We start from the raw sequence: 121,896 nt of genomic DNA, 5'->3' as shown, positions 1-121,896 counted from the left end.
TCCCCTCATTTCACTGAACGGCTGGCCAGATGATATGGGCTGAATGGCCCACTTCCGGTCCGTCTCCAGTCCGGTCTGGAGCGGGGGGGGCGGGGCACGCGCGGGGCTTCCCTCAACGTCGCGACATCACAAGGGTTGCCATGGAGGCGGCTGTGGCTGACGCTATACGTGGGCACGCCCTCGCGCGCGTGTGTCCCGTGCTTTTGAAGAGGGGGGAAAAAAAATCTTCCAACCGCCACCCGCCCTCTTCCCCTCCCCCAACGATCCTTTACCTCAGAGAGGCGGCGGTGTTAGCGGCCAGGGCATGGCTGGTGCGGTATGAGGCGGACTCTGAGTATACAGCACAGGCCAAACAGCGAAGTCTGGGCTTAAAATGCGTCTCCTGCTCGGCAGCTGTCCGCTGCGATGTATCTGAAGAAAACTCGAAGCAACTCGATAAACGGGATCGGGAAACAAGGTAAATTCAATCAAAATCGAAGGGCCTTCTTATTAAAAAGGAGGTTTGTGTATGGGGGAGGGGGGGAATAGAATGTACAACGTTCCGAATGAGGATGAATCCGTATCTTCGAATTTCTGGCAGCAAATGTCGGTGCGTCGCTCCAGACGGCTTGTTTTGTTTCCACTCTGTATTTTTATTATTGGCCATGGGGGTTGGTGAAGGAGGAGGTGGAAGCCGCCTGAGACCGCCCTGGTTTCTCTGTCAACCAAGCTTAATACTGGTTGTTTGATTGATGGCGATGTCCTCCAATCGGGGGAGGTCATTCGGGGAAGGGACGGTCTCGGTAGCGAATGGCGTGGCGACGTTTTTTTGGGGGGTGTGACGGGAGCTGGGAACTGGGAACAATCAGGCTAGGTTGCGTCTAGTTTATTGACATCCGGGCGAAAGGGATATCAGCTGATGGTTACTTTTCATTTTGATGCGTTATTTATCTTAAAAGTTTTAAAAGGGTTTTTTCAGGGGGTTGTGTCGTGCTGATCGATACGTGCAGGATAATTGCAGCTGGCTGTTCACTACAAGTTTTCCAATAGAGGTCTAAAGTGCACAAAAAGACCATTCGGTCCACCGTGTCTGTGCTGGTCAAAGATAAGTACCTAACTGTTGGGATTGCAACTGCACACCTAAATACTTCTGAAATATTGGGGAATGGCTCGCTGAGATTTCAGTCGGGCTCGCAGGGGCTGACCGCACCTCCTAGTCTTGGCCGATGTCTTGACCATCCTTGGCCATCTCTATTGCCAGAATGAACCAAACTACAAATTGGAGGAACAATACCTCGGATGGCATGGTGGCCCAGTGGTTAGCTCTGCTGACTCACAGCACCAAGGCCCCAGGTTCAATTCAAGCCTTGGGTGACTGTCTGTGTGAAGTTTGCAAATTCTCCCCGTGTCTGCGTGGGTTTCCTCCGGGTTCTCTGTTTACCTCCAATAGTCCAAAGATGTGCAGGTCAGGTAAATTGCCCATAGCGTTAGGGCATTAGTCAGAGGGAAATGGGTCTGGGTGGGTTACTCTTCGGAGGGTTGATGTGGACTTGTTGGGCCAAAGGGCCTGTTTCCACTCTGTAGGGAATTGAATCTTTCGCCTGGGCAGCCTACCTGGAGGATTCAACATTGAGTTCTCCAACTTCAAATAATCTCCCTCCCCATCCCTGAATCCTTTACCAGCCCCTCTCTCTCCCTTCTACTCCTCCCTGCCACCACTGGATTCATTCCTCCCATTGACCAACCAAGTCGTATCCTCTACCTGTCTTCACCTATCCCCCATGTCATCATCCTGCCCCACCCCTGCCTTATTTGCACCCCCCCCACACCCACCCCAGTTCTGAAGAAAGGTTACACCCAAAATGTCGATTTTTCCACCTCCTGATGCTGCCTGGCTTGTTGTGTTCTTCCAGCCTTCTGCCTGTCTACCACTCTTACAGACAGTGAGTTCCAGATTCTCAACACCCTCAGGTGAATTAGCTTTTCCTCACATCTGCTCCTTCCCTTCAATCTATGGTTCCCTGGTCATTGTTCCCTCCACCAAGGAGAAGGTTGCTTCCTGTCTTCCCTATCTGTGCCCCTCAAACTTTTATACATTTCAATTATGTCCCTTCTCAGTCTTCTCTAAAGAAAACAATCTGTTTGTCTAATCTCTCTCCATTGCTGAAGCTCTGCAATTCAGGTGACATCCTGGTAAATCTTCTCTGCGTGCTCTGACCTGATCAGGTGTACCTCAGAACTTTGTGGGAAGTTTGGGATGTGATTGATGGGACCCTTCCTGAGATATTTGTGTCATCAATAGCCACAGGTGAGTTGCTGGAGAACTGTAGGTTGGCTAACGTGGTGCCACACTTTAAGAAAGGTGGTAAGGAAAATCCAGAGAACTATAGACTGATGAGGTGGGCAAGTTGTTGAAGGGGATTCTGAGGGTCAGGATTTCATGTATTTGGAAAGGCAAGGACTAATTAGGGATACTCAACATGCTGTTGTGGTGGGGAGTTGCTTTTCAGACTGTTCAGTAAAGGCAAGCATGCTAAACGCTGCCTTCATCATCCTGTTTACCTGCGACTCTACTTTCAAGGAATTACAAACCTGCACCCTAAGGTCTCTCTTGTTCAGCAATGCTCCCCATGACTTTATCATTAAGTATATAAAGTCTGCTCTGATTTACCTACCAAAATGCCACACTTCACATTTGAAAATTAAACTTCATTTCCCACTCCTCAGCACAGAGTTGTAACCAGTGGTGTGCCAATAGGAGTTGAGTCCACTGCTTTTTGTCATTTTATATAAATGATTTGGATGTGAACGTAGGAGGTATGGTTAGTAAGTTTGCAGATAGCATCAAAATTGGTAGTGTAGAGGACAGACAAGAAGGTTACCTCAAAGTGCAATGGGACTTTGATTAGATTGGCCAGTGCACTCAGGTGTGGCAGATGGAGTTTAATTTACGTAAATATGAGGGCAGATCTTACACATTTAATGGTAAGGTCCTAGGCAGTGTTGCTGAACAGAGACCTTGGAGTGCAGGTGTATAGTTCCTTGAAAATGGAGTCGCAGGTAGACAGAATAGTGAAGAAAACATTTGGTATGCTTGCCTTTATTGGTCAGTACATTGAGAATAGGAGTAGCGAGGTCATGTTGCAGCTGTACAGGACGTTGGTTAGGCCACTTTTGGAATATTGCATGCAATTCTGGTCTCTTTCCTATGGATGAAGGATGTTGTGAAACTTGAAAGGGTCAGAAAAGACTTACAAGGATGTTGCCAGGGTTGGAGGGTTTGAGTTATAGGGAAATGCTGAGTACACTGGGGCTATTTTCCATGGAGCGTCGAAGGGTGAGGGGTGACCTTTATAGAAGTCTATAAATTTGTGAGGGGCACGGATGGGGTGAATAAGTAAGGCCTTTTCCCCGGGATAGGGAAGTCCAAAATTAAGGTACCTAAGGGGGCAACCTTTTCACACAGGGTGGTGCATATATGGAATGGGCTGCCAGAGGAAGTGGTGGAGGCTGTTATAATGGCACCATTTAAAAGGCATCTGGATGGGTATACGGATAGGAAGGTTTTAAAGGGATGTGGGCCAATTGTTGGCAAATAAGACTAGATTAATTTAGGATATCTGATTGGCATGGATGAGTTGGGAGGACAGGTCTGTGTCTGTTTCTGTGCTGTACATCTCTGACTCTCATACATCAGTCTTGCTACCCCTAGAATCAATCTGGTAAATCTTTGCTGTAGCAAGAACATTCTGCTTAAGACAAGGAGACCAAAACTGCACTGGTGTGATTTTTTTTTGCCAAGGTGTTGTGTAATTGCGTACAAATTGGCTGTACTTGAATCCTCTCACTATGGCGGCCAACATTCCATTTGCTGCCTTTCCTGCCTGCTGTACATCTATGCTTACCTATAACAACTGTTGTATGAGGACACCCAGGCCTCGTACAATCCCCTATCTCAATTTTATGGCTATTGAGATAATTATCTGCCTTCATGGTTTTGCTTTCTGCTGGTGCTTGAACTGCTGCAATCCTTGTGTTGTATGTACACCCACAGTGCAACTATGAAGGTGTTTCCAGAGTTTTGACACTGCAGCAAGGAATGGCTGTATAGTCCCACTTCAGGGTGATGCTTGCGGCTTGGAGGGGAATTTGCAGGTGGATGTGCCTCTGTGTGTCTCATACCCTTTCAGGTGGTAGAGCTTGCAGGTTTGGGGTGCTATCAAAGGAGCCTTGGTAAGTTGCAATGTTTTCTGCACATGAGGCACACAGCTGGCAAAAATGATTTGGTGGAGGGTTGAGTGAATATTGAAGTTGGTGAATGTTGTTGAGCTGCTTGATTATTACTGGGTCTGCACAATCCAATCAAATGGCAGCATTGCATCATAGTCTTGACTTGTGCCTTGAAGATGGTGGACAAGCATTTGGGAGTCACAAAGTAAGTTACTCACTGCAGAATTTCCTGTTCCTGACCTGCCCTTGAAAACTGTATTTATATGGATGGTCCAGCACAGTTGCTGGTCAGTGGTTACTCCAAATGTTGATTGTGGGACAATTCAGCAATGGTATTATCATCAAATATCAAGAGGGAATCCAACCATTTGATGGTAATAGTCATTGCCTGGCATTTGTTTGACTGAATGTTACTTGCCACTTATCAACTGAACTCTGAATGCTGGCCAGGTCTCACTGCTTTTGGACATGGATTGCTTCAGTCTCTGAGGAGTCTCGAGTGGTGCATTGTGCATTGAAAAAAGTCAGTTGCTGCAATACTCAGAAGGTTCGACTGTGCCTCGACTGTGGAGAAATATTCCAGATCAATTATTTTTGCATACTAACCTATTATAGAGAAGGTTATCTGCCTAGCTGAAAATGTGTTGCTGGAAAAGCGCAGCAGGTCAGGCAGCATCCAAGGAACAGGAGAATCGACGTTTCGGGCATAAGCCCTTCTTCAGGAATGAGGAAAGTGTGTCCAGCAGGCTAAGATAAAAGGTAGGGAGGAGGGACTTGGGGGAGGGGCATTGGAAATGCGATAGGTGGAGGGACGACAAGGTGAGGGTGATAGGCCGGAGTGGGGTGGGGGCGGAGAGGTCAGGAAGATGATTGCAGGTTAGGAAGACGGTGCTGAATTCGAGGGATTTGACTGAGACAAGGTGGGGGGAGGGGAAATGAAGAAACTGGAGAAATCCGAGTTCATGCCTTGTGGTTGGAGGGTTCCCAGGCAGAAGATGAGGCGCTCTTCTTCCAACTGTCGTGTTGCCATGGTCTGGCCATGGAGGAGTCCAAGGACCTGCATGTCCTTGGTGGAGTGGGAGGGGGAGTTAAAGTGTTGTGCTACGGGGTGTTTGGGTTGGTTGGTCCGGGTGTCCCAGAGGTGTTCTCTGAAACGTTCTGCAAGTAGGCAGCCTGTCTCCCCAGTATAGAGGAGGTCACATCGGGTGCAGCGGATGCAATAGATGATGTGTGTGGAGGTGCAGGTGAATTTGTGGCAGATATGGAAGTGTCCCTTGGGGCCTTGGAGGGAAGTAAGGGGGGAGGTGTGGGCGCAAGTTTTGCATTTCTTGCAGTTGCAGGGGAAGGTGCCGGGAGTGGAGGTTGGGTTGGTGGGGGGTGTGGACCTGACGAGGGAGTCACGGAGGGAGTGGTCTTTTCGGAATGCTGATAGGGGAGGGGAGGGAAATATATCACTGGTTGTGGGGTCCGTTTGGAGGTGGTGGAAATGACGGCGGATGATACGTTGTACATGGAGGTTGGTGAGGACCAGTGGGGTTCTGTCCTGGTGGCAGTTGGAGGGGCGGGGCTAAAGGGCGGAGGAGCGGACTGAGACAAGGTGGGGGGAGGGGAAATGAGGAAACTGGAGAAGTCTGAGTTCATCCCTACACTGCCTACACTGTTAACTGCTGCTGCTCTTCTCAAATACTGTCTAACATGCTTAGTATTTCCAACATTCACAGGATTTTGCTTTCATGTGGTGGTTGAAACTCTATCAGAGGAATCGGTCAGTAGAAGACAATGTGGAGAGTACACAATGATCCACTGTTGCAAGTTGTATGTTAGCACATTAGCTTTTAACATCCAAGCTCTCAGTTACTACTCACTGAACAACAGTATGATCATTGTTCAAATTTATGCTGTTCCATTCTAAATTACAAATTACTTCTACGTTTCTTTGGCAAATTCCATTTGAATTTGTTAGATGTCATGCAGAACAGTGCCTAGCAGGCCATTGTAGAAAATTCATAATCTCTTGAGTGTATTGTTTTAAATTTTCTTATTGTTGGAGGTATATATTGGGAACTTGAAATTAAAAATGGAGGAAGACCAAATTCTAGTTTTCAATTATGTGAAGGTGAGTTTTTTTTAAAACAAAGGTCAAAGTCATTTTGAGCAGTGAACGTGACAGCTATTGCAAGAAAACATGTCACTTAGGCAAGGACTGTTTAGGAATAGTCAGCATGGCTTTGTGCGTGGGAAATAGTGTCTCACTAATTTGATTTAAATTTTTAAGGACGTGATCAAGAAGCTTTGAGGTCGGAGCAGTAGATATTGTCTACATGAACTTTATTAAGGCTGATTAGTAAAGTTAGATCACGTGAGATTCAGGGACCTTGCCAGTTAGATACAAAATCGGCTTGACGGTAGGAGATAGCGATTAGTGTTGGAGTGTTTTCTTTAGACTAGAGGCCTGTAATCAGCAGTGTTTCTGTGGGGATCGATGCTGGGTTCACTATTGTTTGTCATCTATACAAACAATTTGGATGGGAACATTAGAAGCAAGGTTAGTAAGTTTGATGGCACCAAAACTGGTGGTATATTAGACCGTGAAGAAGCATATCTTAGATTACAAAAGAATCTTGATCAATTAGGCCAAGGAGTGGCAGATGGAGTTTAATTTAGATAAATGCAAGGTGTTGCATTTTGGTAAGATGAACAAGTGCAGAACTACACAGTTAATGGTAGGCCCTGGGGAGTCTTTTCGAACAGAGAGACCTAGGGGTTTAAGTACATAGTTCATTTGAAAGTTGTCACAAGTAGATATATAAAACATTTGGTATATAAAACATTTGGCACACTTGCTTTCACTGCTCAGATCGTCGAGTATAGGAGTTGGGACACCATGTTGGAGGACCAAGGAAGAAAATTTGATTAATTACCTCTATAACACTTACCTGGATTTAAATTTAAATTAAGTGAAAATTAATATTTTTGCTAAAACCTAAAGCTCAACTCAGTTAATGACATGTACAAATCTATTTGAGAACTGATTTGATGGCATTAAATAATATCATTGTGCTGAGAAGGTCACATGGAGGTTCTGCTGGGCCAAAAATCTTTGAATACAATGCAATAAATCTTGTGTGTGAAAATGGGAGTGTCAAAACAGGTTGTTCTTAATTTGGGAATTAGGGCACATTATAGATGTAGCTTTGTCCTAAATTTTGTGTGATTCTATCTTACCAGTCAGTAACCTAACATTGATTTGTTTCATGGCAAATTTTTCTAGCTAGCTCTGCTGATTGTTTTCCGATCCTGAAATAGCTAATAGCTGGGCATAAGATGGGATAATCTATTGAATAGATTTCTTTTCACCCCCTCGGGAATAAGGAAAGTCTTGAGTGCTACTTTTTATTCTCAAAAGAAATGTAGATTACAGTTTACAGATATGTAATACTAATGTGATCTCAATGAAAATACCTTTTTGGTATATTTTCCTGTACTATTTCAGCAATGTTAATTATGGGGAATGGTCCTTTACATCTATAACTATGTCCTTGATCTCTTTTATTTAATTGAGGCTGGCATTTTTTGGACAAGTATCAACTAATGACTGTGGTGTAGGTACGTACAAATAAAATTTTTGAACAATGTTATAGGTGGTCAGAATTCATTGCTAAACTTCTGCATGGTAGAACATGGCGAAATTATGATCTCTCAAATCTTGGGCGCTTATTTCTCTACAGGATGTTAAAAAGGAAATCAGAATCAGAAAAGCTGCTCAGAATGGAGAAGAGAAATATTCAAATTAATGCTGTAATTTTGTCATTTGTATTTTCTGTCAGACAATGAATCAAAAAGAAAGCGAAAGGTAGCAGAAATCTTCCAGGCCTTAAACTGCTCTCCTGTGGATGTAGCTGCATTGAGGAGAATGGCAATCAGTGAAGGTGGTCTTCTGACAGATGAAATTCGTTGCAAAGTATGGCCAAAGCTGCTTAATATAAACACACAGGAACTGCCTTTCAAACCAGGTACTACTTGCATTCAATGTATTTGATTAGAATTCAGTACTGTTGCCTTAGGCTGTTGCAACATTAAAGATCTCTAAAGTTTAGAACTGACATGAACTTGATATTAAGGCTGTAGGCCAAATAGATGCCATGGGCTCAGGCTTGGTGTAGAAATTTTATTGTGAATTGACTTCAAATGAAATGTGTATCTTTTTATGAAACCTTTTATGGAGGAAGGTTAATTCTACAAATCATTGCACTTTCTTTCCACCTTTAATTTCTACTGCACAGTTCTTAATGTGTTGCTGTGTCCCATACCAATTCCTGCATTTCCTACTACTCCAAACTTGCTGCAGCAGAGAAGCACAAACGGTGTCCTTTGTGACATTGAAACTATCTGGTATTTCCCTTCACCTTTTCTGGAGTCTATTATCTACTTGACAACACCAACTTGGCATAATGTGCTGCTCAATAACTTTTTCTTGCGAAGTTGAGAGAGCTTATCCTGTTCTCAGCCAAAATTCACACTTTCTAGTGTGACTTAAGGTTGAATTTACTTGTTTTGCTACATGGTGCCTTTTTTGTCTTTAGGTGGGATGACCTAAATGCTTTGCATCCAATGAATTACGTTCAAAGTGCCAGCATTGCTTTGTGTGGTAATGTAATGTGGTAAATTTAATATAATTTTCACAAAATAATTTTCCCTCAACAAGCATGAGTCAAATTTAATTAACTGGCCTGATTTTAATAGTAGTGACTGAAAGATAGCTCACTGAATCCATGGAATCTTTTCCGTCCATCTGCAGTAGCACTAGAAGTTTCAATTTCACATCTTGCCCACAAAGCAGTACTTTCAACAATAAACCAATCTCAGTAGCACACTGATGTCAGCTTAGGCTGTGTACTTGAATTCATGACTTTTTGAGATGAGAGCACTTAACGCTGAGCCTGGCATGGAATTAAAGAGTGATCAGTGGAGATTCCCTGGTTAGTTTTAACAGATAACCTGAAATGATAGACACTCATTTTTAATGTACCAATCTATACTGGGAATTTTAATTATAATCTGATGTAATGGGTATTGCCTTATGGATCTTAATTTTAAAAACCAGCAATTATTAACTTAAGTACAATGCCTTGGTGATGAACTTGACCAATATTAATGACTTTAACTTGGGTTGTTGAAAAGCTATTGTCATTGAAATTATCTTGCAATGTGATTTAATTACATATGTGTATCCCAGAGCTGTTGGCTGGCTGCTTTTTTAATGTTTAACTTATACTTTGTGCAATTAACGTTTGGAACAGGACCAGAACTCCGAGAGAACAATAAAGACTATCAGCAGGTGTTACTGGATGTCCAGCGATCGTTGCGACGCTTTCCACCTGGTAAGTCAGCCTAGCTTGTCAAAAACATGTTCATTAGGAACAGTTTAATGCTTCCATTAATACAATAGCAGTTAGTATATTTTAATAATATCCTAGTTGATTCCCTATAGTCTTCATTATACTTAATTTAACACTCCCTCTGAAGAAGGGAATTCCAAAGATTCACAGTCTGCGATGCTGTCTCCAGTTTTAGGAGTGTCTCGTGAGGAATATGGCCTCTTAGCATCTACTCAATCAGTCACACTTTATGAATAACCGATACCAGGCACCAATCCATAATGCTTCAAAGAGGTCAACTCTCATTCCTCTGAACTTCAAAATTGGTCTTCATATCCTACTGATCTCCCATGGCAAGAAACTTCCATCATGTTGGGAGTCAGTTTGATGAGTCTTCATTGGATGCCACCATTCCCATATAAATGGGCTTCCTTTGGATATTTTCTTTGGGTAAAGAGATGAGCACTCTGCACTTTATCCAATTACTGGGGACACCAATTAGAAAATATAATGTAAGTGAATTTAAAAGTTGGTCCAGTACTCCAGCCATTTGCTCATACGTCCATTGATGAGCAGGGACCGTATGGATAAGTTGCCTGCTTATAAAACTTACTTGGAAGGAAAAATACCTTTTGAATGTTCATGAGTTTTGAAGTTATTTTATCCTGTTATGTAACTGGTTTTCATGTTAGTAGCTAATGTTTCTTGTTAAGCTGACCTACATATCTCTGTGTGCAAAAGGTGAATTATTAGACGCATATTAAATTTATATGCTGTTTGACCAATTTTTATGTTTGCCATAAATTCATGACATCTACAGGGATGCCAGATGCAAAGCGAAAAGAACTTCAAGAAGAGTTGATCGATAGCATTCTGGAGGTACTGAAGAAAAATCCCCAGCTTCACTATTACCAAGGTTACCATGACATAGTGGTCACCTTCCTTCTGGTTGTAGGTGAGAGAATGGCAACAGCTCTAGTGGAAAAGCTCTCCACACATCATCTCAGGTATTTGGTACATAAATGCTTTAAGTTGTAATGAGTTAACCATGTTTCCATATTACCAACTTCAACTGAGAAGGCAATGTTTAATTTAGCAAGATGTGTCATGTCCTTCCACCTTCCCAGCCTTCACTTTCATACATTTCCTTTCCTTTCCTTGCTCTCTGAATTTTCTCTGCACCTAATCACTTATGAAGTGGTAGAATTCTGTGATGCTAATAGCCGCTTCAGAAGTAAGTGCATTAAGATTAAGTGCAGAGAAAATTCAGAGAGCAAGAAAAGGAAATGTATAAAAGTCATTTGGTACTTTATTAATGTAGCAAGTGTTCATGGTTACTATGTGCTCCATCTCAGTCTCCATGCTGTAAATTCTTTAATCTTGTGTTTATTTTGAAAGGGCAAGAAAAGCCTTCTTTGTCTTTATGTACATCTAATTTAATAATATCATTTGCCTTTTGAGAAGCTGTGGAAATTGAGCATTTTATGTTGTTCTGTTCTTTAACAATTCACTGCTTTGAATGTTTCATATATAGTTGTGATCATTTCTTTCTCTTTCCATCTGAATTTGAATCTCAAACTATTTGCAAATTTTATTCTCTCCTCGTTACTTAATATGGATTTAAACTTGACACTCTGATTTTCAACAGTCTACCTATTATAGGAACTATGTTCCTGAATACAAATAGAATGTAATATGAAGACATTGAAGAACCACTTCCTTCAAATTCTATTGACTTTGCATAACAATTCAAAATATAGTAGAAATTCTTTGGTAGTTTGTCAGCCCTACATTTTGGTCTGCATGTATTGACAGTTGTTAATCTTCATGAATGCAACATTTCTCGCACAGAAGGAGGCAATTGAGCCCATTGTATTTGCACTGGCTGTTCAAATGAGCATAATTTCCTAGTACCGGTCTCCTTTTCCCTATATTCTTGCATATTATTTTTACTCAAGTAATTATTCAATGCCCCCTTGAATGTCTTCACCTCTGCAGTACTTTGAGGCAGTGCATTCCATACCTTAACTACTCACTGACAAAAAGATTTTATTGCAAATCATTTTAAATCTATACCCTCTTACTCTTGTTCCTTTAATGAAGAACCTTCTCCCTCTTCACTTTAACAAGTATCTTCATGATCTGATACAGGCTTTCAAAATCACCTCTTACTTGCCTTCCCTCCAAAGAGAACTGTCCCAGCTTCTTAAATCTTGTCATCTTTGCTGAAGTTCCTCATTCCTTGGACCATTCTTGTACACCACTTCTCCCCTCTCTGCAATGCATTCAAAATCTTTTCTATAGTATGGTTCCCAGAACTGTTCACAGTAGCTACCAAAGAGAGCCTTCTGAAACCCAAATGAGCTAGAAAATTTGACATGGGTATATCACAAAGCATGGGCAGCAAATTCATGCAGTCTGAGCTGAAACTCCGGATATACTTCACTGTATAATGTACTTTGCAAGCTTTTTATGTAGAATGTACTGGAATTATGATCACAACTACCTTATCTGTCTGTTATGCCTGAAATGTGCATTTGTATTTAAATGTGTTGAGTATGAATTAACATTATTTCCTTTATTCCCTTATTAAGATGTGCCAGGTTTGCAGGACCAGAATATAGGAGCTCCAAATTACTAGCTAAAGGTGTACTATATTTCAAGTTGTTATGCACAGTCAATAGAATGTACTCTAAGAATTCACATTACACTGCTTTAAAATATGTTTATAACATTTATTTGTATCCTGAAATTGGATATGGGCTTTATACTTAATGAATAAATTGTAGGTAGGTGTGTATTTCAAGAATGTTGCCTGTGTGTTTAAGATGGGTTAGAGGGTATTCAGGTGAGTTTTTGTTATATCATCACTCGTGTAATTAATTCATAACTCTCCAGTTTGAGCTACCATATGTATTGATAACCTCAATCTATTGATTTTAAATTGCACAGCCATTTATACCGTCCAAAAATGCATTATTATTGCATATTTTCTTCAGTCTTCATTGAAATCTAGTATAGTAATGTTATATTCAAGCAAACATTTTTACCATCTTTTTACTTTAACTTTTTTTTTACTACTTGTAGGGATTTTATGGACCCAACTATGGACAACACGAAACACATTTTAAATTACCTTATGCCAATAATAGAGAAAGTTAATCCAGAAGTACATGACTTCATGCAAAGGTGAGAATGAAAGTATTGGTTAATTTCTTTTTTTATAGTTTGAAATATTTTTCTATCGAGGAAATCCTGGACTTTATTTCCTAGTAAATCAATAATTTTCAGAAAACTCAAATCTATTGTTTCTGCTAGGGTTTGGCAATTTCAGTTTGTAACCCCTTTGCCTTTGGCCCAGTTTCTGTTTCTAAACCAGGAATTTACTATCGAGACCATTCAACTGAATAAACCTCCCTAATGGTCCAAGTACCCATCCAGCTCATGTGTAAAGAACCTGTTCAAGAAATTTAAAGGCTTTAAGTTGAAAGGATTTAACTGGGATTGCAATGGTTGGGAAGCACCCTACTGATAGACCCAATATTCAACAACTGCTTCCTAAACTACTCAACTGATGAACAATTACTAAAAGAAAACAAAAAGCAGAAAGTGTTTCTTGAACCAGAGGCTTTGAAATGATGTAATGTGTTTGCTTATCACTTTTGTACCTTAGCAAGTTGTATCTTCTCTTTTCGGTAAAAAATAACCTACTAGCAATCCCCCATAACGGGCGGCACGGTGGCACAGTGGTTAGCACTGCTGCCTCGCAGCGCCAGAGACCCGGGTTCAATTCCCGACTCAGGCGACTGACTGTGTGGAGTTTGCACGTTCTCCCCGTGTCTGCGTGGGTTTCCTCCGGGTGCTCCGGTTTCCTCCCACAGTCCAAAGATGTGCAGGTTAGGTGAATTGGCCATACTAAATTGCCCGTAGTGTTAGGTAAGGGGTAAATGTAGGGGTATGGGTGGGTTTCGCTTCGGCGGGTCGGTGTGGACTTGTTGGGCCGAAGGGCCTGTTTCCACACTGTAATCTAATCTAATCTATTCTAATCTAATAACAAAAGTCTACATGTGTGGAGATTTTAATTGAGGCTTCCCTAAGGATGAAGGCTTATTAATGTTTTTTGGCAACTTTCAAATGTAATGTTTTTATTGTGCAGTATAGAAACTGATTAAAGAAATCATAAATTGGCGATGAGCATTTCTAAATATGGTGTACTTGTATTGACTTTTTTTTTCTCCTGCTGCTTTGCATTTGTAGAGCGGACGTTGGTACTATCTTCGCTTTGAGTTGGCTCATAACTTGGTTTGGTCACGTGCTTTCAGATTTCCGGCATGTGGTTCGGTTATATGATTTCTTCCTGGCATGTCATCCACTAATGCCCATCTATTTTGCTGCAGTGGTAGGTGAACTGTCTATTTTCTGTGTGCTTTTAAAGCGTCTGTGCTAGACTCCATTTCTGCCTACCATTCCATTTACCCAGTGAAAAAAAGCATTGTAGTTTTCACCATTAATTTTCTCTGTCGAGTGAGCTGCACCTGTGATTCTCGCACCCTCATTCAGATTTATTTCCTCATGTTTATAGATTGTGCTGTACCGGGGAAATGAGGTCCTGGAGAGTGAATGTGACATGGCTGCTGTTCACCATCTGCTTTCCCAGATCCCACAGGACCTGCCATATGAGACCCTAATAAGCCGTGCTGGAGACCTGTTTGTCCAGTTTCCTCCATCTGAGCTTTCCAGGGAGGTTGCCCAAAAAGAGAGGTAATTGACAGCTAAACTTGAAACTCAGTCTAACTGGTTCCAAAGGGTTGCAAAACTCTACGGCAGTTATTCTTTTAATTTACCATTTTCCTTCCTGTACCTTACTCTGGTTTCATGTATGTCTCATTTTAGAATGTATTTTTAATGAATTGCAGACATACTAGTGAATTAATTTGTATGAAGTTTTACTGTTCTACCAAAAACATGGGTTTGACTTTGTACACCTCATGATTAGAATAGCACTGTTTCCAATAGTATCAAAAGATTTTGTTCTGTCTTAATTCTAACAAAAGTTAGAGTTCATGTGAAGTTGTAATGGAACTGGATAGTTAAGATGAATTATGTAATTGAGGACTTTTGGTGACAAGGTGCCTTTATCTGAGCTGCTGTGTAGCTGTCAAACTCATTTTCAAGAGAATTGTTGAAATTATATGCTGTTCTTGGGATGGACTAAAAAAACTGGGGAGGGCATTTTGGATTGGGTAATTAATGGATCCTTAAACTGGTAAAAATAAACATTGTCTGTCTGAAAGGAGGTAAGAAGTTGAAGGTTTTCATTGTGAACTTGTCAGAACTAGGCCTCAAAAAACTTTTGAAAAAAGATACCATTTTATATGAAGTGAGAAGAGCGTAATGATTGTTGAACCAATTATTTGCAAGGAAAATGCTGCAACAACAGTTACCTGTCAATCTTAATTTTCAGACAAGGCAGGTGTATACTAATTGATCAAAATGTTGCCCTGGGGATGAGGCAGTGCCTTTCTCTTACACTCACACTCCACATTGCAAGTTCAACCAATGATATCCAGTGTAACTGTTAGCGTGGTCAGATTATTTAATGAATGACTGACTTCCAGTAGCAAATAACTTTCAAAAGTGGCCTTGCTGTGTGATAAATTTGTGCATGCTAGAAGCTGAACGTATAAAGACACAAGACCTGGTTTAGAGTCATAGAGATGTACAGCACGGAAACTAACCTTTCGGTCCAACTCATCCATGCTGACCAGATATCCTAACCTAATATAGTCCCATTTGCCAGCACTTGGCCCATAGCCCTCTTAAACCCTTCCTATTCATTTAACCGCCCAGATGCCTTTTAAATGCTGTAATTGTACCAGCCTCTGGCAGCTCATTCCATACATGCACCACTCGTTGCGTGGAAACGTTGCCCCTTAAGGTCCCTCTTATATCTTGCCCCTTTCACCCTAAACCTATGCCTTCTATTTCTGGACTCCCCCACTCAGGGAAAAGACTTTTTCTATTTATCCTATCCATGTCTTCATGATTTTATAAATCTCTACAAAGGTCACCCCTGAGCCTCCAGGGAAAACAGTCTCAGCCTCTCCCTATACCTCAAATCCTCTAACCTTGGGAATATCCTTGCAAATCTTTTCTGAACCCTTCCATGTTTCACAACATCCTTCCAGAGACCAGAATTGAATGCAGTATTCCAAAAGTGGCTAAACCAACTGTTACGACACAGGATAAACCCTCCTGCTTAATTTAAATCCAGCAACACAGAAAAGATTTATCCCGTGCAGTAATCTGTAAAAAAACAAAAAAGTGGCCAAGAACTAAACATAAAAATTTAACAACTTTATTTCTTAAAGTATAACAGAATAATTAACTAGCCACTATTTACAGTTTATTTCTCTAACCTATCTTTTAGCTTCCCTTTTCTAATACTAGTCTGATAAAATTCCAATTTAAAATTTACAAAACAACACTTATCTCAAGACCAAGCAGCTGTAGGTTCTTGTCTTCGGATCTTCCTGTCATCTTTTCTCCTTGTTAGGAATTTGTGCATTACAGATTACTGATCGAAAAGGGACTTAAAGAAAAGAGATGTTTTTCAAGTAGTCTCTCACATTCTAAGACGTGGCAGATCTCCTTTCTACTGTTCAATTTTCTCCCTGTCTTATACCCCAGAGCATTGGATTGTCTTATTGGCTTTTAAGATTGTCAATATACTGAATTCAAACTTGATTGGAAGCTGGTATTTATATTGGGATATAATTTAAACGGATTAGCCAGATTCAAATTTGTTTTCGTCTCTAGGCAACAAATTAGATTAGATTACTTAGTGTGGAAACAGGCCCTTTGGCCCAACAAGTCCACACCGACCCATCGAAGCGCAACCCACCCAGACCCATTCCCCTACATTTACCCCTCCACCTAACACTACGGGCAATTTAGCATGGTCAGTTCACCGAACTGCACATTTTTGGACTGTGGGAGGAAACCGGAGCACCCGGAGGAAACCCACGCAGACACAGGGAGAATGTGCAAACTCCACAGTCAGTCACCTGAGGCGGGAATTGAACCCGGGTCTCTGGATTGAACAACTACTCGAGTTGTTCGACCCCAGTGTTACATCCATTGTTGCCTACTGAGAACACTTAGTGCTGTCCAGTAGTTCTGTTGCTTTTAATTCTCTTAATGGTACACCCACATCTTCATAACACTGTCCTGTACAGCTGCAACATGACCTCCCAATTCCTAATACTCAATACTCTGACCAATAAAGGGGAGCATATCAAATGTTGTCTTCACTATCCTATCTACCTGTGACTGTACTTTCAAGGAACTGTGAACCTGCACTCCAAGGTCTCTCTGTTCAGCAACATTCGCTAGGAGCTTACCATTAAGTGTATAAGTCCTGCTCTGATTTGCTTTTCCAAAATGGGGCACCTATCATTTATCTAAATATTTTTAAAAAAGGAATTGATACATAGATTCCACTGTTATAAAAACAAAGGGGTCATGGAGACAGACCATCTCTGCTCCATCTCCAGGACAATACCCTGACCATTTACTGTGTATATACCTGCCTGGACTGAGAATTAAGATTGACGGGTATCTGTTCTTGCAGTGGCACATGCCAATGATGGTGTGACCAATCAGCACCTTTTTCACATTCTGTATATAAAGCTATTCCTTGTTCAAATATATTACTTGAATCCTAGTTTTGATGAATGCAAGATCAGAAGCTTCAATTCCTTGCCATCTTTTTAGCCAAGTTTTAAGTTCCATATTAGCAGCCATTTACCTTTTGTAGATCCGTGTTCCTGCCTCGATTTTATTTTTGAAAGCAAAAAATGAAGTCTAAATCTCAAAAGTCGTGAGTAGGCTAATTTAAGGAAATATTTCAGCAGAAGTGCAGATTCATAGCACCTTGAAAGTGGAGTTGCAGGTAGATAGGATAGTGAAGAAGGTGTTTGGTATGCTTTCTTTTATTGGTCAGAGTATTGAGTACAGGAGTTGGGAGGTCATGTTGCGACTGTACAGGACATTGGTTAGGCCACTGTTGGAATATTGCGTGCAATTCTGGTCTCCTTCCTATCAGAAGGATGTTGAGAAACTTGAAAGGGTTCAGAAAAGATTTACAAGGATGTTGCCAGGGTTGGAGGATTTGAGCTACCGGGAGAGGCTGAACAGGCTGGGGCTGTTTTCCCTGGGGCATCAGAGGCTGAGGGGTGACCTTATAGAGGTTTACAAAATTGAGGGGCATGGATAGGATAAACAGACAAATTACTTTCCCTGGGATTGGGGAGTTCAGAACTAGAAGGCACAGGTTTAGGGTGAGAGGGGAAAGATATGAGAGAGACCTGAGGGGCAACATTTTCAGAGGTTGGTACGTGTATGGAATGAGCTGCCAGAGGATGTGGTGGAGGCTGGTACAATTGCAACATTTTTTAAGAGGCATTTGGATGGGTATATGAATAGGAAGGGTTTGGAGGGATATGGGCCGGGTACTGGCAGGTGGCACTAGATTGGGTTGGGATATCTGGTTGGAATGGACTGGTTGGCCTGAAGGGTCTGTTTCCATACTGTACATCTCTATGAATAAGTCATGTTTCAGCCACAAGTTCTGGTTGGTTACATTTGGAGTTCTGAGACTAGTTCTGGGTAGCACACCTTAGGAAAGATATATATTGTCCTTTGAGACTGGGGAGCTTACGCTTACCAGAAGGATTCTTTGATCCCAAGGGTTAAGCTATGAGGAAATACAGTTGTAGAGTCCTGCAGCATGGAAACAGACCCTTCGGTCAAAGTCTTCCATGCCAACCAAGTTTGTCAAACCAAACTAGTCCTGATTGTTTGCATTTGGCCTGTACCCTCTAAATCTTTTCTGTCAAAATGTCTTATGGAGTCATAGAGTAATACAACACAGAAACAGACTTTCTGATCCAATTTGTCCAAAGTATTGAAGCAGTTAGGATTTTTTTACCATGGAATGTAGAAAACAATGATTAAAGCATTTGAAATTAGTCAAGGAAATGGATTTGGCAGGCTGGGTGAAACTGTTCCCAGTAGCAAGTTGGGTCTGCAGGCTAAAAACTGCAGTCATACACTTCAGAAGCGAAATTAAGAAATGTTTCCACAGTTGATAATGAATTAGTTGTTTGATATTGCTGGAAAAGACATTCTGTCAAAGCTTTTCACCTTGTACTGTATCAGGCTAATTCACAAGAATGCAAATTCAAGGGGAAAACTAGCATTTGTAGTGAGAGGGGAGTGCTGATTGGTTGGCAAATGACTTATTGGTAGAGGTATTGCCAATGGAGAATTCACCTATTAATGCTGATTACCCATTAATGGCCAGGCTTTGTTTAAATTTTAAAGCAGGCAGTTTGGCCTGAGAAATGCACTAGCAAATGGCTGTCACTTATATTGTTGAATTGAAATGGGCCAGTGCATGTACATCATCTTTCTGTTTGCAAGGAATAGAGACCTGTGTGTTAATTTATGTAGCCTCCAGTATACACGTGTGCCACTCGATGAACTCAACTGACAATCCCAAATTGGTATATTAATACATAGGTCCCTGCTCTTTGAAAATGCCATTTGGCAAATTAAAACCTGTTTAAGGTAGTGGTCTAGGAACTATAAAAGAATTAAACATTACTATGTAGCAGTATCTTCTGTTCACCTGTTGATTCCTAGTAGCTTTTATAAAGATTGGTGTGCTTTCTATGCTACTAGTGCAATCATGTGTCCTCTGCATTAACTGTGGCTCTGGTAAAATTTGATATGTTTTGACCTCTAAATCTATTCAGCTTACAATGTTTGTAAATCAGTCACTCGGTTTCAAAATTTGTTATGAGACGTGTATGAAGTGAATTAGATTATAGTTAACCTATTTACTCTCCAGTAAGATAAGCTTCTAGTGTCATGAATGAGTATTGTATCAAGAGTTCCTTCTGTTCTGACTGTCCCTTATTGATACATGATATGAGTATCACAAGATGTAGAGACAATCAATGCAGCTGTTCCTCTTCCTCTGGTTACAGATTCAAATAATTTCTTAAACACATCTCCTGATGTAAAATTACAGTACACAGAATATTAAGACACTCATGACTCATTTTGAATAAAATTGTGGCACTGATCTGAAAGCTAAACATAACATATTAAGCATTGGTCAGATGATGCTATAGTGTAGATTGAAAAGGATTAGATGTACTTTCTCAAACTCAAAATAGCAATCATCAGAACAGACCAGAATGCTACAGTTATCTTCCATTAGTATATTTGGTGCATCCTCTACCCCACGTTTTCTGTATTTTCACATTTATCTTGTGCAGAATGCAAATTCATTAGTGTAAGCTCAGTAAAATGCAATATTTTAAATTATTCCAGCAGATGATTATTCACCCTTAGTATTTTCAGATCAAGGAGAAAAGGATTCTTGATTCAGGATTCTGCAGTATTTACAGATGTCAAATCACTAGGTTAGGTTCTCTTCTTTTAATTTTGTATCATGTATGAACCAGAAGTTTTGAGCAACTCCTGCAGTCGAGCAAGGTTGCAATCTTCATTTAATGTGTGCTTCAGAGGTAGAAACTAAATACCATAGCACCACTATGTACCATAGTACCACTAAGCTAACAATTAAGCTCAGTCTCATCTGGCAGTATGAGACTTCCAGAGACTTCTCTCCCACTTCCTCCCATTATTAAAAGTAATCTTGTACCACATGCAACACTGCTTTATAAAGGGACTTTTGCGTGGTCTACAGACTCTCCTTGTGTTACTGTTAGGATATTAGTTTCATTAATCATTTTCAATTCAAGTGATGAATGCATACCCTTCTACAGCAGCTTTAGAATTAAAGCAGGTGTGGACCATATGGCCCATTGTGAGCCGACTCTGCCGTTTGTTCCTTCCATTTTTTCACATCTGACAAAGACCATAAATTCAACCATTTTGGGGGATTGTGTCAATTGTTAATTGTACATCAGTGGAAAGGCCACCCTTTTTATAGTCTCTATATTGTAATAGTAGTGTTTTAATACCTTCTGATGCTGTTCTGGCAGCATTTTTGTTTAGTTTTGTTCTCCTCATCCAAAATGTATTATGTTCGTTAGCGTCTATATTAATCCAAGAAGCTAGCTGTAACTGTTCTTCATTCCTAATTTTAGGAACATAAATGCATAAGATGCCACTGACTTAATTTAGTCTAATAAACTCCAATTACTCAAGGCGTATAATTTGTTTTGGAGGCAAATTAAACAGTATAATTGATTAAATTACACTGACTGAAATAGTTTGAAATTGTGCAATGGGATCTACAACTTTTGTAAGCATTTTGGTGCCAATTTGTATTTTAATATAGAGGAATGGCACTATGACTAAACTCTACAAGAGCTTTTATTGATATCTTCTTTTCCTTGCAGGTTATGTTCACAAGTAGAAAGCACTCCAGTGTAGCATGGTCCGAAATTCCTTGATAAATAATATTGCGCACATCAGATAAGCTAGCAGAGATAGATTTTCCTTTCGGATAAAGATATATCTGGTGGAAAGGCTGCATCTATCTGTGGTGTAATAGGGCTGCTAGCAGACTGGATACAACAGTAGGACAATTGGACTCCTTAACTCTCTGCATCCACCATTCAGGTGGCATAATTTAGATCACAACCCTAGCTTTGCTGTCCAGATTCAATCTCCAGCAAAGCGAGAGTGAGGAACCGTGGGCTATATTCTGAACAGGAAGTGCTTTTCCATTTACCTGGTGCTTTGTGACCGAATTAAGTGGCAGGCAGAAAAAAGCAACTGTGTTTACATTGTAACAGCAAACTGAGAAGGGAAAGCTTAAGGTAAGCTTTATTTTCAATTAGTGAACCATTTTTCGGGTCAGATACTCTTTTTGATGTATCACAAAACAGTGGAAAGGAGGCCAAAACAAATTAAATCCCAACCTTTTTATAAAGTATTCTTAACTGTTTTTTGTCTGGTAGAACCCCGCCTCTGTATTTTTCTGCAACTTTAGTTAGTTTTGGGGGAAAGATACAGGTCTTATCTATGCCTTCTGATAATTAAGTTTAGCAAATCTCCTATGCAGATCCTACTGAAATTGTACCAGATATGAGGGATCCCTGGAGAGATCAGAGCAGATAATTTCTTGGAAAATTATTTTACAATAAAAAATTGAATTTGTGGTGGTAGACAAAGTTGGGCTGATGGACAATCTTAAATTGATGGGATGTGATTTGGAATGTTTTGCAAAGATCTGTTTGAAGTCTCAGCTGTTCACCAGAATTATCAACAATTTAACTGATATTGCAATTTGATTGATATCGAAAATTTGCCAATGACACACAGATGAGTAATGTTGTAAACAATGCAGGTGGAAGCATAAAATTACAGGGGGGGGGGGGAGAGAGGTATTAGTAGATTAAGTGAATGGGCAAAGCAATTGGAATTCTGGAACCTAAAAAAAGACAGAACAGTGTAATTTTTAAATGGTGAAACACAGTCCAAAAGGACTATGGGACCCCAGATGCATGAGTCATTATTTCTGTACTCATTCAGTAGCATTTTAATCAAATCATGTAATGGGAGGCTAGTCTTTAAATTTCAAGATGGGAATGCAAGGTTAAGCAGAAATTATTCTTTAGTTGTGCAGTAGGCAGTTTTATGGCTGAGTAAGTAATATCTCTCCCTCTGAGCCAAAAGTTCTAGGATATAGTCCCTTTCCAGGACTTAGCCTTGGAAGGAGGGATCTTGATGCAGTTCAACTGGTTGGTTCTCAGCCTGCTAATCCTTCCAGCATTTCCCACTATATTGCAGAGGAATAACTGTGTGCACAATGGTACAAAATAAAAAATAGCTATTCAGGGTCTTTGGATGATAAAGCAACTTAAATGCCGAGAGAAGTTACACAAATTGTTGTAGTCTCTGAAATTTGGAAGTTTGAGATGATTTATTCAAGACTGTCGCGGGAAGAGGAGAGATTGGGTTGATTGAGTGAAACTTCTACTCCTGGTAGGACATCGTCTAGCTCCAAATTTGTAGACATTTCAAGACTGAAATGAGGAAACATGCAGGGTATCAAATTTGAGATTTTATTGTCATATGTACTCGAGTACAGAAACGTTTGCACTGGGGCTAGATCATTGATAATTCTGTACCTGAGATTGGGCAACAAAAATCCATCAATCTTGTTGAGGGATGTAGGATAAAGGCTGATATATTTATACTTGAGTCACAAATCAACCATGATCTCAAAAGTTAGCAATCGAACTCCAAACTAATTGGCCTATTGTGGTTCCTGTTGTGTTTTTTTAGCACAGGACAGGTTAGAACATAGTTCTTATGTTCTTAACAGGTTAAACAAAATTTAATATTCAATATTTTGTTGTGATTTGGTAAAAGTGCATGGGAGAAACTAATTTTGCTAGCAGAGGGATCAGTACTCAAAATGGATTAAAGTGGCAAAGAAGTTAGAGGGGAGATACAAATTTATTTTACTCCATTAGCTTTTATCTGAAAAGATGCTACAGAACATTCGTTAGTAACTTTGAAATAAGAATTGGTTGCATACTTGAAAAGGAAAACGGTTGCAGAACAATGGATAAAGAGATTGGCAGCAAACTAACCAGGTAGCTGTTTTAAAGTACTGGCACAAACAACACGGGTCACCTTCTGTATTGTGACTTTATGAACCTCCCTCTCCATGTGCTTGAAAATAAATAATTTATATTTCAGTAAATTTGATGAGAGACGTGCGGCTTGGCTCAGAAGAAGCAGTCTGTTATTGGAAGAGTAACTCCTTTCAGAGTTCAGCGCTGCATAGGGAATGCCTTTTCTGATTGATCATCCCATCTTAAGTGCTTCCTAGTGATTTGGGGCCTTCCAAGTTTGAATTTGCACTATGCTGCACAATTTTTTGAGTATTGAATCCAATAGTTTAAGCTTTTTCATAGTATCATGTAGACTGAATCAAATTGGTTGAAGGTTGGTTTTGTATCTGATGCTGGAGGCATCAGGAACATGTTGAGATGGATCATCAACTTCTGGCTGCAGTTGTTTGCAAATGTTTCATCCTTGTCTTTTGCACTGATGTGCTGGGCTCCCTCATCATTGTAGTTTACGATATTTGGTCATGGAATTTCTTGGCTCTGTGTGTTGCATGCTGTTTCCACTGTTTGGCACAAAACCAGTCTGTATTGTAGGTTCATCAAGTTGTGTATAAGACAAAAGTTTCAGCAAAATGTGTTTTTCAGCAATATTCCAGTTCAGCACTACAAAACAACTAATTATAGAATGTTTGCAGCATAGAATGGATCATTTGGCTTGGCATTCCATGCCAGTTCTCTACAAGAGCAACTAGGAGAAAGTGAGGACTGCAGATGCTGGAGAGTCAGGGTCAAAAAGTGTGGTGCTGAAAGAGTACAGTAGGTCAGGCAGCATCTGAAGAGCAAGGGAGTCGATGTTTCAGGCATAAGCCCTTCATCAGGATAATGCTGACTCCCCCACTCTTCAGATGTTGCCTGACCTTCTGTGCTTTTCCAGCGCCACACTTTTCGACTCTAGAAGTGTAACTGATCCAATCCCACACTCTTGCACTTTCCTCGTAGTCTCCAGTTTTTTTTTTACTTCATAATTGTCCAAATATTTTTGAATACCATGTTTGAGACTGCCATCTCCACACTCGGAACATTCAGGTCCTAATCACGTGTTGAGGAGAAAAAGTTTTCATCCGTGTCACCGTTGCTCCTTTTTGTCTCTCGCTTTAAATTGGCGCCTCTGGTTCATTAATAGATCTAGTGGTCTCTTTAAATGTCACAGCTTGATTGTGAGTTACCTATAGTGTGTAAGTCATTTTAACACTGACGTGTCAAATGCACATAAATCCAAAGGTTATTCTTCAGAATGATACAGACTTTAAGCTGAATAAAATCCATGAGATGAATTCTCAACAAGTTTTATAAATTCTGCAAAATAATGGGTCTCCACTTAAAAATGTACACTCTTCAAACACTTAACATTTTAAGCTTCATTATTTTCAAGCTATTGCTGTAATTTATTTTTTTGAATAGAACTCCATTGAAGTCACTTTGAATTATGGCCTGGCTGTAATAATGCTCAGCAAGTGGCATTATCTAGCCTTGGCTGATGTGTGCATAATTATTTTGCAGAAATGTGTAGGTTGAGTATTTTCTTTCCTTGTTAATTTTATCCTCTTCCCTGAAAGTATTTTCTTGCTAAGACATAGTTCCACAAATGTTGTTTATCCTTCAGAGCCTCATTGTTTTCATTTAATAAACATTTTGTCTGTGACTTATGGCGAACTATTCACTTGGCTCTATGCATTTCCAGCATAGTCTACTGGAATAACACCCGGGTCAGGAAATTTGGCTATTTTCCTTTCTCCACCACCTAACTGGGTCCACTTGTAACCCACTATTGCAGCACAAACCAAGATTCAAACCTCTGACCTGTTTTGTAGCTCTGTGTTGCGGATAAGTCCACTAAGTCAATGGGTAGATCGATCATTAACACTTGGTTAATGAGCAGAAAATTCTAAATCACAATTTTATAAAATGGATTGATATGTTGTTGCCTTGTTTGTGTTGGTTTGAGAATTTGTTTACTACACATGAATTATCTAATTGTGAACCATTTTGCCTTTCTGTACCCACAGCACCGCTGTCTCAACTTTCAAGGATTTTGAACTGGTGTCAGCCCAGCAGCGTCCTGATGCAGTGCTCCGGAGGAGGTTCAGAGAACGGTTTCAACAAGAACCAAGAACAAGAACAATTGTGGCAATAACTGGGACCAGGAGGTTGATAAAACTGGCAGTAATGGGGCTGACTGTGGCATTGGGGGCAGCAGCCTATGCAGTGGTCAATACTGCACTGGAGTGGGCACCAAAATTTGAACTGCAACTGTTTCCTTGAAGGAAGAACTTTTTTAGACACTTTACAAATCTCCAACTACATAATGGGGCTGGGGCACAGTACTTTTCTTTGTCGTTGCCTTTTATTTTTAATTTAAAATGTGTCATTAAAGACTGCAAGTTGGAAAGTGCATATACTCGGTTAAAGGTAAGATTGGGTTGAACACTAGTTTTATGACTGCCATTTTGTGAATTATTAGCACCAAACAAAGCTGCAGTATATTGCAGAATGTCCATTTTATCAGTTCTCAAAATAAAACCTAGGGAAATGACCAATTTAAAAATCTGTTGAGCTCCCATCTGATCAGTTGCCAACCTCAACCATATTACCTCGACAAGGAGTGAATGTGTGTTGATCTTAAAAAAAAAAGGTTAACTGGGCAAGATCAGTTTATTTCCTAGAAAGGGCATCAGAGCTATTTTGGCTTGGCAGGGTTAACTTGTCTGCTCTCAAATGGCTGAAGTAGAAAATACAGGCTGAACCAATTCAGCAATCTATTTCATTTGTGATAGTTGGCAATATTGTCCTATTTGTCTTTTAACCTAATTTTGGGACAGTTGTGTTATACAGCTTGCTGAACCCTCTGTTCCAGAAGATCAGGCCCTGATCCCAACTAAATGACAGCAGACCAATTTCCAGCTCAGGATTGATGAAACCCTTCAGGTCATACATTCTCCCTGCATAATTGACAAAGCATCATGTAGCTGGGTTATGTAGTGGTAAATATGGCTGATTTCATACCTCATTTCCATGGAATTAGCTGATAATTGACAGCAGTGGAGTGGTACTCTGAGCTGCTTGAGAATCGGGACTGCAGTTCCTGCCACACAATAGTGTGCAATGATCTCTGCTGGAAAATGTGTTCAAGTCAAAAAGAATAGAGTTTAGCTGAGCTACCTTCTCTTGAATAGAATGCCAACATTCACCAATTAATAAAGAAAGATCACTGGTTATTGCCAATGTGTTACTGCAGCAAGAAACATCATCTTGGCAAAAATAGTTTATTATTGTTTCAGTCGCTCATCCATTTTGTAGAATTAAATTGCAGAGCGAAAGCTTCAATCTGAAACTTAGCTCCAACATTTTGGTGCGTAGATAATAAAAGTATTTTGATCCAGTGAGGGAACAGTACAAGGTTTTGGATTTCAGCTACGGACAAGACCTCATCAACAGAAGTGGCACATGTACAGGCTTATAGGCCAAGCGTTTTATTAATGCACCTTAGCTACAAGCAGCGTATCAGAAACTTTTAAAGTTGCTATATATTGCATCCTTATTATTGGTGTGTTAATCACACTAACCTCAGTACAAGGCTTCTTAATTTGTATAGCTAACCCTTGTCAGGCTATATTGCTTGAGACTCTGGTATGAAGAAATAATGTCTTGATGTACTGTTAGCCTTGATATGCAATACACAATCTTTAATCTTGATGCCTGTTTTTCTTAGTTACAAGATTTATTTATAGTCACGTAAAGCACCCAATAATTAACTAACTTGTAGAACTGATGTCTGTACTTTGTTACTGGTTTTAATTCTTTTTCACATTTTCTTTACACTCTTGTTGCTCCACATCTTGCACTTTTTGATGGGAGCCTCAGAGATATGACAATTGACATTCTCATTAGAAGCAAGTGATTGTGTTATGAGTTGCTTTTTCTCTCAGATGCTGGACATTCCAGAGTTCATTAACCGAGAAGAGGAATTCTGGGTTGCTGGAGCCTATTTCCCATAATTATTTTGTGAAAACTTCCTGTCACCTTCTAAATCTCCAGTTATCTCTTAAATTTTGACGTCGTTTATCCTAGGTCAGATGCCAGTATTAAACTGCTTCCACTCATGGCTATTTACATTGAAATCAGGCAATTTCGGCTCCAGCAAATGTTGAACAGATCCCTGCCAGTCCAATCGAAACCACTCTCTTCCTTGCCATCTGATAACCTTTGGTGGAATATATATGGCAGCACTTGAAGATTTTGTGCACTTTGATTGTGATGCTCCTACACCTAAATGCTTTGTAAATATTTATTGTCAAAAGATTGTACATAGATACCAGTCAAATGACAGGCACGACTTTAAGAAGGTGCTGGGGTAATTGTGTCCCAGCGAGGAAACTACCTCTCTGAGGGCAGAGAAGCAAGTCTATTCAGAAAAAAGGAATTGTCATCCATCAAGTTTTTAATTTTGTCTTCCTAAAACGCTGAAAATATTATGAAACAAATTAATCCTGCATATGTTCACATTCTTAACTATAAGGTAATGCTCAAAAGAATTAACTGAATTCATAACTGCACACTTCTAAAATGTGCGTTTGGTCGTAAGAATAGTCCACTTGTCATGAAATTGTTTATATTATCACTTATCAAATCAAAATATCATTTTGCACTTTACTTTTGAAGTCTAGTACTTTCTTGGGCCTTGGAACGGACATTCTGCACCAGTGACATTCTCTATGGGATAATTTTTGTGGCTATTGTAAGCAGCAGTGACAAAAGAACAGCAGTCGGGGGAATCAATATTTGTATGATTTCAATGGAATAGTCCAACAGATTTCATGGTTCATTATCTCATTGTCAACAATGCAGTACTCACTCTAGTATTAATCCTAATTGTTAGTTAAAATCTTGCTGTGGCACTCAATCCAGAATCTCTCATTTTCTAATTAAACTTCAGAAATATTAGGACATGCCTCTGGACCAGGTGGGCCTTGAACCCAGTTCACTTGGCCCAGAGGTGTGGACACTGCCACTGTACAACAGGAACCTCTCCCAGATTCTCTTGAGTCAGAATTTAAGTGCTATAGTAACATTCTCTGAAGTAAGCCAGAAAGGACAGTATTTAGGAGAGGATTTGGTGGCAACTTGAGGGTGCTTTATAGAGCCATTGAGTTGTGCAGATAATTGCAAGATATTTTTACTCCTGGCGTTTTTTTTAATTGTGGTAATGTATGTTTATTTTTAATAAATATTTTTATTTAACATTGTGTAGTACAATGCTCTTTAGAATGCACTGCTTCAAGTTTGGCATCTGGTTAATTGCTTGCTGTTGCATGTTTGAATTTTTAACCATTTCAGAAAAAGGGATTTGGATTTGAGTTATGTTGAAAAATTGTGTTTATGCTACAAGTTCACAAATGTTTTGAATTCACACTAAGGTACATGATGGAGTGACTCAAAGGGGATTAGAATGCTAGTGAGCTCACCTGAGTGGTAGCAGAGCCATCATTTTTAACCAATGTGTTCAGATATGATAACACTGGAGCAGGTTGGATTTTAACGTAGGCCTTCTGGCCAAGGAGCAGGGACACTACCACTGCGTTACAGGAGCCTCTATAGCTGCAGTTCAAAAGGTTGATATGCACCTATTGTTTAAGCGCTTGTTAAAGATCTTGAGCCAAATAAGAGGTGGTCATAGACCCCACGGATGCATCCTTCTGTGTTGACGTGTGTTATTAAGCTTCCGTTAATTCCTCGATCAGTGTCACTGATGAATTGTTATTTGAATATCAAATCCCTTGTCTAGTTCCATCTCCAGTGAAATTAAGAGAACCTGGGAACCTTTTGATTTGATCCCAGACTTTACTGAGAAATATATAGTTGCAATTTTTGAGAATACATTGTTGCTTTTGAGCTGGATCATTTGCTGCTAGGTCATTTAGTTATTAGGATGAATTTCCAAATGGAAGGAGAACATGATTCACCCAGTTTGTATGAAATCTCAGGCGCTAACAACTGGGAGTGATGCTGTGCTCAGCGTAGCTGCTCAGACCATCTTTTCTCTTTTATATAATTTCAGACAAATCTTTGATGTTTTAACAGCGTTTTTTCAGGCTACTTGAAGGAGATTGTTTTTTTGCTTTGTCGTGAGAACCAGGGTAGCATCCTATCAAGACCTTTTTAACAGTTTCACCATATTTTAATGAAATTGTCTTCATTCTTCTAAATTCTAGGATTTACTTGATTCATTCATCTCCAGGCAACCCCTCATCCTGATAATCTGGTGAACCTTCTTGTGGGCTTCTTAGAGAGATCCTTCCTTGGGCAAAGCTCCACACAATTCTGAGCTACCTCTCATTAAACAGAACATTTGATGGTTTTATAGCCAAGTGTAGGATGGTGAAATAAAATAAAAGTCCTGGAAAAACTCAGCAAGTCAGGCTGCATCTGTGGAAAGAGATGAAGAGTTAATATTTAAGTTCTAATATTACTTTTTTTGGAATTTAAGTTCTGAAGTCCAATTTGATTCAACATTTGAGCACTAGCTCCCTACAGCCCTTTTATTCGAGTGCAGGTTAAGGGGTTGGAGCATTGTGAAAGGTCAATTGTGATAATATGTTTTGCTTTCTTTTTAAAAGAAAAAGGACTTTTCATTTGGGCGAGCCAGGGGAAAAAATAGTTGTGCGGAGGGTTTTTTTAAATAATACTGCATGGAAACAGACACTTTGGTCTAACTTGTCCACGCTGACCAAGTATCCCAAACTAAGCTAGTGCCATTTGCCTGTTTGGCCCATAGCTGTTTAAATCTTTCCTATTTATGTACCTGTGCAATTTTTTTAAAAATCTAACTACACATTCATCTACCATGTCCTCTGGCAGTTCATTCCACATATGAACTGCCCATGTGAAAAGGTGCTCCTCCGGTCCCTTTTTATATGCTTGTCCTCTCACCTTAAAAATATGCTCTCTAATTTTGAACTCCCCTACCCGAGGGGGATAAAAAAAAACACCTTTACCATTTACCTTATCTATGCCCCTCACAATTTATAAAACCTCCTAAGGATGCTCCAATGAAAAAAGGATCTCAGCCCCTCTTTATAACTCAAACTATCCTGGACCAGATGGGCCAATGAGCTGAGAAGTGGCAGATGGAGTTTAATTCATATAAATGTGAGGTGCTGCATTTTGGGAAAGCAAATCTTAGCAGGACTTATGCACTTAATGGTAAGGTCCTAGGGAGTGTTGCTGAACAGAGACCTTGGAGTGCAGGTTCATAGCTCCTTTGAAAGTGGAGTCGCAGGTTGATAGGGTGAAGGTGTTTGGTATGCTTTCCTTTATTGGTCAGAGTATTGAGTACAGGAATTGGAAGGTCATGTTGTGGCTGTACAGGACATTGGTTAGGCTACTGTTGGAATATTGCGTGCAATTCTGGTCTTCCTATCGGAAAGATGTTGTGAAACTTGAAAGCGTTCAGAAAAGACTTACAAGGATGTTGCCAGGGTTGGAGGATCTGAGCTACATGTAGGGAGAGGCTGAACAGGCTGGGGCTGTTTGCCCTGGAGTGTCAGAGGCTGAGGGGTGACCTTATAGAGCTTTACAAAATCATGAGGGGCATGGATAGGATAAGTAGACAAAGTCTTTTCCCTGCGGTCAGGGAGTCCAGAACCAGAGGGCGTAGGTTTAGGGTGAGAGGGGAAAGATATGAGAGACCTAAGGGGCAACTTTTTCCACACAGAGGGTTGTACGTGTATGGAATGAGCTACCAGAGGATGTGGTGGAGGCTGGTAAAATTGCAACATTTTAAGAGGCATTTGGATGGGTATATGAATAGGAAGGGTTTGGAGGGATATGGGCTGGGTGCTGGAAGGTGGGACTAGATTGGGTTGGGATATCTGGTTGGCGTGGATGGGTTGGACCGAAGGGTCTATTTCCGTGTTGGTACATCTCTATGACTCTAATAGCCTGGCAAATCTTTTCTGCAGCCTTTCCAATTCATCGATATTATTCCTACAGCAGGGCAACCAGAAATGTATGCTTTTAGCTTGCTCATCCTGCTTTTGAACTTTTGCTGTCTTCTGCAGTCTTGGGACAATGTTGACAATATCTGACAATGCTGAACAATCCATTGGAACAGCTGCAAAGAAGATTCTTTGTTCAGTACTGCTTTAAAGCAATGCATTTACTAGTAATCCTACAAATAAACCACCCATCTACACTGTTTCTATCTTATGCCCGTGGCAAATTGAAGGTACAATAGCAGGTTTAACTCATTTCAAGAAAATTTTAGTATTTTATTTCAAATCTATATATATATGTAATGTGTCCATTTGTTTAAATCTCTGTAGTATTTGATCACAAGTCTTCATTGATGTCACTATTCTGTATAGTATAGGATCTTTGCACATAGGTCACTGCCAGGAGCTCATTCATTACATTACAAGTAATGTGTTCTAGCTGTCTTGTACCTATCTTACGAATATGTTGTGCTGTGAGATGGAGACTCTCCAAGACTCAACCATTTGCCTATTTTAATTCCACCAGCACCACCTCAAAGTCAACAGAAACGCCACCTGTACAATGTTTCAGAGGGTTCCCTGGCTCTTCAGTCAGATGTGCAGTGGAATGGGAGGGCAATCAGTGCTTTTGTCCACAGTAAAGGTGGATGTGTTTTTTTTTCAATGCAAATATCATGCTCAGCTGTTGTCTAAATATCAGCATCCAACTCTCCCTTTTGAGATTCATCACTGGATCCCTACAATATGGAAGCAGGTCATTTGGCCCATCGAGTCCACACCAACCCTTTGAAGGGTATCCCTCCCACCCTGCATCTCTCATGCCTCATCTACCTACCCTGAACATTCTTGGATACTGGTTAATTTAGCATAGCCAAGCCACCTAACCTGCACAGCTTTGGACTGTGGGAGAATGCGCAAACTCCACACAGTTAGTCACCTGAGGCTGGAATCAAACACAGGTTCCTGGTGCTGAGGCAGCAGTGCTAACCACTGAGCCACCACACTATCCTATGTTGCATAGCTTAGTGGAGAGAAAGCTGGGTGCACTTGTATATTTCCATGAGGTATTTAATAAAATGCTACATAACAAACTTATTAAAGTTGAATAAAATAAGTGGATTCTTGGGTTGGTATTAGGGCCACTGTTTTTTTTGATTCATTAATAATCTAGATGTTCTTGTGCAAGTGAAAAGCCTCAATTTTTATTTGACACAAAACTGTGGACTATGTGGAGTATGGCAATAGACCTCAAGAGAAAAGCTGAGCAGGTCTAGCAGCAAATGTGAAGAGAAATCAAAGTTAATATTTTGGGGGTCTGGTAAGCCTTCCTTAGAACATAAAATGTTACAGTGCAGTACATGACCTTTGGCCCTTGATGTTACACTGCCCTGTGAAACCAATCTGAAGGCTATGTAACCAACACTATTCCATTCTCGTCATATGCCTATCCCAGTGACAAGTTAAATTCCCATAAAGTTGGCGAGTGTACAACTGTTGCAGGCAGTGCGTTCCACACCCCTCCTACTGAGTAAAGAAACTACCTCTGACATCTGTCCTATATCTATCACTGCTCATTTGAAACTATGCCCCCTCGTGCAAGCCATCACCATCCTTGGAGAAAGGCTCTCACTGTCCACCCAATCTGATTATCTTAAAAGAGTCACCTCTCAACCTCCTAATGAAGACAACTTCCAGTCCCTCAACCTTTCCTTGTAAGATCTTCCCTCCATATCAGGCAACATCCTAGTAAATCTCTTGTAGACCCTTTCCTAAGCTTGCACATCCTTCTGATAACGCGGTGACCGAACTGCAATCAATACTGCAAGTGTGGCTGCACCAGAGTTTTGTACAGCTGCAGCCTGACCTCGTGGCTCCGAAACTTGATCCCTCTACTAATAAAAGCTAACACACCATATACCTTCTTAACAATCCTATTCAACCTGCGTGGCAACTTTGAGAGATCTATGTACATGGACGACGCGATCACTCTGCTTATCTACACCACCAAGAATCTTACCATTTGCATTCCTGTTACTCCTTCCAAAGTGAATCACCTCACACTTTTCTACATTAAACTCCATTTGCCGCACCTCAGCCCAACGTACTTTGGGACTATCTATAACTGTACTGACTTTACTATTATCCACAAATCTACTAACCTATCCTTATATGCCCTCATCCAGGTCATTTATAAAAATGACAAACAGCAGTGGACCCAAAACAGATCCTTGTGGTACACCACTCGTAACTGAACTCAAGGATGAATATTTCCCATCAACCACCACCTTCTTCTTTCAGCTAGCCAATTCCTGATCCAAACCATTAAATTGCCCTCAATCCCATGCCTCCGTATTTTGTGCAGCACAGAAGGTTCCCATGGGGAACCTTATCAAACGCCTTACTGAAATCCATATACACCACACCAACAGTTTTACCCTCATCCACCTGTTTAGTAACCTTCTCAAAGAACTCAACAAGGTTTGTGAGGCACAACCTATCCTTCACAAAACCATGTTGACTATCCCTAATCAACTTATTCCTATCAAGATGATTATAAATCCTATCTTTTTTCTAATATTTCACCCACAACTGAACTGGTCTATAATTACTAGGGTTGTCTCTGCTTTCCTTCTTGAACAAGGGAACAACATTTGCTATTCTCCAGTCTTCTGGTACTATTCCTGTAGACAATGACAACATAAAGATCAAAGCCAAAGGCTCGGTAATCTCCTCCCTGGCTTCCCAGAAAATCCTCGGATAAATCCTATCAGGCATTGGAGATTTATCTATTTTCACTTTCCAGAATTTCTAAGACCCCCTTCTTGTGAACCTTTATCCCATCTAGTTTAATAGTCTGTTTCTCAGTATTCTTTCCAATGTGAATACTGACAAATGATATTCATTTAGCACTTCTATCTCCTCTTACTCCACACACAACTTCCTACTACTGTCGTTGATTGGTCCTAATCTTACTCTAGTCATTTTTTTTTTATCCCTTATATACCTGTAGAAAGTCTTGGGGTTTTCCCATTCTTTCAATTTATTAAAAGTGGAGAGACAGGCTGGTAGACTGATTTAATGCAAACAAGTGAGATATACATTTTGGTTGGAAGAGTGAGAAAAGGAAATTAAAGGATATATTTCTAAAGGTAGTGTAGAAACAAGGAGACCAGCAGTGGGAAGGATGTGAAGTCATTGGAAAGCATGGGAACAAAGTTGAAAGAAGGACTGTTTTCCTTGAGAAGGGGAGATTTGAGAAGATAGCACTGTTCAAAATCTGGATGGATCACTGGAGAGAAACTTCCCATTGCCAGAGGGTCATGAGCCCAAGAACACTGCTTCAAGGTGACCTGCAGAAATCTTGTTTTCACAGTGAGTGGTGAGGGTGTGGAATATATGACCTGACAGTATGGTGACGGAACATTGAAGTGTAGTTTGCAGGGAACTGCATAATTAAATGAATCAAAAACAGTTGCAGAGGAAAAAGCAAAAGAGATGCTATTACTGGGCTCTTGTAAGGAGATGGTACAGACACAATGGCTGAATGGTTTCTGTCTACAGTGTAACTATGTACGTAAGCATGACTGAAGCACCTTCCAGAGAGGGGTGCCATTAACAGTGCCAGGAATTCCCTCTGAATTTCACCAGACGTGTGGCAGAAACCCGCTTACATACAAGAATGCTCACATATACGCTCCACCACCACGATTTCGGGGCAACATGCGTCTGTAAGCAACAAAATGACTTTACCCGAAGTATTGGAATTCAGCACTTTTTTGAAGCAGAAATATATTTGAATTCCAGCTTCTTAAGAGGATGTCACTATTGGTTTATCTTCCCCAGACAACAGTAATGTGCACATCAGAAGGAAATGTCAAACTTTCACTGCCATGGGCTTCACTGTGCCCAATATTAACTAGATGCACATCTGTTCAGTGGCAATTCTGGCAGTTGGGATGGCATGGTTTACCATTAACACGGCAACGGCATCCTCCAGTGATGTCACCTGTGCCCTGAAAAGTAAACCAGAAAGTCAGTAAAATGTGTACATCAACAAAACAAATAATCATCCTCTTCAGGGAAGACAGTGCGTGGTGGCAATGTCACTGGACTAATGATTCATCAACCCCAGAGTAATGCTGAGGGAACATAATTTCAAATTCCACTGCAGATTTGATTGATAAAGTTGGACTATAAAGCAAATAATGGTAATAGTCACCATGAATTCAAATCTGTGGTCAGAAAAACTCATCTGATTCACTAATACCCTTTAGGGAAGGAAATCTACCATCCTTACCTGGTTCAGCCTATGGCTGACTCCAGACTCTCAGCAATACAGCTGACTCTTTACTGTCCTTTGAAATGGCCCAGCAAACCACTCAGTTGAAGGTCAGTGAGGAAGAGCTACAAATGGTTACCTTGCCAACAACACCCACGTGTGTGTGTACTTCTGTAATTGGTTCCTTTACTTTTCCTTTGGTATTCACTTCAACTGAAGTAGGTTGGAAAGAGTTTTTTTTAGAATGAGGTTTCTCAAGCTTTTTGCTTCCAAGTCCATATTCACCACATCCCATTTGAGTAACAAACCCCAGTAAAAGAGTTTTTTTTTCTGTGTAAAATTTTGCTAAATATTTAAACATTTATTATCTGTACAAAAGCAAAGCAATGTGGATGCTGGAAATACTGGTGTCTGGTGGTATCTGAGAAGAGAGAAACAGAGGGCTGAATCTTCAGAAATCAGAAATGGGAGGGTCATGGTGTGCCAGAATCCCACTCATTCCCAACTCGGGCAGAATTAAATTAAATTCTGGGTGGCAATGCTGAACGTACTTCATTGACACTTAACATTGACTCTTAACAACCTCAATTGGCAATGAAAGGGCCTCAGCCTGTCTGGGATATGATTGTTTCAGCTCGAGATGAGTGAGAAACAGTGTACTCAGCCACTGAACCAGCATGGGTGGCACCCTACACTTGCCCCTGCTTGGTCACTTACCCATCCTCAGTGCCAGTGTTTGTTGTACCTCTCTGCCAAGTGCTAAAGATGGCAACTTCTGTTTGGCCAGTTGCTTTTGGCAGGTCATCCTTGCACAGGCGAGGGGAATCCTAATTCTAGAAGAAAGCCACTTACCACCAATTACCAGGAGATCTGGCAAGCTTTCAGATCCGAAGAGGACCTGGCTTTCTCTCCATTAATCTCTTCCACTGCCAGACTTGGTGATTCCGCACAGAGTTGATGTTCAAGATCTGAGAACTTTTCACTAGGACGTGTGAGGAAAGGTAACAAACTTGAAATGCTGACAACCCCTTAAGCTAACTCTGAATGAAGACAGTCACAGGAGAGACTCACACTGGATCCTGATTAATACTGCCCTAGGGCTGACACTAGACCCTGCCATGCCTGATTCCACCCTCACAGCTCCCAGATGCCACTCTCCAATGATGCCCTTGGTAGATTTATCTTTTTGAGTGACTTTGAAACATAGAAGCATGAATGTAGAACAAAAATCTGGGAAACTCAGTAGATAAAGTAGTATTTTATGCTGTTTCTTCAGGAGTTCAGGAATGTGCCAGCACCATCAGCATAGTGATATTTTCATCACGTTTCAGGGAGGGTTTCTCTCCAAGACTTATTGTGTTTTGTCACATAATTGGTCCAAATCCATGTCAGCAACTATGTACCGCATTCCTATGTGGCCCCTTTCATCCAATGCGGCTGGAAGAATGGGTGAGGCGATATTAAACAATAATGCAGTGACTATAAACAATAATTTGTGTTAGGCCACCAGCTGCTCACAAGTGAGAATCTCATCTCAACGTCCAGAACTTGTTGGAAAATGTGACTCTTACAGTCTCAATGTGGAGAGCAGCCTTGCTTGAAATCTCACCCAATTTTCCCAAATTTCTTACCTTAGCCTCTGTGGTTCAGGGCTGGGAAGATACCACCCTCATGTCCCAGCCTGATCTTTTCTCTCCACAGATGCTGCCTGACCTGCTGAGGTCTTATTGAGGGGGTGGTGGGGTGGGAATGCTGCTGGTGGTGGTGGTTTGTTCTTATTTTTGATTTCCACCAGTTATTTGCTTTTGTCACTCGGGGAAAGTGTCTGGGTTTGATCGCTGACCGCAGTTGTTACCAGATCTGTGATCGGGTGGCAGGAACTATGCTGCGATTGGAATAGTCTTGCTGCAAGCCCAAGTGAGCCAAGTCTCATTTTCTCTGACCCCTCTCACACAACCCCCATCTTCCACAAGACCACAGTGGCACACCACATTGATGGCATTCCCCTCTTCCCATCTCAACCACCAGGTTAAATGAACAAGAAAATCTTGCTTTTCAAAGCAGGCAGTCAAAGAGTCATAGAGTCAACTTCCAAACATACAAAGAATAAGAATGGGCCACTTGGCCCTTTTGATCCTGCTATGCCTTTCAATAAGATCAGGGCTGATCTAACTATTTCTGCATAAATGCAATAGCCTTTCATTCCCTTGATAATGAAGAATCCATCTAGCTCGGTCTTAAAAATATTTAAAGGTTCTGCACCCACACACTAAGGATACAAGGTAAACCATTCAGGACTGAGATGCGGAAGAATTTCTTCATCCAGAGAGTTGTGAACCTGTGGAATTCTCTACCACAGAAAGCTGTTGGGGCCAGTTCATTAGATAGATTCAAGAGGGTGCTAGACGTGGCTAAAGGCATATAGGGTTACAGAGGGAATGTGGGAGTGGGATATCGCAATTGCAGCCATGATCATATTGAATAGGGATGCATGCTCATAGGGCCAGATGGCCTACTACTGCACTGATTTTCTATGCCTTTATGTGATTTGATGAAAAGAACTCCTAAGACACAAAACCCTCAGAGAAAAATCATTCCCCATCCACATCTTAAATGGGGACCCCCTTATTTTTAAGCTATGCCCCCCCCCCCATCAACTCACACACACACAGACACACACACACACACAGACAATTGAAGGAAGAGGAAATATCCTTTCAGGATGTTAAGACAGGGAATGGAAAAGACTTGAAAGGAGGGGGTATTACTGTGGTCCACACAAAGGGGGACTTGATTTTTCTGGCATGGTCATTCCCTCTATTTTATTAATAATTAAACACTCAATGAATGTAGAAGCACTCCATGCAAAAAGTAAGGAAATAAATCCAGAGATGCCAGTGAGACAGAGGGAAACTTCCACACTTCCACAACTGCATTGCAAAGTGGTGTCCAGCAGTGAGACTCTGCGTGGCCTTGTACCTGAGACTATTCAACCATCTCAATGCACAGGAGCGACTACTGGTGTGAGAATTTTATTTATGGGAGATAGAGAATAGGACAAAGCAGTTCACAGACACACCCTCCACACACACACGCACACACCCACCCCAAAAACTACTCACAGAACCTTAGATCCTTGACAGAATTTAGCACCCTAGTATTGATCATAAAAGTTAAAGTCACCATAGTCCACTCCGTCATTAGTCAGAGATGACTGGTGGTGGTTTAACCTGAGGGTCACCATACCTCAGGTGAGGGGTGAGGTAACTTCAGCTGGTGTGGGAATTGAACTCACACTGTTGGCTTCACCAACCAACCATACATCCGATTGGGCTAACCAACTGCTATTGACTATAGTCACTGGCATAGACAAATTGGAACAAATAGTGTGTTTTCCTCTTATAGCCTCAATGTAATTCAACGTAAAAAGAATTGGACATTGTACCGCAGGTCCCCAGCGAGGTCCCTTTGTCACCCAGCAAATTTCTGTTTTACACATGGTGCAGCGTATCCAATCACAGCCACTTTTCTTCTGTACCACAATCTTGCATTTAGGACAGTTCATGGCATCCCCTTTCTGCAGCAATGCCTGTACAGATACAAATCACATAATTAGGAGAGAACATAAGATCTCAAACACCAAGGGCAAGATTTAAAACCAGGCACCAGAGTTTGTCACGGATGCCCGTGGAAATTTTTTAGTGACCATTTTCGAAGTGAAAGGCAGAGCTGCAAACATTTGTAGGGTGCCAGAAATTGCCAACAAATAACGAGTCTGAGGGTGATGAGTCAGTTCTTGGGTAAATGAACAAACCATGCTGAGACTTCAAAAGTCACCTCTCGTTGTCTCTTGAGTAGCTGATAATTTCTCTCTTCCCCCCACACAGAGCACCCACCTCCTTCCATGAATATGAGGATTCCAACCCATCACTTTAAGACAACGCTTAATCCAAAATAAATACAAAGTTCCTCACCGTGAGCATGTCAGCAGTCTGTTTTGCAGCTTTGTTATTTTCAGCTTGAATTTTCAGGTCATCCTGGTACTGTTTGCAATTCATTCCTTCGTGTATTGCCTGTGTTAAGGAGCAGAAGGGATTATCACATCATTTTTCAGTCGGCCTGGGTCACTGGGAGGTTCTGGGTTCATATCACATGTCAGGAGTTAAGCAAATAATCCAAGTTAATTCTCCAGCACAGTACGACGGGGGGGTAGCACTGTCCGAACTGCTGTCTTTCAGGTGAGACAATAAAATAAGCCCTCGGTTGGTTGGGTGAATGTGAAATCGTCCATGGCATAGTCTTAAAGAACAGCAAGAGAGTTAACCCTAGCATTCTAATCCTCAATCAACACCAAAAAAAACTACCTTATTTCCCTGCGCTGCCACCTTCAGTGATCTGAGGACTTGCACACCCAGATCCCTCTGCCTATCAATACTCCGGTTCTGCAATTCACTATATAACCTCCATGTGTGCTGTAATAATTTTGTGATTCGATGAAAGAAAACACCTCTGAGAGTGCAGCATCTCCTCTGTACTTTGTTGACTTGCCATCTTGGCTGATGCGCTCAAGGGACTTACTCCCGAATATGTCTCTGACATTCTGACTCACCGACCATAACTCCCACCATTCTTTCTTTTCCATTCGACCTTTTCCTTTAGATTAGATTACTTACAGTGTGGAAACAGGCCCTTCGGCCCAACAAGTCCACACCGACCCGCCGAAGCGCAACCCACCCATACCCCTACATTCACCCCTTACCTAACACTATAGGCAATTTAGCATGGCCAATTCACCTGACCTGCACAGCTTTGGACTGTGGGAGGAAACCGGAGCACCCGGAGGAAACCCACGCAGACATGGGGACAACGTGCAAACTCCACACAGTTAGTTGCCTGAGGCGGGAATTGAACCCAAGTCTCTGGCACTGTGAGGCAGCAGTGCTAACCACTGCGTCACCGTGCCGCCCATATCATCCCTCTTCTCCTGAAGACTAGTTGCAGAGATATTTTTCTTCTCTTTTCACTGATTACACTCTGGCACCTCATTCAAATGGCCATTGTCTATCATTACGGAGGATTATAGTTAAGACCAGTCCTGTCCTCAGGTGATAGTGAGATAGCGAGAACCACTCTGTGGGTTCATATCCCATTCTCGTCGCTGTTGCCAGCAAATTTCCATGTTGCCATTTTTTGGGCAGCATGGTGGCACAGTGGTTAGCACTGCTGCCTCACAGCGCCAGAGACCCGGGTTCAATATCCGCCTCAGGTGAGTGACTGTGTGGAGTTTGCACATTCTCCCCGTGTCTGCGTGGGTTTCCTCCAGGTGCTCCGGTTTCCTCCCACAGTCCAAAAATGTGCAGATTAGGTGAATTGGCCATGCTAAATTGCCCGTAGTGTTAGGGGCAAGGGTATATATGTAGGGCAATGGGTCTGGGTGGGTTGCGCTTTGGGGGGTCAGTGTGGACTTGTTGGGCCGAACGGCCTGTTTCCACACTTTAAGTAATCTAATCTAATAATTGTTTCAAATGGGAACCTCGGCTATTCTCTCTCTCTAACAGTTACAGTTCACTCAGGGAGTGTGAGTTGCTGTGGAATGTACACTTGTGCACACATATTGTTGTCTGCAACTTTTGATAGTGATGCCAGAGGTTCCAACGTTCTTTTCATCACACCACTGACCAGGAATTTCATTGGCTTTTACCACGGGTACGTGATTTTCAACAGGTTGAAATGGTCAACACACTTTCCTTGACCATTAAGTTAGGGAGTGGGTCTCAAACCCAGAGCTTCATCTCAGAGATGGAGATTGTAGGAGCATAGGAACAGGAGTAGGCCATTCAGCCTCTTGTGCCTCATCCACCATTCAATAAAATCATGGCTTATCTGTGATATATACCTTTCTTTAACTATATCCTTTAATACCTTTGCTTAATAAAATTTTAAATCAGAGATAAATAAATTTAACAACTGATCCAGCATCCACTGCTGTTTGTGGAAAAAGGTTCCAAACCTCTACCATTGCTTGAGTGTAGATGGTCTGGCCCTAATTCTCAGACAATATCACTGATTCAAGAAGTCCCAACCAATGGAAATAGTTTATCTACCCTGTCTTTTTCTGTTAATATCTTGAAAACTTTGATCAGATCACCCCTTACCCTTCTAAATTCTGGAGAAAACAGGCCTAATTTGTCTAATTTCTCCTCATAACTATATTAACCCACTGCACCACTGGACCTTCCCACAATTCCAATGGATGCTACGTAGCTCTGGTCCATGGACAGGTTGAACTGAAGGGTCTGTTTTCATGCTGTACATCTCTATGACTCTAAATTAGAATCAGGGTAACACATCTTGGAATGAGGCCATCCTGCCCATTCACATTTGTGATGGCCCTTTGAAAGAAATATCCAATTGGTTTCATGCTATTGATTAGCCCCCTCCTTCTTCCCCCAGTTGCTGTGCCCATAATTCCTGTTACTAAATCGACTTCTACCACCAGTGCAAGATTGTAATTCACTGAGTAAAAATTGAATCTCATTCACCCATCATTCTGTTGCCAAATATCTGACAAATGTTCTCTTAGTTGCCTCAGATCTGCTAATCCAGGCAGATTAGGGGACTTTTCTAGTTGGTGTGGCTCACCTTTCTACTTATCAACAGCAACACAATGTCTCTTGGTTTTTCTCCGTGGTTGTGACAGACAGTTCAGTTCTTTTGTGGCTGATCTGAACCACAGCTCCCTTTACCTGCCTTCGGTTTGAAATCCTAAAGATCTAAATTTCAATAGATGTAGCTTGCATCACCTTTTGTGTAGGGAGAGTTGCAGGGGAGGCAATGGCCTAGAGGTATTATTGTTGGACTATTAATCCTGAGACCCTGGTAATGCTCTGGGGACCTGGGTTTGAATCCCACCATGGCAGATTCAATAAATTCAATAAAAATCTGGAGTTAAAAATCTAAAGATGACCATGAATCCATTGTCGATTGTCAGGAAAAAGCCATCTGATTCACTAACACCCTTTAGGGAAGGAAACTGCCATCCTTACCTGGTCTAGCTTACCTATGACTCCAGACCCACAGCAATGTGGTTCACTCTTAACTGCCCTCTGGGCAATGAGGGATGGGCAATAAATGTTGGCTTAGCCAACGACGCTCTGCATCCCATGAATGAGTCAGAAACAAGCTTTGATCCAATTAGATTAGATTAGATTACTTACAGTGTGGAAACAGGCCCTTCGGCCCAACACCGACCCATTCCCCTACATTTACCCTTTCACCTAACACTACGGGCAATTTAGACGGCCAATTCACCTAACCTGCACATTTTTGGACTGTGGGAAGAAACCCACGCAGACACGGGGAGAATGTACAAACTCCACACAGTCACCTGAGGCGGGAATTGAACCTGGGTCTCTGGCGCTGTGAGGCAGCAGTGCTAACCACTTTGCCACCGTGCTGCCCACAAATGTCCGACCTGTTCCCAACCAGCTTTCTCTCGAAGGTCCCTCCATCCCAAGTCCCACTCACCTTGCACAGCAGACAGTTCTTCTTCTTACAGAGGGGACAATTAAACTCATTGACATCATCTTCGTAAATGCACCAGCCCTTGCAGTCTGGGGTCTGACAGTGATAGCTATTCTCACTTTGATTCTCAGCAATTGCTAAGCTTCTGTCTAAGTACGTGCGATACTCGCTCTCCGTCAGGAGCTGTGAAGCAACACCAGAAAAGCTGAGTCAGAATTATACAGCCAACAATACTGAAATCAGCAGACAAGCAGTGGCAGAGTTTCAAAGTAGTTACATCAAAAGTTACAGTACGAACACCCGTGCATGTCAATATTTATTCTCTACACAAGTTTCCTTCCTCCCATCTTCATCTCATCTTATCAGCTTAAGTCTTTTTTTATTTGCTCATGGGTGTCACTGGCTGGGCCAGCATTTATTACCCTTTCCAAATTGCCCCAGAGCAGGAGGTGATGAACAATTGCAGCCCATGGGATGTGGTTCCATCCACAGTGCTATTCAGATGGCCTGTTGCATTGCTTTGATTGACAGGCCATCTGGTATAGGTTGAAAAAATATTTCCCATCTGTTGGTAATTAATTTTCAAGCCAGATGATGAAACTACCTGTGGAACTGTTTCCTAATGAGGAGGCAATTACTTCAGGAAAGAAAAGTAGACAAAGTGGGCAGTAAATAATGAAAGTTGGAAAGAATGAGGCTGAAAGCAATAAATAAATGAAATGAGTCAGATGAATAGAAAGTCTGTGTGTGTGGCTGGGTTGGGGTGGTGGAACGGGAAAGAATGTTTCCACACCCACACAAATTCCACACTGTGAGACTAGGCTATTCAACGCTGTGGGCCTCACTTACATTGTACCCAAAAGGAATCGGGTTTAGGAAATCAGAGGGGAACTGGAGTTCACCCAATGATGCACAGGGAACATTCCCAGGCAAGTGGATGGTTTCCAGGCTATTCACAGCCACAGCAAACAAAGGGAATTCCCAAACAAAAGAGGAAAACCTTTTCATGCAGAGGCTGGTACGTGTATGGAATAAGCTGCCAGAGGAATTGGTGGAGGCTGGTAGAATTACAACATTTAAAAGGCATCTGGATGGGTATATGAATAGGAAGGGTTTCGAAGGATATTGGCCAAGTGCTGGCAAATGGGACTACATGAGGTTAGGATAGCTGGTCGACATGGACGAGTTAGACCGAAACGTCTGTTACCGTGCTGTACATCTTTATGACGCTATAACCCAAAATTCCTTGTTACGCCAGAAATAGTCCTCCTATTGTCTAATAAACTTTCAAGACAATAAAATGTTCTCTTCTTGCTCCATGCCGATTGTGGTTAGTAAAGCCACACACAGGGGTCGAGCTAGCAAAAGTTGAAAAGGCGCATTTGCCCCTAGGGTGACATCGGGGTGTTCCTACACCATCCAAGTGAAACCACCTGCCTCTTGGAGGCATGCAGCTTCCCTGTAGCTCATTTCTGGTAAATGGAGATGGGGAGACCCTCCCAGTTTTCTTAATCATGCACCCACCCAACACCACCACACCCCCAACCCTTGGCACCATTTACATCCCCTGTTTTGTAAATTTGGGATGATTTTGGTTGCTCTCGACTCAGAACGAAGGTGCGAGGAATCATCGATGAAAAAGACTCACGTATTTTATCTCGCGTTCCAGGATTTTGCTTTCACATGAATATAGCTGATCCATGTACGGACACGTCACATCAGCTTCAGTGCTGCTCAGGATTGTTTGCTTCAGACAGTCTCTGTGAACATTCATGGTCATTTAAAATTCCCACACACTCCATTTCATATAGCAGTTCAATCTTTCACGTCATGAGTTCAGGTTTATTGAGTTCTACAGGCATACAGTAAAGGCCCTTCAGCCCATCGAGTCTGAGCCAGTGAAAAACAACCACCTAACTATTCTAACCCCATTTTCCAGCACTTGGCCCATAACCTGGACATCACAATTCTACATCTAAGTATTTCGTAAATGTTACAAGTGCTTCTGCCTCTATTAGCCTTAAAGGCAGTGAGATTCAGATTCCCACCACCTTCTGAGTGAAAAAACATTTTCCTCACATCTCCTCTAAACCTTCTGCCCCTTATAGAGTCATACATTTTGGGATAGCAAATCTTAGCAGGACTTATACACTTATTGGTGAGGTCCTAGGGAGTGTTGCTGAACAAAGAGACCTTGGAGTGCAGGTTCATAGCTCCTTGAAAGTGGAGTCACAGGTAGATAGGATAGTGAAGAAGGCATTTGGTATGCTTTCCTTTATTGGTCAGAGTATTGAGTACAGGTGTTGGGAGGTCATGTTGCGGCTGTACAGGATATTGGTTAGGCCACTGTTGGAATACTGCGTGCAATTCTGGTCTCCTTCCTATCGGAAAGATGTTGTGATACTTGAAAGGGTTCAGAAAAGATTTACAAGGATGTTGCCAGGATTGGAGGATCTGAGCTACAGGGAGAGGCTGAACAGGCTGGGGCTGTTTTCCCTGGAGCGTCGGAGGCTGAGGGGTGACCTTATAGAGGTTTACAAAATTATGAGGGGCCTGGATAGGATAAATAGGCAAAGTCTTTTCCCTGGGGTCGGGGAGTCCAGGACTAGAAGGCATAGGTTTAGGGTGAGAGGGGAAAGATATAAAAGAGACCTAAGGGGCAACATTTTCACACAGAGGACGGTACGTGTATGGAATGAGCTGCCAGAGGGTGTGGTGGAGGCTGGTACAATTGCAACATTTAAGAGGCATCTGGATGGGTATATGAATAGGAAGGGTTTGGAGGGATATGGGCTGGGTGCTGGCAGGTGGGACTAGATTGGGTTGGGATATCTGGTCGGTATGGATGGGTTGGACCGAAGGGTCTGTTTCCATGCTGTACATCTCTATCTTAACTATTTTGGGATAAATCTAGAGTAGAATGTCACAGCACGGTGACTCAGTGGTTAGCACTGCTGCCTCACAGCACCAGGGACCCGGGTTGGATTCCAGCCTCAGGAGGAATGTATGGAGTTTGCACATTCTCTCCCTATCTGCATGGATTTCCTCCCGTCCCAGGATGTGCAGGTTAGCCATGAGAAATGCAGGGTTACAGGGATAAGGTCAGGGTCTGGGCGGGATGCTCTTTGGAGGGCTGGTGTGAACGCAATGGGCTGAATGGCCTGCTTCCACACTGCAGAGATTCTACGTTGGACAGGAATGTCACCATCATGTGAACATACCCATCCTTAACAAGCGAAGTTAGTGTAAGAGTAGATGTGTTACTTGGGTTATAAAAAGAGAAATGGAATATAAAAGTGTAGCAGTAAAAACAGGGGACTAGTAATCCAGAGGCCCAGGCTATTGGTCTGGGGACATGAGTTCAAATCCCACTACTGCAGCTGCTGGAATTAAGAATAATATATATGGAAATAAGAGTATATCTTATTAATTCTATGATTGTAATAAGGTCAGCCAGGTAGACCTCATAAAATATGAGTTCCCTGATTGGACCAGACTAATAGCCCCAATCAGGGAGCCCTGGCTGACAGATATAAATAGGAGTGCCAGGGGTTCTGTTCACTCTGAAGGAGCCAGACCAATGTCAAGTACTATGTACATGTGAATAAAGGGTGACTTGATGTCGGGATACTGGTCTCTGGAGTTATTTCATTCACAATATATAGTAATGATCTGGAATGAGGAAACTAACTGTAATATCTCCAAATCTGCAGATGACATGAAACTGGATGGGCAGCTGAGCTGAGAGTATGATGCAGAAATGCTTCAGTGTGGTTTAGATGAGTTCAATGATTGGACAGATGCAGTATAATGTGGATAAACGCGAGGTTATCAACATTGATAGCAAAAACAAAAAGGTGGATTATTATCTGAATAATTACAAATTGAGAGAAGGGAATGAGCAATGAGACCTGGGTGTTATCATACACTGGTTGCTAAAGGTAAGTGTTCAGGTACAGCAGGAGTTCAAGAAGGCAAATGGTACGTTGGCCTTCATAGCGAGAGGATTCAAGAACAGGAGCAGGGATGTCTTGCTGCAATTGTACAGGGCCTTGGTGAGACCACACCTGGAATATTGTGTGTGGTTTTGGTCTCCTTATCTGAGGAAGGATGCTCTTGCTCTACAGGGATTGCACTGAAGGTTTATCCAATTGATTCCTGGGACGGCAGGGCTGATCAATGAGGGGAGGTTGAATCGGTGAGGATAATATTCACTGGACTTCAGAAAATTGAGGGGGTCCTCATAGAAACCTATAAAAGTTTGGACAGTGTTGATGCAGGAAAGATATTCCTGATGAAGGAAGAGTCCAGAACCTAAGGACACGGGTAAATCATGTAGGACTGAGGTGAGGAGAATTTTCATCACTGAGAGAGTGGAGAGCCTGTGGAATTCACTACCACAGAAAGCAGTGAGGCCAGAACATTGTATGATTTCAAGAAAGATTTGAATAGAGCACTTGGTGCTTCATAAATCAAAGGATAGGGAGGGAAAGCAGGACCAAGATATTGAGTTGGATGGGCAGCCATGATGATAATGAGTGGCTGCGCAGACTCAATGGGCCGAATGGCCTACACCTGCTTCTATTTACTTTGTTTCTATAAAGCTATTTGTGGTCACTGCATTGATTATTGCTTTAAAAAACATACCTGCTTCACATCTGCTGTCGTTAACTGTTAGGACTTAGATGTGACTGCGATGTAGCTGACTCTCAGCTGCCCCTGTGAAAGGTCTTATGAAGCCATTCAGTTCAAGGGCAATTAGGGATGGGCAACACATACTTACCTTGAGCAACACTCACATCCCATAAAAGATTGAAAAGAACATGCTGATTTTTATTAATGTATAGATCACTGGTTAGCTCTCAACTGGAGTATTAGGGACAATTCTGGACTCTGCACTGTGTGTCCAGAGGAGGTTCACCCAGAAGTTACCAGCAATGGGTAGCACACAAAGAAATTGCTGGAGAAACTCAGCAGGTCTGACAGCATCTGTGGAGAGAGAAACAGTTCATATTTTGAGTCGGCTATGACTCTTCACCTTCAAACCTTCTCTCTCCCCAGGTGTTGCCAGACCTGCTCCAGCACTTTCTGTTTTTATTTCAAAGCACCAGCATCTGCAAGACTTTGTTTTTATTACATAAAAAAATTCAGCAGTGAGCAGAGATTGCAAATGTTTGGGCTGTTCCTCCTTGGAACAGAGACGGTGAGAGTTAATGTCACTGAGGTTTTTGTGAAAGTTGCTGATTGGATTAAGTGAGAGAAAAACTTAATAAACAGAGGTCACAAGATCTAAACTCGGAGAGAAAGCAGATCAAGAGAAATGCTTTTTCTCTCAGATGCTCGTTACAGTGTGGAATTCTCTCTCTCAGAAGTGGAGAAAGCTGGGGCCATAAAGGTATTCAAGGTGAAGTTCAATTTTTGGCAGATAATGGATTTCAGGATTACGGGAGTTGGGGCATGCAGACAAGGAAGTGGAGCTGAGATCTGCCATGATCTTATTAAATAATGCAGCAGGCTCAAAAGGGCTGAATAGCCTAATCCTACCATTAAGTCAAAAGTTCCTATGTTTCCACTCAATGAGATGTCAGGATATAAAACGATCTGAACAAGAAGGTGATGGAGATGGAATCGTGAAACACTTTTTTAAAAAGGAGTTGTGTAAGTGTTTGATTGTGCAAGTTTATGGCCAAAGAACAGATATGTGGGACTAAGCAAGAATCAGCACAGGCACAATGAGCTGAAGGAATCCACCTCTTTAAGTTTCTCACACATGTCTAATTTCTGCTCTCGAAGAACTGAGTGAATTTGAGGGGATTTGACATCACATTACATTTAATGTCTGTCCATTACATTACAGTTACCTCCAGGAGTGCCCTATGCTAATGATATGGAATAAAAACAGTTTCTCTTACTTGCAGAAGGCGTGTAAACATTCTCGAAGAGTCACTCCTTCACCATTCTCCAAGATGTTTAAACAAATTGGACATTCAAAATCTTCCCCAGTCGATATTAGGTTTTGTTCATCTGTTTCCAACAAGAGTTTGTAATTCTTTTGTCGCTTCAGCAGCTTGGACTGCATATAAATCAAACACAGAACACACAGTACAGAAACAGGCCATTCAGTCTATACCAGTAGTTCTGATCCATTGAAGCCTCTTCCTGTCTTTCCTTCTCTAACTCTACTATCATAACCCTCTTTTCCCTTCTTCATTTTAACTTGTCTAACTTCTCCTTAAATGTATCTGTACGCTCACTTCAAACATATCCACTGGAAGCGAGTTCAACATTTTTACAGATCGTTGAGTAAAGAAGGTTCTTCTGAATTCTCAATGGATTTCGCAGTGAACATCTTATATTGTGTCCTTTGTCACAATGAAAACAAAATTCTCTTTGTATTCATTCATCATCCAGGACAAAGTTGCCTGACTAACACTGTTCACTCACCCAACTACCTTTGACATTTATTCCCTATCTCAAAGTGGCGCCAGTATGTACCATCTCTAAGATACACAGCAGAAGTCCACCAACGCTCCTTCAACAGCACCTTCCAAACCCAGGACCTCTCCCACCTAGAAGGACAAGGGCAGCAGATAAAAAGAAACCCTGCCATCTGCAATTTCCCCTCCAAGTCACACACCATCCTGACTTGGAAATATATTGTTGTCACTTCACTCTGACTGGGACAAAATCCTGGATCTCACTTCATAACATCACTGTGGGTCAACCTATGCCCAAGGATTACAGCAATTGAAGAAGGCAGCTTGCTACACTCTGCAAAAAGTATATTAAACAAGATCTTTTTATAATTTGAGAGACCTTTATTATATTGACCAGGTAACTAATTTGCTAGTTACCTAACTGACTATATAGACGCCACTAGTAGGCAGTCTGTATTATATTAGGAGGAAGTGAGGACTGTAGATGTTGGAGATTAGAGCTGAGATAGAGGGTGCTGGAAAAGCACAGCCAGTCAGGCAGCATCTCCTGCTCCTGGCCTGCTTTGCTTTTCCAGCACCACACAGTTTGAGTCTGTATTATATTGACAAACACTGTGAAAGAAATGAAAAGTTAAGATTACAGCTAGATAAATGTGAAATGCAAACTCAGACTAGATTTTAGAAAGAGAATTCCCTCCCTTAAAGTTACTAAATTCCCAGAGTTATTCTGTCTTCGGTTATTGAAAATTGCAAGTTCTAATCTCTGCTGGAATGCACGTGTGTGCAATATAAGTTTCTTGAATCCTTTCATCTTGTTACACTTGAGACACAAACCACAGCTATTGACCGTTACTAACTGGTCTGTAAAACTCTCACACTACAGGGGATACTCAGCCGTGGAAGCAGATGTTAGGGAGGGGAACAGTAATGTTGCACACCACATTCTCTGAGTGGCAGGAGGTCAGTAACTGACAGCTGTAAAAGCCTTGACCAGAATGTTTGCAACATCAGAGAGGGTTACCCGCTCAGGTCAATGGTGCTGGACCCTCAATTCCAGAACGGCTGCTTGAACTTTGCATATCCATTGCTCACAAAGGAAGCAATACATATAAAAGTAAAGATGTGTGTGAATGGGATTTCCAAAACATTACATCTGGGCTAAACACTTTTGAAGAGAAGGTCCAAGTTTATTGGATTTCTTTGAAGTGGTCAATTTTCTTTTGAAGAGGTGATATACCCAATTGGTTTGATCCAAGGACACCTTTGGGAGATCAAATGCTCTTTGGAATTGTGAAAAAAAATGGACATTAACAAGCATTGTTAACTGATTTTTTTTAAAAGGCTGGGAGTAAGTGCCAAGTTACAGAGGTGTACCTTTTAAACAGCACTCTCTCCACAGGCCCGGCTCCCGTTAACACTCCCTCCCCAGAACAAAGATCCAACTATTCAGGGCACTTTCTCCTCAGTTGGATTTGCAGAGTTGGGTGTTTTCTGAAAAGCAATGACACCTTTCATTCTCACCTTTTCATTAACATTGTTAAAGTTGAATGGGCCTTGAGATTTTCACTTGATAGCCAATGTATTAAGGCAATGGAGACAGGTTGATGGCCTTAAGTGGGCAAAATATTTAGCTACTGAAAGGACTAGCTAGACCCAAGGGTTGGCAGAGCCATGAGCACCTTACCCCATTGGCAAACCCACCCCCCTCCTTTTATCATGACAAGCGAGTCAGGGGTGAGTGGGTATATTTTACCTGTCCCTAGCTCTCACTATGATGGTGGTAAGGTGGGGAAAGGGAGGGGCCTAAAATCCAGACCAATGTTTCTGATACATTTAAGATTGGGAAGAATTTGGAAAGAATACAAAGTTACAAATTTCCAACCGGATGGACCTATCAATGACAATGTAAATATATGGGAACGGGGGACCAAGTGAATCAACTGGCTTTCCTCCCAGCCAGGAATTTTTCTGGTTGGGTTACAATCCAAACGACTATACCAGGAACCCGGATGTGGTGGGATACCTGATGTAAACTTCTCCGAGATACAAACTGTAACACTGACCAATTAGGAATGGTGCCCAGTTTCAGTGTTGGGGAGGCTCTAACATTGTGGCTCAGGGACAGGGTCACCAGACTACCTCGTGATGTGGAGACTACTGACGGACTGGTAGCAGGAGTGGCAGTGATACCATGTGGGCACCCTCAGGGAGGGACCTCAGGGAGAGGCCCTCAGGGAGGGATTTGGAGCTTCTGTTATTAAATTGCCTCCATTTCCAGATTCCCAACATTGTGGGGGGAGGGAGGGTGGGGTCTGGTGTGAGACTGGATTGGGGTGGGGTACTGATATAACTGCGATTGTGATAACCCCTACAAGACCCATGGGACATCACAAATTAATCTTCTTGTGGAGCTCACTGACTATGACTTCCCTTGGTAACAGGCAATGGCCTGCCCAACCAGAACTCAGCACCCTGAGCCCTTCATAAAACAGGCCCGGGTGATTAAAAACAAAAACAAAATCAAAAACAAAGTCAAGGTGATCTGGTGGTAGGAAAGACATTCGGTTGCGTACAATAACACGTCCTGATATAAGAAGCAAACCAGATAAAGTAGATCCAGGGATGGGTCTGCAGAACTGTCTGTTCCAGGTTGGGACTAGCCTACATACACCATAGGTTTTTTGGTGTTCAACAAAAAACAACATTCCTTTCCAGTTGGGATTCCTGAGTTATTACAGCAGCTAAACTAAATCTTCCGATGACCACTACTGACGCCATGTTGTACAAGCTAGCTGGACTCTTGGTCATCATGCCACCAACTTCCTTTTCAGATTAGGATCTACAGGGCCTGTATTGTCCAGTAAGGTAGAGGAAACCACTGGGTAGTCTAATGAAGACAGTCTTAAAAAGAGACCGTTTATTGAATGACAGCAATCAGGTATGGGTTACATTGACAGACATCATTGCGAAGACTCTGAGGAGATCTCGGTCTATCTTACACTAACTTCACAGGTTTGGTGAAGCTCCAGCATTATCATAGAAGCCCTACAATGCAGATGGAGGCCATTTGGCCCATCAGGTCAGCATTGAACTTTACAGAGCATCAACCCTATACCCAGAACCCCACATTTACCATAGTTATCCTGCCTAACCTGCACATTCCTGGATACTATGGGACAATTTAGCATGGTCGATCCACCTAACCTGCATATCTTTGGACTGTGGGAGGAAACAGGAGCACCCGGAGGAAACCAACCCAGGCACAGGGAGAATGTGCAAACTCCACACAGACAGTCAACCGAGGGTGGAATCAAACCAGGGTCCCTGGCGCTGTCAGGCAATAGTGCTAACCACTGATCCACCATGTCCTTGTATAAATGTATAGAGTTGCACTCGAGCTTATGGGCCGTCAGTATTCACCATTTGTAGTGTGGAAATTTTGAAAACATTCCACTTTAACGCAATAGGATTGAAGCACAGTGGAAGCTAGTAATGGATGATAGACAGTGAAAAGAGGAAAAGCAGAAATCAAACAGAACATTAAAAAACCAAGGGGTATTGAAAAACGGCAAAAGCATTACCTGTTCATATTGTTTAAAACTTTCTTCTTCATTCTTCATCCTCTGGAGCTCTTCTTCATCAGGTTGATATATGTCTGGGACTTGGTAGTTGTCTGGTCTGGCTGTGCTACACATTTCACAACCTGGACGGGTTGGTTTATTAATGTATGTGCAACCTGAACACACCCAACCAATCTGAGAGAGAGAGAGAGAGAGAGAAGAAAAGGAGAAACATCATTTATTTCATTCAATGGCTTTGTGTTTTACAGCTTATCGAAAGCAAAGACTTGGTGCCTTCCATTAGGTACCGAGTATTAGGACATTATCATTAGGCTCTAGAACCAGGGATGTTTAATTTTCAGCAGCAGTTGCTGTTGGGATCTTGAAGAAGTTGAAGCTATATTTCCTTCTCTCGATTACAACCAAAGGTTTGGAGCTCCCTTCCTGAGCTGCTAGATTGCATGTGAGGCAAATCTGTTTTCTGGACTTGCCTTTTGCCAAGATGTGTATATGGGATGTGACCATATTGGAACAGTTAATTAGTAATAGTTACTGTATACATTATTCTGTTAAGTTTTTCAATAGAATTAAGTTATTCCGGGTTCTTTCTTTCTTTTGTTGTAGAGTCGGTTCTGCTATAATGCATGTTTCTTCAACGCAAATTGGCTATAACACACTTGAAGAATTTAGACCATGATTTGGAGAGTGCGAACTTTCCCTAACTATATTGGCTATCATGCCATTCTGGTCCCATTGGTTTCAGTGGTGCTGCTGTTATGCAATTATCTTATAAGGCAGGATCGCACAGGAATGGAACCATCATGTTATATCAGAACTGACTATCGTTTAACTAGTGTTCGAATAAATTGTGTTCTGCTTAATGTCGAATAGCTTGACCAAGCGAATTGGGTCTGAAACACAACACCTAATATTTACCTTTAAAATAAGAAAAAGTTAGAGTCTTGGCTACTTCCTAATATATTTTGAGGGGGTCTGGTCTGGTCCATAACATTAATACAATGGAGCTGGTGATGAGAAAAATCGTTACCTTTGCTGATTCCTCTGGCAAAGTGTTTGCTTCATTTGACTGTACTTGGGCACCACGTGCTTCCAACTTAAGAAAAGCATCTTCACTGTTCAGTTTTGAATTGAACATACCTAGAAGAAAGGGATGAGTTTAATTTTCTGAAATCTTCTCTCTCATCAACAGCCAAAGCAACATCAATGCCAATCATTTCTTGAAATTTGTCGTTTTATTAACAGCCTAGAGACTCTCCTTCTGATGATCTACAAATAAAGGTGTAGAATTCAGCAGCATTATTTGCATATACTGTCTTCTTCTGCAAAAACTTGATTTCACCCAAATCATGCCAGAAAAACACTGGTGAGTTTGTGACACGTGTCATTACTGACGTATAAACGGCCCAGCAATTTTGCCAATAATGCAGCACAAGTTGTGGTTCTCCAGCACTCGTTGATCGATTCAGGCCACAAATTCTGTTCGATCTGTGGATACAGGAAAAGTGAGTGAGATGCCCCACTCTGGAAAGGCGTTACATAAACGCAAGTCTTTGTTCAGGATGGGGTGGAATTGGTAAACCGTACCCATTTACACTTGAAGCCTGGTCACATGGCAACAGCGCAAGGACGTCAGCTGATGTGCACATAAACTTGTGGAGTTAACTCCACTCAGAATGTGACACATACTTGTGGAGGTGGAATTTGAAAAGGTTCCTGGTCCAGATCAGAGAAGAACACTCCATCTGGCAGTGCCAAGCTCTGTGCCAGATCCCACCACAGGGGATTCCCATTCATTTGGAAAGAGACCAGCCTGTGGAAGGAAGTGGTCACATTGGATTTGTCTGAGAAGTGAAAGCCAAGTGTCATCAACTAAAGACATGCTATTAAAGTCTAGTTTCCATATTAATTGAGTTTTTACATTTAGTGTTTTCACTGTGTGCTGCACCTACACACACACACATAGATACACCATGGGTGCTGGGGAATATAATTTGAGAGTGTGGTGCTCGGAAAGCACAGCCGGTTAGGCAGCAGCTGAGGAGCAGGAGAACCGATGTTTCGGGCATAAGCCCTTTATCAGGAATGAGGCTTGTGGGTCGGGGCTGAGAGATAAATGGGATGGGGGGATGGGGTTGGGGGGAGGTAGCTGGGAAAGCAATAGGTGGATGAAGGTGAGGGAGAAGGTGATAAGTCAGAGGTGTTAGTGATGGAAGAGATGGGAGGGTGGTGCCGAGTTGGAGGCTTGGGACTGGGATAATGTGGGGGAGGGGAAATGATGAAACTGTTGAAATCCACATATATCCCATGTGGGTGCAGGATTCAGCTGGGGGATATAAGCACCACTACCATATGGCAGTAGTGTAGAGGGAAACAAAGAAAAAAAATGAGAAAAGAAAATATAACCAGGAGAGTTGGAATCTCCTCAGTTAAAAAAAAAGTCTGGCTTCCAATGGTGCAGTGGTAACATCCCTACCTCTGGGCCAAGAGGCCTGGGTTCAAGTCCGACCTGCTCCAAAGGTGTGTCACAACAGGAGAGAACAGGCTGATTAGATAATATCTTCCATGTCAACTGCAATTTCCTCACAGCCAATGCATGGACCCCACAGCCAAACCAACATGGGTTCAGAGTGGGATGGGGGATGGAGAGGGAGAGCAGGTGTACGATAGTTCACACAAGGGATCACACCCACTTGCAACCCAGGCCTGTTCTGTCACACTTGGGTGTGTCTGTGGCTATTGGGCAAAGACTGTGTATTTGTGAAAAAGCAAAATACAGTTGTTATCTTTCCTTGCCCCTCCCAATGCCTTGCAATGGGGCTCTCAGTCTCAGATGGCTGGAGGGCCTCCCAATGGCTCTCAAGTGTTCCAGATTTCACCCTGGCCCCAATTTAAAAATTCTGGCTCTGCTCTCTGTATGATAAATCCCATACGTGAGGAGGTGGCAGCTTAGTTACGATGACCCTGAAAGAATAGTCCAGGGGCCTAGCCTGATGCTGTAGGTGTAACTGGTAAGATCTTTGAATGCTTACCATTGTAACTGGTAAGATCTTTGAAACAAATAACAAGAATGAATAAAAATCTGGAATTGGAAAAGTTAGTTTCAGCAATGCTGATTATAAAATAATCATTGCTTGCTGTAAAAACTCATTTGGCTGACTGTTGAATTTTTTTACGAAGGAAATCTGCTGTCCTTATCCAGCCTGGCCTATATGTGACTCCAGTCCCATAGCAATATAATTGACTTTTCACCGCCCTCTGAAATGTTCAAGGGCTTGCCAGTGACACCTACATCCTACAAAACAATGAAGAAAATATAAAAATTAGCTTCAGAGAAGTAGCAAGACAAGATTTTAAAGTTTGCTGTGAGGTACGAGAGCCAAGTCTGAATGGGCTTGGACATTTCTCTAGGACAGAAACAGCTCAGGTGGGGGAGTGGAATCTAACATAAATCTTTAAGAATATGAAGAGGTTTGATAGATTAGATACAGCGAAAATTTTCAACCTGTGAGGGAGCGGAGATTTAAAAGTCATAAATGTAGAGAGTCACAAACAAATCCAGTGAGGAATTAACAAGAAATGTCTTTATGAAGGGAGTGTTAAAAAACTGGAACTTGACATATTAGTTTGGCTGTGAGGTCCATGCATTGGCTGTGAGGAAATTGCAGTTGACATGGAAGATATTATTTTGAGTCAAATAATATTAAACAAATGCCCAATAAGCGTATAATGGAAAAAAATCAAAGAAATGGTGATTGGCTGAGATAGAATAAGTAAAATTGGAAGTAGGGGGTTTATGTGGAACACTAGCATGGACCAGTTGGGCTGAATGGCCTGTTTCTGTGTAAACACTCTGTAATACCAGAGAATTGTTGGGAATTCGCACAGATTACATTGGCCTGTTGGTGATATAATTAGGAGTTTGTAACATGATTTTTTTCTCTTCTAGGTGTTAGTAATAAATGGAACATCAAACTTTGGCCAAAATCCCTCCCTAAAGGCATTTTGGATTAACTTAAGTTCAAGAAGGCAGTTCATCACCACCTTCTCAAGGGCAGCTGGGGGTCAGGCAATAAAAGTTGGTCAGCCCACTTCCCACGAATGAATAAAGAATGAATAACTCATTATGTAGATTGTCCGACCAGAGAGGAGGCCATATTGGATTTGGTACTTGGTAACGAACCGGGACAAGTGATGGGCTTGTTAGTGGATGAACATTTTGGAGATGGTGACCACAATTCTGTGACTTTCACCTTGGTTATGGAGAGAGATAGGTGCGTGCAACAGGGTAGGTTTTACAATTGGGGGAAGGGTAAATACGATGCTGTAAGACAGGATCTGAGGAGCATAAGTTGGGAGCATAGGCTGTCAGGGAAGGATGTCGTGGAAATGTGGAACTTTTTCAAAGAACAGATACGACGTGTCCTTGATATGTATGTACCTGTCAGGCAGGAAAGAGATGGTCGTGTGAGGGAATCTTGGTTGATGAGGGAGATTGAATGTTTTGTAAAGAGGAAGAAGGAGGCTTACATAAGGTTGAGGAAACAAGGTTCAGACAGAGCGTTGGAGGGATACAGGATAGCCATAAGGGAGCTGAAGAAAGGGATTAGGAGAGCTAAGAGAGGGCATGAAAATTCTTTGGCGGGTAGGATCAAGGATAACCCCAAGGCCTTTTATGTGTATGTGAGAAATGACGAGAACGAGGGTAGGTCCGATCAAGGACAGTAGTGGGAGACTGTGTATTGAGTCGGAAGAGATAGGAGAGGTCTTGAATGAGTACTTTTCTTCAGTATTTACAAATGAGAGGGACCGTATTGTTGAAGAGGAGAGTATGAAATGGACTGATAAGCTAGAAGAGATACTTGTTGGGAAGGAAGATGTGTTGGGCATTTTGAAAAACTTGAGGATAGACAAGTCCCCCGGGCCTGACGGGATATATCCTAGGATTATGTAGGAAGCAAGCGAGGAAATTGCAGAGCCGTTGGCAATGATCATTTCGTCTTCACTTTCAATGGGGGTGGTACCAAGGGACTGGAGAGTGGCGAATGTTGTGCCCCTGTTCAAAAAGGGAATAGGGATAACCCTGGGAATTACAGGCCGGTTAGTCTTACTTCGTTGGTAGGCAAAGTAATGGAAAGGGTACTGAGGGATAGGATTTTTGAGTATCTGGAAAGACACTGCTTGATTAGGGACAGCCAGCATGGGTTTGTGAGGGGTAGGTCTTGCCTTACTAGTCTTATTGAATTCTTTGAGGAGGTGACCAAGCATGTGGATGAGGGTAGTGCAGTGGATGTAGTGTACATGGATTTTAGTAAGGCATTTGATAAGGTTCCCCATGGTAGGCTTATGTGGAAAGTCAGGAGGCACGGGATAGAGGGAAATTGGGCCAGTTGGATAGAAAACTGGCTAACCGGTCGAAGTCAGAGAGTGGTGGTAGATGGTAAATATTCAACCTGGAACCCAGTTACATGTGGAGTTCCGCAGGGATCAGTTCTGGGTCCTCTGCTGTTTGTAATTTTTATTAATGACTTGGAAGAGGGAGTCGAAGGGTGGGTCAGTAAATTTGCTGATGAGACGAAGATTGGTGGAGTTGTGGATAGTGAGGAGGGCTGTTGTCGGCTGCAAAGGGACTTAGATATGATGCAGAGCTGGGCTGAGGAGTGGCAGATGGAGTTCAACCATGTCAAGTGTGAGGTTGTCCATTTTGGAAGGACAAATAAGAATGCGGAATACAGGGTTAACGGTTTGTGAAATGATTTCTTCCTCTCTTCAAACAAACAGGTTAAACATTAATAACCCCTTAGTCTTTTGCACTATGCCTCTACACAAGGCCTCTGGCTTCTCCTCACCCTCCGTTAAAAGTATTTTTTAAAAAACACTTTTTTAACACCTCACAGTTCTGAAGAAGAGTCATATTGGTCTCAAAGCTTTAACTCTGTTTTTCTCTCTCCACAGATGCTGCCAGACCTGCCAGACCATTCTGTGTGTTTGTTTCAGATTTCCAGCACCTGCAGTATTTTGCTTTTATATTAATAGGTTAAGCTTCGATTCTAACATTCCTGATGAAGGGCTTATGCCCGAAATGTCGATTCTCCTGCTCCTCGGATGCTGTCTGACCTGCTGTGCTTTTCCAGCACCATATACTCAACTCTGAGCTCCAGCATCTGCAGTCCTCACTCTCTCCCTTTGATTCTGACCGTAATGTTTGGATTTGTGCAGATAGGAACCTGTGTTGCTGCGTGGAAATTCTGGTTGGTTTGGAAAATGAGGGTTTATTGGGCTCCTTATTTAGCAATAATGAGTTTCAGCACATTGCTTCTATTGTTGAAATTAACTCAGCGACAGGATCATGACAAACAGTCGACTTGGAGACCATCAGTTTGGCAACTTGAACATCTCCCATTCAAATCTTGTCCTGTTTTAAGAATCTAGGTTGTTAGTTAGGGTGGTACAGTAGCTCAGTGGTTGGTACTGCTGCCTCACAGTGCCAGGGACCCAGATTCGATTTCATCCTCAGGCAAACTCTGTCTGTGCAGAGTTTGCATGTTCTCCCCGTGTCTGTGTGTGTATCCTCCAGTTTCCTCCCACAGTCCAAAGATGTGCAGATTAGGTGGTTTGGCCATGCTAAATTGCCCGTGATGTCCAAGGATGTGCAGGCTAAGTGGGAAATATAGGGTTATGGGTTTGGGTGGGATGTCACATGAGTGTGAACTTGATGGGACAAATGGCCTGCTTCCAGGGATTCTGTGAAGTATTACAGTTCCATTATTTGGCCTGTAACATCGTTTGACATCAGAAGAGGCAATTCAGCCCCTCATATCAGTTCCTCCATTAAATAGATTTGTTTTACTCACCTATTGGGTGAGTATTTATTGCCCACTCCGAGCTGCCCTTGAACTGTGTAGCTTGCCAATTTCAACGGCCAGTTGACAGTCGACAATTGTCACATTAGGCCAGACTGGGTCTGGATGGCAGATTTCCTTCTTTGAAAGATGTTAGTGAGCCAGATGAGGTTCTCCCAACAATGAACAATGGTTTCACAGTCATCAGTAGATTCTTAATTCCAGATTTTTTTTAGAATTGAGTTCAAATCCCAGGTACCCAGAACATCAGCTGAGGATCTGGATGAAGTATAACAATAATACCACAGGCCATCAGCTCCCCACTTTGTAGATGACTATACCTTAACAATGAATGCCCCTCACATAGCAAAAGTCTATCAATCTCAGTTGACTCCCAACCACAGCAGCTTGTTGTTTGGCAGAGGGTTCCAGGTTTCCATTAGCCTTTCTCTGAAGAGGTGTTTCCTGAAATGAATACTTACCACTGGCTGTCTCTGCTGCTTGTAGAAGTAGGATCCGATCCAGTTCACACTGCCTCTGTCTGAGGTTGGCTTGCTTGCCTGATAGGAGATACATAAATGCCGTGTCCCCATCCTTTCGAATGCCATGGAATTGCAAGGTTTCATGGTCCTTTGCCAATCGATGAGCAATGATCCACTGCTGCAGTTTCGGATGAAAACTGTAATCATTATAGACCTTTATGGGCAACAGGAGACAACAAATAACATCCATTCAATGAGACTTTCAAATTGACTCAAAAAAATAAACTGCCTTTGTCTATCGCCTTTTTAACAACCCGAGGCTATTCTGAGCTTTACAACCCAATGAGGACCTTTCAAATGCAGTGATGGTGATTGAGGGTTAAGTATTGACCAGGTCACAGCACAGAACTCACTGACTCTTCTTCAAAAAAAAGCCATGGGATCCAGTTGAGAGAGCATGATAGACATTGGTTTATTGTATCATTTGAATGGTGTCACCTTCTTTAGTGGAGCTTTTCCACAGTGCTAAACTAAACTAAAGTACATTATACAGAATTCCCCAGAGTCAGATTTGAACACACAACCTTCTGCCTCAGAGGTAAGGGTGCTGTTTTTGAGCTAAAGCCAACATTGCATTGATAAGACAAGCAGCTTAGAATTTGCACTGATGGCGGGCGGGCTAGGGGTCAAAGTGTGTCTCATGGAAAATTAGTCAGACCTCCAAAGAAGTGGTATTAACCAGTTACAAAGAGATCATCGAGAGATCTCTGACAAATTAGATTGCTCAACACCTTACTGCCCTCAGGTATGGAAAGCGTGTGGTGACTAACTCACCTCCTGACTCCCCTAAGCCTGTCCATCATCTCCAAGGCTCAAATCAGGAGTGTGAGGAAAATCTCCCCACTTTCCTGGGTGAGTGCAGCCCCAACAAAACTCAAGACGTTTCACACCATACAGGACAGAACATCCCACTTGATTGAACCTCTTTCACCATTTAAGACACCCACTCTGTCCACCAGCGATATATAACAACAGTAATGTCTACTATCTAGGTTTTTATTTGATGAGAGGAAGGGGCTGGGGGGCATTATATTTCAATTTTACCCTCATTTGGATTGGTGATGGGGGAGGTGAACAAAATTTCTGTTTCCAACAGCTCTATCAGTCTCTCATTCCCCAACTTGACTGACATTTCCCACCTTCTCAAGCAGCTGTCTTCCACAAGGCCTCCCTGTTCAACATGGTTCCAGGTCTCAGGTTGAGTTATATCATGTACAGTGTGCTGCTTGTAGCTTCTCCATATCAACATGAAGCCCCTCAAGCCTGCTTTGTCATTCAACAAGATCATGGCTGATCTGTCAGTCGCCTCAACTCCACATTCTGACTTATTTCCCATTCTCTTTGACCGTCTTGTTATTCAAGAATCCATCCACCTCTGTAATATGTTTAATGACTCACCTCCGTCAATCCCTGGGAAAAACAGAGTTCCAAAAGCACTCATCCCTCTTACAGAATAAAATTTCTCCTCATCTCAGTCTTGAATGGGTTACCCTTTTTTTAAACATTGCCCCATAATTCCAGTCCCTCCTACAAGAGGTAATGGCATTTCAATGCCAATCCTGTAAGGTTCCCTCAGGAACTTACACATAACTTTAGTCAACCATAACAGATTTGCTAAGACTTAGTTTTGGTACAGGTGAGACTTGAACCTAAGTCGCCTGGTTCATAAGTAGTGACCCTCTCACAGCACCACAGGTTTCCCTTTAGCTATATGGCTTGTTCCTTCCACAAAGAGCTTCACTAAAATAGTCAAACACGATTTCCCTTTCACAAAACTACATTGACCTGCCTGATTACCTGTACACTGAAAATTTCTAAGTGCTCTCCCACAACCTCAAAACATGATTCCAGAATATTCCCTAAGACAGACGGGAAGCTAACTGGCCTGCATATTTCTGCTTTCTGCCTCCCTTCCTTTCGCGAATAGGCAAGTCTCATTCGCTGTTTTCCAATCTGATGGGACCTTTCAGGAATCTGGGCCATTTTACAAAATGCAAACCAATACATCTCCTATTTCAGCAGCCACTCCTTTTAAGAAAATAGGGTGAATTTCATTAGGTTCTGGACACTTGTAAGGTTTTAGTTGTAATAACTTTCTCGGTACCCTCTCCCTAGTGAATGGAGTTACGTTCTTCCATCCCCTTCAGTTTTTTGACACATATGTATTTCTGGGAGGTTCTAGCTTGGTCCTTTCTCAATTGGGCTTCAAGAAGCACCTCTTCCAATCCTGAATTAAGAAGAACGATTTGAAACAAGCCATCGTCCTGGTTGAAGAGCTGGTGAAAAAGGAAGACTAACAGAGGTTTGAAATAGGAAAGGAAAGATTCACCCTGTTAGGAGCTTTCTATAGGCCTCCAAATTGATCCAGCGATGTAGAGAAAAGAATAGCAAAGATGATTCTCAATAAGAGCGAGAGTGGATGTCGTGGGGTACTTTAACTTCCCCAATATTGACTGGGAATACTATAGTTCAAGTAGTTTAGATGGGTCAGTTTTTGATCAATGTGTGTAGGGGGTTTTCTGACACAGGTTGTGGACAGGCCAACAAGGGGCAATGCCATATTGGATTTGGTACTGGGAATGAGCCTGGCCAGGCGTTAGATTTGGAGGTAGGTGAGCACTTTGGCGATAGTGACCATAATTTGGTTATGTTTACAAAAGCAGTGGGCAGGGATAGGAATATACTGCAGAGAAAGAGGTATATCTGAGGGAAAGGCAATTATGATGGGACTAGGCAAGATTTAGGATGCAAAAGATGGGGGAGGAAACTGCAGGGGATGGACACACTTGAAATGTGGAGCTTATTCATGGAACAGCTATTGCAGGTCCTTGGTAAGTACATGCCTATTAGGCAGTGAGGTAGTTGTTAAGAGAGGGAGCCATGGTTTACTAAAGAAGTTGAAGCTCTTGTCAAGAAGAAGAAGAAGGCTTATGTGAGGATGAGTGTGAAGGCTCAGTTAGGAGGTTGGAGAGTTACAAGTTAGCCAGAAAAGATCTAAAGAGAGGGCTAAGAAGAGCCAGGAGGGGACATGAGAAGTTGTTGGCAGATAGGATCAAAGAAAACCCTAAGGCCTTCTATCGGTATATCAGGAATAAAAGAATGACTAGAGTAAGAGTAGGGCCAATCAAAGACACTAGTGAAAAGTTGTGTGTGGGTCCTGAGGACATAGGGGAAACGCTTAATGAATACTTTTTGTCAGTATTCACATTGGAAAAGGGCAATGTTAGTGAGAATACGGAGATACAGGCTACTAGATTAGATGGGATTGAAGTTGACAAAGAGGAGGTTTTAGAAATTTTGGAAGATCTGAAAATAGTTAAGATTCCTGGGCTGGATAGGATTTATTCTCAGATTCTCTGGGAAGCCAGGGAGGAGAGTGCAGAGCCTTTGGCTTCAATCTTTATGTCATCATTGTTGACAGGAGTAGTGCCAGAAGACTGAAGGATAGCGAATGTTGTTCCGTTGTTTAAAAAGGGGAGTGGGGACAACCCTGAGAATTCTAGATCAAGTGAGCCTTACTCCGGTTGTAGATAAGGTGCTGGAAAAGGTTATAAGAGATAGGATTTATAATCATCTGGAAAGGAATAGTTTAATTAGGAATATTCAACATGTTTTTGTGAAGGGTAGGTCATGCCTCACTAACCTTATTGAGTTCTTTGAGAAGGTGACAAAACAGGTGGATGAAGGTAAAGCGGTTGATGTGGTGTACATGGACTTCAGTAAGGCATTTGGTAAGGTTCCACATGGTAGGCCATTGCACAAAATCCGGAGTTTTGGGATTGAAGGTGATCTTGTGGTTTGGATCAGAAATTGGCTAGCTGAAAGACAACAGAAGGTGGTGGTTGGTGGGAAATGTTCATCCTGGAGCACAGTTACCAGTGGTGTGCCACAAGGATCTGTTTTGGGGCCATTGCTGTTTGTCATTTTTATAAATGATCTGGAGGTTGACATAAAAGGATGGGCTAGTAAATTTGCGGATGACACTAAAGTAGGCAGAGTTGTGGATAGTGCTGAAGGATGTTGTGGGTTACAGAGGGGCATAGATAAGATGCAGAACTGGGCTGAGAAGTGGCAAATGGAGTTTAATGTGGAAAAGTGTGAGGTTGTTCACTTTGGAAGAAGTAACAGGAATGCAGAGTACTGGGCTAATGGTAAAACTTTTGGCAGTGTAGATTAACAGAGATTAGATTACTTACAGTGTGGAAACAGGCCCTTCGGCCCAACAAGTCCACACCGCCCCTCCGAAGCGCAACCCACCCATACACCTACATCTATCCCTTACCTAACACTACGGGCAATTTAGCATGGCCAATTCACCTGACCTGCACATCTTTGGACTGTGGGAGGAAAGCCACGCAGACACGGGGAGAATGTGCAAACTCCACACAGTCAGTCGCCTGAGGCGGGAATTGAACCCGGGTCTCTGGCACTGTGAGGCAACAGTGCTAACCACTGTGCTACCATGCCGCCCATCTCGGTCAAGATCAGAGTGATGCTAGAAAAACACAGCAGGTCAGGCAGCACTCGAGGAGCAGGAAAATCGACGAAGGGCCTTTGCCCGAAACGTCGATTTTCCTGCTCCTTGGATGCTGCCTGACCTGCTGTGCTTTTCCAGCACCACTCTAATCCTGACTCTAATCTCTAGCATCTGCAGTACCCACTGCGGCCAGAGAGATCTCAGTGTCCAGGTGCATAAATCTCTGAAAAGTTGCCACCCAGGTCGATAGGGTTGTTAAGAAGGCATATGGTGTGTTGGCGTTTATTGGTAGGGGGATTAAGTTTCGGAGCCACAAGGACATGCTTCAGTTGTACAAGACCGTACCTGGAATATTGCGTGCAGTTTAGGTCACTGCATTAAAGGAAGGATGTGGAAGCTTTGGAAAGGGTTCAGAGGAGATTTACTAGGATGTTGCCTGGTATGGAAGGAAGGTCTTATGAGAGACTTGAGGCTATTTTCATTAGAGAGAAGAAGGTTGAGAGGTGACTTAATCGAGACGTATACAATAATCAGAGGATTAGATAGGGTGGACAGTGAGACCTTTTTCTTTGGATGGTGAAGGCTAACACGAGGGGACATAGCTTTAAATTGGGGGTGATAGATTTAGGACAGATATCAGGGATAGTTTCTTTACTCAGAGAGTAGTAAGGGCGTGGAATGGCCTGCCTGCAACAGTAGTAGACTCACCAACATGAATGGTATTTAAATGGGCATTGGATATACATATGGATAATAATGGAATGGTGTAGGTTAGATGGGCATTAGATTAATTTCACTGTTTGGCGCAACATCGAGGACCGAAGGACCTGTACTATGCTATAACGTTCTATGTTCTATATTCTAAGTGGGGCACAGTCCTTTAGAGCTTCGACAGTTAGTAATGAGAGTGCAGGTCTAGGTTGTGGTGAAGTTACAACTGAATAATCACAAAAGTGTTTGTTCTAAAATTGAAGGAAATGGCTCTTTGCATTCTGGACGTTAGGATCTGCTTCCATTCAGAAACACAAGTCATATCACACGCTGTTTCCCGCTCATACTTACTGCTGATAGAAGAAACCTGTGTAGGGTTGACTTTAGCTCAATAACAGCACACTCACCCCTTAGAGAGGAGGTTGTGGGTTCAAGTCCTGCTGTGAGAAATTGTGTGTAAAAGAAGTTAGCATTTTACAATAACATTTTGTTTCCGTAGTATAGGTTTCGCTTTTGCCTTTGGTGTTAGCATTTGTTTTTGGGTTGGTGCGCACACATTTTGACCCCTTGTTTGTCCCATCCCCAAGAGTGGTTGGTGGGGACTGAGTCTTTTTGCTGAAAAGAGTGGGGGAACCTATCAGAAGCAAATGTGGGATAGAACCAGCCTTTGGTTGGAGGAGCGACTCCTTTTAAACTTTTCCAGTTACACCTACCGATATTTTGTAAAACAGCCTGGAAGGACACACAGGAACCCCTCGGCCAGATACAGGGGGATCCCTCCTCACTCAGACACATTGGATCCACTTCTGACAGACATAGTGGATCCCCCTCGGTCAGACACAGTGGATCCCCCTCGGTCAGACACAGTGGATTCACCCCTCACTTGAGCACAGTGGATCCCCTTCAGCCGGACACAGTTGATCCCCCTTCTGTTGGACCAGCCTGATTTATATGAAAGATTGTAACAACTTACCAAGCCTCCTTCGACAGCTCCTTAAACACTACAACCTGCAAACTCCCTTTCAAGATCCCACCATCCTCAATTGGAATTACACTGCAGTTCCTTCACTGCACCTGGATGAAAATCCCGGGACTTTGCCCTTAACACTACTAATCCTCCCTCATTCTGTCCTCTGTGGACTGTGGTAGCTCACCACCAAGAGACAATTGCCTTGTCAGCACTACTCACATCCAGTGAAATAATTTAAACAGTCAGTAAATAATGCGCCAAAATAACAGACAATCATGGTTATAGCTGAGCATGGATATATTTGTGATGAAATTATTTTGGTCAAAATCATTTTAACAAGCAAACCCCAGGAGTGACGCCATACTCAGGAAAGGTCAATCTGTCTCCTTTCATTTCGGGGATGTGCACTTAATGTGGGTGTCTTTTTTTTCAAACTGCAACGAGTCTACCCAGTATATTGAACTGAAATATTGAAGTCTGTAGCCTCATAGTGGACTGGAGATTTAGACCAAGAAAAGGTTGGAATACCATGAACCCAATACTCGTTCACTGCATCTGTCGTCTATCCCTCAAGGTTTCACAGTTCAGTATCAGTTGGTGGGAGGTCTGCAGACCCTCCATTAGTTTCTTACTTCCGTGGGATAAATAGATGGAACAGTGTAACAGTCCTCAAAAAGCACTCGTAAAAACCACAGAGGAGGTATGTTTTGTGAATTAAAGTTGAAACTAGTCACCAAAGTTTTATGATGCCTGTTTTCATATCTGAATATCAGGAAGAATACTTTGTATGAAAAGAAAACAGTAGACTTACAACTACTAGCTGCCTTAACGCTCTGTATAATCAATGACGTGCTTTAGAAATCTAGTTACAGTTGTATTGAAAAAGATCAATTTTTAATTTCAGTTACACCACACTGTAAACTTTTGCTATAAATTCTGTGTCCTCTGTGTGATCTTATACTCCACAACCACCTGATGAAGAAGCAGCGCTCCGAAAGCTAGCGCTTCCAAAACCTGTTGGACTATAACCTGGTGTCGTGTGATTTTTAACTTTGTCCACCCCAGTCCATCATTGGCACTGACACGTCATAGTTACAGTTGTAGCAATTAATTTGCTCACTCATAGTCCCTACAAATAATAATATGGTATTAAGCAGCTAATCTGTTTTTATGATGTTAAAGAGAGATCAATATTAGCCAGGACACCAAACAAGTTTTCTACTAATTATTGTTTTAAAAGAAGGCTTATTGCATTAGTGCATTCCTTGTCTTAAGTCCTCCTGTTTCACTTATCTTCCCAGTACAGGACCGCCTTAACAAAACTTATTCAACGTCATTACAGTGAACAGGAAGGGTGTAGTTAGAGTTCGGAAACCAGCCAAACCTTACTCGTGCTATAATTTCAAGTGCATTCCAGGAAGTGGAATGGTTTGATGTTCTGCCAAATATTTCAGTGAGGATTCAGACACACAAGCCTCCTGTTATAAGGACGCCAGATCAGCTGTGAATGATAAACCCGAAACTATGCATCCATCTTTTATTAAAAACACAAAATTGCATAATCCCAAAATAAGCAACCCCAACTCTTTGAATGGAAATGGATGGTGACATCTTGCAAAATGTCCAGATTACAGAGGAGGAAGTGCTGGATGTCTTGAAATGGTTAAAAGTGGATAAATCCCCAGGACCTGATCAGGTGTACCCGAGAACTCTGTGGGAAGCTAGAGAAGTGATCGCTGGGCCTATTGCTGAGATATTCATATCAACGATAGTCACAAATGAGGTGCCGGAAGACTGGAGGTTTGCAAATGTGGTGCCACTGTTTAAGAAAGGCGATAAAGACAAGCCAGGGAACTATAGACTGGTGAGCCTGACCTCAGTGGTGGGCAAGTTGTTGGAGGGAATCCTGAGGGACAGGATGTACATGTATTTGGAAAGGCAAGGACTGATTCGGGATAGTCAACATGGCTTTGTGCGTGGGAAATCATGTCTCGCAAACGTGATTTGAGTTTTTTGAAGAAGTAACAAAGAAGATTGATGAGGGCAGAGCAGTAGATTTAATCTATATGGACTTCAGTAAGGTGTTCGACAAGGTTCCCCATGGGAGACTGATTAGCAAGGTTAGATCTCGTGGAATACAGGGAGAACTAGCCACTTGGATACAGAACTGGCTCAAAGGTAGAAGACAGAGGGTGGTGGTCGAGGGTTGTTTTTCAAACTGGAGGCCTGTGACCAGTGGAGTGCCACAAGGATCGGTGCTGGGCCCTCTACTTTTTGTCATTTACATAAATGATTTGGATGTGAGCATAAGAGGTACAGTTAGTAAGTTTGCAGATGACACCAAAATTGGAGGTGTAGTGGACAGCGAAGAGGGTTACCTCAGATTACAACAGGATCTGGACCAGATGGGCCAATGGGCTGAGAAGTGGCAGATGGAGTTTAATTCAGATAAATGCGAGGTGCTCATTTTGGGAAAGCAAATCTTAGCAGGACTTATACAGTTAATGGAAAGGTCCTAACGAGTGTTGCTGAACAAAGAGACCTTGAAGTGCAGGTTCATAGCTCCTTGAAAGTGGAGTCGCAGGGAGATATGATAGTGAAGAAGGTGTTTGGTATGCTTTCCTTTATTGGTCAGAGTATTGAGTACAGGAGTTGGGAGGTCATGTTGCGGCTGTACAGGACATTGGTTAAGCCACTGTTGGAATATTGCGTGCAATTCTGGTCTCCTTCCTATCGGAAAGATGTTATGAAACTTGAAAGGGTTCAGAAAAGATTTACAAGGATGTTGCCAGGGTTGGAGGATTTGAGCTATAGAGAGAGGCTGAACAGGCTGGGGCTGTTTTCCCTGGAGCGTCGGAGGCTGAGGGGTGACCTTATAGACGTATACAAAATTATGAGGGGCATGGATAGGGTAAATAGACAAAGTCTTTTCCCTGGGGACGGGGAGTCCAGAACTAGAGGGCATAGGTTTAGGGTGAGAGGGGAAAGATATAAAAGAGACCTAAGCGGCAACGTTTTCACGCAGAGAGTGGTACGTGTATGGAATGAACTGCCAGAGGAAGTGGTGGAGGCTGGTACAACTGCAACATTTAAGAGGCATTTGGATGGGTCTATGAATAGGAAGGGTTTGGAGGGATATGGGCCAGGTGCTGGCAGATGGGACTAGATTGGGCTGGAATATCTGGTCGGCATGGATGGGTTGGATCGAAGGGTCTGTTTCCATGCTGTACATCTCTATGACTCTATGAATCCAGAAACACTCATGGAGAATGTAACCAATGTACAATTGGAGGAAGAAAGACTTATTCTCATGAAAAAAAGTGCTTGAACTGTTAGGTACAGTGAATAGTAATATGGTTTCTTAAATACTTTTGTTACACATCCTCCTCTTCCGAAGACATTGTTTCATTCAGTTGATCCCCCTTCAATTGGCATATTTCCACTGGCGTTCGGCAGCCTTAGGTAAATATAGAATAATAGAATAGAGGGAATGGGTCTGGATGGATTACTCTCCGGAGTGTCGGCGTGGAAGCGTTGGGATGAAGGGCCTGTTTCTACACTGTAGGGATTCTATGATTCTTGATCAGTTGGGGAATCAAGGATTATGAGAAATGTGGATCAGCCATGTTCCTTTTGCATGGTGGAACAGGCTCAAGGTGCTGAAGGCCCACTCCTGTTCCTATTTCTCATGGTTTTATTGACCAACACATCTAAGATTCTGGAGAATATACAAAATACTTGTTTTTTTTTTAAATTTGCAAGGTTATAACTCTCTAGAATGAACAGCATGAAAAGCGGTGACCTAAAGGAGCTCAAAATCTTGAAACTTGCAGGGCTATCTAAAACTAGGGGCCAAAGATATATGAGAGTCACTAATAAATCTAGTAAGATATTCACCAGAAACCTCTTTACCCAGAGAATGGTTAGAATGAGGAACTTACTACTTTGAAATAAATAGCATAGATCCATTTCAGGGTAAGCTAGATATGTAGACGAGGGTAAAAGGAATAAAGGTTATGATGATCGGGCAAGATTAAGTACAGTGGAATCAAAACTATTTAGAACATAAATAGCATCTCAGGTTTCGTGAAGGGTAGGTCATACCTCAAAAACCTCATTGAGTTTTTTGAGAAGGTGACCAAACAGGTAGATGAGGCTAAAATGGTTGATGTGGTGTATATGGATTTCAGTAAGGCTTTTGATAAGGTTACCCACGGTAGACTATTCCATATTGCACAAAATATGGAGGCATGGGATTGAGGGTGAGTTAGCAGTTTGGATCAGAAATCGGCCAGCTGAAAGAAGACAGACGGTGGTGGTTGATGGGAAATATTCATCCTGGAGTTCAGTTACTAGTGTGTACCGCAAGGATCTGTTTTGGGGCCTGGATGAGGGTGTAGAAGGATGGGTTGGTAAATTTGCGGATGACACTAAGGTCGGTAGAGTTGTGGATAGTAATGAAGAATGTTGTTGGTTACACAGGAACATAGATAAGTTACAGAGCTGGGCTGAGAGGCGGCAAATGGAGTTTAATGCAGAAAAGTGTGAGGCGATTCATTTTGGAAGAAGTAACAGGAATGCAAAGTACTGGGCTAATGGTAAGATTCTTGGTAGTGTAGATGAGCAGGAGGATCTCGGTGTCCAGGTACATAGATCCTTGAAAGTTGCCACCCAGGTTGATAGGATTGTGAAGAAGGCATACGGTGTGTTAGCTTTTATTGGTAGAGGGACAGAGTTTTGGAACCATGAGGTCATGCTGCAGCTGTGCAAAACTCTGGTGCAGCCGCACTTGGAGTATTGTAGGCAGTCTGGTCACTGCATTATAGGAAGGATGTGGAAGTTTTGGAAAGGGTTCAAAGGAGATTTACTAGGATGTTGCCTGGTATGGAGGGAAGGTCTTACGAGGAAAGGCTGAGGGACTTGAGGCTGTTTTCGTTAGAGAGAAGAAGGTTGAGAGATGGCTTAATTGAGACATATAAGATAATAAGAGGGTTAGATAGGGTGGACAGTGAGAGCCTTTTTCCTCAGATGGCAATGGCTAGCATGAGGGGACATAGCTTTAAATTGAGGGATGATAGGTATAGCACAAATGTCAGAGGTAGTTTCTTTACTCAGAGAATAGTAGGGGCGTGAAATGCACTGCTTGCAATAGTGGTAGACTCACCGAGTTTAAGGGCACTTAAATGACTTAAATGATCATTGGAGAGGCATATGGACGAGAATGGAATAATGTAGGTCAGATGGGCTTTCGAATGGTTTCACAGGGTGGCACAACATCGAGGGCCGAAGGGCCTGTACTGGCTATAATGTTTTATGTTCTATGTTCTAAACTTAAACCTGTTGGGTCAAATGGCTTATTCCCATGCTGTAACAAAAATCTACCCCCCCCCCCCACCCTTTAGGATATGTATAGAATTTGATAGCATACACTGCACAGAATCAGGTCATTCATTCCAACTAGTCCATGCTAATGTTTATGCTTCTCCCATCCCTCCCCATTCTATTTACTTCATCTCAACTATTCAACCTAACTTTCCACCCATTTCTGTCTTCTGCCTTATTTATAACAGCCATGTATGTCTTTTAGTTGCAGACATTATTTTAGCAAAAATCTCAGACACTAAAGTAGCTTATAACATACTTTCAAGTCTACCACTTTGACAAAGTTATAGAGTCATACAGTCCACGCTGAACATGATCCCAAACTAAACTAGTCCTACCTGCCCATTTCCCTCAAAACCTTTCCTATTCATGTACATATCCAAATGCCTTTTAAATGTTGTAATTGTACCCACATCCATCATTTCCTCAGGAAGTTCATTCCACTTGCAAACCACATTTGCTTCTCATGTCTTTTTTAAGTCTTTGAACATCTTCTCTAATATCTCCTTTTGGGACTAGGTGTTCAATGCTGTGTGATAACACTATGTGGGGGAGACATTTCGGATTTTTTTTCCTTCGATGAGGATGAAAGGAGGCATGGTATTGTAATTCTGTGAGCTACACTTTGAACCCTCAAAGAACTCATATCATTCATCTAATTTGGGAGTTGAAGTATTTCTTTAGACCCAAGCAGTGCACAGGTTGCTTATTATGCTATTTTTGTGCTCATTGTGGTATCCCAGTGAAATAAACAGTAATTGTGTTTTTGTTGCCATGGTGATAGACTTCAACTTAGCAGAACTATCAATGTGTTGTTTATTTTACATTATTTGCACAGAGAATACAGACCTTTCTCCAGCAATGATAATAAGGTAAGAGTAAGTATCAGCTTTCAACACTTGTGGGAGACAGTGACATAACAGTAATGCAGTAATCCAGAGCCCAAAGTTAATGTTGTGGGGACATGAACTCAAATTCCACTGTGGCATCTGAATTTAATTAATAAATCTAGTGTCAAAAGCTAGCTCAATGATTATCATTAAACTATCGTCAATTGTAAAAATCCTCCTGTTCAACTAAGTCACTTTAGGGAAAGAATTTGCCATTCTTACCTGGTCTGGTCTGGTCTGCTCTACATGTAACTCCAGGCCCACAGCAATATTAAGACCATAAGACCATAAGACACAGGAGTGGAAGTAAGGCCATTCGGCCCATCGAGTCCACTCCGCCATTCAATCATGGCTGGCGGGCATTTCAACTCCACTTACCCGCATTCTCCCCATAGCCCTTAATTCCTTGTAACATCAAGAATTTATCAATCTCTGCCTTAAAGACATTTAGTGTCCCAGCCTCCACTGCACTCTGCAGCAATGAATTCCACAGGCCCACCACTCTCTGGCTGAAGAAATGACTCCGCATTTCTGTTCTGAATTTACCCCCTCTAATTCTAAGGCTGTGTCCACGGGTCCTAGTCTCCTCACCTAACGGAAACAATTTCCTAGCATCCACCCTTTCCAAGCCATGTATTATCTTATAAATTGGTGACTTGTATTGGTGACTCTTAACTTTCCTTTGAGTTGGCCCTAATAAGGGACTCAGTCAATGGCAAATAAAGATGGACAATATGTTTTGGTCTTGCCAATGATCCAGTGAAAAAAATGATATAGCACCTTTCTAAATCTTTTCACTGCTACTTTCAAAGTGTAGTTACTGCTATAATTGAGGAACCTTGTGGTCCATTTAGGCAATAAATTCTGGCCTTGCCCACAATGCTGACATTCAATATAGAAAATCGCAAGCTCTCACTAATGATGATGGCCAGGTTCTGGAGGTGATAAATATTGGTAGAACTTCCCATTCTTCTTCAAAGCAGTTATACAGAATCTTCTATACCCACCTGAGAGGGCAGGCAGTTTAAAGCTTCATCTGAAAGCAGCGCTTCCAATAGTTGGGCCCAGCCTCAAATCTCTGGAGCAGGACTTGAACCAAGAACCTTATAACACTCAGAAGCAAGAGTGTTACCCACCGAGGCACGGCCTGCACCATGGTACGGCGGCATACAAAGTCAATCAATTAACCCTGACCATTCTGGACGGAAGAGCATAATCAAATCAAATATTAATTACATGCGCAACTTGTGAATTATGTTTTCCCACCATTAAACTGCAGACTCTACCCTCCCCTCTTGCAACTCCCCATCACTCATTGGCCATGCTGGATTATCCACTATATTCCATTGCAACCCGCTTCTCATTTTACCTTTGTCTTCAGTGTTGCAATGGTCATGTACGGGAACACTTTCATCGTGATGGATGTACCATGTGACTGTGAGTCTTCAACCCCAACTTTTAACCTGCAATGTAACCAGCGGGGATTTGTTATCTTACAAAAATAGACTGCTGTTATTCACCAGGCTTGCTCAATACATAAACAGCAGGGATATCAACACAAGGGTGAGGGGCATTGTAAAGTTCAGGGCAAGTTGACAAGAAACATTTGGAAAGTTATTAATAGCCCACATGGGTTGTCAACAGGAGTTAGTGAAGGTTGCAGTCATCCAGTTCTAATTCCCTTTCTTTTATCCTCAGCCCTATAAAAATCCTGTGCCACAGTCAAAGATCATCAGACAACAGAACAGCGAACAATCAGTAGGAAACTGAAGGAAACATATTTGCACTTGCTCAACCAGGAATGATGGAAGGTATGGTGTATATATTTTTGATTAACATGCTCAGATGTGCTATGGCACACCTCTGGAGCAGGTGGGACTTGAACTTGGACTCCTTTCCCAGAGGTAGAGACATTATAACTGCACCCTACTGGAGTGTGGCATAAGACTAGGAAAGATGATGAACTGTTCAGAGCCCAACATGGTCCAGAATCTGTGGAACAAAGAACAAAGAACAAAGAAAATATACAGGCCAGGAACAAGCCCTTCAGACCTCCAAGCTTGAGCCGATCTAAACCTGCCGCCTAATTCCTAAGCATCTGTATCCCTCTGCTTCCCACCTACTCATGCATCTGTCCATATGCACCTTACATGAATCTACCGTGCCTGCCTCTACTATCTCTGCTAGCAACGTGTTCCAGGCACCTACCACCCTCTGTGTAAAGTACTTGCCGCGTGTATCCCCCTTAAACTTTTCTCCTCTCACCTTGAAAACGTGACCTCTCATTATTGAATCCCTCACCCTGGGAAAAAAGCTTATCTCTTTCTACCCTGTCCATACCCTTCGTGATTTTGTAGACCTCAATCAGGTCCCCCTCAATCTCCTTTTTTCTAATGAAAACACACCTAACTCACTCAGCCTCTCTTCACAGCTAGCACTTTCCTTCTCTGCACCCTCTCCAAAGTGTCCACATCCTTTTGGTAATGTGGCGATCAGAACTGTACACAGTATTCTAAATGCGGCTGAACCAATGTCGTGTACAATTTTAACATGACCTGCCAGCTCTTATACTCAATACCCCTTCTGATGAAGGTAAGCATACCATATGCCTTCTTGATCACTCTATCCACCTGTGCCGCCACCTTCAGCGTACAATGGACCTGAACTCCTAGATCTGCTCATCAACTTTTCCCAAGGCTCTTCCGTTTACTGTATAATTCGCTCTAGAAATAGACTTCCCAAAATGTATCACCTCACATTTGCCTGGATTGAACTCCATCTGCCACTTCTCCGCCCAACTCTCCAGTCTATCTATATCCTTCTGTTTTCTTTGACAGTCTCCTATGCTTTCTGCTACTCCACCAATCTTCGCGTCATCTGCAAACTTGCTGATCATACCAACAGTGCCCTCTTCCAGGTCATTTATGTATATTACAAACAACAGTGGCCCCAGCACTGACCCCTGTGAAACACCACTGGTCACCTTTCTCCATTTCAAGAAACTCCCTTCAACTACTACTCTCTGTCTCCTGTTGCTCAACCTGTTCTTTATCCACCTAGCTAGAACACCCTGCACACCATATGACTTCACTACCATAGGGAACCTGATCAAACGCCTTACTAAAGTCTATGTATATGACATCTACAGCCCTTCCTTCATTTATCAACTTGGTCACTTCCTCAAAGAATTCTATTAAGTTGGTAAGGCATGATCTCCCCCACACAAAACCATGTTGCCTATCACTGATAAGCCCATTCTTTTCCAAATACAAATAGATTTTATCCCTCAGTACCTTCTCCAGCAACTTTCCCACCACTGATGTCTGGCTCACTGGTCTATAGTTACCCGGAATATCCCTACTACCCTTCTTGCACAGGGGGACAACATGAGCAACCTTCCAGTCCTCCTGTACCTCACCTGCATTTAAGGATGCTACAAAGATATCTGTCAGGGCCCCAGCTATTTCCTCTCTCGCCTCTCTCAGCAACCTGGGATAGATCCCATCCGGTCCTGGGGATTTGTCCACCTTAATAACCTCTAGCCTACCCAACACATCTTCCCTACTTATGTTAACTCTTCCCTACTTATAGCAGAAGAAATACAGCCAATCTAAATACAAACTGAACTGGCAGAGAGGCCAGAAAGGAACTGCTGCGCAATTCAGAGATGGCGCAATAAATCCCTGATCAAGAGAATCAGAGATACTTCTAACACAGATGGGGGCCATTTGACTCATTGTGCCCTGAATAACCCTTTAAAAAGCGCAGAACTGCGCAGTCCCACATGCCTTTATTTTGTCTACCAGTTCCTCCATAGTCCTCTTGCAATACATGTCCAACTCCATTTTATAATTGCTTAATCGTGATTTATTAAGCATTCTGCTCACCGAAGGCTTGACTGGGAAGTTCACAAAAATTGTCCTTATTTACTCTCATCTCCATAAGCTGGTGAGACCAGGGGAGCACACAAATTAAGGCAACTGGCAAAAGAACCAAATATTGTTGGAAGTATTGTTTTACGCGGCAGGGTGTGGAATGCACTGACTTAGGGCACAGTGGGAGCAGGTTGAATAGCAACTTGCAAGAGAGGACTAGACAGATACTTGAAAGGAAAATCAATTCCAGGTCTATGAGGGAGGAGTGGTATTAGTTGAATAATTCTGGCAAGGAGTCAGAACTGACACTCCAAAGTCTATCCACCATCTACAAGGCATAAGTCAGGAGTGTGATAGAATACTCCCCACTTGCCTGGATGGGTGCAGCTCCGACAACACTCAAGAAGCTTGACATCATCCAGGACAAAGCAATCCGCTTTACTGGCACCACATTGACAAACATTCAATCTCTCTACCACCGGAGCTCAGTAGCAGCAGTGTGTACTATCCACAAGATGCACTGCAGAAATTCATCAAAGATCCTTAGACAGTACCTTTCAAATCCACAACCACTTCCATCTCGAAGGAGAAGGGCAGCAGGTATTTGGGGACACCACCACCTGCAAGTTGCCCTCCAAGCCACTCAGCATCCTGAAATACACCACTGTTCCTTCACAGTCATTGGGTCAAAATCCTGGAATTCCCTCCCCACCAGAATTGTGGGTCAACCCACAGCAGGTGGACTGCAGCGATTCAAGAAGGCAGTTCACCACCACCTTCGCAAGGGCAACTATGGATGGGCAATCAATGCTGGCCAGCCAATCAGCGACGCCCAAGTCGCACACATGAATAACAAAAAAGGTCAGCCTAATACCTTCTCTGAATTGTACTCCATATTTCTTCAGGAATAAAGGAAATATTCTGAGAAGTATTGTTGAATCAACTTACTTGATTTCATGTTGAGGAAAGACAGCCTCCTTGATTTGGACAGTAACAGGGATATGTTTCTCTGCCAGGAGCTCAGCGCACTGAATTGCTGTTTCCTTGTCTCCCAGTTCAATCGCTCTGCTCAGTTTCTGTGCAACAGCTTCCACTGTTGGAATAAGAAATGACAGAGGCCACCCGAATTGTTAAGACAGAGTGGGAAAAGCCAGAAAAGGCAGCAGGGAGCTATCATTGTCCAGTCTTTGCTTGTTCTAACTCCAAACCCCTTTGCTCTATTAGCCCTTTTCGGCATTTAATCAATCCTGCTCTTTGTCCCACATAGACCTTCTCTGTTTTCTCTTTCCTCCCTGCCCCTCCTTACACCATTTCCCTGCCACTGTATTCACTTAAAATCTGTTAAACATTGAATATCTTCCAGCATTATTAAATGTCATTGTACTGAAACAGCAACTTTATGTTTTTTCTCAGCAGGTGATGGCGGACTCGCTGAGCAGTATTTCTGGCTAATGTTCCTGTGAGGCATCATGGGATGCTTAATCCTGTTTTAAAGGTATTATATAAATTTGATTTGTTATGGCTCACAATTCTAGACTTTGTAGTATTTTGCTTTTGTCATTGCTGAAACTTTCATTATTGATTGCGATCAGGCACTGATATTCTGAAATAAATATAATAAGCCAGTCACTGTGTCAAATATTTGAATGTCCAAAAGACATTGAGGGACACTTCAGTCTTCACCTTGTGGGTAAGATTAGATATCATACCCATTACAGCACTGCCATATTTTTTATCTCATTAATTGCACTGGAGTCAGTGGCCAGTGGGTTTTCCAATTGGCCAATGTGATTTGTCAGATTCTTGCACAGATGAAAATGCACACCACCTGGGACATGCTTTGACAGAGAATTTGACAGTGCAATAGAAATGTGTTGCTGAAGCTTTTCATTGTGCACTCATCAGGACACGTGCAAGAAAGCCAAATTTCAAACAATCACAAGAATTTGTATTGCATGAGAAAAGAGTGCAGTGAGACAGATGAATACCTAGACCACATGGACTGCAGGTCCAAGATGGCTCATCACCACATTCAGGGGCAATTAGGGATAGGAAATAAATGCTGGTCTTGCCACATTCTGTGAAGGAATAAAAATCAATTAGTAAATAAGTCAGCTCTGACTGGCCAAGACTGTAGGTTTCTAAGCTTCTGGGTTATTCAAAAAGGTGCCAGACTTGAACATGTTCCTTTAGTTTACAGGAATTCAGGGAACCCATACCTCCCTGCTGTTTTCTCCATGACAACCCGCGACAAAGCAGAATTGATTTGCCAACCAATCAGTACCAATTTCTCTGTAGTATCAATTGTTGTGATTGTTTGGGATTCTGGCACTTGTGCTGATCTGTGCAAGACAAATGGCTTCAGCCGCACACCTCTCCTCTGAGCAATATTCCTCCATTTCGGGTATGGTGCACTTATTACAGTCGAGTGTCTCATCAACTCGCTATCCTTTATGTCTGTAAGTGTTGGAAGGCCATTTAAATTCAATAAAGGCAACAACAACTCGTATTCGTATAGCACCTTTAAACATCTCAAGGTGCTTCACAGGAGTACCAACAAAATGTAACACTGGACCACATCAGGAGATAATGGGGCAAAAGCCTCGTCAAAGAGATGGGGTTTTAAGGAGCAGTTAAATGGGAACGGGAGGCAGGGCATTGTTGGGGGGGTGCAGGAAGGTGAGGAAGCTGGTTAGAGAGGGGATTCCAGAGCCGAGAGACTTGGCAGCTGAACGCACAGGCACCAACAACAGAGCAATGAAAGTCAGATATGCTCCAGATGATCAGAATTGCAGGATGATCAGAATGATTAGAATTGATACCTTAGAGGGCTGTCGGCTGGTAGAGATTACAGAGAAACACAACAAAAAAGCCACAGATGGTTTCAAAAACAAAGATGGGAATCTTTACATTGAGCTTGTGTTGAACCATGAGCTGATATTGGTGAGGATTTCAGTAGCAGATGAAATGATGTGGGCTGTAGACAGGAGATGTTCGAGAGATGGAAACAGGGAGCCTAAGTATTGAAGTAGATGTATATATTATATATATATATATACTTATATATATAAAAATGATTTTTACAAGTTTGACCAAATGGGCAGATATCTGGTAAATGAATTTCAATGCAGATAAGTAGGAGGTAATACATTGTGATAGAAGAAACACAGACAGACAATACAGGCTCAATGTTACAACCTTAAAGGGAGTACAGGAGCAAAGGGACCCCGGAGTTCACATTTATGATCCTCCGAAGGTGGCCAGGAAAGTTCAAACAGTTATTAATCAGAAGGTTTTTTTTAATAAGAACCCTACAATGTGGAAACAGACCCTTCTGCCCAACAAGTCCACACTGACCCTCCAAAGAGTACCCCATCCAAGCCCATTCCCCATTACTCTACATTTACCCCTGATTAATCCACCAATCTACACATCCCTGGACACTATGGGCAATTTAGCGTGGCCAATTCACCTGACCTGCACATCTTTGGACTGTGGGAGGAAACTTGAGCACTCGGAGGAAACCCACGCAGACACTAGGAGAATGTATAAACTCCACACAGACAGTCACTGAGGCTGGGATTGAACCCGGGTTCCTGGCACTGTGAGGCAGCAGTGCTAACCACTTAGCCACCGTGCCGTCCCAAGGTTGAGGGGCCAAATCATGCTTTAGAGATCAAAGAGCAATACCTAAGTTTCTGGCAACATCTAACAATTGCTGATTTTGATCCATGTTTGTCACTGTTGCAGTGCACTGAGGTCAGATTCGGTAAGCTCAGATAGCTGAATGGCTGGTTTTTGAGGCAGGGTGATGCCTAAAGTATGGGTTCAATGCCCACACCAGCTTCCTACCATGAAGGACTCTCCTTCTCAACCTTCCCCTGAGGTATGACAACCATCAGGTTAAACCATCACCAGTCATCTCTCTCTAATGAGAGAGCAACCTGATGGTCTGGCAGAACCATATCGACTTTTAAAAATCACACCACGGTTGGAAGTGTTACCTTTCAGCTCAGACATTATACTGAAGCCCAGTCTACTCTCTGAGCCAGAGCAAAAGATACATTGCCATTATTTCCCGGCCAACATTAAGCCATCAATCAACAACACCAAAATAAATGATCACGTTGCTGTTTATATCACTTGAATAAAGCAAAATCCTGTGATTGCTGGAAATCTGAAACAAACACAGAACGCTGGAGAACCCAGCAGTCTGGTAGCATCAGCGGAGAGAGTAACAGAGTTAGAGGTTTAAGTTTCAGAACACTGTAGTTCTGAAGAAGTGACATACTGGACTTGAAATGTTAACTGTCTCTCCTTGGCTGCTGTCAAAACTGCTGAGCTTTCCAACATTTTCTGTGTTTGTTACTGTTTATCTCACCTTTCTGTGTGCATTACAAACATCAAAATGTACTTCATTGCTTTGAGAAGTCCAAACGAAATTCAAGTTGCTTTAATGGAAGCTCTCACTTCAGGTGAGATCCACACACTTTACAAACCTGCTTCGGTAAACTGAAAAACACCATGGTGACTGACACACTCACGCGATCCATATCAGACATCTTTCATTGCTGAAGAAAGTTGGCAGGTTGGGAACATGACTTCTTGACTCTTATAGTAGCAGGTGTCATTCAAAAAGGAATTCAGAATGGCTTCCTCAGAACGCGTTGAGAATGTGGAGTTCACAATCTCATTGAATTGCATGAACATAATTACGGGGAAGCAAGACAAACACATGAGAGCGATAGGAACAGAAGGGAGTACACACGATATCAGATGAAGAGGCTGGGAGGAAGCTTGTTTAGGCCCAGTTGGGTGTATGGCCCTTTCTGTGTGATAAAGTCTACGTAATTGGGGGTCAGTGCTCTTAATGCAATTTGCAAATGCATATCACTGTCAATGAAAGATATTGATATTGAGAAACTGACCTTTTTCCGGCAGGTCCATGTTTAGATTTTTTGAGGTCATCCTACTCGATGCTGCCATCTTTCCACCTCTGTAATAGTGTGGACAGGTCTCTCAGGATAAATGGAAAGAAAATACATTAACGGTAAATCAAAGGTAGAAACTGGGGCTTCTATTAGGGTGCGTATATGTGTTTTCTTCCCACTGAAGATTACACTAGCATTTCAACAACTGTGCTTCATGGTGCACATTAAAACAGGTTCAGGTGGATATTACCATACTTCCTCCACAACAACATCAAATAAATTACAGTTTATTCAAGTCATTGGTATTTGTGGAATTGTCAATTGAAGTGAGTGACTTACTATCAAGGCAACAGTTGATTGTGTATGATATCAAGGAACTACAGCAAAATTAGAATTAATGGGAAGCAGACAATTTTCTGCTGGTTGGAGTCATGCCTGGCATATAGGAAGCTGGTGGTAGTCATTGGAGGACAGTCATCTCAGCTCCAGGATATCTCTGCAGGAGTTCCTCAGGGTAATATCCTAGACCTAACCATCTTCAACTGCTTCCCTCCAACCTAAGGTCTGAAGTGGGGATATTTGCCATTGATTGCACAACATATAGCACCATTCCAAATGCAGCAAGATCTAAACAATATCCAGGGCTTGGGCTGAAAAGTGACAAATAACATTTGAGCCAGACAAACGCTAGATAATGATCATCTCCAATAAGATGGAATCTAACCACTGTCCCTTGATGCCATTACCATCACTTAATCCCAACCTATCAACCTCTGGGGGTTACCACTGACCAGAAACTGGACTAGCCATATAAATACAGTAGCTACAGGAGCCAACTAGAGGCTAGGAATACTGCAGCAAGTACTCACCTCCTGACTTCTCAGCGCCTGTCCACTATCCAGGAGGCACAAGTGAGGAGTGTGATGGAATACACCCGACTTGCCTGGATGCGTGCAGTTCCATCAACACTCAAGAAACGTAATACCATCCTGGACAAAGCAATCCATATGATTGCAAACACAAGCATCCACTCTCTCCACCACTGACACTCAGTCGCAGCTGTGTGTATTATCTACCAGATAACGCTGCAGAAATTCACTAAAGATCCTTAAACAGGACCTTCAAAATGCACAGCCACTTCCATCTCAAAGGAAAAGGCCAACATATACACCACTTCCTCCAAGCCACTCACCATCCTGACTTGGAAATACATCACTGTTCATTTACTGTCACTGGATAAAAATCCTATAATTCCCTCCCTAGTGGCCATTGTGGGTCTACCTACAGCAAGTGGACTGCAGCAGTTCAAGAAGGCAGCTCACCACCACCTTCTCAGGGGCAAAAAAATGCTGGCCCAGCCAACAACATCCACATCTCATGAGTGAGTTAAAACAAAGTTGTTTGTGAATGCTGGGTGAGAATTTCAGTATTCAAGATTAAGGTCCATGGAGTTTTGTTGCATTAAGGGGCAAGGAATATTGAGTAAGAGTGAGCAACTGGAGTTGAGGTTCAAACCAGCCATGACCTAACTGAATGCTGGATTATTAGAATCATAGAATCCCTATAATGCGGAATCAGACCATTCGGCCCATCGAGTCCACACCGACCCTCTAAAGAGCATCCCACCCAGATTCAACCCACTACCCTATAACCCTGCATTTCCTATGGCGAATTCATCTGGCCTGCACTTCCCTGGACACGCTGGGCAATTTAGCATGGCCAATCCACCTATCATGCACATCTTTGGACTGTGGGAGGAAACCCGAGCACTCAGAGGAAACCCACTCAGACACGGGGAGAATGTGCAAACCCCTCACAGACAATCTCCGATGGTGGAATCGAACCTGGGTCCCTGGCTAACCACTGAGCCACCATGCTGCTGTCAGCCACCATGCTGCCAGTCAAAAACACTGACTGGCTGATTTCTGCTCCAATGTTTTTTGTCTTTCAAGATCAGTGATATTTCCTGGGCTAAATGTTGCATTAAAGGGCAAGGGATATTGAGTAACGGTGAGCAACTCCGGAGGTGAGGTGCAAAGCAGCCATGACCTAACTGAATGCTGGATTAGAATCATAAAATCCCTACAGTGGGGAATCAGGCCAGACTTCACAACGGGATCCAAAAATTGAAGATAACACCTATAGTGATGATCTTCTATACACAGTTTCTGAACTGAAGCAGAAATAATAAAAACTGTTGATAAATAATAAAGGCATTTCAATGTATAAACACTGGTGGCTGGAGAATTAATGTAATAGGTTTAAGAGATGTGAGGACTCTAGGCTGCAAATTGACCAACCTTTACTTTCTAATAAGAAATCTATACTTCACGGTTTACATTTTTCACAACAAATAGTGCCACTATCGAAGCAGAATAAATTATTTAATTACCTAAAATGTGTTTTGAACATGTTATGTCATGCTTTAAAAACCCTGAAAACTCCAGGAGCCGAAAACCATTTGTTATCTTTTCCTACTTCCCTCCCTCTCCACACATAAAAGCATAGAACAGGTCTCAGAAACAGAAAATTTATCACTAAGAAACTTAAAGAAGACTTGAACACATACCTCACACTGTTTATTTTTCGAGGGCACTGAAGGATTGACAATACATCTTATATTAGGAATTAGGGAGTGATACGCTGTCAAAAACAAGCAGGCATAATCATTCACATATGAAAGAAAAAGTGAAACAACTCAGTGACAGGAAGTAAGAGGTTGTTTGTTGCAAAAGATTGAGGTTTATAGTAGGTCACAGACATGCCTGATTAAAAATAAAGGCATGAAGTCATTCAACATGTTTTAGCAGATGAACTCCCTTGACTAAAACTATTCCTACATCAATATACTTTAATGGGTTGTATTTTCATTTATTAATATTATTAATAATGAATGATTTGAGTGCCATTATTTGAATTTTAATTAAGTTAAAATCTCAAATTATCACCATTTGGTGCAATGTCATTTTTATCCCCCAGCTGGTTTACTCCTCATTGAAAGCAACAAAGTGTAATTTTGGACAAGCTGTAAAATGGGTATTTAATACCCAATCCCATAGGATTCAGGCCTAATAGGCTAGGATAAAATTGTCTGTAATGTTTACGTTGAATTGTACAGTCATAAAGCATGGAACCAGACCTTTTGGTCCAACTCATCCATATTGGCTAAGTTTCCCAAAACTAAATTAATCCCACTTGCATGCATTTGGTCCATATCCCTCTAAACCCTTCCTATCCATGTACCTGTCCCAATGTCCTTCAAATGTTGTAACTGTACCTGCATCTACAACTTCCTCTGGCAGTTCATTCCAGATACAAAAGACCCTCTGTGTGAAAACATTGCCCCTCAGGTCCCTTTTAAATCTTTCTTCTCTCACCTTAAAAAATAGCCCCTAGCTTTGAGCTCCCCTACTCCAGGGAAAAAAACCTTTGCTATTCACCTTATCTACAGAACTCTACATAGTACTCCAAAAGTGGCCTCACCAACGTCCTGTACTACCCCAACTTGATGTCCCAACTCCTATACTCAATGATCTGAGCAATGAAGACAAGCATGCTAAAAGCCTTCTTAACAACTCTCTCCATCCTTGACACAACTTTCAAAGAGCTATGTATCTGAATCCCTAGGTCTCTCTGTTCAACGACACTACCCAGGATGCTACTGTAACTGTGTAAGTCCTACCCTGGTTTTGCTTTAACAAAATACAATACCTTGCATTAAACTTCTTCTGCCACTCCTCAGCCCATCATCCCAATTGATCAAGATGCTTTTGTAGCCTGTTGACTATATCACCAACTTTGGCATAATCTGCAAACTTACTAACCATTCCTCCAAAATGGGATAGTCAGCATAATTCTGTGTTTGGGAAATCATGTTTCACAAATTTGACTGAATGTTTTGAGGGTGTAATCAAAGCGATTGATGACCGTGGACCGGTGGACATTGTCTAATGGACTTTAGTAAAGCTTTTATTGAGGTTCTGCATGGTAGATTGATTAGTAACATTATATCACATGGGATTCAGGGAGAGCTTGTCAACCGGATACAAAATTGATTTGACTTTTTGGACGTTTCACTTTAGGAAGCTTGTGTTTTGTTCAAAACAAAGACCATTATACACACAAAAATGGCCCCTATTACCATGGAAGCAAGACAACTTGGTTTCACACACATTGATGAGAGATGCAACTGACTTTATGGAAACAAGAATTTGAGAAATTTAAATTGTATTAAACTGATGTGTGACAGCAGTGATTTGGTGTTAAGGTTAAGTGGAGATTTTATTGAGGTGTCTGAAATTAGATAAGGCTTTGATAAGTGACTAGGGGGAAAGGTCTCCAATTGCAGAATCAGTACTGTATAATTAAACTCTGATGTCTGGTTTCTGGTGGGATTATCCAGTTTGGATAGAGACCTGGACATCAAGGTCCATTGCACTGTGTTGAACCAGTCACCTGTTATCTTGTTTACCTGGATTGGCCAATTAGTGACTGCTGTTTAAGTACCCTGCCTTTCAGAGTGTTCAGCTTGTTATTTAAATGGTTTGGGAGCTGTTGATGTTCAAAAGGGCTTGTACACCAATCAATGAAAACAAGCAGTTAGGAAGGCAAATAATGTGTTGGCCTTCATTGCAAGAGGGTCTGAGTACAAGAGCAAGGGGGTCTTACTGTAGCCAGAGTGGCATGGTGGCTCAGTGGTTTGCACTGCTCCATCACAGCACCAGGAACCCAGGATCGATCCCACACTCGGGCGACTGTGTGTGTGGAGTTTGCACATTCTCCCCATATCTGCATGTATTTCCTCCACTTGCTCTGGATTCTGCCCACAGTCCAAAGACATGCAGGTTAGGTGAATTGGCCGTGAGAAATGTGGGTTTACAGGAGTAGGGGTAGGGGTAGGGGATGTGGATCTGGGTGGGATGCGGTTTGGAGCGTCGGTGTGGACTCAATGGGCTGAATAGCCTGCTTCCACATTGTGGGGATTCCTTGCGCTGGGCCTTGGTGAGATCACACCTGGAGTATTGGGTGCAGTTTTTATCTTCTTACCAATGAAACAAGACACTTGTCCATAGAGGAATACAGTGAAGGTTCATCAGACTGATTTCTGGGATAGCAGATTTATCATATGAGGAGAGCTTGGGTAAACTGGAATTTAGAAGAATGAGATGGGATCTCATTGAAACCCATAGAATTCTGACAGGGCTGGACAGACTGGGTACAGGCATAATGTTTACCCCATCCTGTGCATCCACAACAAGTGGGTCGCAGCCTCAGAGTCTGCAGTGAGTAATGTCAGTCTGAGCATGGGGGGGGAAGCTTTTCACTCATGTCACTCCTTACTCTACCACAGAAGGCTGGAGAAGCCAAGTCACTGAATATATTTCAGAAAGGAAGACATTTCTAAAGAATAAAGGTGTCAAGGAGAGGCATTGAGATAGAGGATCAGCCATGATCAGCTCTGGTGGTGCAGTGGTAGTGTCCTGACTCCTGAGCCAGGAGGCCCCAGCTCAAGTGTGGGCTGATGTGTAAAAATTCTTCTGAACACATTGATCAAAATACCAAGGCCAGGTGGAGTACTATGTACAGTTGTGACCCACATCCCACAAAAGCTGTGAATCCGTTGGAGAGGGTGCAGGAGCGCTGGACAAGAAATGCTTCCAGAGGTGAGAAACTTCAGTGATGACGGTAGTCTGAAGAAGTTGGGATTATTTTTCTTGCAGAGAAGAAGGCTACGAGGAGATTTTGCAGATAATCACAAGTGGGGTGGCCAGAGTAAATCCGGAGAAGCTGTTCCTACTTGGAAAAGAGAAATAGAATGAGAGGGCATAGACTTAAAAGTGGTGTACAGATGAAACAAGGGTGATGTTAGTTCAGTGTAGTTGGGATCTGAGGATGCAGTGATTCGAAATATGGTGGGGCAGGTTCGACTGAGGCATTCAAGAGGGCTATTTAGATAGGGATTAGTGTGCTATAGGGAAAAGGCAGGAGATTGGCACTGCTTAATAAAATCAGGGTAGGTGCAATGGGCTGAATGGCCTCCTTCCCCATTATAGGAATTCTATGATTCTGTGATGATCATGCTGAATGACAGAATGGGCTTAATGGGCCAAATTGCCACTCCAGCTGCTGTGCTGGTACAGGGAATGGAGGAAGAGTGGGCTTCCATCATAAGGAGCTCTAGCATCACTTTAAAAAGTTTGGAATGACCCCAGATGTTGGACTATCACTGCAGAGGGAGGATCATTTCACAGGATCACCTGCAGCCATGGCAGCTGTGGCCAAGTATTTGAGAGGGGGGGGGGGGGGGGGGGGGGGGGGTCAGGATTGGGGGTTGGTGGTTATAGGAGACCCCAACAAAGTCTTTCTGGAACATTGGCATTCCTCTGGAGAGGCTTTTACTCAGTGTCACACCTGCTCAGCAATAACATTAGGACCTGACTGTGACAGCGAGCCATTAGTTATACAGCGATAATAAAGCAAAGTACTACAGATGCTGGAAATCTGAATCAGAAACAGAAAGTCCTGGAGAAACTCAGTAGGTTTGGAAGCCTCTGTGGGGAGAGAAACAGAGTTAACAATTCAGTCCAATGATCATCCTTCACAATATACTGCATTGAGTTCTGTTTTAGGCTCTCATTGGATTCACTCCAAACTGTAATCTGGTAGATTACAGGGTTTGTCTATTTCCCAATCTTTGCTTTTGGAAGTATCAGTGTATTGATAAGGAACACGTTACAATGTTCAATCCTTCAGTTTATCTTAAATCTGAGTCAGACAGACAATGACAGCAGGGGTTCATTCTGCAAAACTTACAGCCACAAAGCCTTGTTTGACTTCACTGACACAGACCCTGCCATCTCTCAGCTAGTCTATGACTTTGGCAGAACGAAGAGCCATGGTTCAGAGACAAGTCTCAAAGGAGTTGATGGAGCGTGAAATGGATTACCTAATTTTAGCTTGGTTTCAATGATGTTTTATGTCTCACTGAAATTAGTGGGCCAGAAATGTGTTGGGCATCTTTTCAGCTGAATTGGAACAGCAATCATAGAGTCATAAAGCTGTAGAGTGTGGAAACAGACCCTTTGATCCAAATTGTCTATGTCAAACAGCTATCCCAAATTAATCTAGTCCCGTTTGCCAGCATTTGGCCCAATTCCCTCCAGACCCTTCCTATTCATATGCCTATCCAGATGGCTTTTAAATGTTGCAATTGTACCAGCCTCCACCACTTCCTCTGGCAACTCATTCCATACACACACCACCCTCTGCATGGAAAGATTGCCTCTTAAGTCCCTTTTAAATCTTTTCCCCCCCTCACCTTAAACCTATGCCCTCTAGCTTTGAGCTCGTCTACCCTGGGAAAAGGACCTTGGCTATTCACCCTATTTGTGCCCCTCATGATTTTATAAACCTCTATAAGGACACCCTTCAGCCTCTGATAGTCCAGGGAAAACAACCCCAGCCTATTCAGCCTCTCCCTGTAGCTCAAACCCTCAAATCCTAGCAATGGTGGCTCAGTGGTTAGCGCTGCTACCTCACAGTGCCAGGGGGACCTGGATTTGATTCCAGCCTCAGGCGACTGTCTGTGTGGAGTTTGCACATTCTCCCCGTGTCTGTGTGGGTTTCCTCTGGGTGCTCTGGTTTCCTCCCACAGTCCAAAGATGTGCAGGTTAGGTGAATTGGCCATGCTAAATTACCCATAGTGTTAGGTACATTAGTCAGGGGCAAATGTAGAGTAGGGGGAATGGATCTGGGTGGATCACTCTTCAGAGGGTTGGTGTGGACTTGTTGGACTGAAGGGCCTGTTTCCACACTGTAGGGATTCCATGAAATAATTTTCTATGGTATAAACAATCTTTTCTGCATCTTTTTAAGCTTGTTGATTATGATATAAACATATTATATGGTATAAAAGGAAAGAGACATTATATACTTATCTTGTTGCACATGTTTTTAGAGTTTTGTTCTTGCAGTGTTAGAAACTTGAAAAGATCTTGGCACTGAAGGCCCCTCAGAGCCCGGCTTGCTGGCCAAAAAACGCTACTCAATCCCATTGAACTTCCATTTTATTATGTGTAGACTTGTGGTGATGGCACTACAAATATTTCTTAAATGCAACCAGCAATTCTGCCTCTTTCAGAAAGAAAGTTCCAGATGCCCACCAACCTCTATATGAATGAATTTCTCCTCAGGTCCTCTCCAATCCTCGTTTTTCAGCCTTTTCCTTTCGCAGGAAGTGTGTGACCTTCCTGAAGGCTAGGATTGAATCTGTACCCACCAGCCTATCAGACAATGAGTCCCTAACACTGACCACATTCCTCATGCTGTGTCTGCCTCTGGTGCCTGTTGCCTTAGAGCTGTGGTTTTGACCCTTCAGCAATAGAAACCACTCCCTACTTATTCTTGCCTAAATGCTTCCTGACGTCACATACACAGTTCGAGTTTCAGTTAGAACGTAGAACATAGAACAATACAGTGCAGAACAGGCCCTTCGGCCCTCAACGTTGTGCCGACCTGTGAACTATTCTCAGCTCGTCCCCCTATACTATCCCATCATCATCCATGTGCTTATCCAAGGATTGATTAAATCTCCCTAATGTGGTTGAGTTAACTATATTGGCAGGTAGGGCATTCCACGCCCTTACCACTCTCTGAGTAAAGAACCTGCCTCTGACATCTGTCTTAAATCTTAGTTATGGCATTAAGGTTGATAACTTCATGCCACTTTCAGCTCTATGCCTGCTTTGTGCTGAGAATCAAGGAGATGTGTCTACAGCACCAAAACTAATCGAAGATAAATTACCATCCTACTAGACAACACTGGATTGTGAATAGGGTTTTAACTCCAACACCTAGTTCTCTTACTGGTGTTTCAATGAGTAATGTTAGGCAATATCAGTTTCTGTACTGCATAGAATTTACAGTATAAAAAAACAGGGCAATCTGGTCCCTGCCAGCATGTGTGTGCTCCACCCAGTTCCCCTTTCATCCTGCTTCAGCTACTCCTATTTACATTCTCCCAGCCTCTCTGCTTCATCGACCTGGGTGGCTCATTCTTACTCACAGCCATGCTATTCTCAACCTTGCCTTAAGGTAGCGGGTCCTACGTTTTCACCATTCTCTCCTGAGTTCATTTTTGGGTTTACTGGAGGGGCTGTTGTCACACAGACAGGATCAATCCTGCCACTACAGACAGATCTTTTACAGTGTTACCACCAGGAAATTGCCGGATTAACTTTAGAAGTGCATCAGTTAAAAAAAGAGAGATTTGTCCTCAACTATTCTCCTTGACTTCAAACAAAATACCCTTTATCTATCTGTTAGTCATAAAATCCGTTGCAAATATGCGTGCTTTATATCTATAATGCCAGAACACTGATAATAATGCCTATGCTTTCATATCACATGCTGCAAAATTAAAATTTAACATTAATTAATTTGTATTTGACACACATTCATATAGTACTTGTGCTTTATAACACTGACTCCTTTGAACATTAATTTTAGCAGTTGACTTTTAAGAGAATAATTTGTTCATAAATATTGCAACAGTAATTCTGCAGTTGACGATACTTTGTGATCATAGAAACCTATTACATTGGAACTGCCACTGAGGTTAATACATGCTGTGAGTGAACTATGAAAATAATTGTGTCAACATTTATTTAAGCTATGAAATAGACTGTGCCTCATTTTATTAAAATTTAGGCATGTTGAAAATAAAAAAAACTAGCAAGAGTTTTTGGAGGGAGATAAATGATCTTTTTTTTAAGTTAGCAGCCTCCAGAACAAGGTTTTTTGAGTTAGTAGGAAAACAAAACTTATGCCACTTAAGTGGCACTGCTGCCTCACAGCGCTACAGACCCGGGTTCAATTCCTGCCTTGGGCAACTGTCTGTGTGGAGTTTGCACATTCTCCCTGTGTCTACATGGGTTTCCTTCGGGTGCTCCGGTTTCCTCCCACGGTCCAAAGATGTACAGGTCAGGTGAATTGACCTTGGTAAATTGCCCGTAGTGTTAGGTGCATTAGTCAGGAGTGAATGTAGGGGAATGGGTCTGGTGGGTTGCTCTTTGGAAGGTCGGCGTGGACTTGTCGGGCCAAAGGGCCTGTTTCCACACTGTAAGTAGTCTAATCTAAAATGTTTTGGCATTTCTAGTTTGTAATTTATCGTCATGTATTCAGAAAATGGTGTCTTCCTTCGTCAATTAACACTCTTGTAAATTGATTGAAAGGTTGATCTGAAGTACAGGTCATTCTGCTTTAACGTGATTGATTAATTGGAGACATTGTTGGGACATCGCAGACTTTCGACTGAATGGGTATAATTACGTTCTATTAGCGATCTTCTACAGCGCGACTTTCTATAGTGGTTTTCCACAATGCGAGGCTACAGGGGAACACAGCTGTCACATTATAGCAGAACGACCTGTAACAGTCATATAACTTTACTGTTCAAACTGCTTGAAGCTGGAGGCTATTTAATTTGAAAGTTTGAAAGAATGAATTTTTTTTTAACCTTGAGGTGGAAGCTTTGTAGAAACATAGAAATTAAGGGTAGGAATTCAACCATTTAGCCCATCAAGTCCACTCCTTCATTCAATGTGATAATGAATCCTCAATCTTAACACCACACTCCTGCTTGCTCCCCATATCCTGTGATAACCTTAATGTCTCGAACATTGGTTAAGTCACTTTTGGAATACTGCATTCAATTCTGGTCTTCCTGCTTTTGGAAGGGTGTTATGAAACTTGAAAGGGTTCAGAAAAGATTTTCAGGGATATTGCCAGGATTGGAGGGTTTGTGCTAAAGGGAAAGGCTGAAAAGGTCAGGGCTATTTTCCCCGGAGCGTTGGAAGCTAAAAGGTGTCCTTATAGAGGTTTATAAAATCATGAGTGACATGGAGATGGTCTTTTCCCTGAGGTAGCATAGTCCAAAAGTAGAAGGCATAGATTTAAGGTGAGAGGGGAAAGATTTAAAAGGGATCTAAGAGGCAACCTTTTCATACAGAGAGTGGTGTGTGTGTGGAATGAGCTGCCAGAGGAAATGATGGAGGCTGGTACAATTAGAAAGCATCTAGATTGGCTTTTTAATACGAAGGGTTTAGAGCGATATAGGCAAATGGGACTAGATTAATTTAGGATATCTGGTCAGTATGGATGAGTTGGGCCAAAGAGTCTGTTTCCATGCCGTATGACTCAATGACTCTACAATGCAGTTAAGTAGCCACAGAGGAGACAGTTGACAGTTTTCACTTGCAATTCCAATTCCTTGTCTTAGACATGGTGAAACATACAACTCTGACACACAAATCCCAGCCACCAAAGACAAAACTCTAGTGCGTAATTGCTAATTTGGGATTTGAATCATAAAGCGGCTTTCTTTTGACCAATGCGGCCTTGATGGGCTGAAGGGCCTTTTTCAGTGTTGTAGAACTCTGTGGCTCTCATTCTCAAGCACCTGTCACTAGTACAGGAACTCATGAAACTTAGGACTCAACTTTAAGATTCTCATCATTATTTTCAAATCCTTCGATAGCCTTTTCTGCTTACCATCTCTGCAACCTCTCAAACCCCTCCATGGCTTTGGTGCACCAGAAATTCTAGTCTCTTTTATCTTCCCTTTTCAATCGGTCCACTGTCAGTGGCCATACACTGAGCTGTCCTGTTCCATAACTCTGCACCACCCTCCCTCAACCTCTTGAGGTACAGACTCAAATCTGTAAATGACCAAATTTTTGGTCACCTAGTTTAATATTTCTTTGTGTGATGTAGTGTCAAACTTTGGTTAATAATCTCTCCTGCCAAGTCCCCTGGGTCCTGTGAACATTAGAGAAGGTCAAGTCATTAGCCACAGTCCACAAATGAATGTCAGGCATCTCTCTCCATTACAGAGTGTGGCAATTGGTTATATGCAGGGGCATGGACAGTAATTATAGGACCTGAAACTGTTATAGCCTGGGCCCTCAGCCAGAGCCCTCTTGACTTGGGTCTTGAGCCTTGGTCATGTACCCTGATTAGCTACACTTTGAGAGGCACCACTGCACAAGTAATTGGGCAAGGTGAGCAGGAGACTTGCACAAACTAGAGTTGGAACCTGCATCATTGAAGTCACATGTCAGTCAACTGAGTTAACCCACTCCGATAACGTGAGCATATCAAGGGAGCTACACAAATCAACTTGCTGTTGCATCATTATTCAACTTGTTTAGAAGGGGTTGTGGGGGTGGCGGTGGGGGTGGGGGGGGGGTGAAACTACATTATTTGATTAAAATCAGAAGGTTCCATTATCTGCATTAGGCTCAGCTCTAGCAACAATGAGAACCATGATTGATGTTTAAGAACCTTCGTTAGCTGTGAATATCCCGTTATTGAAGGAAATCTGCTGTCTTTCCCTGGCTAGCACTTAATGCAGACTCATCTTGTCACTATAGGGTCAATCCCAGTATGGGCCAGTTGCTAATTCATAGAGGCCCTGTCCCCGTTCCTTGTCCCACACATGTGGGCCAGCGCCCCTCAATTACCTCACTCTGGTCCCCCCACCCCCGGGGTCTATGATTAGTCAGCCTACTTGAAAGAGACTCCAGCGAAACAAAACGTAAGGCTATTTGATCAGCTGAGAAAGCTGGACAAGACAGAGTGGGAGACGATAACATCAGTGTGATGGCGATCATTGCTGTTGTGGTTTGATATTGCCTGAATCTCCACAAGATCACAAGCAGCTGTCCATTCTCTGAGAACGCAGTTTCTGTGGTTAGCGATTTAACCACAGGCTTGGCCAACCAGTTATGTCTGCCACGATGATCACGCTGTCACTCAGTTGGAGCAAATGACTTGCTCTGCTTTTTTCTATCTCTCCTGAAGCAACTTTGGTGCTGTTAAGCAGTTCAAGCTATTGCTCTGTGCAAATAACCTCCTGGACTCTGTCATACTGATGTTCACAGCTGTTGAACAGCTCACCCTGTTAGCTTACACGCAGAAGAACATCTCTAAGATAGTGGGGGGAGGAGGGTTGGTCAAATGGCCTGACCTGCAGCTATCAAGACCCTCACCACACGAGGAATCAATCAGGAGAAAAACAAAATGGGCATGGTGTAAGAAAGTGTTTTGGTTTTCGATTCTTATTTTGTTTTTCATCCTTTTGCAGGATGTGGGTGTCAGTGACAATTCAACAGTTTGTTACCCATTCCTAATTTGTCTCCCAATTGCTCATTTCTAATTACTCCCTGATCTGAATGAGTGTCTGGAGCCATTTCAGAGGGTAGTTTAGAATTGACCTCATTGCTATTGGTCTGGACACATAGACCAGACCACAGACCAGGGAAAGACAGCAGATTTCCTTAAATAACGGGATATTCACAGCCAACGAAGGTTCTTAAACATCAATCATGGTTCTCATTGTTGCTAGAGCTGAGCCTAACTTTATGTTTGAGAATTATGAGTTGCACGCGGTGAGCGGCAATGCGATGGCTTAGTGGTATTATCACTAGGCTGTTAACCCAAAAGGCAAAAGTGGGGAGTGTGGACGCTGGAGATTAGAGTCGAGAGTGTGGTGCTGGAAATGCCCAGCAGGTCAGGCAGCATCCGAGGAGCAGGAGAATTGACGTTTCGGGCAAAGGCCATTCATCAGGAAAGGACTTTTGCCCGAAACGTCGGTTCTCCTGCTCCTCAGATGCTGCCTGATCTGCTGTTCTTTTCCAGAATCACACTCTCAACTGTTAACCCACAGACCCAGGTAGATGGTAGCATTTGAACTCAATAAAAATCTGGAATTAGGCATTTGATGACGACCATGAATCCATTGATGATTATTAGGAAAACCCACCTGGTTCACTAATGACCCTTAGGAAGGAAAATCTGTCATCCTTACCCGGTCTGGCTTACATGCGACTCCAGAACCACAGCAATGTGGTTGACTCTCAACTGCCCTCTGGGTAATAAATGTTGGCCTAACCCGTGATGCCTAATTCCTGTGAATGACTCATAAAAGAAAGTGGTCATTCCAGAGCCCCCCAGAGCATTAACTTGAGCCCATTGGGCCAACAGTCCGGTGACATTGACCATTACATCCCCATGTCTCTGGTTAAAATATTACTGGAGTAATATACTGCCATCTGAGTAGTGCTGAAAATGTGTTGCTGGAAAAGCGTAGCAGGTCAGGCAGCATCCGAGAAGCACGAGAATCGACGTTTCGGGCATGAGCCCTTCTTCAGGAAGCCCTTCAGGGAGCCCTTCTTCGGGCTCATGCCCGAAACGTCGATTCTCCTGCTCCTTGAATGCTGCCTGACCTGCTGCGCTTTTCCAGCAACACATTTTCAGCTCTGATCTCCAGCATCTGCAGTCCTCACTTACTCCTGCCATCTGAGTAGCTCAATTATGATGATGATATTTAATACGTGGATCTGAAAGTTTCATGAGTAGCCTCGGGGTTGCATAGAACCTGAGTATTACTGAGAAAAGAGACATGTTGCTGAAACATTTTGCCCTGCACTCATCAGGACAGAATTGCAAGAATACTGAATCTCAAAGGGAGCAACAATTTACGCCATGAGGAAAGGTTGCTGATTGGTTGACAAGTTGAATCTGATGACTGGTCAAGCCTGATTGGTTATGGCTTTGTCATAGAGAAGGCATGTAGGAATTGCTGTGGCATCTTTTTGTATAATTCAAAAGGAAACAGTGTCTGGGCACTGTAGACCAAGGTTGCTATGTATGAATATGTTTTATAATAGTGTGATCAAAGATTCAGATGCTCCCGCAAGTGTTCCGAATCAGATAGTTATTGACACACTGAGTTTGTAACCAATGCAGTGCTTTGCCTGATGAAAATGTCTTGTTAGATTATTAATGAAGGATACTCTAATTAAAGTTATCGAGGAGTATAACACAGAGGAGGCAATTCGGCCCATTGAGTCTGCACTAGCTCTTTCAAAGAACAATTTAGTTAGGCTCGCTCGCAGTTCCTTCGCTGTATTTTGTTCCTCTGACAAATAGTTATTTACTGCTGAAAACATCATCCTGTTAGGCATTGCAAATCCTGTGTACCATTTTGGTCCCTTTACTTGAGGAGGGATGTACTTGTTTTGAAGACAATTCAGAGGAGATTCACTGGATTGATTTCAGAGATGAGGGGCTTGTCTAATGAAGCGAGATTGAGCAGATTAGGCCCAAACTTTGGAGTTTAGAAGAATGAGAGGAGATCTAATTGAGGTATACAAGATGGTAAAGGGGATTGGCAAAGTAGACATACTAAGAATGACAATGGTTACCATTTAGCTCAATTCCAGACTTTTAATGAATTCAAATTTCACCATTGGCCAGATGGGACTTGTACCCCTACCCCCAGATCATTAGCCTGGAGTTCTGTGTTATTGGACATTACCACTACACCACTGGGCTACAATGTGGTGCTCAAAACGCAACCTTTTATTGTTCATCCGTAATTGCCCTTTGGTAGTTAGGAGTCAACCGCATTGGCTGTTGGTCTGGAGTCACATGTCGGACAGACCAGGTAAGGATGGCCATTTCCTTCTTTAAAGGGCTTTAATGAACCAAATGTTTGTTTTGCCCAAAAATCAACAATGTGTTTACAAGTCATCATTAGCCTTTTAATTCCAGATTTTTAAAATTGAATTCACGTGTCACCATCTGCTGTGGCAGGATATGAGCCCGTGTCCCCAGAACACTGCCAGGGCTACTCAATTAACAGTCTAGTGATAATACCACTACCCCATACCCTGCCCCGTAAGTTTGTAACTTCTAAAACTCACTGTGTCTGCTACAAACCTTTTGGGAATGATTCTAAGATGTGTGCTCATTTCTGTCTAAGTCAGATAACTAACAGCATCTGGATTAATGCCAACAGAGGTGGAAAATGCATCCAGATATCTTATTCAGTCCAAACCAGCAAGAAGAGCTCTCTGGTGCATTTGTAGCATCTTCGAGGAGAAAGTGAGGACTGCAGATGCTGGAGATCAGAGCTGAAAATGTGTTGCTGGAAAAGCGCAGCAGGTCAGGCAGCATCCAAGGAACAGAAGAATCGACGTTTCGGGCATAAGCCCTTCTTCCAAGGGCTAATGCCCGAAACGTCGATTCTCCTGTTCCTTGGATGCTGCCTGACCTGCTGCGCTTTTCCAGCAACACATTTTCAGCTCTGCATTTGTAGCATCCATACCCAAGAGTCAGGAAGTCTAGGCTCAAGTCCCAACTGCTCCAGAGGTGTGGTAACAAGGATAAAAGCAGTATTGTCACATCCCGGAGAGCTATTCGCTCATTAGCAATGGTTATTATTTTTAACCTGAGGGTCACTATACATCCGGAAGGAGTCAAGAGTGTGGCACTGGAAAAACACAGCAGGTCAGGCAACTTCCAAGGAGCAGGAGAATCGACCTTTTGGTCATAAGCCCTTCATCAGAAATGTCACTATACATCAGACTTGGGGAAGAGGTTGAGATGGAGACTCCTTTGTACTGCTGTGGATATTGAACCCATGAGTTGGCATCACACTGGATTGCCACCCAGCGCATTGAGCTAGCCAACACCCTTGGCATGGCATAACAGGTTGATTAAAAACATTTAAAGTTGACTTAAGGTCAATACTTTCAATTTAAAATCCTATATTTACCAAGGACTGACTAAATTCTTGCAAATGAATGAGCTACTTTGCACTACAGTGTACAACCACCAGGTGGCAGTGTTGCAGTGTGTCAGTGCACCTTTCTTTGTCCTGGTTTTGCAACACAACTTGTTCTGGAGTCATGATTTGGAGATGCCGGTGTTGGACTGGGGTGTACAAAGTTAAAAATCACACAACACCAGGTTATAGTCCAACAGGTTTAATTGGAAGCACACTAGCTTTCGGAGCGTCACTCCTTCATCAGGTGGTAGTCCACCTGATGAAGGACCGACTCTCCGAAAGCTAGTGTGCTTCCAATTAAACCTGTTGGACTATAATCTGGTGTTGTGTGATTTTTAACTTTGTTCTGAAGTCATACAGCATGGAAACGGGACAATCTGTCCAACCAGTCCATGCTGACCATATTCCCAAACTAAGATGGTTCCACCTGCCTGCGCTTTGCCCATATCCTTGCAAAATTTTCTTATTCTTGTACTTATCCAAAGATCTTTTAGAGAACATAGATCATAGAACATAGAACAGTACAGCACAGAACAGGCCCTTCAGCCCATGATGTTGTGCCAACCACTGATCCTCATGGATGCACCCTCAAATTTCTGTGACCATATGCCTGTCCAGCAGTCTCTTAAATGTCCCCAATGACCTTGCTTCCACAACTGCTGCTGGCAACGCATTCCATGCTCTCACAACTCTCTGTGTAAAGAACCCACCTCTGACATCCCCTCTATACTTTCCTCCAACCAGCTTAAAACTATGACCCCTCGTGTTAGTCATTTCTGCCCTGGGAAATAGTCTCTGGCTATCGACTCTATCTATGCCTCTCATTATCTTGTATACCTCAATTAGGCCCCCCTCTCCTCCTCCTTTTCTCCAATGTAAAAAGTCCGAGCTCAGTCAACCTCTCTTCATAAGATAAGCCCTCCAGTCCAGGCAGCATCCTGGTAAACCTCCTCTGAACCCTCTCCAATGCATCCACATCTTTCCTATAATAGGGCGACCAGAAGTGGACGCAGTATTCAAAGTGCGGTCTAACCAAAGTTTTATAGAGCTGCAACAAGATCTCACGACTCTTAAACTCAATCCCCCTGTTAATGAAAGCCAAAACACCATATGCTTTCTTAACAACCCTGTCCACTTGGGTGGCCATTTTAAGGGATCTATGTACCTGCACACCAAGATCCCTCTGTTCCTCCACACTGTCAAGAATCCTATCCTTAATCCTATACTCAGCTTTCAAATTCGACCTTCCAAAATGCATCACCTCGCATTTATTCAGGTTGAACTCCATCTGCCATCTCTCAGCCCATCTCTGCATCCTGTCAATGTCCCGCTGCAGCCTACAACAGCCCTCTATACCATCAACGACACCTCCAACCTTTGTGTCGTCTGCAAACTTGCTGACCCATCCTTCAATCCCCTCATCCAAGTCATTAATAAAAATTACAAACAGTAGAGGCCCAAGGACAGAGCCCTGTGGAACACCACTCACCACAGACTTCTAGGCAGAATATTTTCCTTCTACTACCACTCACTGTCTTCTGTTGGCCAGCCAATTCTGTATCCAGACAGCTAAATTCCCCTGTATCCCATTCCCCCTGACCTTCTGAATGAGCCTACCATGGGGAACCTTACCAAATGCGTTGCTGAAGTCCATATACACTACATCCACAGCTCGACCCTCATCAACTTTTAAATGTAAAATACTAGCTGACAAAACCTTGCTGCTAGCACTTGAGACATCAATTCATGACTCTCTGGCTCTTTAACTTAGGAGACTTCAGAACTGAGAAATAAACAGAGTGAAGGAAACAAAGTAAATTAAAGTCAATGCAGTAACAGAAAGGGAAATAAGGAGGAGGTTAGACATGTTGGAATACGAGAATGGAAATAACAGGAAAAATAAAATAAATATTAAATTTAAAATCTCTTGATAAAACTGACTGCTTGAAGATATGCGAATGAATACTTTAAACTATCCCCTGAATGAGTGCTTTTCCAGCAACACATTTTCAGCTCTGATCTCCAGCATCTGCAGTCCTCACTTTCTCCCTGAATGAGCAAGGAAGGTTGGGATGAATTATTGTCACAGTGTTATAAAAATATTACTGTACTTTCTGTGTGAGTTTATTGGGGAATTAATGCATAAACTTAGTGAGTTGCTAAAGACAATGAGGTGGTTAAATGCTCAAAACAATTTGTGAACAAAGAGCTGGCAAAGACAGATGGGCCCACATACCTTATTCTGTGCTTTAATATTTGATGATTTTCTGAGGGATTTGAAGGATTCAACTATTTGATGGAAGCAATGGAAAGATTTTTTTTTATTTTCTCTGAATTGATTATATTTTTATCATGGACCAATGCGTACCTCAAACAGAGGGAAAGGTCCCAGGCATAATATTTGATAATAATGATGTGATCAAAAGCGTGCTCAAAAATCTGAGTCAAAAAGAGGATAGATGGTAATCTGCACTAGATGCTGGAAAACAATTAAGTTGAAATTGTTGCCTGATCTGTCTTGTCTTGTGCAGTGATTTGTGCAAAACACGATTTATTTGTTCATCAGTTGTTACTGACCCAGGAGAGACACACATTTATTGCCCGTCCCTAATCACCCACCGTGCTGCAGTCCATTTGGAACGGTTATGTTTAAATTGGCACCGCTCAGCGCATGAGCTCAAGACAACCTTGGTACAAACATGGATAAAAGAGTTAAGCTCAAGAGGAGAGGTGAGAGTATCATCATTGCAGTATTTGACTGTGTGTTGCATCAAAGAGCCCAAAGGCAATGGGAGTCAGGGGAAATCACTCCACTGGTTGGAGTCATATCTAAGACAAAGAAGGATGGCTGTAGTTGTTTGAGATCAAACATCTCAGCTCCAGGATATCTCCCACAGGAGTTCCTCACTTCCTTACATTCCTTAAGTCCTACCATTTTCGGCTGCTTTATCAATGGCCTTTCTTCCATCATAAGGTCAGGAATGTGGACGATTGCACCAATGTTCAACACTATTGTGAACTCCTCAGATACTGAAGCTGTGCACATCCAAACATAGTCGAGAGAGTGAGATGCTGGAAAAGCACTGCAGGTCAGGTAGTATCCGAGGAGCAGGAGAATCGAAGTTTTGGAATCAGGAATCAGAAATCCTGATGAAGGGCTTATGTCCGAAACGTTGATTCTACTGCTCCTCGGATGCTGCCTGACCTGCTGTGCTTTTCCAGCACCACACTCTCAACTCTGATCTCCAGCGTCCACACTCCTCACTTTCTCCATGTCCAAACATAGCAAGATCCGGGCAAAATTCAGGATGATAATTTAAGAAATATCCTATGCCACATAAATACCAGGCAATTACATCTCAAACAAGAGGCAAATCTAACAATTTCCCTATGACATTCAATGGCATTGACACTAATGACCCTTTGACATCTCTACCATTGACTAGAAACTGAATTGAACCAGCCATGTAGTTGCTGTAGCTGTAACAGCAAGATAGGTGGTGGGAATTCTGCAGCAAGAACCTCTTGAATGAATTAATCCTTTAACACGGATTCTTTGGTGGCCAAGTCAGTTGCTGTGGTAATTCCAGCCTCAGTAGCGATTATTAAAGCTGCAGTATTTAATAAGTTCACAGTTGGGGAAAGGAACAGCAGTATTAGAATTAGAACCCCAATAGTGTGGAAACAGGCCCTTCAGCCCAACAAGTCTACACTGACCCTCCAAAGAGTAACCCACCCAGACGCATTCCGCTACATTTACCTCTGACTAATAACCTACATTATGGGCAATTTAAAGTGGCCAATTCACCTAACCTGCACATCTTTGGATTGTGGGAGGAAACCCACATAGACACAGGGAGTTTATGCAAACTCCACACAGACAGTTGCCCGAGGCAGGAATCAAACCCAGGTCCCTGGCGCTGTGTGGCAGCAGTGCTACCATGGCACCAGTATGTTGGCTTAAAAAAAACTGCAGTGAGTTCTGTCGCTCCCGATTGAATTTGGGAAGCTTTTATGAAGAAGGTTCCACCTTTGACGTCTATTCCAAGTCCTAGGTTTAAGTAGATTTCCATCCAAACTAAAGCTTCATGCAGATGATTTTTCCATCATTCTACGGCTGTCAGAGATGCAGCTGAATGCACACAAGCATACACAGTTTCTCAGAGGAATCATCAAACTTTATCCTTTATATCACAGACTTTTGTTTTCTTTGAATATTCTCTTTGCAGAGTTTTAGTCTGTGTCATGAGAATGTGTTCGTCTGACGTTAAGGGGACACCGTTCTAATTCTTCATTAGAGAGTAGTTACTGAGCAGTTTAGCAAATTATGGCTTGTTTATAATAAATAGATCTTTTTAATGAAGCCTGGTGAAAGTGTAGATTAGGAGCATACTGAAGGCAAAGTTGCTACAGTCCTATTAGACGATAAGAGAGAAATGACTGGTGGAGGGGTTAACCTGAGGTTCACCGCACCCTAGATGAGGGGAGACTTTGAGAATGAGAGTCCTTCATGACCACCTCAACTGCCGTGGGAATTGAACCCATGCTGTTGGCATCACTCTTCATCCAACTGGTAAATGACTCGCACATTTATATTAACACTCTTGAGTGTGGTAGTGGGACATAATTAGCAGCACGCTCCTCCCATCAGTTATATTAATTAATTGCACAACTTGTGATGGAGGGAAATCTTTGACAAAGTGGTTGAAGACGGTTAGGTCTAGGATGTGACTCTGAGGAACTCCTGCAGAGATATCCTGGACCTGAGATGACTGACCAAAAAACAATTGCAGCCATTTTTAATTTTCCTGAGTATGATTCCAAGCAGTTCCCCACTGCTTAGTTTTTACTTGGGTTCCTGAAAGCCACATTCTGACAAATGGTGTCCTGATATCAAAGGCAGACTCTCCCGCCTCTGGAATTCAGCTTTTTGTTTCCTTAGAATCCCTATAGTGCAGAAAAAGGCCATTTGGCTCATCAGGTGTGCACCGACCCTCTGAAGAGCTTCCCACCCAGACCCACCCCATCATGCATTTATGGTGGCACCTAGCCTGCACATCCCTGAACACTATGGTCAATTTGGAATGGCAATCCACGACCGCTTCCATCTAGAAGGATAAGAGGAGCAGATACATGGGAACACCACCACCTTCAAGTTCCCCTCCAAGCCACTCACCATCCTCACTTGGAAATATATTGCCGTTCCTTCACTGTCGCTGGGTCAAAATCCTTGAATTCCCTTCCTGATGCCATAGATCAACGCACAGCACATGGACTGCAGCGGTTCAAGAAGGCAGCTCACCACCACCTTTTCAAGGGCCAACTAGGGATGGGCAACAAATGTTGGGCCCAGCCAGCAACGCCTACATCCCACACAAATGAATAAAAATGGTTAATCCACCTGATCTGTACATCTTTGGACTGTAGAAGGAAACCCACACAAACACCGGAAGAATGTGAAAACTTCATGCAATCATTCAAGGCTGAAATCGAGTCCAGGTCCCTGTGAGGTAGGAGTGCTAACTACTGAGCCACTATGTTCAGACCAAAGTTGAAATGAGGTCTGAAACCAATTGGTCCTGGCAGGAATCAAACAGTCTTAATGAATGGGTTATTAGTGAATATAGTTATTTGATAGCATTGTCAATAATACTGTCCATCATTCCGTTGAAGATTGAGGATAGACGGTTGGAATGGTAACTTGCTGGATTAGCCTCGTTGGTGCAGGAGTCAGCAGGATAGTCTCATAGCCTGAAGGTTGTGAGCTTGAGCCTCACACAGGACACTGTTTTTAGATGAACAGAGGGATATGGATCCTGTAAGTGAAGACAGTTTTGGTGTGGAAGGGCAAAATGTGTCGAAGGCTTGGAGTGCCGAAGAGCCTGTTCCTGTGATGTAATGTTCTTTGTTCTAGATTTGACCTGCTGTCAGTGGACAGGACATCCCCAGGCAACTTTCCACTTCCCATCTTACCTGTTGCACAAATTCAGCTTTCCACCTCTTGGCACTGTGCACTGAGCCTTGAACGACTAATTTCTAAGGAATGTTATATCAACCACTTTATCCCTAACACTGCCATGTCACACCCTGAAGAAATGTGAAACTGGACTTGTGTGATTCAAAAAATTAACACCAAACAAAAAATACAATTGTTTTTAATTGAAAATCAACAAATATACAACCAGTACATACACACAATAACTCAAATGTAGTGTTGGCATTGCTGCATGTTATCAAATATATTTACATCAACTTGTCATGACTGCATCATACAGTCCTGTATAATACAACACGAGGAACTGCACCTGCTACAGATGAGAGTGATAACTCAGCCAGTCCTGTTCCTCTGGTGAATTTCTGCCAAGTTGCGATACAGGGTCAGTGGGAAACAGGGTTTGCTCACCTACTGAAGGCACCACAACTGATGGCTGTGGAGTTTGCCAGTCTTTACTGGAAAAATGGTCAGGCCAATTAAGTAAATGCTGGCATGGCCAGTGATGCTCCCAATCCCGGCCAAAGCTTCATCCCAATAAGAACAGTCTCCATTTAATTTGGCCCCCTTCAAATGAATGCATTGATCCCTTAACAGCACGTCTGACATTTAGCAGAGAGTAGGCCACATGTAAGACAAGACGGGTCATACAAAGCACTAACTGTATTGTCTCAATGCTGCCACCTAGAGACAGACATGTGCCTGCAAACACAAGAAGGCTTTTCTCTAACATTTTTAAAGGGTGCAGTCTAACACTGTCAAGGTAAAAACGTACACCGAGATTTTGGGACAAACAAATATACAGACACTTTATTTTGGCAAAAGGCAGGGCTGAATTTGCTGATTAATCCTTCCAGTGCCAAAGTATCTGGTAATTTCACGTCATCCCATGCTTCAAGTCAGTCAGGATCCATGAAACCCATTTATTTCCTCTCTGTAAACACTGAAGAGGGATTAAACATTGTCAAGTATCGAGTGATGCACGTAAGGTCCTTACAACAACAACATCTGGTCAAGAGTGAGGGCTCACACTGCTCAACACGGCAACAGTCATTTCTACATCAATACTATGTCTGGGGGAGGGGGGGAGGTTGTGAAGGAGGGTGGGCGAGGGAGGGGGAAATCAGATGAAAGTGAAAACACAGGAAACATCTTCCGTCTGTACTTGCTGCTGATCCTTAGCATTTCTTGAAAGCACTATCGAGGAGGGAGAGGAAGAGCAATCCTTCAGCTTTTGTACAATGAAGGGACTCGGCCAGGAGCTGTCAGTTCAAGTGGGACAGTCTGCCCCATTCTCACGCTCCTCCAGCATCACCAGGGAAGGCTGGGTGTTACTGTACAGAGGTAACACTGGGCTGGTGGGTTACCCCACGTCGCCCGATCGTCACAAGGTTCATGCCGAGCGGGTGACAGCCCTCGTCCCATACCCAACAATGAGTAACACCTTTGGTCCCCAGTTGAAGGAGAGGTCACAGGAAACTGGACATAAGCTCTCTGTACAGCATCACTGCTACAAGCCCTTCACTAGACAGACAGTGGAATGGTAGATCAGAGGTTTCCGGGTTTCATTCGTCGACCAAGCTACCATAACTCTCTATGCCCCCTCCCTCAACACAGCGCACCTCTATCATAGTCTCTCAGTCCTGAGGTAATCCTGGTTGTGTACTTATTGCTATCGGCAACCTCTAGCTGCAAACAGGTCGGCCAGAGGTTTGTTTTCATTTTCTACCGCAGCTGGGGGTGGGGAGGGAAATGCACTTCCGAAAGGTTTGGAAGCTGTCTGTCAGGGGAGGGGCACGGAGGCCCTCAAACTGGATCAAGCAGCCCACTTGTTCAAAGACCCACTGCTATGACATGCTGCCGTAAACACTGACCAATCAGTGGTGTCCATCACCCCATGCTTACGCCACCCTCCCCCTCCCTTGATGCATGGGGCACCATCTTCCGGCTGGAAAATCCTGGGGACGATCCGCACCCAGCCCTCACCTCCTTCCCCCCAACCCTCCAAGCTCTTTCACCTCAAAAACCACTCCAACAGGGAAGGATGTGGAAGGTCAAAGCCCATTGTCCAATTCACAGAGAAGGCACAACGTGACCGTCAGTGTTTCAAAATACTTTTCCTCTTTTTTTATAAACGGTTTTTTGACAAAAAATGAAATCTACAAATCTGCATCCTCCGTGTAGCCGTCAGGGACTAGCTGGTCAGTCGATGGGCCCGAGCTGCTGTTGAAGGTCATGTTGAAATTGGAACTGAACCAAGGATGATCCAAGATCTCACTAGCCGTCAACCTCTCCGCAGGATTCCGTCGCAAGATGCACTGGATCAGGCACTTGGCTTTGGGGGAGATGTGGTCCGGGACAGTGTAGAGACCTCGCCGAATCTTACTGAAGAGTGCGGCGGGTTCCATGTCCTGGAAAGGGTAGCGGCCCACCAGCATGGTGTAAAGGACCACTCCCAGACTCCAGACGTCAGCAGCTCTCCCTGAGTATGACTGCTTGGTGTTAAGTATCTCTGGCCCTACATAAGCAGGACAACCGTGTTTGTCCATCAAGGAATCATCCTCTCCCTTCAGGACACAGGCGTCATCCAAGTTTTCAAGTCTCAATTTGTTCCTGAAAGTGTAAAGGAAAGATCCATTGAGAATCTGTGGTTTTAGATGTCAGCCCAAGCCTACTCTTTAACTGTTACGACAGAAACAATCCCCCAGGACATGCAATTCTTCATTTTCTCTCGTTGCAAAAAGATTGGTTTAATTTTTATTAAAATGTACCAGAAAAACATGTCAAAAGTTCCTACTTTTTAAAGGATAGGAATATTAACACCTCATTGTATGTATTTACGTCAGTGTCTCCTTTACTGTTTGCACCGTCCCTGGCACAAGGCAATAGAACCACCAAGAAACTAGTTTGCGACTGCCCAGGTTTTACAGCAACTAGTCTCGTCTGAAAATGAAAGCGTGTGTCTACGCCCACGTTCTGGGGAACCCCAACCACCTCACAGCCAATTAATTACTTATCATCAGTGAGTCGTTACTACTGCTGCAATGTAGGAAAAACATGGCAGACAAAGCGGTGCACAGGAAGATCCCATACACAACAATATGACATAAAAAGAGATGATTTTGCTTAAATATTGATGTCGGTCATGGGTTAGGTTATTGGAGAGGATTCTGCTTTTCCTCAATATAATGTCTTTTACATCCACTGAGGGTTCAGACTGAGGTCCGAGAAGGTAAACATCAATGACAGACACATGCACACTGATAGACATGCACACACACTCTCACTGACATAGACATACACAGACACTGACAAACATACAGACAGACTGGCATACAGTCACTGACAAACACAGACACACACACACACACAAACCAGGTACAATCACTGACAGACACACACACAACAGACACCCAATCACTGATATACATTCAATCAGTTATTTTAAAACGTGATGGTCGTGTTCTTGTGCAACCCCATGTTATAGAAAAATCACACTTTAGAAACAGCGCTTAAAGTGTTGGCGATGTAATCACGTTAAAGCCAACACACTTTTTAAAAGTTCATGCCGTAGAACAGTGTTCCCCCAATTTGTCCATTACGTTGACGAACACACGTTACAGCAGAATGACCTGGACGCAGATACACACACAATGAGAAACTGACATGTAAACACACACACAGGCAGAGACAGACAGATATCTAACGCAGAAAGTGTTATTTACGGAGATGTCTGCAACGCAGCCTCTGTAATCTTCCCTGTACTCACCTCTGTCTGTTGGCGAAGATGAACTTCCTCAGTTTGAGGTCCCGGAGCACAATTCCATGTTGGTGACAGTGTGCCACTGCCTCTGCCATTTGCCTGAAGAGGGTAGCAGCCTCCTCCTCACGCAGCCTCTTGCACGTCCGCACGTATGAGTGCATGTCGCCATAGCCACGCTGGAAAAGGACGTAGGCCTTGCGGTCTCCTGCGATCACCTCAGCCATCTGACCCACGTGAGGGTGAGGTGGCAGGCGGGCGTAGGGTGCAATCACCTCGCTGTAGCGTTTCATCGCAAACACCTACAGTGCAAATAGGAAGAGGAAAGTCAGTGAAGACCAACAGTGACAACTTCCCAAAGCTCATCATTGAGCTGTAAATCAAACAGCATTTTGGCACCCAGGGAGGTATTAGGACGAGTGACCACACTGTATTGAAAATGCAACTCCCAACGGAGTCATTTGAGAGCATGCAATAATCATTAGACTTTATATTTAAGAAACAAAAACTGAAAGCTCAGCAGGTCTGGCAGAATCCACGAACAGAAATCAAAGTTAATGTTTCGGGGACTCTAAACAGGTTGAGTCTGAATAGATGAGGAAAGAGAGCCAGATTTTTGCAATTAGAGGGAGGTTGACACCATAGGGGCTAGTGTACAGTGTTTTCCCCTCCATCTCCATTTTAACACGAAAACCCCACTCTTTCCCTACCCTTCCCTTCTGTTATTGTTGCATTGTCCCCAATGGGCAGTGCATATAGATTGTTATTTTCACTAGTGACCAAAGTGATCTGACGGTGAGCTATACAAAAAAAAACAAAGTCAGCTCCTACCCCTCCAACACTTTTGATTTAACCCCACCCTCTTTCATTACCTGAGATTGGTTGTTGCAGTTGCACTGACTCCTGGTGGGTAGTGTTTGTGGTTCATTGTTTAATTTAGAGTAGATTCCCTACAGTGTGGAAACAGGCCCTTTGGCCCAACCAGTCCACACTGACCTTCTGAAGAGTAACCCACCCAGACCCACTACCCTCTGACTAATGCACCTATCGCTATGGGCAAGTTAAAGATTAGATTACTTACAGTGTGGAAACAGGCCCTTCGGCCCAACCAGTCTACACAGACTTATTCCCCACTTCACCTAACACTACGGGCAATTATACCATGGCCAATTCACCTAACTTGCAGATTTTTGGACTGTGGGAGGAAACCCACACAGACATAGAGAGAATGTGCAAACTCCACACAGTTGCCCAAGCCTGGAATTGAACCTGGGACCCTGGTGCTATAAGGCAGCAGTGCTAACCACTGAGCCACTATGTCCAACTTGAAGGAGTGTAAGAAAAAAAGAGAGAAGTGGGTTCTAAAAGGTGGACAGCACTGGGGTTAGACAACACTATCTCCCCCTCCAACACCATTTTGATTATTTTCCTCCCTTCTTTTCCTTACCTTTTACATATTTGTTATTGTTACAATGCCCCAAGTGGGCAGGAGTTGTAATTGGGTGCTCATTACCCCTGGTCGATGATGTTTGTAATTTGTTTACTTGATATTTCATTCATTGCTGGTGGGTTTATTTTCAAAAGAAATAAAGAGCTGTGTTCTTTTGGTGCTGGATTTTGATTAAGATTCAGGTACCTGTGGCAGTCAATACTTATCATTTGTAATTTTGTTCCTTTTAGACTTAAACAAAACACTTGTGTTCTTCTACTGCCCCTGACAGGGGGTGTTTGTAATTTGGTGATTTGTTAATTTGATGATTGGGTTTATTTTTTATAAAAGAGGTGGGTTTTTCCCTAATGGATGATTGGGCTGCTGGATACTGGAAGGATCAAGGGTAAAATGGAAACTGCAGTAAATTTACAATAAAACCCTTCTTAAATCTGAAAGTTTTTTTTAGCTGCCTAGTACACTATGTAGATATTGGTCTGCCAAATGGATCAAAACTTTGATTGACATGATTGGGTCATAAAAGGAGAATACGTTTAGGTTACAGATGGAGAGGTTGGGCAGGAAATTCTTACATTGGAGTCTAGGCTGCTGAAAACACACCTCAATTCAAATACCCCACCTCCTCTATGGGATCAGCACATAACCGGCCTGAAGTGAAATTGGCAAAAACTATGCACAGACTTCAGGTCACACGGATAACGAAGGTGATGCTGAAATCGCTATCCAGTTTTGTTTCTCGATCTTTGGAAACCGTTTACAAGATTCCCCCAGTGTCAGCTCCAGCTGCTTCATAGAGAAAGACAGTTCTGTGGTACAAAGGGCAGTGTGATCATGGCGCCAGTTTATACACAGACACATCCACACAGACACACACAGACACACATACATAGACATATACACGCAGACACATACATACACAGGTACACATACACAGACACATACACACAGACAGACATACACACATACATAAACATACACACATACACAGACATACACACAGACACATATACATAGACATATACACGGACACATATATACACACACACGCACACATACACACAGTCACACATGCACACACGCATACATACAGATGCATACACATAGACACATACACATAGACACACACACAGAAATACATATACAGTCACATACACACAGACGCACATACACAGCTGTACACCTAAATGATTTGGGTCATTGTCTGATAAAGGGAGGTCTCCGAGCTAATGTTGCCCGTCAAACAATCCTGTTTCTCACAGAGAACAAACAATGGGGGAAAATAATCTCTCGGTGTGTTCTCCCATTTGGGAAAAGGAGAAAGCAGCAAAAAGGAAGTGGTCTTGTTTGTGGAATGGCTGCATTGTTTGAAAATGATAAAAGGACCAGGAAAAATCAGAAGTGGTGACGGAGAAGTTGTAGAATCTGTTACACCACAGGGCCACAGGAAATTGACCATTTACAAGAAATGCACACGGCAGCGTGGTTTGTGGTTGGAAGTTGCCTCGAAAGGTTGGGTTGGCTTCAACAGTGAGAAGTGAACATAGTGCAAAGACCTGCAGCTACTTCTCCTGAAAACACAAACCACCTGGGGCCCTGATACCAAATGCCCTTCCCTCCTTGTGGCTGAGGTCAACAGTCTCCAACACCCTTCCAATCCACCCTCACCCACCCACCTGCTCTCACTGTCCTTCGCACTGGGGTCCTCCCACAGGCCAAGGAACATAATCAGGTTCTCGTGTGGTCCTTTGGCCAGAGTACGCAACAGTGGCCAGCTACCCAGAGAGCAAGACCTGCTTTCCCAATAACACTCATTCGGCGTACCTTGCAGATGTATTCCTGCTCTGTGTGAGTGTGGATGGCTCGGTAACAGTTATTCGCCTCAGTGGGATTCAGCAGGAGATAAGGTCCAATGCGGGACACGGTGTTGTCATCGGAAGAGGAGGGTGTTGGGGATGGCGAGCCAAGGCATGGAGATAAGGCTGGTATAGAGAGCTGGCTCACACGGGCTCGCTTAGATTTGGGGAGATCGGGGTTGTCAGCGTCATCGAAGTCTAACCTCTTCAACCTGGGCGGGAGCGACAGCAGCGATCTCTGGGCGTTCACACTCATAAGGATCTGAGGGGGAAGCAAATGACAAGTTTTTACATGGTGGTTCCCAAAGTCAACTTCAGAGTTAAACAGGTAGCTCCAGCATCTAGTTATTTTGTGACTGATCTGTACCTTCACTCCATCTACACATCTTGGTTCCAACATTGCTCAACACCCTGAACTAACAAAGATCTAACCAGTTTTGATTTTTGATTCATTCCCTGAAGTGCTTTTTGACTCACAATGTTCCAGATTTCCACAAGTTTTTGTGTGACACCAGTGCTTTCTGATATCATTTCTAAATAATTCAGTTCTCATTTAGAGTCACCATAGAATCCCCACAGTGTGGTAACAGGCCATTTAACCCGACAAGTCCACACCGACCCTCCAAAGATTAACCCACCCAGATCCATTCTCCTACCCAATTACTCTACATTTACCCCTGACCCATGCACCTAACCCACACATCCCTGAACACTGTGGGCACTTTAGCACAGACAATTCACCTAACCTACACAGGTGGTGAGGAGGAAACCAAAGCATCCGGAGGAAACCCACCAGACACAGGGAGAATGTGCAAACTCCACACAGACAATCGCCCAACGCTGGAGTTGATCTCAGGTCCCTGGCGCTGTGAGGCAGCAGTCCTAACCACTGAGCCATTGTGCCAGCCTCATGGAGTCCTACAGTGCGGAAACAGGCCCTTCGGTCCAACCAGTCCATGCTGACCATAATCCCAAACTAAACTAGTCCCTCTGCGTGCAGTTGGTCTACAACCTACAACCCTCCGAACGATTCTTATTCATGTACTTATCTAAATGCCTTTTAAACATTGTACCCACATCCACCACTTCCTCTAGAAGTTCATTTTACACACGAACTCTATGTAAAACAAATTGCCCTTCAAGTTGTTTTTAAATCCTTCTCCTTTCGCTTTAAAAATATGCCCCCTCACCTTGAAATCCCCCACTCTAGGGTCATTCACCTTACCTATACCCCTCATGATTTTATAAACCTATGTAAGGTCACTTCTCAACCTCCTCCTTTCCAGTGAAAAAAGTCCCAGCCTCTCCTTATAACTCAAACCTTCCATTCTCGGTTTTGACACCATGTTTTGTAACAACCACCACCTCCTCCCCCATCCCAAAGAGGAAACAGTTTCTCTCCATCCGCAGCATCAACTCCTTGAAGCATCTAGAATGCTTGATCCTGCAGCCTTTCCCCTGAACCCACTTCCGAGCCCATCCCCATAACTAAATGTCACTTAGGGCAGCATCGTTAATGTCTAAATGTAGAGATAGCATGTCAATTGCAAGGCTACATGAACCCAACCATTTTTGCAAACTTCTGATGTTACTAAAGTCACAAGGTCCATTGCAGATCAGCAGTGGACCCTTTGTACTGCAGCCAAGTCGTACCGTGATATCTCGCACCTCCAGTTGTGTGTGCATGCTGATAAGGGAAAAGGATAAAGTGCTAATTCATAGCCATGCTTACAACTACGCAGGCCCCAAGTAGTGCAATTCCCTCCATCAACCTCTAGCGCCTGCACCACCCCCTTCTCCTCTTTGTCCTAGTCTTTGGTCATCTGTCCTAATATTTCTATGTGGCCTAGGGTCAAATTTTGTTCCGTATTCACTCCAGTGAATGTAAGTGCCTCAGGGTGAATTACTACATGCAAAGGTGCTGTAAATTGCTTTGTGACTGCTCATCTTCCACCATAACACTGAGGTGTTTATTCCATTACGGCATGTTTTAACCCATCAACACTCAGCAGCACCGGATTTGGGAGTGCACAGTATTCAGCCCTTCCACCATTCAGTGAGTTCCTGAATTGTCTAATTCCACACAGCTGCCTTTGTGCCACATCTCCTCATATCCTCAACATGAAAACAACAGGAATTAAAGTGTAACAATCAATCTAGCATCAATTGCTATTTGCAGAAGCATGTGCCAAGTTTCTATTGCACTTTGCGTTTCAAATTTCACTTCTGTAAGGACCAATTCTCAATTTTACACCAGTTCCTGCCATCCTGGGCTCTGCAGCCAGCACAAACATTCTCTCTCTCTATCTCTCTCACCTATCAATATCCTTTAATATCTTGCAAAAAAAGAACTCAAATCAAATTGCCTACTAAATTCTGAATAGTCATAGGAGAACTTGTATTCTGAACCTGTTTTATGCTTACAGGAGCTTTTGTGTCAATACGATGTTTGTTTGACATTGATGAGTATTCTGAAAGACAGACTAGAAAGTAACTTCAGTGTTTGTGAGTTGTTTGATTCACAATCACCTGGTTTGGAAATTCCAATTGTGCACAGTGTGTGAAGTTTGAAATCAAGAGGATTCATTGTAGAAATGAGACCAAAATCTTGATTCAAGCAGGTATGGGGTCTACAACACAATAGTGACCAGGAGTCAGTACTTACGTGAGGGTCAGTTAGCTCAGTTGGCTGAATGATGATGCTGTGTAATATCAACAGTGTGGGTTCATTTCCCACAATGGCTGAGGACACTATGCAGGACTCTCCTTCTCAACCTCTCCCCTCGCCTGAGCAATGGTGACCCTCAGGTTAGACCACCACCAGTCATCTTTCTCTCTTTAATGGGAGAGTAGCCTGTTTGTCTAGTAGGACTATGGTCCCTTTATCTTTATTCCCCGAGCAAGACTTCAAGTGGAAATGCCACACTGATACAGTAGGTGGTGCTGTGGGCATAGTTGGCTCATGCAATTCGTACAAGAGGTACACACAACCTTGTAGAGTTGCATCCACTGAGTCTCAGAGAAACATGGAGACTCTAAATCCCCCCACTACACATACAGGTTTATCTTTAATCCTCCCCAGTCCCACAAAATACAACACAACACACATCCATCAACGCTCCGACAAGATATTTTCCTAACTGACCTGTCCAGGGATGTTACAACACACCTCAGGAGCAGGAGGGGCATGAACCCAGGCTACCTGGCTCAGACGTGGGGAGCTTTACCAATGCAGCATAACTGCCTTAAAACAACTCTCCTGCATTAACGAGGATAAAAAGCAAGACTCTTATCCCTAGCTCTTGACTACCTCACAAAGTGAGTTACTTCCGATGAATCACACTCAGGATGAATCAAATAATTGAGTAATAATCACCACCCAGCTAGTCACACTGCCAATGCTAGACACTCAAGGACATGCCTCACCTCTGAATGGTACAAACAGCCTGTATCTTGCACACACACGACACAGGCATTCACACTTAATGACCACAAAACTGCTCCAAGCATGCAAGAATTTACAAATCCAGAGTCTCAGTGCTTCATCCACCTGGGAGCTGTGACTTGCCTTTGGAACCAAGGCTTTGCCCCTCACTCTCTCTCACTTGCATCACTCTACAGCTCCTGTGATCTCTCTTCTCTGCCAGTTCAAGCCTTGGGAGCGTCCGTGACTTCAATCGCTCCACCAGAACCACAGAACAGAATTCTTACAGTGTAAGAGGGTGCCTTTCGGCCCATTGTGTCTGCTGCTGTCCGATTGTCACCATTGTCCTGCCTGTGTAACTTGGCACCTTATTCTTTCAATAGTCTATTCCTCTTTTGAATGCCTCGATTGAACCTGCCTCCATACCACACACTCCGGGAGTACATTCCAGACCCTGACCAGACACATGAAAAAGCTTTTCCCCACATTGCTTTTTGCTTCTTCCACCAATTACTTTTAATCCATGTTCTCTAGACCTTGATCCTTCCACGAGCGGGAACAGTTTCTCCCTGTCTACCCTGTCGACATCTTGCAGGCTTTTGAATACCTCTATCAAATCTTTCCTCCCAGACAGACAGTCCTAACTTGTTCACTCTCCAAGAGGTATTGCCATTATCCACCTTGCCGGTAAGATCTATACCTCTTGCTCTCTCCCCTCACCGTTTTTATAACATATTTGTTAAACCTTAGGTCTCTGACCAAACTTTTGGTCACTGGTTGCAATATCCCCCTCCTAGTTTTCCATGGTTATCTCTCCTTTCATGATCAAATCCGTTATATCAAATCCGTTGACAATAAAATGTCCTATTGGGTTTCACTGGAGTGTTAAGTTCAAGTTGTTACTGTGAAGAGTGAGGTAGATTGGATCACAGTCCGGCCCCTGCATTGTCAGTGCAGACACCACTACAGAACAAGTGGTGAACAGATGGCCCTCACTCAAAAAGGGGTTGGAGTGTCGCAAAGACACACTCGGCACCACATTGAGGGGGTAATGGTCAGAAGGAGATTTAAAGGTCAAGACAAGAGTTGGACTGAAAAGCTGAAAGCCATTTATCCCAATTACAGGCAACAACTTTTCACAGTTCAGGGGCTCCACATTCATGAACAGATTAGGCTGGAGGAGGGAGGAGATGGCAGGAATACCTTGGGAAGAATACTAAGGAAAACCCAACCCTTTCCGTATATGTGGAACAAGTGGAGGACATTCAACCCCCACCAACCTTTCCCATTGCTCAAGGAACGCACAGCTGATCTGTGTCACCAACTCAATCCAACCTCCTTAGTCACTTTTTAAAAAAATAAAGAGGTTTACCAAAAAAAAAGTCTCATTTTGAGATTCAGGACCTTCTCTCTCAGTATCAAACACCCTTTTTGTTTGTGGGTGGGGGGGAGTAACAAAACCAGAAATTGCTGGAAAATCTCAGCAGGTCTGGCAGCATCTGTGGAGAGAAATCAGAGTTAATATTTCGGCTCGAGTGAGCCTTCCTCAGAACTGAAGGGACTAAACCAGCGTTTGCTGGCACCGTCTCCTTTGTTCCAGACAGTCTACACCCCACCAGAAAAATAAACCCAGAGGAAGTTGTCTTTGTTTCTTATGTAAAGACCCCAATGATCTCCCAACACCTCGGGGAGTGTGGGGGTCTCGGTTTTCTCCAGATTCGCCCCCCCCCCCTTAAGAAGATACAGAAATTTCCTACGCGCTCCTTGACTTTTCCAGGGATACAGCGTGTGCAGTTTCCATAAGGGAAACCAATGTCTCTCACACAAAGAGAGTCGCCTCCAGTCAGTCCATGCGGTTCCAGAACTCTGCCACACTCGCCATTCCAAATGAGAATATCTCAAGGAAACTTTCAAGAATTCAAACATAAACTAATCCAGAGTTTCAAGCATCAAAACCGTTACCGTGGGGTGGGGGGTGAGCGAGAGAAAGAACTTTTAAAAAAAGTTTATGTCCCTTCACTCCTGTGTAAACTTTACACAAAAGGAACAATATTATTATTCTCTGTAACACAGATTGGCCATAAGTACAATTTTAAGTATCTATAACTTCTCTCCCCCTTGAATTTCTCAACAAAGGGTTAAACACCCGCCCCGATTTTAGAGGGACCGATGTTTAAGGTTCAGTCTTAAACACTAAAACTCTCGACTACACGTTTATATTTATGTATAATAACAGGCACCACTTACTAAAGGTTTTGTTTCGTTAGGAGGAAGGGGGGGTGGTGGGAGATTCGCTCGAAGCAGTTTCGACGAGGTATTCCCAGTAACGCAGGAATCTCCGAGAACCTGAGACGACAGTCTCTCTCTCTCTCCCTCTCGGATGTGAAAGTGGAAATTCGCAGATGCTCTCCCCCTGTCAGTAATTCCCCACGTGTGGTCTCTGAGCCCCCGACGATCCTGGGTAACGTTTACCTCCCACCATCCAGTAACATTCTGAGCTCTCGGAGTGAAGTCTCAATTCAAGAAGCAGCAAAAGGAAAATATTCTTTGTAATTCCTGGGCAGGGGAAATGAAATAGTAACTTGTTCTTGAAATGCCAAATGATGGAAGGAAATCGTTAAAACTCTCGACGTCCTCAGAAATATCTCTGTCCTTTCTCCATGAGACTGATAAAATGTTGCCCTTGTCTTCTGTGTGTTTCCTCTTGGTTTGAAGGTGAGCGACTGAGTAAGAGAGTGTGATGTGTGTGTCCCGAGAGCAAAGACACACTATGATGCTAGGCTGCTGTAATCCTGCTGAATTATTACACAGTCCACACGCTTTCACTCTCACTCTGAACAGGCTGACGATGACTGGCGACCGATTGCAACATTCTCCCTCCCTCTCGGTATAACACACACAAACTATTGGCGACACAGTATCAAGGGGGCGGGCAAGAAGAGGAATATAATATATGTATATATAAATCACCTGGTTTCAAAGACAGGTTTTCACCAGATCCCCAAAGGTGGGCGGGTAGAAAAATTATCCTTCAGATACTCTCTTCCGAGCATCAATATCGCCAAACCTGTAAGTCTGAGGAACCGTCGCCATCCCAAATGAGATAATGTTCTGCACCACACAAAGCCAAGTATTTATGTCACACCTGAAAAGGAAAATGTGCCAAAGTGTTTCGCACGATACTATTTGAGCCAGAATGCAGGTAAATTACCCAGTGCTAGGGCAAAGTTGATGAGAAAGGTCATCGTGAAGGAGGGTGGAGATCAAGTATGAGGGATTTGGGGAGGGAGTTCCACAGCTCAGGACCAAAGTCAGAAGTCACAGGACACCAGGTTAAAGTCTTGCAGGTTTATTTGAAATCACAAGCTTTTGGAGCGCAGCTCCATGGTCAGGAGAAGGAGCAGTGCCCCAAAAGCTTGTGATTTCACATAAACCTGATGAACTATAACCTGGTGTCCTGTGACTTCTGACTTTGTTCACCCCAGTCCAACACCGGCACCTCCACATTCAAACCCAAGTGGTAGCTAAAGTGATTAAAATCAAGAATACTCAATAGATCAGAATTAGAGGCATGCAGTTCTTTTACTTAACTCATTCATGGGACGTGGACATCACTGTCCAGGTCAACATTTGTGGTCTATCCCTCACTAGTGTTGAGAAGCTGCCGATTTGAACTGTTGCAATCTTTAGGGTACAGGTAAACCACCGTTCTGTTAGGGAGGGAGTTCCAGAATTCTGGCCCAGTGACATTGAATGAACAGTGATATATTTCCAAGTCAGGTTGGTGAGTGACTTGGAGAGGAACCTGCCGGGGTTATGTTCCCATGGGTCTGCTGCCCTTGTCCTTTCAGATAGAAATAGTAGTGGATTTGGAAAGTGCTGTCTAAGTTGATGCAGTGTATCCTCTGAGTGCCCATCATCAATGGAGGGAGTGATAGTTGAGGGTGGTGCCAACCAAACCTATTACTTGATCCTGAAATTCACTCAGTGCTTCAGGACTAGAGGGGATTGCCGTGATAAAGAGAGTGAGGCCATGGAGAGATTTGAAGACAAGGTTAAGGAGTTCAATTTTGAGACATTCATTAGTCAGGGATTAGCACAGGCAGGTAAACAATTCTGTGGTGTGAAGCCTGCACAGATAATGCCAACTTTCTGAGAGTTTCCAACATTTTACTTTCAATTTCATATTTCCTAAAGTATTTTGCATTGTTTTAAAGTCCCCATTTCTGAGGATTGGGTTCCAACTGCAGACTCTCAGATGAGCCAAACTATCACCAGATCATCAATGGAACAGCTACAACCTGTTTGGGTGTTATTTTCCTAGGAAGAAAGAACAGTGTAAATACTGACAGCTCATGTGCCCCCTGTTATTGATGTGTTTACATGTACCCTAGATTAATGATTACACCTGCAGTTTATTGAGAAATCATTACAGTTTACAATCTAATCAGGTTGTACAATAAATTAATGATTCACTATATGAATTGCGCTCTGCAGTATATGCACAAATAAGACAAAACGCGGTTAGTGCGTCACTGAGATGAATGACTGAATATTAAGCAACTTCTTCAGCTCCGCCCTGCACAAACTCCAACACATCAAGAGCAGCTCAGCCTATTTCTAGGGTTGGTTAACTCAGTTGGCTGCTTGGATGAGGGACACCGAAGACATGGGTTCAATGAACGGCCTTCTCAACTCACCCCTCATCTGAGGCGTGGTGACCCCTGGGTTAAGCTCACTTCTTTCCAATGCAAAAGCAGTCCTATGGGATTGTGTGGCTTTCACTTCACTTACCCAAAAGGCTACTTATTTTTATTCAGGCAGTCCCTTCGTCTGCCTCCACAGTCCCTATCAGTCCCCACCACTGCCAGTACAGGACCTGAGCATCTCACTTAGACTGCCTATGCTGCACTGACAAGTCAGTTCTGCTATAACATGGTAGTCGTGGTCTCGCACAATCCCATGTATTAAGTAAATTGCATAATAGCAGCACCATTTAAATCAATGGAGCCAGGATCATGTTATAATCGTGTTTGAACGTATCGTGCTTTAGAAACAGTGTCCCCAATTTGTCAATCGCATCAAAGCAAATTTGCATTAACGAAACGTGCATTATAGCAGAACGACCTATAGATCTGGAATGTTGGGAGCTCAAGGCATTTTGCAGAAATGTGAGAGCCAAATCTAAATTGCCCCTGCTGTGCTGTACTGAAGGAGCACTGCACTGTAAGAGATGCTGTCTTTTTGGATAAGCCATCAAACTGATCACTTGGCTGTCTCTTCTAGGTGGTTGCAACACAAAAAAAAAACACTTTGAAGCAGAGCAACAACAATGTGCATTCCTCTGGTGCCTCTAACAGTAACATTCCAAGTACATTTATACAGCGTCTTTGATGCAATGAAACATCTAAAGGACCTTCATAGGACAGTGATAAAGCAAAGTTTGGTACCAAGACACATAAGGTGATATGCGGTTAGATTCCCTACAGTATGGAAACCAGCCATTTGGCCCAACAGGCCCACACCAACCCTCTGAAGTGCAACCCACCCGGACCCATTCCTCTAACTAATACACCTTACACTATGAGCAATTTAGCGTAGCCAATTCATCTAACCTGCACATGTTTGGATTGTGGGAGGAAACCAGGGCACCCAGAAGAAACCCATGCAGACATGGGGAGAACATGCAAACTCCACACAGATAGTTGTCCAAGGCTGAATTGCACCCAGGCTAACCACTGAGCCACCACGCCGTCACAGCATGTACCATCACTTACCAGTGTAATAAATGAGTGTCACATTAATTGATGAAAAGATTAGTCAAGGTGGTTGGTTTTCAATGACTGACTTGGAGACAGATGCTGGAAGCCAGAGTCAATAGATTTGAAGCTGAAAAAGCACAGCAAGTCAGACAGCATTCGAGGAGCAAGAAAGTGAATCTTTCAGGTTGAAATATTGACTCTCCTGCTCCACGGATGCTGCCTGAACTGCTGTGCTTTTCCAGCTTCACATCAATTGACTGTGGTTGGCTTTCAGAGTGCCTTAAAGAAAGGAAGTCAGGCTCAGGGGCAGAATGGGTTCCAATGGGAGAGCCATTAGCATTGAGAATGCAAAACAGGGAGGGAGTGAACCCATGGAGGGAGGAAGGTTGTGGGGCTGTAGGAGATGATGGAGATAGGGAGGGAGCAAGCCCATGAAGGGATTTGAAAACAAGGCTGTGAATTTTTAAATCACAAAGTTGCTTGACTAGGAGCCAGTATGAGTCAGTGAGCACAGACATGATACGGGAGCGGGACTTTGTCTGAGTGGTGGAAAAGCTTCCTCTGGCAGCTCATTCCATACACGCACCACCCTCTGCATGAAAAGGTTGCCCCTTAGGTCTCTTTTATATCTTTATCCACTCACCTTAAACCTATGCCCTCTAATTTTGGACTCCCTCACCCCAAGGAAAAGACCTTGTGATCTTATAAACCTCTGTAAGTCACCCCTCAACTTCGCACTCCAGGGAAAACAGCCCCAGCCTATTCAGCCTCTGACTATAGCTCAAATCCTCCAAGCCTGGCAACATCCTTGTAAACCTTTTCTGAACCCTTTCAAGTTTAACAACATCCTTCCGATAGGAAGGAGACCAGAATTGCACGCAATATTCCAACAGTGGCCTCACCAATGTCTTGTACAGCCTCAATATGACCTCCCAACTTCTATACTCAATGTACTCAATATTTTGACCAATAAGGGAAGCATAAGAAATGCCTTCTTCACTGTCCTATCTACCTGCGACGTCACTTTCAGGGAACTATGAACCTGCACTCCAAGGTTTCTTTGTTTATCAGTGCTCCTTAGGACCTTCCCATTACAAATCCTGCCTTGATTTGCTTTTCCAAAATGCAGCACCTCAAATTTATCTAAATTAAACTCCATCTGCCACTCCTTGGTCCATTGGCCCATCTGATCAAGATACCATTGTACTCTGAGGTAACCTTTTTTGCTGTCCACTACAGCTCCAAATTTGGTGTCATCTGCAAACTTATTAACCATAGTTCCTATTTTCTAATCCAAATCATTTATATAAATGTTGAA

The 121,896-nt window shown here is 42.8% G+C and overlaps 3 protein-coding genes across 8 annotated transcripts; 1 reads left to right on the top strand and 2 right to left on the bottom strand.

Annotated features, from left to right (window-relative positions):
• The first annotated feature begins 258 nt into the window (after positions 1-258).
• tbc1d20 (TBC1 domain family, member 20) lies at positions 259-26,968 on the top strand. 3 transcript variants are annotated; one of them, XM_043710832.2, is made up of 8 exons: positions 259-457; positions 8,037-8,222; positions 9,510-9,590; positions 10,408-10,594; positions 12,675-12,776; positions 13,845-13,986; positions 14,170-14,348; positions 25,282-26,968. In XM_043710832.2, the coding sequence occupies exons 1-8, from the start codon at positions 406-408 to the stop codon at positions 25,535-25,537; spliced, it is 1,185 nt and encodes a 394-aa protein (XP_043566767.1). In that variant the 5' UTR covers positions 259-405; the 3' UTR covers positions 25,538-26,968. The 3 variants fall into 3 exon arrangements, with proteins under 3 accessions (XP_043566767.1, XP_043566768.1, XP_087850872.1); XM_043710833.2 differs by lacking the exon at positions 259-457 and adding an exon at positions 1,849-2,287; XM_087994746.1 differs by lacking the exon at positions 259-457 and adding an exon at positions 5,909-7,815.
• Positions 26,969-27,122: 154 nt separating this feature from the next.
• On the bottom strand, positions 27,123-84,386 carry rbck1 (RanBP-type and C3HC4-type zinc finger containing 1). 4 transcript variants are annotated; one of them, XR_015759519.1, is made up of 14 exons: positions 84,274-84,386; positions 81,702-81,789; positions 77,722-77,866; positions 74,268-74,361; positions 60,409-60,622; positions 54,115-54,224; positions 53,088-53,261; positions 48,982-49,142; positions 44,718-44,829; positions 43,073-43,252; positions 39,520-39,618; positions 38,991-39,134; positions 35,017-35,279; positions 27,123-29,698 (listed from the first exon to the last, which is right to left on the bottom strand). XR_015759519.1 is itself a non-coding variant. In XM_087994743.1 (13 exons), exons 2-13 carry the CDS (start codon positions 81,757-81,759, stop codon positions 35,199-35,201), a joined length of 1,572 nt encoding a protein of 523 aa, XP_087850869.1. In that variant the 5' UTR covers positions 81,760-81,789; positions 84,274-84,386; the 3' UTR covers positions 34,327-35,198. The 4 variants fall into 4 exon arrangements, 3 of the variants coding, with proteins under 3 accessions (XP_087850869.1, XP_087850870.1, XP_087850871.1); XM_087994743.1 differs by lacking the exon at positions 27,123-29,698 and having other exon boundaries at positions 34,327-35,279; XM_087994744.1 differs by lacking the exon at positions 27,123-29,698 and having other exon boundaries at positions 34,327-35,279; positions 81,702-81,769; positions 84,274-84,336.
• A 20,090-nt stretch (positions 84,387-104,476) lies between these two features.
• Positions 104,477-117,199, bottom strand: trib3 (tribbles pseudokinase 3). The gene is made up of 4 exons (XM_043710834.2): positions 117,064-117,199; positions 111,361-111,654; positions 108,099-108,391; positions 104,477-106,942 (listed from the first exon to the last, which is right to left on the bottom strand). Exons 2-4 carry the CDS (start codon positions 111,646-111,648, stop codon positions 106,489-106,491), a joined length of 1,035 nt encoding a protein of 344 aa, XP_043566769.1. The 5' UTR covers positions 111,649-111,654; positions 117,064-117,199; the 3' UTR covers positions 104,477-106,488.
• Positions 117,200-121,896: the final 4,697 nt, after the last annotated feature.

The sequence above is a fragment of the Chiloscyllium plagiosum genome, unplaced genomic scaffold (assembly GCF_037043375.1).
Source record: "Chiloscyllium plagiosum isolate Xiang-an unplaced genomic scaffold, Cpla_swu_hap1 HiC_scaffold_15, whole genome shotgun sequence".
NCBI classification, from domain to species: Eukaryota; Metazoa; Chordata; class Chondrichthyes; order Orectolobiformes; family Hemiscylliidae; genus Chiloscyllium; species Chiloscyllium plagiosum.
This window is presented reverse-complemented; position numbering and strand designations above follow the sequence as displayed.

Bases quoted from the DNA above. Each gene is read 5' to 3' on its own strand.
- trib3 (XM_043710834.2), bottom strand. From the start codon at position 111,648: ATGAGTGTGAACGCCCAGAGATCGCTGCTGTCGCTCCCGCCCAGGTTG. The intron at 108,392-111,360 runs GTACGCCGAATG...TTTGCACTGTAG, and splicing joins AGCAGGAATACATCTGCAAG to GTGTTTGCGATGAAACGCTA. The intron at 106,943-108,098 runs GTGAGTACAGGG...TTACACTTTCAG, and splicing joins ATCTTCGCCAACAGACAGAG to GAACAAATTGAGACTTGAAA.
- tbc1d20 (XM_043710832.2), top strand. From the start codon at position 406: ATGTATCTGAAGAAAACTCGAAGCAACTCGATAAACGGGATCGGGAAA. The intron at 458-8,036 runs GTAAATTCAATC...ATTTTCTGTCAG, and splicing joins AAACGGGATCGGGAAACAAG to ACAATGAATCAAAAAGAAAG. The intron at 8,223-9,509 runs GTACTACTTGCA...CGTTTGGAACAG, and splicing joins GGAACTGCCTTTCAAACCAG to GACCAGAACTCCGAGAGAAC.
- rbck1 (XM_087994743.1), bottom strand. From the start codon at position 81,759: ATGGCAGCATCGAGTAGGATGACCTCAAAAAATCTAAACATGGACCTG. The intron at 54,225-60,408 runs GTAAGTATTCAT...CCTTTCTTCTAG, and splicing joins AGCAGCAGAGACAGCCAGTG to GTATGTTCAATTCAAAACTG. The intron at 44,830-48,981 runs GTAAGAGAAACT...GAATGTTCACAG, and splicing joins TGTTTACACGCCTTCTGCAA to AGACTGTCTGAAGCAAACAA.